Source organism: Thamnophis elegans, chromosome 9 (genome assembly GCF_009769535.1).
Source record: "Thamnophis elegans isolate rThaEle1 chromosome 9, rThaEle1.pri, whole genome shotgun sequence".
In the NCBI taxonomy this organism is placed as follows: Eukaryota; Metazoa; Chordata; class Lepidosauria; order Squamata; family Colubridae; genus Thamnophis; species Thamnophis elegans.
This window is the reverse complement of record NC_045549.1, coordinates 394,204-516,099: the sequence shown is the minus strand read 5'-3', so window position 1 is coordinate 516,099 and position 121,896 is coordinate 394,204. Positions and strand designations below refer to the sequence as shown.

General features: G+C 56.3%; 4 protein-coding genes across 6 annotated transcripts; 2 read left to right on the top strand and 2 right to left on the bottom strand.

The window, feature by feature from the left end:
• The first annotated feature begins 1,058 nt into the window (after positions 1–1,058).
• Positions 1,059–3,632, top strand: SPR (sepiapterin reductase). The gene is made up of 3 exons (XM_032224657.1): positions 1,059–1,432; positions 2,949–3,239; positions 3,320–3,632. The coding sequence occupies exons 1-3, from the start codon at positions 1,123–1,125 to the stop codon at positions 3,508–3,510; spliced, it is 792 nt and encodes a 263-aa protein (XP_032080548.1). The 5' UTR covers positions 1,059–1,122; the 3' UTR covers positions 3,511–3,632.
• Positions 3,633–22,330: 18,698 nt separating this feature from the next.
• Positions 22,331–35,590, top strand: EMX1 (empty spiracles homeobox 1). Its single transcript, XM_032224668.1, has 3 exons — positions 22,331–22,718; positions 26,496–26,680; positions 35,019–35,590. Exons 1-3 carry the CDS (start codon positions 22,331–22,333, stop codon positions 35,184–35,186), a joined length of 741 nt encoding a protein of 246 aa, XP_032080559.1. The 3' UTR covers positions 35,187–35,590.
• A 2,255-nt stretch (positions 35,591–37,845) lies between these two features.
• On the bottom strand, positions 37,846–87,351 carry SFXN5 (sideroflexin 5). Of its 2 annotated transcripts, XM_032223753.1 has the most exons (14): positions 87,234–87,351; positions 82,497–82,565; positions 73,174–73,251; positions 68,049–68,075; positions 67,307–67,361; positions 66,575–66,600; positions 63,936–63,989; positions 63,452–63,508; positions 62,591–62,656; positions 61,294–61,384; positions 60,346–60,461; positions 59,202–59,287; positions 54,811–54,928; positions 37,846–41,119 (listed from the first exon to the last, which is right to left on the bottom strand). In XM_032223753.1, exons 1-14 carry the CDS (start codon positions 87,288–87,290, stop codon positions 41,042–41,044), a joined length of 978 nt encoding a protein of 325 aa, XP_032079644.1. In that variant the 5' UTR covers positions 87,291–87,351; the 3' UTR covers positions 37,846–41,041. The 2 variants fall into 2 exon arrangements, with proteins under 2 accessions (XP_032079644.1, XP_032079645.1); XM_032223754.1 differs by lacking the exons at positions 73,174–73,251; positions 82,497–82,565; positions 87,234–87,351 and adding an exon at positions 73,099–73,172.
• Positions 87,352–89,082: 1,731 nt separating this feature from the next.
• Positions 89,083–114,906, bottom strand: RAB11FIP5 (RAB11 family interacting protein 5). Of its 2 annotated transcripts, XM_032224178.1 has the most exons (6): positions 114,419–114,906; positions 106,534–106,973; positions 105,187–105,850; positions 96,392–98,482; positions 91,693–91,882; positions 89,083–90,860 (listed from the first exon to the last, which is right to left on the bottom strand). In XM_032224178.1, the coding sequence occupies exons 1-6, from the start codon at positions 114,802–114,804 to the stop codon at positions 90,657–90,659; spliced, it is 3,975 nt and encodes a 1,324-aa protein (XP_032080069.1). In that variant the 5' UTR covers positions 114,805–114,906; the 3' UTR covers positions 89,083–90,656. The 2 variants fall into 2 exon arrangements, with proteins under 2 accessions (XP_032080069.1, XP_032080070.1); XM_032224179.1 differs by lacking the exon at positions 96,392–98,482.
• Positions 114,907–121,896: the final 6,990 nt, after the last annotated feature.

Genomic DNA, 121,896 nt, shown 5'->3' with positions numbered 1-121,896 from the left:
AACGGGCAGAGTCAGTAGAAGTGGAGAGCCACTCAGACTGCAGGAAGAACCTCCTGCTGAAAGATCACCAGAAAAAGATCAGGCTCTAAGTCGATCCCAGGATGACCTGCTCCTATGTGAAAGTCACACTGATGCAAAGAGGTGCCAGTTTGCTTGAAACACGCAAGGATCGGGGCCCCGGAGTCAAAAGAGGAAGCGCCCTCAGAACAAAAGCCTCTTTCTTCCATTAGGAAGGACCTGAACTCCAATTCTGGTGGAAATGGCGGAATTTCAGCCCAGCAGTCAATCACTTTTCTGAGCCTCCATAACATACAATACAATAGCAGAGTTGGAAGGGACCTTGGAGGTCTTCTAGTCCAACCCCCTGCCTAGGCAGGAAAACCTTACACCGTTTCAGACAAATGGCTATCCAACCTCTTCTTAAAGACTTCCAGTGTTGGGGCATTCACAACTTCTGGAGGCAAATTCTGTTCCACTGGTTAATTGTTCTCACTGTCAGGAAATTCCTCCTCGGTTCTAAGTTGCTTCTCTCCTTGATTAGTTTCCACCCATTGCTTCTTGTTCTGCCCTCAGGGGCCTTGGAGAATAGCTTGACTCCCTCTTCTTTGGGGCAACCCCTGAGATATTGGAAGGCTGCTATTGGGTCGGTTCATCTGAGTCCAACCCCCCCTTCCCCAATGAATAATCTTGAAGCCCCAAAGAGTTTGGGGGCCTTGACTGGAGGGTCTCCCAGCAGCCTCTCCTGCGGGGACAACCGGGATCCGCTGCCCGGCAGAGCCAGGCAGGTTGGAAGCAGGGGAGCAGCCGGGTGGGCCCCCTCGGGAGCAGCGGCCGGGAGGATGCAGAGCAGCCCGCACAAGTCAAGGGGACGCAGGGCGCCGAGCAGAAGGCGGACGAAGAGCCGGGCGGGGCCTTGGAGGCCATCTAGTCCAGCCCCTGCACGAGCGGGAGACCTCGCGGGTCCCGGCCGGCCTCTCTCCGCCCGCCGGCTTCCACTCCGCCCCGGCAGCTGGAAGCGGGCGGCGCCGAGCGTGGGGGGCGGCGCTGGGAGGGAGGCTGGGCTGGCCGGCGGGAGACAGGCGCCCTTCCGCTCACCCTGCGCAGCTCGGGCCGGCGGCGGGCATGGAGCCGGGGCGCCCCTGGGGCCGGACGGCGTGCATCGTGACGGGGGCTTCGCGGGGGCTCGGCCGGAGCCTGGCCCGCCTGCTGGCCGCCCACCTGCCGCCCGGCTCGGCGCTGCTGCTGGTGGCGCGCTCGGCGGGGCCGCTGGGCCGGCTGGAGGGCGAGCTGCGCGCCGCCTTCCCGGGGCTGCGGGTGCGGGCGCTGCCCGCCGATCTGGGCTGCGATCAGGGGCTGCGGCTGGTGGCCGAGGCCGGGCGGGGGCTGCGCGAGGCCGGGGACCCCCAGCGCCTGCTGCTCATCAACAACGCCGGTGGGAGCGGCGGGGAGATGCGATTGGGGGGGGGGTCGTGGGCGTTTGGGGGCTTCGACTGAGGGGGGGCAGCTAAAGGGGGAGGGGAGATGATGGCGTTCCCAGGCTCCCCTCCCCCGCCAGCCAAGACAGCCCATAATACTCGGCGGAGGAGCCCCTGGGGAAAGGTCGCAGTTCTGGGGGGCCGGAGGGGAGGGGAGCCCCTCTTCTCAGAGGCCCAGGGACCCAGGTAGAGGAGGCTGGGGGAGCCTTTGGCTCACTGGGTCTGCAGGGGGTTGAGGGGGACAGATTTCGGGCTGGAGAGGAAGGGGCTGCCAGGTGAGGCATCAGCCCCAGGAGGGGTGGGAGCCGAGGCAGTGGGGAGGAAGGGGAGCCCCCTCCTCTTCTGGCCCAGAAGCCCAGTGGAGGCTTCTTAAGGCTGGATTCCTACGGATTAGGGGGGTGCTCGGGCGGGGGGGGGGTCAAAATTTTTAGCCCCATTTGTGGCTAGGTGGTGGACATGTGACTGAGTGGGCGTGGCCAAGTTGACATTTGATGTCACGCACCCTCAGTTACATGACCCCCCCCCCCCGCCCACCAAGCCACAGCCACCAAAACAGTGGCGAAAATTCTTGGGACTCCGAGGGAGGGGAGAGGGGGGAGAGAGGGGGAAAACTCCCAACAATAGGATTCAACTTGGCAGCCCCTAAACCTTCGGCCTTTCCACACCTAAATGCTCCAGCAGTCGATGGTTGGGATTTTTTCCCCTCTCTTCCCCCCCTCCTTCCCTCCCTCGGAGTCCCAAAATGTTTGAAACCCACTGCTGGGGAGAGCAGTCGCGAAGGCAGCGACACGTAAGGGCCTGGGCGGGCGGGTGGGGGGCTCTGAGAAGCGGCTGCCCGGGACCCTCCTGGCCCCACATTGACAGCCGAGTTCCACCGTGCCCCTTCCCCAGCAGACAGGACCAGCAGACAGGCCGTGCGAGGCTGCTGAGCTCACTTCGGGCTGGCAGCACCTAGATGGGCGCGCCATGTGAGCGAGTCCTCCCGGGTGACCTGGAGCCGGCTCCAGGGGTCACGGCTGATGAGGGGCCTGGGAGACCCTTCAGTCGGAGGGCTTGGGCTGCAGTTGGGCTGGCCATGAGGGTGAGGGGGCCACTCCTCTCTGGGGGAAGGCGAGATGCCCCCCCCTCCGGCCTCTTATGGGTCTGGCTTGGCTCAGCAAGTATTGGAAGCGTTAATTTTCTGACGGTCAGCAAAATGGCTCCAAAGCTTTCAGCACCACGACGGCCCACAGTCAGGATCGGGCCCTCTGCTGGGGTTGGTCCTGCCACCTTCTGTGGGCAATATTGTCCTTTCCCCCTGATTGGCCAGGAGCTGCCTGGCATCCTCCCAGCCTCAAGTGGCCCTTTTGCTGCAGACAACGGGAGGAAACCTTCGGGGGGGGGGCTCCCTGCTTCTCACCCTCCCCTGTCCTTCTGGGCCTTGGTCTCCCCTGGAGGTGAGCAGGAGGTGAGCAGGGCCCCTTTCCCTTCCAGGATCTCTGGGCAATATCTCCAAGACCTTCTCCGACTTCTCCGAGCCCGACGAGGTCAACAGCTACCTAAACCTCAACGTGACCTCTGCCCTCTGCCTGACCGCCTCTGTCCTGAAGGCCTTTCCCGCCCAGCCTGGCTTCAGCCGCCTGGTGGTCAACATCTCCTCCCTCTGCGCCCTGAAGCCCTTCAAGAGCTGGAGCCTCTACTGCACGGGGAAGGCAGCTCGGGACATGATGTTCCAGGTCTTAGCGGCCGAAGAGCCGGACGTGCGGGTGCTGAACTACGCGCCAGGTGAGTCCCTGACCCTCCAGCTCCCCCGGGGATCCCCTGTGGCTGGTGGCCCTTTTCTGCCCCGCCTTCCTTCTCCGCAGGCCCCCTGGACACCTCCATGCAGGAAGAAGCCCGCTCCCTCTCGGCAGACCCGGAGGTGAGGCAGGCCTTCATCCACCTGAAGGAATCCGGGCAGCTGATCGACTGCGACGTCTCCGCCCGGAAGCTGCTGGACCTGCTGGTGGCAAACGCCTTCGAATCCGGTGCCCACGTGGACTTCTACGACCCCTGAGCCACCCTCCGGGGTCCTGCTTCCCTTGGAGGTCCCTTCGCCATGGCACGGCTTCCTTTCTCAAAAGACCAGGAATTATTCTGTGGCTTTTTTTCATGCAGTAAATAAGGTCTGCCAGGAAGTTTTGCATCTGACGTCCTTGTAGAAGCCTTTGGCAAAGTTCTGCACTGTCCCTGTGCCCAAAAAAAACCCCAGCCAAAAATTACTCTTTACGTGTGGAAACTGTCGCTCTGCACAGGGTGGAAGGTGTGGCTGAACGGGGAGGGATCCATGCAGCAGCCCTGAGTACCCAGCTTGGCATGAAGGTTTGCCAGGGACCAGTCTGAGAGAGTTGGTTCCCTGGTAAGGAAGGGCTGCACAGCCCACAGCTGAGGAGGGCTCCCTGGAGGGAATCGGGAGAGCTTTTGCCCGGCATCTGCCAGCTCTTCCCCCTCAGTGCTGGACGATGGGCTTCTTCTGGGTGGCAGAGAGGGCGCCCTGGCACTGAGCAGAGCCTCTGCCCCGCTTGGGCTGTCTGAGTGGCTGCAATCTTTGGTGCCCTAATACAGTGGTTCCCAAACTTGGCAACTTTAAGACTTGTGGACTTCAACTCCCAGAATTCTCCAGCCAGCTGGCTGGAGAATTCTGGGAGTTGAAGTCCACAAGTCTTAAAGTTGCCAAGTTTGGGAACCACTGCCCTAATAGAAGAACTTTGAGGAACAGGAAAACTGGGGGTCTTCGAGAAGAGAGTGGGCAGCCCTTTGTCTGGAATGGTCCAGGGTTTCCTGCTCAAGCAGGGGGGTGGACTAGAAGACCTCCAAGGTCCCTTCCGACTCTCTTGTTCTATATCGTCCCAAAGGGGCTTTTTCAAGAGGCAACAGGACTTTCTTATTTTTCTGTGGAGACGTTTCGCTTCTCGTCAAAGAAGCTTCTTCAGCTCTGAACTGCAGTTGCCTTTCGGAAAAGCCCCTTTGGGACAAGCACAACTGAGACCCCCCCATAGGTGGCCATTCCATATTCCGCATAGATCCTCCTTTCCCCTTCGTGGCGGCTTTTGCAGCTCCACACGGCTGTGCAGGCCCAAGCAGGAGGGTCTAACCCCCAGGTGGCAGGGGGCACAGAGGGGTTCCAGGGCTGCTCCTTTGGCTGGGCCCTATCAGAGACCTTGGCAGTCCTGCCTGCTGTGAGCCAGGGGAGACCTTGTTGGAGAATGGAGCTGGCTGTGGGCCACTGGGCTTCCTTCAGCCCCCTCCGGCCAGTCCTTTTGGGGCCTCTTTGCAGGTCCTTGGAGGAAGAACGGAGAACGTAGAGTAATAGGGTTGGAAGGGACCTTGGAGGCCCTCTAGTCTAACCCCCTGTATGTCCCAGGATGACGTTGCAGGATCCAGTCTAGGCCGGTCATCAGGACCAGAGATTCGGTTTTCCGAGCTGCTGGACTCATGCGGGAGCCCATCCTCGGGGAGCTTGTCTCTGTTAACAGTGTGGGTCCTTTGGGCCTTTCTATGCGGAGCATTTATGGAGTGGGCGGGGCTTTTTATTGGTTGATTGGGACGTTGATAGACAGTTATGATGTCATTAGCTGGTGCTGTCAAGCCCCGCCTCCTAACTATCTGATACGCTTGTGATAAACCAGCAGTCCTGTTGGCTGAGGAGAGGCTCCTTTCCCAGGCTTCAGTCACTTCCCTGGCTCTTTTTGTACCTGCTCGGCCAACAATCTTAGTAGCTGTGAAATTGAATCCATCTCCTTGTTCATTGCAATGTGAGACTACCTGTGAGTTCGGGTCTCCTCGCCTGACTGCTCGCTTGTGTCCTTGCAATCTGGTAGTTACATTCCAACCCCTCTGTCCTACGTAGCCACAGGACAGGATGAACACATGTTCCAGACATCAAGATAGCAGCAGCCCCACGTCAAGATATAACATTAAGAGTTAACAGTGATTATAACTCACACTGGGAGCTTCCCAATAGCTTCAATTAAAGAAACCATCAGGGACGGGGAGGCAGAGCCTCACCACTGTCATCATGAAAAGAAAAGGAAATGTAAAAGGCTGAGGTAGTTGCTGCCAGAGTCACCGTGGATGACTCTGCTTAGGGCTTAACTGTTTTAAAAAGCCTCTAAAAAAGCGCCCTCTACAGGAGGAGGCGGGAGAACCACGGGCCTCATTTAGTCTATCTTTATGATCACTTGAGCAGAGCTAAGCAAGGGTTAAAAGCCGAAAAATTCCTGACTTAGATGAGGCACATTGTTCTCCTGCAGAGGGCATTTTTAGAGGCTTTTTAAAACAGTTAAGCAGAGTCATCCACTGCTGTGACTCTGGCAGCAACTAGCTCAGCCTGACCTCAGCTCTTGCCTTTTTCCTTTTACATTTTTTGTTCCTTTTCATGATGGCAGGCAAGAGCAGAGTTGAAATCCTCTCTGAAACAGCTGGGAAAGGTACATTTGGGTCGGAGGGAGGGGGAGGAATTCAAACTTCATCCTCCTGGTGCAACTTTGTGTGTGTGTTTGAGAGGGGGGGGAGGGAGCATATTGAGACAGTTCTTTAGTTTATGCAGTATGTAACACTCTAATACTATGCCTTTGGGTCTTCTGAAATTTTAATTATCCAATCATAAGCAAAAACAATGTTTTCAGTAGAATGAATTTCCACTTCTACTTCCACCTGCCAGCCAAAATGCTGCTAGTGGTATTACTAACATGGGCTGGGGAGGAAAACCTAAATTTTCTGAATCCTGGTGCAACTTTGTGTGTGTGTGTTTGAGAGAGGTAGAAAGGAGGGGAAGGGAGAAGAAAAAGAAAGAAGGAAACCTATTTAGTAAATAAGTTTAGAAAAACAAATGCTGTCGCTTTAAATCAGAACTGAGCATGCCTGGCAGTGGAATTCTGGGAGTTGAAGTCCACAAGTCTAAAAAAAATGCTGTCTCACCAGCCATAAACGTCACCGCACGTCACTGGAAACCATCCAGGTAAAGAGTCAGATTCACAAACTCTGCCAGATGTTGCCTGATCCCTAAAGTTAATCATTTATATTGCCTTCCGCTTGATTGCATTGATCACATCATGTAGCCCTGAACTTTAATTGTTGAATTGAAAGCTGGTGTTTCTGTAGGAAAGACCCCTCCTACTCTGAGCATTTCTGAAAACTTTTATTTTTGCTGAACTTTAAAATCACTGAAGGCAAGAAGAAGAAAACACATTTAAAGTCACAACCTGCCCTTTTGTTTTCCTTTTCTGAAGGTTAGATAAATTATTTCTGCAAAGTTTAACTGGAAACACTCAAATACAAACCCCTCTAATCACCAGCAACAATGAAAAGGCTGAAGCCAGCCCCCCCCCCCCCTTCTGAGTCCTTTTTGAGGGAAGGCAAAAGATAAACTGCAGATTGGCTCCTATTTCAAATACCAGAAATGATTCTCCTGTCATTTAAAGCTCAAATTAGCAGCTTAATAATAAAACACCTGCTATGTCAATGTGACACTATACAGGTGATCCCCAACTTAGGACAGTTCATTTAGTGACCGTCCAAAGTTACAACCGCCCTGAAAAAAAGTTTTTCACACTTATGACCTTTGCAGCTCATGGTTATGTGATCGTAATTCAGGCAATTAACTGACAGTTGCAGTGACTGAGAATCTGGTGATCTCCTTTTGCAGGCTTCTGATAAGCAAAGTTAATGGGGAGGCCAGATTCACTTAACAATCATATCACTAATTCAACAACTGCAGTGATCCACTTAACAACCTTGGCAAGAAAAGTTGTAACAAACATACAAACATCTTCAAAAAACTGGGCTTTGTGTCTTTTGGAAGTTGTGCTAACTAGATACAATTGGACAGTGTCACACTTTGTGTCAACCTATTCTCCAAAGTACTTGAACACAGGACAAGAAATGACACACTCTCATTAAGGGGGGGATTTAGCAAAGGGTAGAATGTGTTGTTTTCAAAATAAGAAATTCCTTCCTAGAAGCTCAAGATCACCTTTTGTCTCCCAAACCTTCACACCTGGACGGAAGCAATTGGGCGTAGACGCCAGCGTGGAAGAAGAAGATTGGACCATGGGATGGACTGTGGGTGTGGGGGCAAGATCATGAACTTTTAACTGGGTGGGATTCTGATGTAACTTCCAGAGTCGGAATCCCATAGCACGATGCCAACACGTCTGCTTTATTAAATTGGAACTTTAAGCATAGTTTTGGCTTCGACTGATTTAATTTTACATGGTATTTGGAAAGCTGACACCAGGTTCCTTTCAGCTGGAAGGGATCTCAGAGGTCTTCTAGTCCAACCCCACTTCCCCGCTCAAGGCAGGAAACCAGCCCTTCAGCCCTTTCCTTGGCTTGGAAGCCCCCCATCTCCCCAGGCCAGTCGCTCCCATCCCAGGCTCTCCTCCACGTGGTCTCAGGTGTCCCTTTGCGATGGCTGCCTCCCCTTCCCCATTACGCAGCATTTTCTTTCCTGTTCCCCCTCCCCCCCTTTAAGGCGTCCGATTTGCTAAGCCCAAAGCCCACACTTCTTCCCCCCCCCTTCCAATCAACGGTCAGGTACTTTGGTGGATAAGGTCAGGGCTCCCCCTTCTGGCTGGATGAAGATCGGCAGCCAGTCCCAGCAGGCAAGAGAGGAAGGGTGGGGAAGGAGTGTTGGAGAAATAAGTTGCAAGTCCCCCCCCCCCCTGCAGCTCTGCCCCCCTTCCCCCCGCCACTTGCGTATCCAAAAGCGACCCAAGAGCTGTGATTAAAAGCCCCCAACCCTCCCACGGTGAAACCCACTGAGAGGCTCACCTCTGCCGGTGCAGGTCCAGAGGGCAGCTTCCCCTGGGCTGACCTTTGCCCTTGGCCTAGGACCCCTCCCGATTGTATCGTGGACAGAAGGCCGGTTTCCCGTGGGTGGCCAGCAGGGGGCACTAGAAGACCGCCAAACAGCAACTGGAGGGCTCTGGGAGGGACTGTTGGGGTCTTCATAAAGGCAGCCCTGGGGAGCCTCTGCCTTTTTCTCGGGGCTTGAGAAGGAAAGCGCTGGAATTCACTGGAGCAAAGTCTTCCACGGGTGGAGATCAGATCCTGCTCGTTTTATGATGATGATTATTATTAGATTTCCATCCTACCTTCTGTGTGTGCAAGAGAGAGAGAGAGACAGAGACAGAGACAGAGAGACAGAGACAGAGAGACAGACAGACAGACAGAGACAGACAGACAGACAGAGAGAGAGAGAGAACTCAAAGCAAACAAATCTAATTCTGCCTCCACTTTTCCCCTCAACAACCCTTTAAGGGGGGTTGGGCAGGCTGGCCCAAAGTCACCCCGATATAAAGAAGATCTTGAGATGGGAGCAAGAGAGCAGAGAAGAGCAACAAAGGTGATTAAAGGCCTGGAGACCAAAATATATGAAGAACGGCTGCAGGATTCGGGTTCGGCTGGTCTGGAGAACAGAAGGACTAGACCAGGGGGGGCAGGATAGCAGCCTTCCAGTATTTGAGGGTTGCTCCAAAGAAGACCCTGTTCTCCGAAGGCCCCGAAGGCAGGATAAGAAGCCATGGATGTGTTAGATCCAGGAGTTAGATCTAAAGGAGGCACCAAAGGCTTCAGTAAACAACTGCTCTTTATTGCAAGCCAAGTAAACATCCGGCTGAGGAATGGTCGGGCAGCTTCCCCTTTTAAAGGGATCTGTCAGACCTCTCAGCCAATGAGATTCAACCTCTGTTCCCTCCGGAACAGAGGACCTTGGTGGGAACCTCCTGCAGTCTGTCAGCCGGGGTGGGGGGGGATATCTAACAGGATGGAAACTGATCAAGGAGAGAAGCCATATGTAAATGGAGCCTCCGTCATCCGGGCCAAAAGTATCTAAAAAGGTTAAATGAGGGTCTTGGAGGATTTCTCATCAAGCCCACCCAGGTCAGGAGCTCTGCATCACAGAGGACCATCCGGTCAGCCCCATTCTTGAAGACGGGAAGCCCAACTCAAGCCTGTCCTTGTTTCCCCTTGTCCCACAGCGGCTGTGAGCAGCCCTGCCCCCTCCTCTGCCAGGCCCCCTTCGGACTGTGGGGCAGCTTTCCCCTCCCCCCCTACAGCCTGTCCCCACCGCTCCAGCCCCCCCATCTGGGCTGCTGTCTTGGGCAACGGAGGTCTTCTTGTTCGGCCCTCCCTCCTTCCCCCGTGAATTTAATTCTGGGCCCCACCTAGCCCCTTTTGGTCCTCCCTTGGAAGCAGTCCGAGAAACACAGCAAGGAGGGGGGGTGCTGTGGGAGAGAAGAGGCGATGGGAGGGAACACCGCACACTCTCACGCACCTCTTCCTCTTGGCTCCTGCGTGGGCCGGCCAAGAACAGGGAGAGGTCATTGATTAACCGGCTCCAGCACCAGGGGCCCTGGATGCCTCTGAAGCTGTCTTGCTCCCAGGCGCCTTTTAATGATTGCGGTGCCTCAATTGGGGTTAATAGAGGCTTCCATCAATATATATACACATTCTGTTATTAATTAAGCCGTGGAAAAGCCAGCCAGGCTGCCCGGGTGCTCTCCTTGTGCCCAATCCCCACGGAAGGGCATTCCTTCCCATCCAAGTCTCTCCCTCCCCCTCGGCTCCCCATGGGCAGAGGGGCTCCTGTCGGGTGGGAAAGGGCAGCTAGTTTCTCATTTCTGCAGCTCCTTCAGGGGTCTGGAGGGATGAGGAGAGCAGCCGAAAGCAAGCAGGGCCACCAGCACCCCCTCCCCGCTCTGAAGGCCTTCCTTCTCCTCTCCTGAGCCGCTATCCGGAGGGCCCCCTTCTATCCCCCCCCCCTCAAAGAAGCTGCTCAGCCACAGGATCCACCAGGCTGGGCAGCACCTCCAAAGAGGGAGGGTGGCTGTAGCTCTGCCCCCCTTTGGGTTTCTAGACATGGGGGGGTGGTTTATGTCTGGGTCCCATAAGAAGGACGGCTGTTAAGCGAATCTCGCCTCCCTGCTGTCTTTGCTTGTCAGAAGGTTGCAAAGGGGGATCACGTGACCCTGGGACGCTGCAGCCGTCATAAATACGAGTCAGTTGCCAAGCATCTGAATTGTGATCATGTGACCACGGAGATGCTGCAAGTGTGGAAAACTGTCACAAGTCAACTTTTTCCAGTGTTGCTGTAACTTTAATGGTCACTAAACCAAGTGGAGGCCTGCCTGAATCCCCGGGATGAAAGGGTGGGCCAGCTGCCAAAGGAGTCCAGCGGTGGACCCTCCCTCAGAACGCCCCCCCCCGGGCAGCCCCCCTCCCCCGCCTGCCACCTGCTTGACCCCGGCTCCTCCCTGGGCAGCCAAGCGAAGAGCCAATCAAGGAGGGAGGGAGGGAGGGAGGGAGGGAGGGAGGGAGGAAGGAAGGTGCCAGTCTGGGAGCCTGAGGGGGAGGGTTAGGAGGGAGGGGGAGAAGGGTCAGGGGTTGGGCCAGCCTTGTAAGCAACTCCGCTTGGCCTTTCCCCTCTTCCAGGGGCGGCTGGTGAGAAGCCAGGACAGAGCAGTTGAAGAAGGCAGGGGCCCCTCCCTCTCACCTAGAGAGGGACGGAGGGAGAGAGACGTCAGGGCCCCCTTGTTCCTCCAGAAACGGCTTGTTCTCAAGACTCTGAAAACAAGTATAGCCAGGCTGAGGAAGCACAGGTTTTACCGCTCTCCCCCACTGGGGGGCAGTGTGCTCAGCAACCCTTTGTTGGCCCCGTTTGGAATCCAGAGATGGTTCCCGGAAGTCTCCAGGCAAGATCTGCCAAGGAAGGAGCCCCGGTCAGCTCAAAAGGAGGCTGGCCGGCTCATTTTCTGGGAAAGCAGCAATGATTGGCCTGGCTCAGAACCTGGGTTTTTTCGGGGTGGGGGGTGGGGGGGAGTGTGTCCCTGTCCTTTGCTGCCCCTTCCCTTCATTGGCTCCACTCTCTGCAGAGTAGAATCCTGCTTGTGTCCATAAGCTCCCTTGTCAGGGCTCCTCTCTCAGTTCTCTAGGACAGTGTTTCTCAACCTTGGCGACTTTCAGTCCTTTGGACTTCAACTCCCAGAATCCCCCAGCCAGCATAGCTGGCTGGGGGAATTCTGGGAGTTGAAGTCCACAGGACTGAAAGTCGCCAAGGTTGAGAAACACTGCTCTAGGACTGCAATCGCTGCCCCTCGGGGCCCCTTAAAGTCTCCCCCTTCTCCGCCTGCTGCCCCCTTGGCGGTTCTATTCCTGCCCTCGGGAGCTTTGTCCTTTGGTGAACAGAGTATTTGGTCTCCTCTTCGCCTCCTTTCCCCAGGCTGAACCTACCCAGCAACTCCTCTGCCAACCACTTTTCACGGGTCTCCGCATACAATTCAGGGCCTCCTGTTCCACACAACCCTGGGGCTGGAAGAGACCTTGGAGGTCTTCTAGTCCAACCCTCTGCCCCCCCCCTCCCCAAGGCAAGAGCTATCCCAAGCAGATGGTTGTTCAAGCCCTTCTTGAAAACCTCCAATGATGGAGCACCCACAACTCCAGGAGGGAGGCTGTTCCACTGATTAATTGTTCTCCCTATCAGGAAACTCCTCCTCTAGCACTGACGATGTTCCTTAGTTGGGTAATGAAATGTCTGCAAGGAAACAGCCCAGCTCAGAGAGCCCCCGAAGCCCAATTCCTTCTCTTTCTTAGCGCTACGGCCCAGATCTGGACACGGCACTTCGGGTTCAGTCCGACTGGACACCCCGATTGTTTCTCCAGCAACCGCACTGTGCTACGGGCTCCTAATCAGGTTTCAATGTGCCAAGACTTTGAGATATGTAGGATTATGTATAACCCCAGCAGCCTCTGTGGGGCCTCTGTGCGGCCTCAGCCATTCCTTGCTCAGCGCGGCTGTTTGTCTTGGAGATCGCACATCAGGAGACATTAATTGCAAAATAAAAATAGATCAAAAGTGAGACCTCACTGTGAGAAAAGGCAAATCCAACGTCTGAACCTTCTTTTTTTTCTCCGTTTCTTCATCTTTAGTCTTGCAGCCCCGTCCATTTCCTAAGAAAAGTCCAATATCTCGGTCAGGGATGAAACGGGGCTTCCAATTTCCTTTGGGCCTCCAGCTGCTTCCCCTCCTTCCTGCGGATTTGACCGGTGCAACTACCGGTCTGGCCCCGGCTGCCCTGGCAGCAATCTAGGTCCGTCTGCCCGCTGCACCTGCAACATTGGAAGTCGCTACACCCTCTTGGGAGCGGTGGTTGCAGGAGAACCGGAGAGCCCAGGAACGGGACCCCCCAACCTCCCCCCTTGTCCAGACTCGGCCTCTTATCCGTCGCTCCCCTCGCCTGGTGGCGTCCTCGCCTCCACTCCTACGAAGACTCGCATGGCTGCTCTGGCCACGGCCTCCCCTCCTGGGAAGGGCTGGCTCTCAGCTCCGAGGCTTCTCCGCTGCGCCCCCTCGGACGCCGCTTTCCCGCCGTCGCCCCTCCAGGCCAGGCTCTCACTCCGGTCCCCCCCCCCGTTTCCCTGCGGCCCTTCCGGGGCACCTGGCCGAGCCGCAAAGACCCCGGTGCAGGGGCCCCTCCGCCCGGAAGCTCGTCGGGTGCCGCCGGCGCTCAGCAGAATGGCCTCGGGACCCTGCGCGACGGAGCTCGCCTTGAGCGGCCGGAGAAAGGGGGATACAGATGCCAAGGAGCGGCCGGTTCTCCAGCTCGGCCGGGCTCCGCTTCCCCTTCTCTCCCTTTCCAGACGTCCAGCTTCGGCTCCGGGGATGGGGGGGGCACCTCAGTCCTATTCAGAGGATGAAGGGAAGCCCATGTGCCACCAGTTCCCATGGAAACGCGTCTCCTGGATACCCCACGCCAGGCACAGGCTTCATCAAAGCCGGGCAGGCGCGGGCCTCCGCCGCCCCCCCTGGAACCTCGGCCCCTTGGGGGCTTCTCGGGGACTGGCGGACCGGAGGCTTCCCTCCCTTGGGTGGGGGTGGGGGGCAAGGGAAGGCCAGGACGGGCTCGCAGGAGACACGAAATTACAGGCCAGCCCGATACCCGATAAAGGGAACCCGGAAAACGGGGCAAAACCCGGTTTGAGGAATCCTCGGGGCCTGTTGCCGCCCTGGACGCCCCCCGAGCTCTTTGCAGGAACCCGCGGGTGGGGCGAGCTCTCCTGGCCTCCCCGCCGGGTAAGGCTCCCCCGCGCCTGTGAGGCTCCGAGGTCATCGTTCCGCTTGAGCCCAGCCGCACTCCGGCGGTGGAGGGGTGGGTGGGTGTTAGGGCGGGGAGGGTCCCAGGAGCGGGACTCGTTGAGCAGCCCGGGCAGAAAGTATCGGAGGCAGCGAGAGGCGCGGGGCCGCTGGGAACGGCTTTCACCCCCTGTGCTGTCCTGGGGGGGGGGGGTCAATCCTGCAAGTGGGTCTCAGATCAGCTGGCAGGAGGTCTAATCCTGCAAGACCGGACGCGCATGGTGGGGGGGGGGGAGCTGAGCTTCCGACTTGCGTTAACTGTCCCAGTCCCACAAGGATCCGATTTGCGATTCCGTCCCGGGAATGATTCGGTTGACCAATCATTCCGCATGGGGGGGGGCGAGGGTGACGCCCCTCTGGCTTCCCCCATTATAAAATCCGGAAACCAGCGGGGATCTTTCCGGTCAATTTTAGGAGGAATGGGCTTCACCCGCCTCGGAAAGCGTCCGATGGAAGATGGTTCCGTGGAGTCTCCTGTCTCGCAAATACGACGGGGAGCCTCGTCCGCCTCCGCCGCTCCTGCCGGTTTCCTGTTCTGCGGGGCGGTCGCTCCTTGAGCCTTTTGGTGCACTTACGGCGCCTCTTTCTGGCAGCCACGGCCGTTTGCAAAGGAACGTCGCAGGAGCGAAGACTCAGAAAGGGGGGGGACCCTTTCAAGAACTCCTCCGGGGAGTCTCTGGGCCGCCCCTTCCGAGCCCCACAGCGAAAGGCTGGAGGCGATAGTCGAGACCCGGGGGACCCCCCCCCTTCCGTCCTCCCTACAAAGACCTTCCCTGGGGGCGGGGAGGGGGCAGCCTTCGAACTCCCAGCTGACTTAGAAGTCGAGCATAAGCCGAGCTCGAAGGGGAGAAGCGGCCTAGCAGGGGCCGGGGAGGGGTGAGGGGTGCGGCGGGGGTTCGAGGCTTGTTTGTGGCTTCCCGTCCCAAGGAAGACAGCGGCAAAGCCAGGAGCCAGCCGGATCCCGGCCCGCCATTCCGCCATCCTTTAAGCGGGTTTCTGCGGCCACCTCCCTCCTCGGCTGGGCTCGGCTCCATTCAGCCGCCCGCTCGCAGGACGTTCGAATCCCCAGCATGGTAGATTTTAATTAGCCTTTGTACAGATGGCCAATTAACATTCATTACTTTTGCCTTGAGCGATTAATTACGAGTTTGGGGAGAAAAGAGCCGGAGACCCAGCGGAGGGAGCGGGTGGCGGGGGCTTTCCGTGGGATTGAAGCTGCTCCTCCCACCCAGACCAGGCTCTTCAGGGCAGGCACTGCTTCGCTCCACCAAAGCCGGTCTCCGCCTTCTCGGCCGCCCTGCTCCTTCCCACGTCCTGAGCTGGCAAGGCGCGATGCCCCCGGCGCTTCAACACCCCCCCCCTCTAGCCGGGCCCTACCGACTCAACGTTGGGGCGCTGCGCGGGGAGGGATGTGGCTGCTGCCGACGGAAGAGCTGCCCATCCCGCGTCGCAGCGACGGAGCCCCCGTCCCCATCCCGGTTCCTGCCGTCCCTCTCCCCGGGCCCGGCACAAGCCCTCAGCTGGTCTGGCCACAGTATCCGCGCCACCTGCCGCCCTCGGGACCCTCTCTGACCCCACGGAAGACGAACTCCCCACGCACACGCCACTCGTCCCCTGCTGCCCAGTTCTCCCCCTCCCCCCCCTAGCCAAAGGTAGAGGAATGACTAAATCCCCCAGGTGAAGTGAAGGAGGTCCGCCCATCCTTTCTCCTGCCTCTTCCCTCCCCGGGCTCCCCTCCGCCCCCCCCTCCCAAGCCTCCTGGGAGCCCCTTTTCTACCAGAGGCCGAGGTTTTTCTGCAGGCTCCGTGAATTCCCAGGGGCCCCGCCGGGGAATAAAAGGCGCCGGTGGGCAAAGGAGGCAGCGAGACTGACGGGCCAAAGGCGACCCCGAGGCTCCAGTCGCCTACATCTCCCTCTCACCGACCACACAGTTAGCGGCTGGTCTTTCTGGCCTCGGCGCACCTGTTAGCGCTGGCCCAGCCGCGTTTCGGGCCAGGCGAGGAGCGAGAGAGGGACGGAGGGTTCCCTCTGGGCGGCCCCGGGCAGCCTCGTGGCCAGCTGTTCTTTGGAGGGAGCCCCGAGAGCGGCTGGAGGAGGGGAGGTCGGCGTACTAGCCCAGGGATGGGCAGCGGGGGCGGCCGAGGCCAGTTCGCCTGGAAGCCCACGGAGGAGGCGGGCAAACAGGTCCCTCTCCTGCGGGGAGGCCGGGGGATGCGGAGGCCAGTGGTCCGCGCCCCTTTCCCTCCTACCCGCCGGGCGAGGGTGGAGGTCAGAGCCAGGCTCGCCAGCACCAGAAGCCCCGGTTGCGAGGCCTTTCCGGCGGGGAGCAGGCTGCGTACCTGCGGAGCCTGGTGGCAGGATATGGCCCTCGGGCGTCTCTGCCTTCCAAATGCGCACTTTCCTGGAAGCAATATGGAGAGTCTAAATATAAGGAAGAGAAATCTGTTGAGCCTAATCAGGGCTGGGAGGCTGCCATCTCCGCGACGGCTGCGACGCCGAACGCCGCACAAATTGCGAGAGAGGAAATTGGGCGGCGGCGGCGGCGGCGGCATATGGCCTTGATTGATGGGCCCTTCCTCTCTCAGAAGGTTGGGGAGCTCAGCAGAAATCCACCACCGATCCCATGTTGCACACATAGGAGACTTCTATGCTTGTCTGGGTGTGTGTGTGTGTGCCTGTGTTTCTGTCTTGTCTGTCTGTCTCTGTCACTCACAAACTGACAGGTGCTCGGGCTTTATCATCCTCAGCCCCCCCCCCCCGTCCATTCTCCTTGAGCCCAGCTGACCTCTTGATGACGTCAGCAGCAGAAGCCCTTCTGGTTTTCTTTCCCCTCCTCCAGGGGAGTCTGCAGAGGGTGGGTCAAAAAGTCAAGATGGGGCTGTACGGGTGCAGCCATAGCTCAGTCCCACCCCCTCCAGGCGTAAAATGGGCTTTGATGCCACCTCCGAGGCCATCATTTCGGTTTTTGTGCACTCTACTTCCTGTGGATTTTCTCGTGGTCTCCCATCCATGCCACTGCTTTAGTTCCCCCCTCCTTCATTTGCACTTTGCATCTGCCTAGCTTTGTTTGGGCTTTTCTGCCCCCCCCCCCGTTTTCCCCCAAACCCGGAAGGGCTGTTGGGGGGGCCATCACATCCATGTGTCCCCTCAGAAACGCTCTCCACAGACAGGTGTGTGTGTGTGCTCCGAATGGGAGACTGATTGGCCATTCGGGGCTCCAGTGCATGGACTGGCTGGGATTTCTAACTATTGTTATTATTTATTATTTGTCAGTGCACAACATATGTACAATGAGATCGGTTGAGCTCCCTCAGTGCACCCCCCCTCCCAGCACAATACAAGTCACAGTGAAGACAAAAAGTCCCAATAAATCCTATTAACAAAGACCCAGTCCTACTGCACCAGTGTGAACAGGTTACAGGTTGTGCCAGCCCTGCAGGTCCATCGTACTGTGATAGTTATTATTTCTTTCTACTTCTAAAGATGTTGGGGGCAAGAAAAGCCCCATTTCGGTGGAAGCCATCCTGGGACATTGTGCCAAGAAAATACATGGCCTTTTCTAGCCCCTGAATTGTTCACTCTTTAAACATTCTTCATCTTTAATTACTTTGGGGGGAGGGGTTGTTTTTCATTTCCCTGAGCAGCACTCATCTGATGGAGAATCCCTTGATTCTCTCTGAGCTGCGCCCTCCCTAAGCCAAGGAATGCCTCATTCAGATGGACTCTCGGACCTTTGGGAGCAGCTGAGGACAACACTCCCCCCCCCCTCCCACGCAGTCTGCATGAGGCCAAGATGGGTTCCATGGGCACCTGGGACACCAATGTGGCTTGGAGAAAAAAATCTAGGTTCTGTTTTGTTAATCTGGTTTAGGATTTACCATGTTTTGTGAATCCAGAACATGAATGATACAGTGATAAAATAATGTTTAATGAAGGAAAAAGTCTATAAAAGCAACAAAATTAAGAAGAGAAACTATACAAAGTTTTTTAAAACATACGTTTTACCAGTATACGTGTTTAGTACATTTCAAAACTTACAAGTGAAATCAAGAATTTTAAACATGTACATTAAATTATTTCCATTAAAAATATATGGTTACCAGAAATTACTTCATTGATATTACTAAAAATGGAAGCCAAATATAAATAAAGCAGTTTTAATTAACCCTCTTTGCTGTTATATTATTCATCCAGTGCCGTTACCACACTTTCAAATGCCACCGATTCAAATAAAGACTTTGGACTTTACATTTTTCCAGTGTTTTGGTAGAACAAATCTGTCAACCATCAACAAAAATTAATTGGATTAATAGAAGGCATTTAATAGGCTTGGCATCATCTGTAAATTATATTTATTTACTTTTTTTAATGACTTCTTAGCATGCATTTAAAGGGAATGTTATACCTTCCGGAATTCCAGGCTGATTCCCAGAGTTAAAATCTCCAGCTTTTTTTTTTTAAAGAAGCTTTCAAAAGTGACAGGACACTTTAAGTAATATTGGAAAGGTACCTTGAATTTTAAATCAGGTGGATTCATGTCCCGATCTGCTCATGTTCTCCTTTGGTGCCATCCCCAAAGCAGCCAAGGGAATCCTGGGGAGCCTCCCACAGCTCAGGGCCAGGGAGAGCCTCCTCCTTGCTTCAGCTCCTTGAATGGCTGCCAAATTTCAAAGCTTTTGTTAGTTATCTTCAGGAATTGGCAAGTGGGGCAGAACCTGAACTTGTGGCCCCCCAGGAATCCCCTCTGGTCTAATCAAAGGCGCCATTCTCTCATGGGGTGGGGAGAGGAGGCCTGGTTTACGAATTCTTTACCGTGTTCACCTCGGTGTATATGAGAGGGGGGGAGAGAAAAGGAGAGGGAGGGAGGGGAGGGGAAGAGGAAGAAGAGAGGAAGGGGAGAAAGGGAGGGGAGAGACGAGGCCCCTGTAGTAAGCAAAGGCAGTGTAAACTCCTTCACTTCCTGCGAGAAAGGGAGAAGGAGGGAAGCCCCCAATCCAAAGACATTCCTGGCCCAAATAACCAAAGGAGTCCTTGGATCCTAGGGACGCATTTTCCTTAGGAAAAGTGGGATCTAACCTGCCTATCTACTCTGGGGAAATTCACCTGTTTGTTGTTTTCCCCCCTCAGCTCCTGTAAATTGGACCCCCCTCCAGTTATGCCAGAGGAACGCCAGAGCCTGGGGGGCTTTGAGGCCTCCGGTTGAGGAAGGGGCGAGGCCGATGCTCCAAACTGCCGCCGCCGCTTTCCCTGGTGGGCGCAGCCCTTGGCGAAAGCGCCCACTGGCCTCCACGGCAGAAACCACAGGGGAGGGCCTCCACTTCTGCCTGGTCGAACCAGGGGGGAGGGTCTTAGTGGGGCTCCCGGACCGTTGCCCGCCGCTTCCCTTCTCAGCCAGAAGGGCGTCCTGGGGGCGGAATTGGCTTCACTGGTGAGACTTCAGCCTTCGGCCGACGACCGCAACACGCGCAGACCCGGACGGCGCTTGGCTCCTAAGTCAGGTGGAGTTGGGGGTCTTAAAGGTCCGGGAGATTCCATTGGCTGGGCAGATCCTTCTACCGATCCTGCCTATTCGGGTGAACCAGGGGACGACACACCCTCCGCCCCACCCACCCCCACCGGGGTGGTTCAAGGGCGTGAGGGACGCGGCCTCTTTCTCCCTGAGGGGGTAGTGAGAAGCGGCCGCCCCCTGGCCGACAAGGGTTAGGCCCGTCCCCGCCTTCCCATTCGATTCCCCAACGCTTTGGGGCCCCGGGGACAGGAGCGCCCTGCCTGCTCAGCGCCCTCCACCTTCGCACGGGCGAGGGAGACCAGCGCCGGCCCGGCCACACGAGCCTCGCCGAAGTCTGTGGACGGCAGCGTCTAGCCGCGCCCACGGCACTCTCTTCCTCCGGCCTTGCTTCGGCCCGTCGCCCGGCTGCGCTCGCCTCGACCCGGAGTGGGGGGGGGGGCAGCTGAAGGGCCGGGGGAGCCCGAAGGCGGAGAGCGAAGGGTCCTGAGTGGGGCCGGAGAGCAAAGCCCGCCCCGGACAGCTCCATCTCCCGGCACAGGCCTCTTCCCGGTTGCCGAACGGAGCGGGAAGGTTGCGGGGAAGCCCGCCGCGAGGGGAGCGGCCGCCGAGCCCGCCTGGTTGTTGGTCCGTCACGGCGATCGCGGACCTTAACCTCGCTGGGCCGCTTCACGGTGCCGCTCCGGCTTTCCCTTTGCTCGGAGCGGTGGAAGGAGGAGACCGCTCCCGAGCGCGGAGGCGCCTCCTTCTGCTCCTCTGCCGGCAATGGCGGGAGTCCCCTTGGAGGCCGAAGGGAGCTCAGCGCCCGCCTCGACCGGAGCTCTTCGGAAGATGCTGAGATGGAGCGGCCTCTCGGTGGGCGCCTAAACTGTCGGGGCTTCAGAGCCCGCTCCGGCGCAACGAAGGGCTGGAACCGCGGGATGCAAAGGGAAATGGAGCTGGTTTCGAAAAGAAAGCGGCGCGTCTGCGGCCAGGGGAGCAGCGAGGGGGACGCGGGGCTGGTGACATCGATTCCGGCCTCGGTGCGCGGGAAGAGAGCGCGGAAACGGTTCCTGTGAAAAACATCGACATCCTGAAAAGACCATTTCACGCTGCATCTCCGTTTCTATTACCGAACCTTTGATTCGTTGGATGGGAGGAGAGCTCGGAGCTCTTCTGGTCCAGCCCCCGCCCGCCCACCCAGCTCAGGACCCTCAGACCCTTCCGGTCAAAGGGCAGCCCGGCCACCGCTGAAAACCTCTAGGGTTGGGGCCGCACGGCGTCCCAGGCTGTCTGCGTTACTTTTCTTCCAGGACCTCTCGGGCGGCGGCTCGGCATGAAATCCTCCATTCAGGTCATCCGGTTTCACCGGGACGCCTCGGAGCAGCCGGCAGCCCCTTTCCCGCTAAGTCGGCCACTCCAAACCCGCCGCTCCTCGGTCTCTGAGAAAAGGCAGAGAGGTTGCGACCCGGGAACGCCGGAAGCCGCTTCCGTTCGGACCCCTTTGTCTCCCCAAATCCTTCTGCCCCTTGAGACCCCGGCCTAGTCCCGCCCGAGCGGAAAACCGGAGCCGGCCGCCTCTGCGTCTCTCCCTGGCGCCCTTAGAAGGCAGCCAGGGCGGCCTCCGGCAGAAGAAACGAATTCCGGATCGGACGTTCCGGTTGGTCTCCTCCATTACCCGGGCCGGGGACAAACGCCCGCTGGAGAAGCCGCTGGGAAAGGGCGCTCGCGCTTCGTTGCCCGAGAAAGACCCCCGACCTCGGCGGAGAAAGCGGCCCCTCCGCGATACGGACCATCGGGAAAGGGACGCGAAGGGCTAGCAGAAAAAAATCCCGCCGGCCGTGGCGACTGCGGAGCAAAACGCCCCTTCGGTCCTCCCACGTAACCGGTGCATGCAGAGCGGCCTAGGCGGCCGCAGTGGACCTCAGCCTTAATCCTGGCGGCGGGGACCGCTTGTGGGAACTGGGCTCTCGGCCCACTCGGTGACTCCATGTTTTGCAGAACGGGGGCCTTCGCCGCGGTCCCAACGCGCCGTGTCCTCCCACCACCCTGTGGAGGGAGGGGGGAGCGGTGCACGACCGGGCCTCTGGCAGAGAACGATCGGGGCCCTTCCAGGCTCCACCGGGAGTGGGAAGGAACTGACAAAGGCCACGACGGGAGCCGCCCCGGGAACCATGGCCGGACCGACTTACCAGCCAGCTATCCTGCGCCCCAAACGTCTCCCAGCGCTCCGATCACAGGGACGGTGGCGCCCAGTGGCTCCTCTCCTTCCCTCCGGAACCAGCAAGAGAGCTCCAGCCGTCCTTCTCAGCCTGACCGGCAGCAGCAACAAAAGGGGGCGGGGGAATCCCGGAAGCCGAGCCGGTCCCCAGGCGGCCTGGCCGAGAGGCGCCCTCGACCGTCTCCAGATAGCGTGGCTGTGGCAGCGGACTCGACTAGGGTGGCGCGAACTGGCCTTCGGGTGTGGAAAGAAGCTGGCGGTGGGAGTCCCGCAGCGCCTCTGCTAAACTTGGAGGGCGCCTTCGTTGGCTTCGGCTTTGCTGGTGGCGACCCGCACAGCTGCTCCAAAAGCTCCGTCGGGGCCTAGAGAAGCCGTCCTGGTTGCCTGGTGGCCGCTGGGAGCCGCCCAGGACTTTCCGGCCTCGGGGGCCGCCGTTCCCCTGCCCTCTGCCAGCCTGGGCCCGGGGATGCCGGGCGAAGAGCCCGGGCGGGCAGCCGGTCCCTCTCTCTGGCTGGCGCGCTCGCTCTCTCCGCCTGCCTTCCTTCTGGCAAGCGAGAGGGCGGGGCAGCGGGGGCGGATCCGGAGCTCAGCGCAGCCTCCCGGGCGCTCCAGTCCGCCTTTTGGCGGCGACCCCGCTGCCTCCTCCCCCTCGCCTCCCTCCCTCCGCTTTTCCCACGTGCCCTCCCCAACCCCGGGGCAGGTGAACCTGGCCAATCAGAGGGGCGGGCCGCAGGTACCCGGCTTATCTGGACGACTAGCCAAGGAGCGCGCCCACTGCGCACCGGGTGGATGGGGTGGGAGGCGGGCGCGCGGGTGAACCACGGGTGGGAGTGCGGCTGCCACCTCCCCAGAGCCGCCTGGCGCCGCCGCGCCCTGCCCGGTCCAGCGCGCCCGGATCTGTTGCCGGTTCGGCCCGGTTGCGCGCCGAGCCCGACGTGGCTCCCTGGTGTTCCCGCGCCCGGGTTTGCCTGAGCGCCGCCCTCGGCCGGCCCTGAGCCATGTTCCAGCCCGCGGCGGCGGCCAAGCGCTGCTTCACGATCGAATCCCTGGTGGGCAAGGACAATAGCCACCCTCTGGCAGAGGATTCTCTCCGTCCGGTCGCTGCCGCCGCCGCCGCCCTCGGATACCCGGCCAGTGCCGCCGTCGAGGCCTTCGCCCACGGCTTCCAGGGCTCGGCCGCTGCCGGGCGTTCGCTCTACGGCGGCCCGGAGCTGCTCTTCCCGGAGACCGTGAGCCACCCCCCTGCTCTGGGCGTCCACCCGCCGCAGCTGGGCTCCTCGCACCTGCCGCCCTCGCCGCACCCCTTCTTCGGCCCGCAGCCGCGCGACCCGCTCAACTTCTACCCCTGGGTGCTGCGGAACCGTTTCTTCGGGCACCGCTTCCAAGGTAAGCAACGCGGCTCCTCCTCGGGGAGCAGAGGGCACGCGGTCGGGGCCCATCAGCACCGGGCTTGGCGCTTCGGAGCAGCGCATGACGTGGCCGTAATTGCCCGGCCGGAGCCCGGCCTGGAGTTCGCGGTGGGTCAAAACGGTGCCAGGTGGCAGCCGAGCCCGCCCGTCCTGTAGGGAAAGCGAATCGCGATGGGGGGGACAGGCGGAGGGAGAAGTTCCCGCTGGCCAGGGCGCCGAGCGGGGCTTTCTGATCTCATCAAGGCAGCCGCGGCCTTTGAGATGGCTTGGCGAAGCCACCTCTCTCCCTTACGGGCCTGTGGAGACCGGCGTGGCCCTCGGTGCCCGCGGAGGGGCGTTGCGATCCAGACCCCCGCCACGGAGCCCCTGGCCGGCTGCGATGGCGCCCTTTGAACCCTCTTCCGAAATCCGCCCCACCTCAGGGCTTCTGCAGCAGGAGAGGAGCAGCCGCGGGTTCCGGAAGCAACTGGAGCCAGTCCTGTAGTCTCGCCAACGGCTCGCTTTGCCCGCCTTCGACCCGAGAAGGCCCGCTGTTCAGGCGTCTCTTCCTCTGAGGCCGCATAGGAGGGAGCGGCGCAGAGCGGTGAGGCCGCGGCCGGTAGAGGCGAAGGGGGCGCCCAGCGGCAGGGAAGGCCCTCCACGCCGCCCCCCGCAATTCCTGCTCCGGCGAAGAAGAAGAGCACCGGCTGCTTCGGAGCCCCGCAAGGCAGCGATCGGGACCCGAGTCCATAGAGATCCGTTCAAATTCTCTTCGCGGCAAAGAATGGCCCGGCTCTTCCCGGGCCTCGGCTGGGGGCTGCGCTGCCTGGGCAGGTGATGCGGTAGAGCCAACATTTTAAGTAAAGGCAAGATTAAGATTGCAAATGGGCGCTGAGGAATCACAGCCGATTCTTTCGATCCGCCGGATTCCGACCGCAGCGAGGGCGGGGAAAGGGACCCCCGGCGAGGGTAGACGGGTCCTTGATGCTCGCGGAGAAAGGCCGCTTTCCTTCCAGGAAGGTTTGGGGTTCCAGGAGGCCTTTTCCCCGAAGAGAACCCCGTGTGATTTCCCCAGTGGCTGGAAGGAGAGATCCGGCATCCTAGCGAAGGCCGGCGCCGATCCGTCCGTGTTTCAAAGAACGGCGACCTCAACTCCGCCAGGAAATCTGCCCAACGAATCTCCCCCTTCCTTCCTTCCTTCCTTCCTTCCTTCCTTTCTTCCTTCCTTCCTTCCTTCCTTCCTTCTTTCCCTTCCATTCCATTCCTTCCTTCCTTCCTTCCTTCCTTCCTTCCTTCCTTTCTTCTTTCCCTTCCATTCCTTCCTTTTTCCCTTCCTTCCTTTCCCTTCCCTTTTCTTCCTTCCTGCCTTCCTTTCTTCTTTCCCTTTCCCTTCCCTCCCTCCCTCCCTTCCATCCTTCCTTCCGAGAGGAGACTCTCTTCGTTGCTTGGAAGGCTCCGCAGGCACAACCCAGAAGAAGAGCGGCTCTCCCGGCCCCGCAGAGGAAGGCCGGCCCAGGCACACCAGATTTCCGAAAAGCCTCGTTGGCATCTGCGAACAACAGGCGGTGCGGGGCCTTCATTCTAGCCACAGCTGCGCTGTTTCTGAAGAAGGTAAAATGTTTGCAGGGAAACGCAGCACGGCGACCCCAAAGCCCGCGGGACGCTCCTGTGGGTAAAGGGGGAGGTTGGACACCAGTTCGGGGTTCTCAGAGCCGGGAAGGCTCTCCGGGCGCCTCCGCCTCCCTCTTCGTGGCCTAGCAGGGGAGCCGGCGGCGGCCAGCAGAAGCCTCTCCTGCCGGCAGAGCCCGGCACTGGGCCGCCTTCGGGCCCGACCTCTACTGCACGGTTCGCTTCACTCAAAACACACAGAGAGACACCCGGTGGCTGGAGCCAGGGTCGCCTCGGGTTTTCCCGGGACGCTGCTCGGCCGCGGCCTGGAAGAAGCGCCTCTTCAAGGCCTCTCTTCGTCGGCCAGGAAGGCAGAGCGGGGGAGCTCTCCCCGCCGCCTTCCGGGCAAGGGGCAAAGGTGGCACGAAGGATGCTCCCAAAATGCCCGGAGCCCCAACAGCCAGTCAGAGGAGCGGGGGTCGGGAGTGGACGAAGGGTAGAGCCACGCCTTCCCTTTCCGTTGTCCTGGTGCCCTCCCGGCCCCCTTGCCCGGCGTGCGCGACCCTCCCCAAGTGCCCTCCTGGAGGAAGCGCCTTCACTCGGCTTCCCGGAGACCCTCCTGCGGGTTCGCCTCCCCTCCAGCAAGCCAGGCGCTCGGAACAGACTTGGAGGCAGCCTCCGCCGCGTGCACCGGTTTCGGACCGAAAAAGCGATTCCCGCTTGGCCTGCTTAGCCGGTCCTCGGTGAAGGAGGCGGACCTCGCCCGCCCCGCCGAATCCTCTCCAGCCAGGAGCCTGTCCTGGGGGAGTCCAACTGTCCCGCTGCCAGAAGGGGCCGGAGCCGAGCCTCCTGCAAGCCCCAGGCAGGGCGGGAGGCGTTTTGGCGGAGCGCCGGCCTTTCTCGGCGGAAGGGAGAACGCGGGGCCGCGTTAGACAGGCGGAGAGAGCGGCACTTGCCCAGAATCGCCAGCTCCGCCCGGGCTTTTCTTCCGACGCGTGCTCGGGGGAGGAAGCGCGTTGGGAGCAGGGCCGGAGCCAGCCTTCAAACGGCGCGGAGCTGAGAGCTGGAGATGCTTCTTTCCCAATCGGGCTCTTAAAGCAGGAAAGGGCGCCTGGGCCCGAACCGGCCATTTCCAGGCCTTGCAGGGTCTTTAAGCGGAAGGCGCAAACCCAAAGCGGAGGCCGGGCTTGTGCAACCGGCTCCCCTCCACCCCTTGCGCGGGCACCGCCTGGGGGGAGGCATAAAGTCAGCCACTCCCTTACTTTGGGGGGGGGGTGCTGCCCCACGTAAGACCGAGCCACTTGCCAGGACGGTTCTCGCCCCGTGGCCCCTTGCTTAAAGCCGTCCTTAAAGTGGGCCTGTGCTGGGGCTAAAGTGCTCGGCCACGGAAGAGAGAACCCTTTAAGCGGTAGCCCCTCCATCTGTTTCCCCGGCTCCTTCCGGCCCTCAGGAGAGGAAAGGGCTTGCGCTGCCCGCCAAAGGCAGCCTCAGCTCAGCCTCGTCCAGAACCCCGGAGGGTTGGTATCGGCCCTCCTTTTCACACACACACACACATCCCGCAGAATGTGGGCTCGGCCGTTCCCTTCCCACGGCGCTTTCCTCGTGTAAATGTTGGCTCCTTCCTGACTGCGACTTCCTTCACAACGTCCTGACAAGGTAGACCTCCCAGTCACGCCACACGGTTGTCGAATTGCTTTGGGGAAGAAACGGGGCAGGGTCTGCCGCGCACCTCGCTTTTGTGCCCGCCCGAGGTCGGCAAATGGGGAGGGCGCCTGGTTTCTGATCTAACTTTTGGGCGCCCCAGGATTTCCATCTCCTGCCCCTCCGCCTGCCCCCTTCGCCGAACAGGAAGTAAGGGGCGGAGGGTGAGCTGAAACGCCGAGCCCTCACACCTGGGTGCAGCCTCGCCTTCTGCCCCTCTTTCGGCCCTTTGGAAGGGGGCAGCAACCGCCTAGGTTCAACCGTCCCGCCTGAATCCCGCGTTTTCCTGCCCCAACAAGGGGTGGCGGCTGGAGGGGGATTTGAATGGGGTCTCCGGGGTCCTGAGAGGCGGAGAGGGTACAGAGGCCCGCGGGCACCCTTGTTGCACCTTCGTCCGGGGTCACCGAGGCGTCTGACGGGGTTGATCCTGAGCGGCGGGCGCTGACCGACTGCTTTCCCTCCACAGGCGGCGAAGTGTCCCAGGAGAACCTGCTCTTGCACGGGCCCTTCGCCCGGAAGCCCAAGCGCATCCGCACCGCCTTCTCGCCTTCGCAACTGCTGCGGCTGGAGCGCGCCTTCGAGAAGAACCACTACGTGGTGGGCGCCGAGCGGAAGCAGCTGGCCGGCAGCCTCAGCCTCTCCGAGACCCAGGTGGGCCGTGGCGCGGGGCGGGGGCACGGGGCGGCACCGGCGAGGGCCAAGGAGGGGCGAGAAACAGGGGCCCGGGGAGGTCCGTTTTCTCCAAAGACTGAAGCTGCGAGGGAGACCGCCGCTGGTTGTCCCTTCGTGGAAGTGGCCTCCTCGGTGTCCCCCCCATCCCACGGAGCCCTCTTTCCTTTTCCTGTGGCATTCAGCCTTAACCGCTTGCTTCCTGGATCCTGAAAAAGTTTTCCTCTAAACATTTGGATCCTCGCAACCTCCAGTGAACCAGAATGAATAAACCATTTATCAGTCATTCTACAGCAGTGTTTCTCAACCTTGGTCCACCTGAAGATGCGTGGACTTCAACCCAGCAGAGCTGGCTGGGGATTCTGGGAATTGGTCCACGCATCTTCAGGTGGACCAAGGTTGAGAAACACTGTTCTACAGCCTCGTTTTCCTCCACAGTTTCGAAATAACCCAACTCGTTAAGGTCAATTCCGCTAGTGAATTCATAGGGGAGAGCAGGTGGGGAGCAGGGTGGTTGATTTAGCTGTTCTGGCCTCAGAACGGACCCTGCCTTTTCAAACGGTTTCTGGTTCCTGCCAGACTCACCAGCAATGTGCAAAAACTCTGTAGATCTGAGCACATTTCTCTGAAAACCAGGGTGTGGACTAGAAACTTCCTCTTGGGTATTTTAAGTTGACGCCATCCTTGCAGATGTACCGATCAGCCCCCCCCCCCTCGGGGGCCTTCCCAAGCCCCGTGGTGGAGCCCCGGCAGGAGGAGCGCCCCGTTTGGAGGGAAAAACAGAGGTGGAAAATAGCTGTGGGTCAACGGGTGTGTGTGCGTCCATGTGTGTGCAGATGTAAATATTGGCTTGGGTGAAGAGGCTACGCAGGGAGACTCCAGAAACAAAATGAAGGCTATGAAATGGTTCGGGATGGACCTGAAGCCGGGGAGCGTCGAAAGGAATAACTAGAAACGCGGACTGACTGTTGCTGAGATGCCAGAAAAATGGCAAAAACGGAAAAATCTCCGGTGGGGCTACTGTCCAAGGGGGGGGGACGACCCAGAACAGCAAGATATGAATATGGTGAGAACATTGAAAAATGGTAACGCTGCAGGTTTAGATGGTGTGACTGGGAAATGGGCGGTCTGCAAGCATAGCTGACAATTGGGGGGGAAAGGCTATTATCGGTTCCCTGCGCCCTGGGAAGGGGAGCAGGACGGAAGGCGAAAGCCAAGGAGCGGGTGGGGGTGTTAATGGGTCCCGGAGGGTGTTTAGAAGAATTCTGCCCAAGACGCAGGAGGGAGGAAAGCGGGGGAAACACGCGGCGCAGAGCCGAATTTGCTGTTCAGCGGGTTGCTGGGAAATGCGGGAATGGGAGAAACACAATTTGTGGGCTGAGACAAAACCCCGACGCTGAATGGAACAGGCTTCCGTCGCGAACTCTTTTGCGCCCCTACGGAACTGGGGGTTGCTGCGGAATGAGATACGGTGGGAGGGAAGCGGGCATGTGCGCGGCTAAAGGAGAAGCTGGCGAAGGATTCGCTGCCCAGACGGAGGTGTTCGGTGTCCCCTTCATTGTTTAATGTAATAACAGGTCAATGCAGGCGAGACTCTTGCGGTGGAATTAAGAAGCTCCTGGTTGGAGACACGAAAAACTCGCACACGTAGTTCTGCACGCAGATGAGGCGAACTTGTTGAGGGACTTGCAGTGAGTTCACTCGCTACCTGGAAGCCCAAAGCTGCTGGGGCTTTTGAGCAAGGAAAATGGCGAGCGATGCCGGGTGGCACGGAAACAGCAGCCGGAGGCAGGAGAGGATGGCGGGCGCCTTAAGTTCGCCAAAAGGGGAGAAATAGCCGGAGAACGTTTGGGACGATCTTCCGTGCTGGTGGAACCCACGCGGGTGTTGGCGAGAGGAGGGACAGGATGTGAAAACGGGGGTGGGTCAGAAGGCACCCCAGGCCGCTTTTGTTCAACAAGATAAATAAATAAAACCTGAAGGGAGGGCTGGGCAGAAACAGAATCAATGCTGGAGACTTGGATATGGGAGATAAAAGGGAATTGAATACTATTTGGACTGCAAAGCGAGGGATCTGGGCCAAAGAGATTTCCCGAGGTTCTGGTCACTCGGAGAACGCAGGTAGGAAGACAGAGGCAGGCAAGGGGCGAGGGGAAAGATTGGGAGGGGGCGGCGCTGAGCTGCTCCAGAGAAGACAGGCGAGAGATTTGGGGGAGGCGGGGCGGAGGACCAAACGGAGGATCCAAGCGGGGCATCGGAGCCCTGGAAGGAGGAGGAGGTTTTGCCAGGATAGGAAGCTCCCGAGGGGTATTTGAGGACTTCGCACTAATCTAGATTTAGCTGTATTTGCTTTTCTTGTTTGGCACAACTTTCTGCGTCTCGCTTTTCCCTGCTCGCTTTCTGCACTTAATACTCCATATTGCTTTTCCTGAAATGGAGCAGCACGATGGGTACTTGGGCATCCATGGGGCAGCGTACATGCGTACATGAGAAAAAGGGTTGTAGGATTAGTTTCCTGGATACCCATGTATGTATGTGGCACGAGGGGGGGGGAATGACAACGCTTCTGTGACGGTGCCCTTATGCAAACACTTTTGCAGAGTAAAATTAATGCTGGCACCAGATGCCCAGGTGCCACCATTGGGAGGCCTGCAGGGTTTCTGGGGTGCCATTGCTGTTTCTCAGATCGCCTACAGTGGTTTAGAAAAAGGTGTTTGGGGTGTCTTGTGAGATGTGGAGGCGTAAGGGCTAAAGGAGGAGTGGCCCTTGGGGGCCCTTTGTCGCACAATGGAAGCCGTTGGAGACAAGATAGGCAGCAGATAAACGTCATCATAAACTCTCCGGTGCAGAGGAGCCTAACTGGCCTTTACTGATGTGCCCCCTTCCCCACCTCGCATCCCTGCCCTTCCTGCCCCTTTGTCTTCAGGAGATGGGCAGGGGCTCCCCGCGGCCCCTCCACCCAACTCTCATTTTGCCCAGATTCAGGGAGACCCTCCCTCTCACCCCTGTCAAAGAAAGCGGCCTTGGGTCCTCACAAGACTTCGGGGGGGGGTCAGCAGCCCGTCAGGGGGGTCCAGGTTGAGCGGACATTTGTAGGGTCCCGCTGAGAGGCTTCGCCTGAGGCAGAGTCAGGAGGAAGGGCCTCCTTTGTCCGGAGACGCATCAACTGCCTCGCGGTGTAAAAAGCTGGCCGGAGAGTGGCCGAGAAGAGCCGAAATTCTCCCCAAAGTTGAGAGTCCGGCGGTGCTTCCACCAGTGGGGGTGGGGTGTAAGGCGATCCGCGTCCCCCTGGCGGTAAGCGGGGCTGGAGTAAGCAGGTGTGTTTTTGCAAATGGTGTAAGTAATAAGAGTTGGGTTTCAAAGCAAACGGCGCCCATTGGAAGGTCTTGGAGCTTTTCCTCTGGGGGAAGCGACCCCTTCTGAGGCCGAGGTGGAACACGATCCTCTTGGTCGCGAGGGGGGGGCAACACCGGGGGAAAATCCCCAGGAAATCAAAGGACGCCACACTCTCTGTTCGTTTCCGCATTTCGCGCTGGCTTTAAAAGAAATGCAGGATATTCCTCAGTTATCATCCTGGTTCATAGCTGAGCATTTATTTTCCGGCGAGGCAAAGATTGGCAGATGTTGATGGGGGGGGGGGTTAGACTGCAGCGGGACTTCTCAGGTCCAAGGGATGCAGAGCGTTGCACGTTGCACTGGGGGAACAATCAAGCTTTTACCATTTCCTCCTGCCAGTTTAGTTCCACGAGGCTCGATTTTATTTCTTATCTGCTCCCTCTCAGAATTTGGTTGGAAACTGGATCACAGATTTTCCTTCTCATCTCAGTCATACGGTTGGGGGGGGGGAGCAGCCTTTGGGGTCACCCAAAAGAGGTTTTGGAGGTGGATGCGATCCTCAGCCTCTGGATTGCTTATTTTTTATTTATCTCAAGGCCCCCACCCGTGTCTGTGTGTGTCTGTGTGTCTTCATGTGCAGACAGTCCCAACGCATTCTGGAACGGAACAAAGGCAAACTTTGCTTTTTATAAGAAGAGATTTTTGTCCGACTTCTTGTTTCTTTTATTGCTTTATGCACAGAATTTATATTATTGTTTTAATCAAAGAAAATTGCAAGAAGAATTACGATTATTGCGATAACAATGAATTTGCATGTTGAAGACAAACGGAGCCCAGGAGCGAAGGACCCAATCCAGGAAACCCCACTGTCCGAGAGAGAAAGGGGGGGGAGGGGGGAGGGGGAGGGAGGTGTTGCCTCTATGCAGTTCCTGGGGCAGGGAAGCGTCCTCGGATGGGCCAAGGAATGCGGGGAGGTACAGCAGGGACCTCAGAACCCTTTTTAATTGGGGGTTGAGAGCCGTGTGCTTTCCATTAATCAGAATGGTGGGGGGGGGGGGAGATGATCAGACTGGTTTGGAGACCTTTTGAAAGAAACTTTGCACCAGAAAGTCCTCCTATCTCTCCCCTCCCTGCCTCGTTCCCCGGTTACTGAAGGAAAAGGGAGAGCCGCAGAGTCTTTGACTCGCAGGCAGGCTTCCCTTCGGTCCTCCCTGACGGAGGGAGAGCTGCGCAGCAGCCCGGAACACCCAGCGCCGCTTTGCTGGTGATCGTTAAGGAAAGTAAACTATGAAACAGAAACTGGCAATTCCGCAGGTTTTTTTAAAGGTAATTTAGTGGGTCCTTAAGAACAGAGCATAATAACCATTGAAGAACAGAGGTCATTTATGGTGAAAACCAATAGAAAGCCGCCTTTTGACCAAGGAGAAGAAAATCTCTACAGGAGAATATTTGGAGCTCAGGGTTGGCGCGAGGGGTCCCTGGTGCTCTCGGAGATTGCTGGTTTCCTTGCAGATGTTCCCCAGTGAGGGTCGTGGAACCTCTGCAAGGGAGGGAGGGAGGGAGGGAGAGAGAGAGAGAGAGAGAGAGAGAGAGAGCACCAAGAAGCCCTCAAAAGAAAATCTTCCTTCACTTTCACTTTGCATTAAAAAAAAGTGCATTTCTTTCCAATTTGTCATCTAGCCCATTGTTTCTCACTCAACAGTTTGCAACAGTTCATTCAGGTGGACTGTCCTGACTGACGGTGGCATGGAAAAAAATGACTTATGGCCATTTTCCACACGACTGTTGCTGCATTCAGATGATCCCCTGCTCAAAAATTTGGATGCTTGGCAACTAATTCATCTTTCTGCTGGTGTCCCAGAGTCTCACAGATCCCCTTTGGTGACCTTCTGACAAGCAAAGTCGATGGGGAATCCAGGTTCGCTTAACAACGGTGTTACTAACTTAACATCTGAAGTGATCCACTTTACAACTGTGCAAGAGAGGTCGTAAAATGGGGTAAAGCTCACTGAACAACTATCTTGCTTAGAAATTGTGAGCTCAATTTTGGCCACAAGTCAGAGACTCCCTGTATTATGTGCCACTGTCACAACCGACTCCTAGCACCCACCTCCTCCAGGATGATCTGCCCAGGGCTAACCCCGAGCCTCCCAAGGGTGCCCCCTCCCCGGTCATCACTCGAATGGAGTCCTCCCCCTTTGCTGCCGGTCATCCTCTCCCCCCCCTTTCCTTCCTCCTTCCTTCCCCAGCACCCCAGCCTTCGGCAGAGAGTGCCAGGCCTTGGCCAGCTGTGTCCGAAGGAGGGCCACGGGAGCCGGCCATGTGGGCCTCCAGTGAGAATTCCGAGGTCATTAAATAAAACACCACAGTGCATACTTTTATTGTACCAACATTTAAATTATCTATCAGAACGAAAATAATCAGAGTAGAAATTTTATGGAGAAAGCTTTAATTCAGTTCGGTACGTTCATTACCGTTGATATGGTGTTCCATATTATTTGTGTTGTGTTAGTGTTGCCTGTTATTTGATTTCCAGAATAGGCCCCAGAACTCTGGCAAGAAATGCCCTCGGAGGGGAGACTGATCAGTGGGTCCGGCTTTGATGAGTGATCTGGGCTAGGAGCAAGATCACCCAAGGGAGTGTGTGTCAAAACACCCAGATGTGCTGCAACTGTATGGCTGAAATTCTGCCTCCTTTTCATGTGTGTTGACTGTATGGGCACCACAGCCCCCCCCCAATTACTGGATCCCTCTGAGGGTTTTGAAATTGAATTTGAAGCAGGATTCCTGTCCTGCAAATCCCCCTGTCTCTTCAAAATAGTGAGATGCTCAATAGTGTATATCCATGTTTTCTTGGGCCGCCTCTTGTGGCTGTCTCTGACTGCAGCCCCCCTGAGAAATCATCTCTCCTGAAGCATTTGCAAGGGGCCCTCAGAGTCCCCAACCTTTCAGTTTGACCCTGATGACATTTCACTCAGCCACACCCCCATTCTGGCCTTTTTCTTCCACATCTCCTCTGCATTAAAGGCCTCAGGCGCTTCCATGCCCCTCGCACCTGCCTGCAGGCGAGGGGAGGTCCCGGCCGGCCCTTCTGGCTCTGCCAATGCTGAAACTGAAGCCCGGCATGCAGGCAAGAGGCGCCTCCTGTTCTCTTGGTGGGTTTGGCCACCTGAGGGCACCAAAGACACTTCCACGTGTGACTGGCACAGGCCTGCGAAAAGGATGATGCCTGTGAGAGGCCACGCCAGCAGGGCAAGTTTTTCCACGGGGAGAGAGTCCCCGTGAGAGACTCCTCCCCGCCCTCTGCATGCTTTGGAGCACATCTGTAGGAGGAACCATGCAGCTGGCACAAAATCCAGGTGTGTTCCTGAGCAAGAGCTGAGCTGGCTGTAAGTCCCCCTGCAGCAGCTCTCCTGCCTTTTGGGCAGAAAAGAGAATTTGGTGTGTTTGTGTGTGTGTGTGTGTGTGTGTAGAGCTTTCTAGAACCATTGGCGCCATGACCAACAAATGTGCAAGAACTTCGTAAGTTGGGGAGCAAAATGGCTCTTTGGGGCAGATTCATGCAAGACTCCCCAGAGGGATTTCAGAATGGCAGCCAGGAAACCGCGTGGCTGGAAAGGAGACCTTGAGGGTCTTCGCAGCCATTCCAGGCGGGATGCCTAAGAGAGACCAGCCGAGTGAGAAGAAGAAGAGGGGGATGCAGAATTGCCCCACACAAGTTTCCAGGGTTCCTTTTTGGCTTGATGCCTGTTTCCATTTAGATCCTCACATTTTGTGTCCTTTTGCCGTGTTCTTGAAGAGTCTCCTTGGGGGTCTTCTGATGCAGCTGCTGAGGCCCACCAGTAAAATCAGGAGGGGGGGGTCTGATCTATGCCAGTGGTGTTACCTTTGTCCCAGATCCAAACTTTTTTCAAAACCACCCCTATTCTTATAGGTCACCTAGTTTCTGGGGAATCCTTCGTGCCTTTCCTGGTGGGCAGGTTCTCAAACTGGCCAAAATTGTGCCCAATTCTGGGCAACATTTAGATAAAATTCCCTGGGTCTTCCTACAAGTATGTTTTCCTATTGAAATGTCTCCGTTACTCATGATGCTTTTTCTTTTAATGCCAAGGCAATTTAATTTCCATGCCCAGAGAGTGGGTGCTGTGCTGAGTCTCGTGTTGCTGCTCCAACAGGCATTTCCATCCTCCAGGAATCTATTCTTGGTCTCTGGTGAACTTTGCAGTCTCCACAACTTCCTCTTTGCTACATAAGTGATTGAGGGAAGGTGGGGGGGGGGACACCATGCGCCTTTGTACTTTGATTCACAGCCCATGAAGGTTCTGGTCTTTTTTCTTTCCTTTCCCTGCTGGGTCTCAAACTTGGATGAATCCATCTTGACGTTGGAGGCTATGAAATGAGCAGAGCAACAAAATTTGTTGTGTATGTACGTGTGTGTGTGTGTGTGTGCGCGCACACACACAAACACACATGTACGTATATTCTACACATATAAATGGCAAGAGAAATTCTCTTGATTGAGAGGTGTGACTTTTTGGAGGCTGTGGCTCTCGTCCCTGTGCATTAGGCAGGCAGCCCCTCGTTTAAGGCTTTTCTCCCTCTGGCGGCCCTGAACTGTGCTCCAGCCCTCTTCCCCCAAGAGGACCCTAGTGGCCCTCACGCCCCCAAGAGAGGAAAGGGCTCCCTTATGGTGAAAGCAGAGGGGCTTTTGCTCTGGTCCTTTGGCTGGTTTCGGTGCCTCTTTTCAAGGTAAAACTTTGATCCCCTTGGAGAGGGAGGCGAATATGCTTCTGTCAATGAATAAGTGCCAGATGTGGGCACTTCAGTTCAGAGTCCATGGGCACGCGGGCGTTGGCGTAAATCAGGACATCAGAAAATGCGTCCCCAGGTTTGCAGCCGCTCCATTCTTGTTTCCAAGAGGACCTTAACTTTCTACCTTTCCTTTCCTACTCACTCTCTCCCTCCCCCCCTCTCTCTCGCCCAGGTGAAGGTCTGGTTCCAAAACAGAAGGACCAAATACAAGAGGCAGAAACTGGAAGAAGAAGGTCCCGAATCAGATCAGAAGAAAAAGGGATCCCACCACATCAACCGATGGCGGATCGCCACCAAGCAGTCCCACACGGAGGACATTGATGTCACGTCCAACGACTAGCGAGAGGCGGCAGCGGCCACTGGCAAGCAGGGCCAGAAAGGACCGTGTGGGAAAGCAAGGACCCCGTGGAGATCCAGCTGCTCTCCCCTCCACCAGGGGTGTCCCTCTTCATGGGGAATCTGGGTGATCTAGGAAATCCCTTCTCTCCTGGGATCTGCCTAGCTGCCACGGGGCAGATGGGGGGACGGTGGGACATGCCCAGCCCAGCCAGTGTGGAGGGCAGGGACGGAGGAAAGCCCTTCGCCAGCCACGTGAACAGATCCATCCACCCACCGAGCCCTCCGCCGCACTCCATCCTCTCGTCTTTGTTACACTTGGGTGGGATAATTTTTTAATCAACAAAAAGAATGCATTTTTATTTTTATTTATTATTTTGTGTCTCTGCGTGTGCTGGGCCTGTGTACATACCCCGATGTCATAGATAGCGAGCAGCTGTAGTGTGTGTTGCTGTGCCGTGAATAAAAATAACCTGGGTTGGAAGTGAAAGGCCTGATTGTAGCCACCTGCGGAAGGGCCCCTTGGCCGGACCTGGTCGTCTCCCCAGCAGCACTTGGCTCCGTTCCGGACAGCAGCCCCAACCTTTAGACACGGAGGGCCAGGAAAGCTGCTGGATTCCAATGGGGATGAGGGTCTTCTTCTGGGCCACGCTGGCGCATTCTCTTCCTGATTCAGAGGGATGTGCTCCAGTTGTGGCCAGAAGCCCCCCACCCCCAGGTTCTGCAGGAAGAGGCATGCTGGGGGCCGGGTGGTGGTGGTGGTGGAATGGAGAAGCCAAACCACGGGCAGCTTGTTCTGCAGCTCCTGGCCTGCCCATCAGATCCCAAAGTTTCGGTCAGCAAAAATCCTTTAGGCAAGAGCTTCCGTCCTGCCGGCATCCGTCGTTGGGACTAGCGTAGTGCAATCTCCACCCCCAGCAACTAGGTGACCTCTGTCCCTTCAGGGAAGCCCCCACACCACCTGCTTGAAGGAGGCTGGGGGGAGCAGCACCAGCACCAGGTGAGGCCCCTGAACGCGGCTCGCGTTATTTAACACCTGTAGGAAACCTCTAGGAGGCCTAACTTGACCTTTGAGTTACAATATCATCAAGTAACCTGGCTGTACATCCTGGTCCCTGATTTAACGGAAGCCGTAAGCAGCTAGGTCAGTGTTTCTCAACCTTGGTGACTTGAAGTTCTGTGGACTTCAACTCCCAGAATCCCCCACAGGACTTCAAGTCACCAAGGTTGAGAAACACTGATCTGGGTGGAGAAGACGGAGGAGCTCATATAGAAGGCTGGGAGAGGAGGTTAGCTCTGCTGATTCTGCTCTCCCGGGAGGAGGGGGGTCTGGAGCAGCATCTTCTCCAGAACAAGACCCATGCCCTTGTGCATTGACTAGACTGCTGCAGTTCATTTTGTACCGCACGACCCTTGGAGACCACTGAGAAGCTTCGGCTGGTATAACCAGTAGCTGCCCAGGTGCTTTCCCAGACTGTCATATGACAACAGGCCCAGCTTGCTTCTGGGTGCAATGAAGCTGTGGGTGATGTTCCAGGACAAGACCAGCTTCCCAAGGTGCACAGGAGCCTCTCTGCCTGCCAGGGACCTTAGGAGGGGACTGCAAAGTGGGCCTGAATTCATCCCCGGTGGGAGAGGCTGTCTCTGCAGTGAAGGGGAGCCTACTGAAGGCCTGCACAGATGTGCCTGCATTTGGGGACTGAAGAATTGAAGACATCTCACCCCTGGCGCATTGATTTGCTCTTATTATTGCACTGAAATTACGTGCTGGTGTTTTCCTGCCTTCCTTTCTTGTCTGTGAGCTTGATTGGCATTTCTTGTGAGCTGATTGCTACATTTCCTCGATAGAAGCGGCAGAGAAGCCCTCTGGATCGCTTAATAAATAAATCCCGACATGCCACTTCAGCAAAATTTGCCGGTGTGACCACAGGTTGGCATTTAGGGCACCTCAACCTTTTCACTCAAATGGGCACCAGGTTAGAGAAGGGGGCAAATCAAGCTCCCAGCTGGGTGTTGCTTGCTCCTCCTGTGGGGCAGGAGTGGCCTTGGGGCGCGGCTGGGCCAACACCAGAAGACAGAGCAGTCAGGGGCACTGTTGACTCTGGAGGCCAAGGCAGGGAGAAGGGGAAAGCGGCCCTGAAGGATGTTTCCTTCAGAAGGACCATTTCAAGAGGACTAGCCTCTCTGGCGGACTTTATCACACGTTCTTGGCCAAGTCCCTCTGCCATCGGTCGACCGTCGCAGTCTTCTTCTGCCCTGCTGGTGACCGGAGGGACAGGACTAGATCAGGTGCCCCTTGGGCTGATCCAGGAGAGATGTGAGCTGCCCTCTGAGATTGCTTTCTTGCAGACTTTTCATGAGGCAAACTAGGTAACATCATCAGTGCTAGAAGGGAGGGGGGTTTGTGCAAAGGAAGAGGAGGAGGAGGAGGAGGAGGAGATGATTATGGGGCCCTTGGTGCTCTCGCGGCCTGGCTATTTTTTTGCAGATGTTTAATTATCCAACTTTCAAATATTCTGCAAACCTCCATCACTGGCAAGAGAGATCTTCTGAACGCCACAGACAACTCCCTCTAGACAGCGAGGAGGCCGGCATTTACATTTAATAAACAGATAAAATACAACAAAGGTGTCCTACAAAATACCAAGGCACAAATGCAGATGAGCAGTTTTAGGTGTGCTTTTATTCTAGAGTTTAGAAGAGTTACAGAAAGAGTCATGATCAAGAAATCTACTGAAGAAGTTAAAAAAGGCCCTCTGAGCATTTCCTAGCCGGCTCACCCAGGCAGAGGGACCTTTGCCCAGAGAGGGAGGCCGTTGGAAGACAAACGATGGTGACCCCCCTCCTCGGTTGCCCCTGGATGACCGCTCTGGGGCTCAAGAGAGCCGTAAGGTGCATTGAGATCAGTGCGGGTGCCGAGGGCCGCAGGGTAGACCCCTTGTGTCCCCTGCCAAACAGGACTGAGCCGTTGGCCGTGCCCAGCCAGGACAGAGCCTGCCCGCAGCAGCTCTGCCACCCACCCGGTGGGCTTTCACAAGGCTTGGCAACATCCTCCAGGGGCTGAACTGCTCAGCTGCTCAAAATCGCAGCCCCCCCCCCAGTAGTAAATGCATTTGGGTGACCCCACAGAATTTAGGCTAATGGTTTCACTGGGGTTAGAGTTGCAAGATACGAAAATAAGACTAATTACATTTTAATTCCTGTATTCCGGTTCTTAAACTGCACACGCAGAACCGCCTGCAGCCTCTGTCTAAGGGCTACGTGGCAACGCGGCTTAAGTGAGCTTCGGCACCCACACATGGCTCCCTGGAAATTGAGACCACTCCCCACAAAAGGCAGGAGGGAACAGTGTCCTACCTGTCCAGGCGAGAGGTGAATTGTTCGCATCTGTGGCTGGAGGGATTCTTCCCAGCCAACAGACCGCATGGCGGGGCAATTCTATGGCAAACCAGCCCTTCCTTAGCTGCTGACCCCGCACCTCCCGCAACGGGGCTCCCTGCAGCCGCTCCCTGGGCCCAGCCTCTTTTCCAGGGGATAGTCTGGCTGTGGAACATGGGCCACACAGGTGCCATTAGCCAAGACCAGGTGTTGCAGCTCTGAGGGAGCGGGGCATGTGGAGGACCCCCTCCCTCCCAAGACAGCCAAGAAGGGGCAGGAGGGAGGGCACATCCCCTGGCCTCACGGGGCCCTGCTGCCGCTTAAAGGGCCGCCTCTCCTGGCCCCACTTCTTCTCCCCCCCATGGAGAAGCCGAAAGCCAGATCGCGGAGGCAGGATCCTGGAGGGCCGCGACCCTCGCCGGCTCCACCCTCCTCTGCGGCGGGTGGGGGCAGCCTGGGCTCCCTCTTCCTGCTTCATGGCAGCCCTCATTATTCCTTAATTAACAAATCCAACAAATCAATTAACTACTCAGTTCCTAATTAAAAGCTACAAGAGGCTCCTCTCATGGTGATTAGCTGCGGAGGGGAGCATCAGCCTGCCTGCCTCTCCGCCGCCTCCCAATTACGGGAAGCCAGGAACGCCAAGGACGCCGCGGCCCCTTTTGTAATTTCCGAGCGGCGGCAAAATTAATTAGCCGCCAGGCCGGAGGGCTGCGGGGGCTGAGCGGGCACCGGCGGGGGACAGGAGCCCTTCAGCCGGGGGGAAGGGGGGCGTCAGCAACGCAGAAAGCCCACCAGGCGCCCTCCGTGCCCCTTCCCGGGGAAAGGGGGGGGCGCAGCGGCTTTGGAGCGAGATGCTTCAGTTGGGCTGGGCTGAAAACATCCTTGGAATCCTTGCGGAGGGGGGGGGGGGGCGTTTGTTAAAACCTTCCGCTCGGATCAAGGTGGAGCCCCTCCCGCTGGGGGAGCGGAATCCCCCCCCCCCCGAGGAAAACATGTCCTTGGGCAAGGGGGGAGGCTGCGCCCTCCACCACCCCCGGGCAACGGAGAGGGGCGCTTCCTGCTTCAGCCGCAGCCGAGGTGCAGGGTCTGAGCGCCCTGGTTCCCCTTGGGTGGGGGCTCGGAGGAGCTGCACCTTCCACACCCACACGCTCCCCATAACTCTGAAGCGCCCCACTGCTCCGAATACTTTGGGAAGACAGGAGCCAATTTCACGCCGTGCCAGACTCCGGGGACTAAGCGGGCAGGGGTCCAGGGAGGGCAAAGGGGGGTCCAGGGAGGGCTTGGAGCCTATTGGCCCTGCCCCCTCCACCAGCAAGGTCCGCTCTGGCCAGAGGCCCCATCCCAGCCCCCCCCCCCGTCCCCCAAGGCACAAGGGCTGCGTTCACATGTTCAGGGTTGGTCCAATACTCTGACCTGAAATGTAATCTCGTTCCCTGAGTTTCCACAACACAACACAACACCCACAACAGCAGCAACAACGGGAAGGAGGGAGGGAGGGAGGGAGGGGAAGAGTAATGAATGCTGCAGAGACTCACTCAGCTCCCCTGATTAAGAATGCTGTGTGAGCTGAACTGGCACTTCCCCTCGTGGCACTTGGCTGCGAAAGCTTCCTTTCCCTTCCTTCTCATCAACTGGCTTTGGAGTTGACCTCGGGCACCAAGCGCCACTCCAGCCCACAGCCCAAAACTCCCAGGAAGTGCCGGTCAGTCCTCTGAGAATTAAAGGAGCAGGCAAAGGACAGCCCCCCCCCCAAGGAAGGGGTCAGTCAGAGCAACCCTCTCCTTGAAAGGCTCCCAAGGCTGCAGGAGCCACCATGATACGCAGGGCAGGGCGGGGGGGGGGCTTTCAGGGGAGCCAGGGATTGGGGTGGGGTGGGGTGAGGAGGCCGTGGGTAGAACCAGCCTTTCAGCCCCCCAACCTCTAAGGCTGTGACGGCTGCCTCCCCACCCTCTTGTGTCCCCACCCCAAGACCCTTCCCAAGGGGGGGGGAAACTCTCCCCATGTTCTGGTGCTCCAGCTGATTCCCCCTCCCCAAATTGTCTGAGATTGCAGCTCCCTGCGTGGCCATGGGTGCCTGGGGGACCCCGGAAGCTGCATCCCCACACATCTGGTGGGAGGGGGCTTGCCAGGCTGGCCTGGAGCTGAGCAGAGGAAGCCAGACTTTCCACCAGCCCCCCCCCCCAGTTCCTTCCTCCTTTCTCCCCCCCCCCCGCTTCTCTTTGTGCTGTTACTGTCGCTAATTGAGAATTTTAAATATTAATCTTTTCGACCAACGTGAGATGCCGGGTCTCGGAAAGTGCTAATTTACACGCCGTTCTTGACGGAGGAGGGAAGATGTTACAAGCCGCAGCTTTGTCTGCTCCTTCCTCCTATTGTATTCCGCCCCCTCCCTCCCTCCCTCCCCCCCCTTCACGCCCCTCCGTGTGCTGCTGCTGCTGCGCCGCCGTCTCGGGTGCCCAGGGCTGGGCTGCCTTCCGCTCACAGCCCTTTGTTGTAGGTGACGGTCAGGCTGGCGGTGGCCTGGGCGATCTCCGGCTCCAAGCGGGCAGCCTCGATCTGCCAAGAAGGAGGCAGGAAAACCGGGTCAGAGAAGAGCAAGCAGGCCCTGGCATGGGGCACATGAGAGCAGCTGGAAGGGGGGCGGCTGGCAGGGACAGAGAGGCTCTGCGGACGGCACCAGCCCAGCCCTCTTGAATCTCCTCTGCCCACCCCGCTTGGTTTTGGGAGGCTGCTTGGCGCATCCGAGAGCCCTGAAGGCAACTAGGTGCCTTTGGCGCCTGGCATCCCCACTGCAGGCCAGTAACCTGAGCAGAGGCTTCCTCCTCATTGTGGCCCCAGGCTCCCCTCTTGAGCAGATGCCCCTCCTTCCCAGGACAGGGGGCTTCTCAGGGGAGCCTCTCTGGCCCCTCCTGAAAGCTCACCGTGATTCTCTCCAGGCTCTGGGCGTGGGGGGGGGGTGTTGTTATCTGTGGGGCATTCGCATTATCAGGGGATGCTTTGGGGCCTGGAGGGCTGAAAGGTGTCCAGCAACCAACCCCAGCACATGGGGGGGGGGAGGTGCAGGGGACCTCTTGGCTCTGGAGCCTCCTTGCCCAGGGAGACGGGGGGGGGGCAGTGTGTGTGCCGACACATTACAGGAACAAAGCTACCAATCATCCCCTGCCAGCAGAAGTGGAGGCAGAGCAGCCTCGCATTCATGTCACGGGAGGGAAGCTGCCCCAATTAGCCACAGCAAAAGCACGGAAGACTTAGAAGCCGCTTGGTAGGGCTCGAGAGCTCCATCCGAGCGGTCCGGGTGATGTGCATTTTAAGTCATGACTTCCCCTCCCCACAAGTTACACCAGTGGTACATTCCATTGAGTGGAGTCTGTTAGTAGCCATAGGGAGGGTTCTGCAGGAGCCCCCATGGATTTTCATCGTGGCCCATGCCCCGGACTTTGATGGCCAAAGGCTACCCCATCAGTGGCCTCCTAGGGAGACACACACACACACACACAGAGAGAGTCTTGCCAGGCATCAGGGATCGCAGGTTCAGCACACACACACACACACACCCCAATTTCAGCGGCTGCCTTTGGCTGGCTGTCTCTTGGAGGGACAGGTGGAAGCAGAGAAAGTGGGAAGAATCATCTGGAAGAATCATGACAGCACAGCTGCCGTGCTGAGCCCAGAGGAAAGGCAGGCAGAAGGAGGCATCCGGAGCGGGGAGGCTGGGAGCGAAGGAGGGCGGGGGGGGGGATGGGGAGGATGGACTGTGGGTGGGAGGGGCCCAGGATGCAGAGACCGGCCCCTCCCCTCCTACGAGCCACGATTGGGCCCCAAGGGCTCTGCTACGGCCTCCAGACGGGGCTCCCTCTGGCCGCCTTCCCTTGGGGACCCCAGGAGAGGCAGGGTGCAAGGAGGCCCATCTCTTGTCCTGGAAGGGGGGGCCCATCACCATCATCCCGCTGGGGCCAGCCCTTCCCTAAATAAGGCTGGCCCCTTCACCCTTACGGACCCCATGCCTGGCAGAAGCCTGCCCTTCCTTCTCACACGCATGTACCGGTATGTTCTCAGGGCCACAACCTCCCACCCTGGACGTTCCTTGCAAGCCGCCTCTAAGCGGAGCAAAGGTAGGTGCTGCCCCCTTCCCCCCCCCCGCGTGCCAAGCCCCATGGGGTTTAGCTTCCCTCCACATGTCCTTCCCTGCTTCCAGAGGCCTTGCAGGCACCCCCCAAACGCCCCAGGCCTCCATCAAAGGCAGTAAACTGAACCCCCTTTCAGTCAGCTCCAAGACCCCCAGTGGGTCCAACACGGAGGATTTTTAAAGGACGAAATGCAAGACTTAAGGAAGTGGAATGTCTCTTTTCACACACACCCCTCAGCCCCCCCCCCCCCTGGCTTTTCTAAGCCTCTGAAGACATGGTGCCAGCCCAGGGTTGAGGGAAACCATCTCTGGGAGGGGTCCCAGTGGTGCCTCCCCTGCCAGCCGGTTCTGTTGGCCTTGGATACAGGTTGCTCTTAGGATTCCTGCAAGATGAGCAGCTATTTAAGTTGAAGAAGTAAATAAAACAAATGCTGCCCCCCCCCCAGGACTGAACCCTTGTTCTTGTCCCGCAGGCTCTGGAGCCGCCCAAGGGGGCACAAGGGCCTGAAGCCCTCCCCCTCCGCGCCCTGGGAGGGGGCAGAAGGACTTTCCTTCGGAGGCTCCTCCAAAATCATTATTATTTTATATCTTCCCAATGGTATCTGCGGGTGGCAGTGCCAAGGCTGACACAACAATGCTAGGAACCTACATGGGAAACCTAAAAGCTTCTGAAAATGTTTAACCTAGTTAGACAAATTAGCAAAAAATTGTGCAAAACAATTTAGGTATTTAAAATATTCAATGTTTTTAAAAACTGGAAAAAACTGTTCTTAGCTTTCAGCTGCAGAAACCCAACAAAATATAACATCCAAGAAATCTTAACATGAGGTGCAACATAACCCTTCACCAAAGCTGTTAAACAGTTCCTGGTGCATCCTGGGAAATAGCACTTCATTTATTCAAATGCACATATGCCAGGTTTTTGCACCATATGTCATTCCAAGCTATTTACAGTAATAATTAAATCTTAATCAACGTTTAACCTCTCTAAAATGTTTGAAGGGATCTAATCACCCTTCAGTCTGCACTAATGAAGCAGAAATATATAAACATAAAAAGAAAATGATATACACCAGAAAGAAGAAGTAATTGCAAAATTGTATTTCTTTTAAATATCATCAGCAAGTTATGTAAAGGAAGCCGACGGGTATTTTAAGTGAAGACATCTTGGGTGTCAGAGGTGTGAGTAGCTAATTTTGTACTGCTATCCATAGCAGATGTAGCATATTTTCTCTTAGAGCCATTATTAGCAACTTCACCATTTCTTTTCTTATTTAAACACAAAGCAGAACGAGGAAAGGGGGACGCGGAGCGCTCTCCCTGCGAGGGAAGGGTGGGGCCGGCTGACGTGTGCCAGCCGCTGGAAGAACCCGCTCAGCCCCTTTGTTGCACCCGCCAAGCCCAGCTTCCTCTTGGCAAAGCCTCCAAAGCCACCTGCAGCTCGCCACCACCTTGCCCTGGTCACTTCCCAGGCGAGGCTGTGACCAGGCAGCAGCTGCGCCCGACACCCATGGGCGCTGGCTCATCCCACATGTATGGAGAGAGATGGCTGCCTGGTCTCCGCTTGCAAGGCAGCCCACCACTCTCTGGGCCGCCGATTCCCCCATCGAAGGGGTCTCCGTGTGAGGAAGGCGGGCAGGTCCTGCCCTCCCAAAGTGGGGTTGAAGATACTCTGTCTTCCTTTCATGAGTCCTGTGCCACCCGGTCATTTCCATGGCTGTCTCTTCCCTCTGGGTAGGGATGTTCTCCGGATCTTCCTCCTTGTCCATCTGGGGATCCCTTCCAGTTTCTCTATACCTCCTTCCTAAAAGGGGGTGCTCTTCCATGTTGAACCCCACAACTGTAGAGCAATAGAGGAAACCAATGCAAAATTCCCTTGCCTGTTCGTGCCACCAGACCTCTGACTTACATTCAGTGTCTAATCAGCGCTGAGACATTTTGCACAACTAAATCCTCCGTTCAATACTCGGCGTTTCACTTCTGCTTCGTAAGTGGAAGATCTTTGCACAAAAGGCAGCCGTGAATTTGGAGCCCGATGCTTTGACCTCTTGAGAACATTCTGAATTGGTTTCCCCCCCCCCTCAATCTGAACCAATTCGTCTGAATTGCAGAAGCATGCTTCCCACTCCTCACTGATGTCCTAAGGCAGGGGAGGTCCAAACTTGGGAACTTTAAGACTTTTGGACTTCAACTCCCAGAATTCTGCTGTCTGGGGAATTCTGGGAGTTGAAGTCCACAAGTCTTAAAGTTCCCAAGTTTGGACACCCTTGTCCTAAGAAAAGTAAGAACCGAATCTTTAGCTTTTCCACCCAATTCTCACTCCTACAATAAGGAATGACTGAAAAGCAGGATTTGGGGACAATTTCTGGACCAGCCTTTGAGCCTCTTTTAGCTCATGCCATCCCGCCCCAAATGGACTGGCATTGCCACGAGGGACTGAGGGGACTCCTCTGCTGGAACCAGGCATATTCCTCCCACAGCATTTCCACAATCAGTCAAGAACCCGTTAAATCAATCAAAAAATGAGATAAGGATGTGCTGGCAAGACTGGTTATCCATTCTGGAAAGAAGTACGACATAAACACAATTCCTATTTATTTTTAAAAAACTGAAAAACAGATATCAACTTAAGTGGGCCTCTGTACTGCCTACAAACAATAAACTGAATAATTAATGCAATCTTAATTATGGTGTGTTTGAACCTGAAGATGCAACAGTAAGTCCAGTGCCACTTAAGAATTTGAGCTCTCAATATTTCTGCATAAAACCTGATTTGTTCTCCACACGTCCTCAAATTGGATAGAGAGTGCCTTATTAAAAAAATGATCCATAAAGAAGACTCGGAATATTATGAAATTTGGAACAATTGGTACAAATGGCTACAAAACAATAATAAAATTAATTAAGCCAAAAAACAATATATATAAATATATATAGAACTGTGTATAAAGGTGTGTAAATATAGAAGCGAAATATTATACACATGTACAGGTATGATGACATAACAATGTTGATGTAATGACTGTAAGGTGTTGTAGAAGGGAAAAATAATAAAAAAAATCTGCTAAAGAAAGAAATGATCCACCGTGCGCATTTGCGAAAAAATATTGGAAAAACAATAAAAGATTGGCTGGAGGAGGTTACAAACCAAATGGAACTTAAACCGGAATTATTTCTGTTAGGAATTATAAAAGGAAATTATGAAAAATATATTAGATACTTAATTCTACACATTATCATGGCAGCACAAAACTGGAAAAATAATTACACACCAACAGAAGAAAGCATAATAAAAAAATATATTGGACTGTGCAGAGATTGATAGGCTCACGAAAGAATTAAAAGAGAAAGGAGAATCTGAATATTACTCCGTATGGGATTTATGGTGTAATTGGCTAGAGGAAAGGGGGGGGGGGGAGCAGGAAAGCAAAAAAGAAAGAAAGGAAGAGAGATCAACAAATTAAAAAACAAGTACAAAACCGGAAAATGATTAAAAGATAGAAATACGAAATAGACTCTAGCAAATAAATAATAGGAAATGGATTCAAAGCGACTCAAATGTAATAAAGGTTGTTATACATAGAATATATAGAATGTTATATATAGAACGAAGAAAAAAGATGCATGAAATAATATAAATGCACATATATATATAGTTATAAAAGACTTATATGTGCAGATAAAAGAATCACAAAGGTATGTAAAAGAAGTGTAATGTGTTGCAAAGATGTGAAGTTTGTATAAACAAAATAAAAAGTTTTTAAAAAAAGGAAAAAAAAAAGAAATGATCCAGAAACATGATACTTGTTCACGGATTCCTATTTTTGACTCCCGTGTTTAATGAAGATCTTTTTATCTTGTTTGAGGACTTAGAGTGGAAAACAGATAACATTTTAGCTCATGTTTATGCGGAAATATTGAGAAATACTTAAAAGAGTCACAAATTCTGAATGTCTGTGGAGCTCCCCAGTCATCAAGGCACCGACTCTTAAGTACACCCCAAATATGTTTTTCATGCAAAAAGGGGGGAAAGTGGGGTTCTTGACAAATCTGCACAGATGTCTGGCAAGCATCACATTGGGAGGGCCCAGGCGTACTTCCCATCGGTCTGGGGTTTGAATCCTGCCCTTCTCCCTGCTCTTTGTGGTTGTCTGGTGGAGCAGCTCAGCCTTTCCTCTCATCCCTGGAAGAATTTTTCGGTTCGTATTTCCGAAAGAGACCTTGAAGATCATCTAGACTGTCTCAAGTCCTCTGCTAAAGGAGAGCTCCTCCACCTGCAGCTCGGCGGCTCTTGCCGTTCATTCGTCAATCTCTCAGTGAAATCTTTTCCCTTGTAATGTCAACTGCTTGTTTCTTGTCCAACTTCCTGGAGCAGCTCTGAACCCTCCTGCCCCATCTTCCGTGGGGCAGCCCTGGGGTCTCTGCCCCAGCTGGGGATTCCACAGAACAGGCAGACAGAACATTTCAGGAGCACCAGAGTTGAGGTTGGACCCAAAGCCAGTCGAGTCCAGATTCTGCACTCAGCCCACCAACCCACCCGGGACGGGTCCGCCCTCCAAGCAGGTGGGGGAGGAGCTGCTGGTCCCCTCCAGCCCCCGAGGAGCAGAGGGGGCTTGGTGCTGCCTGAAGGACTCAGCCCACGGAGGAGCTGCCTTCCTCCCTTCAGCCTTGGATGGGCCAAGCTTCCCTTCAGAGGGAGGCCCACACCTGGCCTGCCTTTGTTTCCCGGGTGTGGAGGCCTCCGAGGCTTTGCCTCATTCCACCCCACCCAGCCTGGGGAGACAGAGTCGCCCAGGACCGGGGTGTCTCTCCTGCATTTTCCCCAGGAACCTTTGGCCTCCGAAGGTCTCGGCCTGCTCCTCCTCCCCCACACCTGGCCTTTTAGTCTCCATGGCAAAGGAGGCCCCTGGCAGAGGTGCCCGCTAGGAGAGATCCCAAAAGGGCAATTCCCTGCCCCAGGGCACCCGGCGGGGCCTCGGCTCTTCCGTCCCGGCCTTTGATCACCTCCTCCTGTTTGACATCTTAAAGCAGGGGACGTCCGAGGGATGAGTGATGCTCCTGAGCGGCTCTCAGAGGCTCCACTTTCTCCGTGCAAGAGGAACCTTTGAGTTGGCAGCTGAGCACCCAGCAGCCCGCAGGTGCCAGGTGTGAAAAGGTGCCTTTGAACCTCTTGTCCTGATCCCCCCCCCGTCCCCCATGGGGGGGGGGGAAGAATGCTCTGTTTGCACAACAGAGCGAGAGAATCGGCGGAAGGAGGATTTGCTGGGGAGGGGGGGAATGGCCACATCTGCGGCATCGGGCTCAGCCTTGCTCCCCGGATTGAAGAAAACTGACAATCAAAAGGCTCCCAGGGTCCTAAGCCAAGCCAGGTGGGGCAAAAGCCACTGAAAGGGGTGGAAGCAGAGCGTGGGGGAATTCGGGGAAAGGTCCCTTCAGGCTCACCTGGAGAAGAAGAAGGTGCTTCTTCTGGTTCCATAGAGCAGGACCAAAGCCAGGGGGTGGCCAAAGGGGGAAGGGCATTTCCCAAGAGAAAAGAGGACCGTTTTCCCTGGACCAGGCCAGGCCTTCGGCTTCGGCAGAAGGGGGGCTCAACCCTTCTGAATCCCAAGGGCGACACTTGGGGGGAGAAACCCCTGAAGAAGATTGGGCTCCATATTAATGTTCAACTCCTTGATGGAAGCTTTTCTTTCTTCTCCCTAGAAAGCTGGGCCCTCCCTGGGCTCTTGCAGGGCAGCTTTGGATTCAACCAACCAATCAGAATAGAGCCGGAAGGGACCTCAGAGGTCTTGTAGTCCAGCCCCCTGCTCAAGCAGGAGACCCTTTGCCATGCCGGTCTCTTCTTAAAAACCTCCAGTGACGCAGCATCCACAACTTCTGTTCCACTGGTTAATTTTTACCACTGTCAGGAAATTCCTCCCTGGTTCTAGGCTGCTTGTCTCCTTGATGAGTTTCCATCCATTGTCCCTTGTCCGGCCTTCAGGCGCTTTGGAGAGTAGCTTGACGCCCCTCCTCTCTCCACTGAAACACTGGATTCATTCAGCAGATCCTGAACGTCGTCCAGGTGGTTCTCGGAACCTCAGGGCTGGTCTCAGGTGAGCAGGTGACCCGAGGGAAGGCCAGTCCTTGTGGGCCCAGGTGTGTAGAAGGGAAGCCAGGCTAAGCCAACCAGGCGGAGTCCTTTGTGGAGTTTCTTCTTCTTCCTGGGACACCCATGGGGAGGGACATTTGGGGGAGCTGCAGTCTTGCAAAGCCCCCCAAGGCAGCCCAGAAGGCCAGAACATTCGCTGCTCTCCTTGCAGGGCCCAAGAGAAAAGGGGAGCTGCACGTCTTTCGATCTGGTGAAACGTTTGACTCCTTCGTGGGTTGTTTTTGCAAGAATTCTAGTCTTTCTTTCTCTGTTCTTTTCAGGCATCATCATTTTGGGTAAATCGTGCAAAATTCACCAGATTCTTGCTCACCAGCTGATCCAGAAGTTCCAGATCCTCTAGGGCAGTGGGGGGGGGGGGCGAACCTTTTTGGCACCGAGTGCCTAAAGTGCAACCCAAAACCCCCTTATTTATTGCAAAGTGCCAACATGGCAATTTAACCTGAATAATGAGGTTTCACTACCTAAAATAATGATAAACAAGGCAGAGTTGAGCTAATTGTTCTAAGAAAAACGTGATAAATGCACTTTTATGCCCCTTCATTTTTTCCCTGCTTTTGCAGTATTATGTTTAGTAACAATAAGAAAGAAAAGAATCTTTTAAAATTGAACAAGGGGAAAAAGGAACAAGACGGGGGCCCCCCTATCTCCATTATTGTTTATCTTAACCCTGGAGTTATTGTTGAATAAAATACGTGGGTCAGATGATTTACAGGGAATTAAGATTAGGCATTACGAATACAGAGTACGAGCCATTTGCGGATGACTTGGCTGTAATTTTAACCCAACCGGAGAAATCAGCTATGGGTTTAATGAACATAATTAATCAATATGGTCATGTATCTGGATTTAAAGTAAATTTAGGGAAAACAAAGATGATAGTTAAAAATATGAACACAAATCAAAGAGAAGAACTAGAAAGAATAACAGGATGCGAGATAGTAAAAAAGGTTAAATATTTAGGAGTTTATATCACAACCTCAAATGGGACATTATATAAGTATAATTATGAACCATTATGGCATAGAATACAGATAGAGATGAACAAATGGGAAAAATTACAACTGTCTTTGCTGGGAAGGATAGCAGTAGTAAAAATGAATGTTTTGCCTAAGTTTCTATTTATTTTTCAAATGATACCAACACTCAAAAAAGACGCAAATTTGGAAGAATGGCAGAAGGGTATTAATAAATTTGTTTGGGCAAGGAAGAAACCAAGAATAAAACTTAAAATAATGCAAGATGTACGTGAGAGAGGAGGTTTGAAAATGCCCAACTTAAAATTATATTATGAAGCAGTAGCTTTATCAACAATTAGTGACAACTCAACAGAGTTGTATACTGAATACAGAATACTGAACATTGAAGGGAATGATTTGGTATATGGTTGGCATGCTTATTTAACATACGACAAGAAGGTGGATAAAAATTTTAAAAGTCATATTTTAAGGAATGCTCTATTGCGTATCTGGAAAAAATAGCAATACAAATTAAATGATAAGATACCTATGTGAGCAGTGCCCAGACACGCGATAGAGAATATAAGTATAGAACAAAAACAGGATGCAACCACATACAGAGAGCTTCTTACCATAGACAGAGGTGTATTACAGTTAAAACCTCTGAATGTATTAAAAGAGGAAAGGGTAATTCAAACCTGGTTTCAGTATGGACAGCTACAGGCCAGATGGAAAAAAGACCAGGAAATTGGTATTATACAAAATGAGGATAACTTAGTAAAACAAAGTAGGGACCAGAGTCAAATGCATGTAAAAAGGTTATATAATATATTGATAGAAATAGATTCTGAAACAGAGTTAGTTAAAGACTGTATGATAAAATGGGCACAAAACTCTGAAGAATCAATAATGATGGAAACATGGGAAAAGATATGGGTAAGAAATGTAAAATTTATGCAAGCCCAAAACTTGAGAGAGAATTTTTACAAGATGTTTTATAGATGGCATTTAGATCCTAAAAACTTAGCTTGTATGTATTCAAACTTACAACCTAAATGCTGGAGATGTGATTGTGTTGATGCTACATATTACCATATATGGTGGACTTGTAAAAAGGTTAAAGCATTTTGGACAAAAATATGGTGGATTATTCAAAATATTCTTAAAAAGAGGATAAAGTTTTCTCCTCAGTTATTCTTGCTAGGTATAATTACAGATTGTACAGTTATAGAGACTAATTTGATTTTGAACTTAACAACGGCAGCAAGATTGTTGGTGGCACAGTACTGGAAGAAGGAAGAATTGCCTATCATTCAAGAATGGACGTTAAAAGTAACAAATTTAGCAGAGATGGCTAAAATATCAGCATACCTCAAGGACCATTCAGATGACAAATACAAGCTGGAATGGAGAAGATGGATTGATTACATTCAAAATAAATATGGGACTAAGAAATTTCAGATAGCTTATGAATAAATGAACAAGGAATGTTACAACTTATCTAAACTTAGCTTCACAACAGGGGAGTTAAAGTACAAGCGAGGGACGATGCTAAAGTTAGTTTATTTTAGTGTATGGTTGCTAAATGTTTATACCCTGTTTTTGCTCTGGGAGGTTGGGGGGGGAGGGTGGGAGGGGAGGTGGGATTATGGGGGAGGGAGGCAAGGGAAAGGTATATAATTGTAAAACTCATTAAAACTTTTAATAAAAAAAATAAGAAAGAAAAACTTTTGTAATGTCATCTCTCTCTCTCTTTCTCTCTCTCAAAGCCCAACAAAGCCACAATGGACTCTTCTGAGAAGGATCCACTCAGGCAACTGGAGGACAAACGGAGCTTCTAAGAGCGACTGGAAGCTTAAGGGGAGGGACGTAAGCTGAGAGTTGTCCTCTGTGAAGAGATGGATGTGGCCCAGCAAGGCCAAGAAGGAAGCTGCCAGGGGGGAGAGGGCAGGCTCCCCACCCCTCCCATGAAGCCTCTTCGGCACTTTCCTGACTGGCACCCCTGGACTCAGAAGGGATCCCTCAAGAGAAGCAGCCAAGCATTTCCTTCCTTCTTCCCCGCTTTCTCTTTCCTTCCTTCCTTCCTTCCTTCCATTCATCCATCCATCCTCCCTCCCTCCCTGGCCCACAGTGGCGGAGTGGCTCTGGCAGGGCAGGGGGCACAAGAGCCATCCAGGGTCTCCGGCTTTCCTGCCCAGGATGCAGTCCAGGAGGAGCTCCTGCTGCATCCGTGCCGGTTCCCAGGCGAGGCCTCTGGAGCTGGGATGAAACCCTGAAGGCATCCTGGCCACGAGGACCACCAGCCGGACTAGAGGTTGGGCAACTGGCTTGCTGAGGTGAAGACCCATCCGTTGTTCCTGCCACCCGGAGGGCTGAGACCCTTCCCTGACGCTGCACCGGATCCAGCCTTCGTACTGTCCGGAAAAAGCCCCCCCCCCGCTGCCCCCCAGCAGGACCGTCAGACCCTCCCGCCTGCCCTGAGGCCGGCCCCACCCACCAACGCCTCCCCTCCTCCTCTTCCTCGTTTCCCAGGCAGGAGCCGCCTTTTAACTGTGGACACATTTCAGCCTCACCAGATCTGCTAATTATTGACAGTTGGCGGAGAGGAGATGTCACCCCCCCTCCTGTTAAACTGCATCTAATTAGTAATTGCTGCTCACTGTCATCGTGCGGCTGCTGCCGCAACACCGCGGCTCTCTTGGCTCATTAACCTCTTGCTTCCCTCGTGGCGCTGCCAGCAGAGGGAGGAGGCTCAGACAGATTGGCGAAGGAGGGCCGCTTCCCCCCCCCCCCCCGGTTGCAGAGCCAGGAGGGGGCCCGGGGCGTCAGGCCTTCAGCTGCTCTCCAATCCGTGGAGGGGCGGATTGTGCCGGTCCATCCGGCTGCGGAGGGACAGTTGCCCCCCCCCAACCTGGGCTGGGCAAGGCAGCTGCCTCCCAAGGCCAGGCTGAAATGTTTGGGGGGCTGAGGGGCACCTGTGGATGCCCAGAGGGAGGGGTACCAGGGGGAAGAGGAGGAGTTTCTTCCTTGCTGCAAGCAGCGGCAGGGACAGCCAAGCCCCCTCCCCACTGGCAAGGCTTGGAAACTCGAAACGGGCATCACGCAGGGCACTGCTGCTCGCCTGGGCGTTTCAGGGTCCCACCCCCCCTTCCAGCTCCCTCCGAGACCCTCGTCTGGAGCTCCTGCAAGTCAGGACCCTTTTGGATCAGGGGAGGGGAGCCCAAGGATTTAAACCAATCAGTCAATCGATCGATCAGTCCTCAGAAAGGCTCCCTGGAGGGTCCCAGGAGGCTGAAAGGGGCAATGAGGCAGCCAGGGGGCGAAGGGGGGCTGGCAGGGGGAACCGGGCGGAGGAAAAAGGGGCCTCTTTTGCAAGGCCACCACGAGGGCCCCGTTTTTACGGCTCCAGCATCAGGGGCCCTCCGGGACATTCTGGGAAATCGGAGCCAACCGGGAGTCGGAATGGGAGAAAGCGCCACGGCCAACTCCTCAGAGGCACAACTCAATTATTTAAAGTAGTTAAAAATTATTTTCATTATTTCCATTCACATTCCATTTTGTCCCTCCTGTGGGATCTTTTCTTCAACGATCCTGTTGCTCCATTTCTTCCATATTAGCCCAGCTTTCGTCCCAAGGTGGGCTGGCTAAGGGAAGCTGTTGACCCACCAGGAGCCCCTCCAACCTTTCTGCCTCCTCCCCGCTGGGCACTGGAGGGTCTCAGGGGGCCCCTGCCTTCCCACACAGTCAGGCTCAGCCTCTGCCCCACTGCCCCCCTCCAGCCCTTGTCTCAGGAGCGCCAGGAAAGGGCCTCGGGGGTCCTGCAAGTGGGGCTCCCTGGCAGGCAGCCCAAACGCCTCCTGCCCCTTGGGGTGCCGGGGTCCCAGACCCCTTTGGGGGGTTGGCAAGGGGCCAGGTTTTCACTCCTCTCCCCCAGGCCCACTTCCTGCAGGGAAGAGCAAGCAAAGGTGGACGTGCCTTAGAGCGGCCACTGCCCATCAGGGGGCTCCCCTCAGCTTTTCTGGGTACCCCATTAAAGTGATCGATTAAAGTGGTGCCCTAATTAAAACGGCCAATCCCACCCCCACCCCAGCCTTTCATGAAAGGCCTGCGGAGACTCCAGGTGGCCCATTGCAAAGGCCGCGGGGGGGGGGGGGAGGCATCCTCTGATGCTGCCCTTCCTGATCCCCAGACACGAAAGGAGGAAGAGACGCTTCCTGTCAAACTGGGACCTTCACAGGCAAATCCCCTCCCCTCCATGGATGAAATCGAGGAGTGACTAAAACAGTGTTTCTCAACCTTGGTCACCTGGAGATTCGTGGACTTCAACTCTGCTGGCTCTGCTGGCTGCGGAATTCTGTGAGTTGAAGTCCAAACATCTTCAGGTGACCAAGGTTGAGAAACACTGGACTAAAACCACCATTTACTCATTTCTCAAATCTGCAGGCGGCCCTCTGCCCCCTCCCATTATTTACTCAGTGCTTATATTGGTGAAACTCCAATTCCTGCCGTGGGTCGATGGGAAAGTGCAGCTATTTGCAAAGAAACCCAGCACCCCATAAAGTTAAAGGGATGGCCCCCCCCACACGGAGGGCCCCTTGCAAGGAAGGGCCACACCTGCCACATTGCGACCCACGGCTGCCAAGAGAGCCTGGGACTCTTTGCTTGGCCTTGAAAGGTGGGCTCAAGGGTGGAGGGAGGCAGCAGCCAGAACAACTTTCTGGGGTGCCACGCACTCTCCGTTCCCCCACCCCAAAGGCTGCAAGCGGCACCTCTGCCCCCAGCCAGCAGAAGTCAGACTCTGGGGCTCCTGAAGGGCCCCACCCATTCACGGAAGCAGCCCTTGGTGCCCTCCGGGAGGCAGCGGGAGAGCCCCCTGCCCACGGGAGCTCTGAGCTGGGGCTCAGGACATCCAGGCCCGCCACTTTGTCGACCGAGAGGGCTCAGGGGTGTCCTTGGCCCCTTCCACAAGACCCCCCCTTGCCTCCCCTCCAGGGACCGGAAGGAGCGTGCTACTCACCTGGGACATCTGGGGGAAGAGGCTGATGGCCAAGGGGAGGGCGAGGCCGAAGGCGGCAAGGCACACGAGGCTCTGGACCGGGAGGAGCATCCGAGGTCGGGAGCGCAGAAAAGCCGTCCTGGAAGAGAGACGGGTATCGTCCTCAGACGGAGAACCCCCCAGGGACCCCCTTCTCTGCCCTGCTCACAGCCGCCTTGGGAGAGGAGACCCAGCCATTTAGCCCCCCAGGGGCCTGTGGGGGAGGAGAGCTGGAGGCCATCTGCAGAAGTGAACCTCTTTTGGGTGAGGGTCTGGCCCTCGCCGCCCACCCTGGCCAGGAGGCCCTGATCTCCTGTACTTGCCAGCCTGCCTGTCCCTCCCTCCCTCAAGGAGCCACCAGGGCCAAACTAGAAAGCTGGAGGAGATCCCGGCCGACACAGGAAGCCTCCCTTTGCCCCCAGCAGAGCTGCAGGAGGGGGGTGGAGATGGCTGCCCCTCTGGGCTCCTTTCAGAGAAGATGGACAAGACAGTGAGGGCTCTCGGCGCCCCCTGACCCTGCCCTGGCTCTGAAGGACCCTTTGCACCCAGAGGGTGGGGGCAGCACTGAGGAGGCCAGGCCCTTCTGAGGCACTGCTGCCCCCTCCCTGCCTGGACGACCTCTCTTCCCTCCCTCCTCCGCCATCCTTGAGAGCTCTGGCAAAGGGCTCATCCCCTCCCCAGTCGGGCAACGCACAGACACGCTGGCCTTGCCAAGGGGGGTCCTGAACAAGCCAGAGCCACGGAGGCGGGGCAGGAGGACGCAGGTGGTCACCTCCTCCCCCCACAGGCACCTCTTCCACCGACAACTGGGCCCACCCCCTCTGTCCGTGCACCTGATGGAGGTGACTGGTGTCCCTCTGAAATTCCACCCAGCACCCTCGCAACCAAAGCTGGCAGCCCACTGGAGCCCGAGTGGACCCCGCCCGCCACCTCTGGGCCGCTGCCCCTCTTCCCCAGGCCACCCCGTTTGCAGCCACTTAATTGCAGCCCCCCCTCTCCTCCTACGGGGAGCAGAACCAATTTAGAGCGTTGGCAGGTGAGGCTCCCAGGTGTGACTTCCACCCTGGGTGTTTTAAACCCGGACCGGTTCAAATGACAATGGCTGGGCCTCCTCATTAGGAGGCGTTGTGGCCTGATTTAAAGAAAAAGCCTTAATTATCACATGAAGTGCCATGTCTTAATTGGGGCTCAGATCTCAGCAGTTGCAAAGTTCAGGCTAAATGACTCACAGTGAAGCCAGAGGGAGGTTCAGCCTTCGCGTCTCTGCAAGCCACTCTCATCCCGCACACCAGTCGGGGCCAGCCCTGCCCGCCCCGGCCTCTGCCCCCCCCAACTGCCCCCGTGGTCTCCGCAGGCACAGCCTCAAAAGCCAGTCAGCTTTGGATGGAGGCGGGGAGGACCCCAAGGGGGGATTTCCCTGGCTGGACTCAACTGCCAGAGCAGCCCCGGTTGAGGTGCTCCAGCAAATGATAGCCAGAGCCCTTAGAGAGATATATGGCTTCACAGGGCTTTATACAGGCCCCCTCTGAGCAGTTTACAGAGCCAGCCTCTGCCCCCCAGCCATCTGGGTCCTCCTTTGACCCCCCTTGGAAGGACGGAAGGCTGAGTCAACCTGGAGCCTGGTGGGATTTGAACTGCCAAATTGCAGGTGATCAGCAGAAGGAGCCTGCAGTCCTGCACTCTAACCACTGCACCACCTCAGCTCTATGCAGGAATACAGGGAACCCCTGTACAGAGTGCCCATGGGAACGGCTGCCTTCCCTCCGGAGGGGCCAGGCATCCTTCTCTGCCGGGGCCTGGATGGGAGGAGGGCTTCCAGGATCAAGGCCAGCCCTCTGGATGCTCCGTGGCACATCCTGGCTGGGGGTGGTCCGTGCTAGTCAGCCCACACAACGCAGACCCTGCAACCTGCTTTAGAGCTCCCCACACCTGGAGACTTGTGGACTTCAACTCCCAGAATACCCCAGCCAGACGCAATTCTGGGAGTTGCAACTTCCACAGGTCTTCAAGTGGCCAGGTTTGGGGAGTCTGCTTTGGATGAAGAGGAGAGCAGCTGGCATTGGCCCAAAAGTCCTTGGGGGTCCCGGAAAGCTTTGAAAAGGGGCCCTGGATGCTTGGGAGCCTGGGAAGAAGGGGGCAAGACTGGGATGGGAGGCAGCCCCCCTCTCCCTCCTGCCCAGCAGCGAGCAGGAAGAGACCCAGTGGAAGTGGGGGTCTCCCTGTTGCCACCCGAGTGGCCTCTGCCCCCTTGCCAAGAGAGACAGCGCTCTTCCTCACAGCAAGGGCCTCAGGGGGGGGCTGGTGTCCCCCCCACGGAGACCCCTCCTCTTGTGGACAGGGCCTCAGGGAGGCAGGAAGCCCCTTCCAACAGCCCAAGGGAGGGGGGGGAAAGCCACAGCCTCCCCCCCCGAAGGGCCCCGGAGAGAAGGAGGGTGCAGACGGGGCATCTGTGCTGCAGACACGCTGTGCCACTGAGCTTGAACGCGCACCGTCCTTCCAGTTTCAGCACATGGCTGATTAGCGGTTCACGTCCTGCATAATGTGGCAGCTGTCGCCGGCGTTTTCGGAGGGCCTGCAACGCCTTCCATATGGAAGCTGCTCTCGGGACGCCTGGGGCTTCTCGGGTCGGGTGCTCCGGAGCGGCCTGTGCCTCAGAGGAGACGGAGGCGCTGAGCGGGAGATATGGCAGGGGCTCAGGGCAGCCTCCGGGTGGGGCAGGAAGAGCCGTGTTTATAGTCAACACGGCTGCCCTCCATGTCTCCGGTTAGAGCCACGAAATGGGGAACTGGGGGCTCTCTGAGCTGGGAGGCTTCCTTGCAGCTGTTTCGTGACCCAAACTAGGGAATCTCACCAGTGCTAGAAGGGAGGAGGAGGAGGAGGAGGAGGAGGGGGAGGAGGAGAATGCATTCGCTGGCTGGGGAATTCTGGGAGTTGAAGTCCGGACACCTTCAACTGGCCAAGGTTGAGAAACACTGGTCTAGAATGTATAAAAGCACCTCAAAGTTATGAGAAGCGTCATTTTACCATGCTTGGTAGACGTGTTAAAGAGCTAGAAAATTCCAGATTCAAATATATACAGGGATTAAGAGGATTTTAAAGAATAATATACACCTGAAACTAGAATGTTTCCTTTGGGGACTGTGGTTTTTTTGCAAAAAAGAAAAAAGAAAACCAGGGGAAAAATGGGTGTGGGAGGCCCTGTGGCTTTGATGATTAGATAGGACAGTTTGTAGAAAGTCACAATGTAATTTCAGAGAAAGAAGTGAATCTGCAACTGTACAGAAGTTGTACAGAAGACTGGCTTTTTTATTTTCTATGTTTCTTCTTCTTCATTCTTTTCTTTTTCATTTTTCCCTTTCTTCCTTTTTTTGTTTTCCTTCTTGTTCAGTTTTAATTTTAAAACTTTCAATAAAATTAAATCAAGCTATATAGAGGTTTCATTAACAGGGACCGGGAAAGAACACTGGGGGGTGGGGATGGGGGGAGGACGAAGATCTGTAAGGATGCGGCAGAGTATCTTTTACTCAGTGTGAATGCTGACAACTCTTTAATTGCACAATATATGGCAGACTCCACCACGGTTTCAACTAGGAAACAGTGAGCAAAAATCCAAAAATGCTAAGGAATTCCTCTTGGCATTCAGACAAATCAGCCATCAACAGACACATAGCGATGAACTAAATGTACACACCATTCAAGAGAGACAAAAAGAAAGCTAAGGAAAAAGGAAAGAGCAGGACACGAATCCTCCAGCAGCCAAGACCAAGATAAGCCGGGATCAGCACCAGGCAAACAAAATGGGTGGAAAACAAGACCCAAATCAAAGGAACCACCAAGGAGGAAACCCACCAATGTTGGCAGGGCAAACCTCTATGTACGTATATAAAGAGGGAGGAAACCCCACACTCACGCGCACTGCTGAGGTTACCTAGTAAGGTAATGAAAGGTCTTCAAAACAACCAAACTCCGGGTGCACCAAAGGACCCCCACAGTTCAACCCTGAGCTACCAATGTTCTCTTCCATTGTTTTTGCCACACTGCACATTTCTCAGTCACGCCTGGTTCCTTCATCCCCCCGTTTTACGGTTCTGCTTTAATTATAAGGCAGCTGCCCAGAGTTGAGTAGCCTGCAAATTTAATAAAAAACACACCGAAACGAAGGAGCTTCTCATCGATTGCGCAGACGCCCTGAAAGCGGAAGTTCTGACCGACAACCAGAGTGGCGGGAAGATGCGGTAACAGAACGTCCCTCTGCATTAATATTGGCGAATACGACACCCCAAAACGCCCCTCCCTCCTCCTGGGGGGCCCTCCCTCTCCTACAGCCCTAGAGGGAGCCCCCCCCTCCCCAGTGCCCTCTGCGCCCCACTTACTTCTCCAGGAGAGACATGATGATGGGAGGCAGGACCAGGATGGGCATGGGCAGCACCACGCGGGTGAGCGCCGTCTCCAGCAGGGCCTGAGGAGAGACGGTGGGCGGCTGCTTCAGATGCGCCGCTTGCCAGAAACAGGGGGGGGGCTCTGATTGGGGTGCGGAGACGGCCTCTCTCGCCCGCCACAAGGAGGAGCCCTGCGTGGGGCCGGGCAGGGTCTCTCTCACCCCACGGGGGCAGGAAGCTGCCGGGTCCACGCTCTGAAGGGCCCTGGCAGGTTGCAGCCTGGGTCTCCCACACCTGCCCCCCCCCGCTCTTTGCAAAGTGCCCCCCCTCCACGTCCTGGAGGAGGCAGCAACTCGGGGATGGGGGCAGCCCCCTTGGTGCAAAGTGTGAGTGCAGCAGAGCTCAGATCTTCTGGGCAGGGGGAGGGGCAACGTTTTGACTGAGGGGGCTGCAGGGGCTCTACCTTCCCAAAGGCTGGGGGTCTCCGGCCCAGAGGTCCTCTGCCGGCTGAACAGGTGTTCTCTTGTGGAGGGTGGGAAAGGCAACAGGGACACCATCCGTTGCGTGGGGCCTTGTGTAGGTGGGCTTGGCAAAGAGATACTCAGAGGCAGAAAGGCCTGGGGGGTCTGCAGATGGAAGGGCTGAACCAGGGGCGGGGGGGGTGAAGCAGGCAGGTGGGGGGGAGTCGGGAAACATCTGGAGCATCTTCCCATAGACACAGCTGGCGGTCGCTGATTAATTCCAGCCAGGGAAGCTAGGAACCCCCCTGCCTCCTTTCCTCTTTGCCCCCCTCCCCACAATCGGGCACAGGACCCTTCATCCTGGGGGCTTCCTGCTCTCATGGGCTCCAGAAGTGCCAGGACTCTGCCGCTGGCAGAGCTTAGGGCAGCCCTGCAGCCCCCTTGGTCAGAACATGCAGAGGAATGCCCCCCCCCCCAATGGCGCAGGCCCTCCTTGGCCAGCAGGAGAGGTTCCCAGAGGGGCAAAGGAGGGGGGCTCCTTCTTCACTCCCTGAGCAGCAGAGATCGGGCCAAGAAGCCTCTGCACACCCACCCTGGGCCTGGCCCTGCTGGGACCCTCAACCCCTCACCCAGCCCTGGCAGAAAGAGGCCAGCCGGGAGCCCCAGGAGGCACATACGTGTCTGGCCGCGATCCGGGACGATCCCACCACCTTCCCTTCCTCGTCCAGGACATCGATCCCCTCCTCCAGTTCCGTGTGCCTCATCAGGACCACGTTGCAAATGTTGGCACTCGCTGGGGGGGGGGGAGGAGGAACAGCTGAAAAGCCATGCTGGAAGGAGAGCCCACCCCACACGGGACGGGGGAAAGCCCCCTGCCCCACTGCTCCCAACCCCACACAAGGGAGGAGGTGGTACCAGAATTTGAACTCTCCTCCCCCTGAACCTGCTGAAATTGCATTCACTGGAGGGGGGAATAGTGTCCCAGTTTGGCTGCACCCCCTGCCTGACAGGCCCAAAGTCTCCAATGGAGTCACGGGGGGGGGGGGAAGCATGTCAGCCCCCCCCTTCCCCCAAACCACCGGATGGCCTCAGCTGCTCTGGCAGAGCCCCTCCTCCCAGGCTTGCTGTCTCTGCTCCCCCACCCCCCTTGGTGCCTCCTCTCCCCACACAGCATCTTGGGCATCCCCAGCCCCCATCCTTCTAACACTATCCCCCCCCCGCCAAGCTGAGGCAGGAAAAGCTCTGGGCACAGCCCAGAGTCAGTAGGGGGGGGGTCAGTGGGGGGGGAGCGGGCACTGCCTGGCCCCATCCCTGCCCCTCACACCCCACAGGGTGAGTCTGGGAGGCCCCAGTCTGGAAGCCTTGGGGGTCCGGGCCATAAAATCAGGGGAAGCAGAGGCAGGGCTGCCTGCAGTGATCCTGGCAAAGCCCAGGGCGGGGGTCTCGTGTGTGTGTGTGTGTGTCTGTGTGTGTGCACATCAGCCGTCGGTGGGTCAGGGGAATGCTTGATCCTGCTAGATATCGCCTCCCCCCAAGACCGCGATACCTCCAGCTGGGCTGAGGCCTGGGGGCACCAGGGACCCGAGAGGCACCACCAGCCTGCGGGAGAGGCCAGAGGGTCTCACCTACGGCAGGGAACGGCACGAATCTCTGGATCAGGAGCCGGGTGGCCGGCGTGAACTGGTTGGCTCTCTGGATGAGAACGTTAAGGCCCACCTGCAGGGGAAAGAAGCCAGGGAAGGTCAGGGGCCCGAGACCCTCCCGTGCTGGGCATCCGAGAGAGGGGTCTTCCTGCTTCTGCCTCTCCCCCCCCCCAACCCCCTCTGCTAAATGCCCTTCAGCTGAAGACAAACCCTTCCTGGGCCTCTGAAGGTGGCAGGTAGTGAGAGGAGAAGTGGGGACTCGCTGAAGCCCCCCAAACCCTGAAGAGGCTCCCCCGAGATTCAGCTGGGCATCAGGGCACCACGTTTAACCAGAAGACAACGCTCACAGAAGTGTGGCAAGGGGAACCACAAGACACGTGGCCTCTGCTCTTGGCAAGGAAGCCCCCTTGGCCCGTCAGATTATATGGGCCAGCAGACTAGGAACCTTCCATTCTACCCCTCCCCTTGCAAAGCCCATCATCCACTTCCTTTCCCAAGGAGAAGGGGGATGGACGGCTTCAACCAGAGGACGGCCCAGCCAAGGCCGAAGCTGCGGATCCTCCCTGCCCGGCCGGCCTCGAAACCGAGCACGGGTCCCTCGTGGTGTTAAGTGGTCAGCGGAGCCAGGCCGGTGGGGGTCCCTCTGCTCCACGGCAGATGCTGGTGGGGGATTCGCAGACTATCAACGCATCCGAGCAGCTCCTGGCAGACAATTATCAAGGTGGGCAGGAGGACGGGGGAAAGCCGCAGGGCACTTTCACCAGAGAAATGGTGTTGCTGAGAGGCAGAGCGGGGCAGGTGACCGGCGGGAGGAGGGGAAATGAGAAGCGGGTGGGAGAGCTGGACCAAGGGGCCGGGACCCTGGGATGGAAGAGCGGTCAATCTGGGCAAAGGCTCCTTGGCAGCGTCTCGCTGGTCAGTCTACTGCAAGGGTAGGCAACGATGCCAACTTTACGACCTGTGGACTTCAACTCCCAGAATTCCCGAGCCGGCTTTGCCCCCCCCCCGCTCCATATGTCCAAAACTGAGTCTGCTGATTGGCTGAAACTCTGGAGATGGGAGGGGCCGTCTTGGGGGCCCCTCCACCTCTATGGGGAAGCCCAAGACCAACAAAGCACTTCCTCCCCACAGATCCTGGGTGCCCAAACCCCCTCACGCCCCTCCCATTCCAGCCCTGTGGGGACCCTCACTCCACAGGCTGTGGGCGGGGGGTTCTTGCTGCTTCTCACTCCCCCAACCACCGAAGAGGGGGAAGAAGAAGGCTTAAAGGGCCACTCACTGCGATGGAGACGGCACTGACCACGGCCCCCAGGTAGCCCTGGATGAACTTGGAGGTCGGTGACGGCTGGGGAGGAAGAGGAGGAAGAGGAGAAGAAAGAATGGAGGGAAACGGATCAAACAAGAATCAACCTGGAACTAAGGAGAAACTTCCTAACCGTGAGGACAATTAACCAGTGGAAGAGAAATTGCCTTCAGAAGTTGTGGGAGTTCCGTCACTGGGGGCTTTGAAGAGGAGGCTGGACAGCCCCCTATTTGAAATAATATGACCTCTCCTGCTTGAGCAGGGGGTTGGACTAGAAGACCTCCAAGGTCTCTTTTGGTTGTGATTGATTAAAGGAAGGCAGCACCTGAGATCACAAGCAGGAAACGAAGACCCTCTGTGTGTGTGTGTGTGTGTGTGTGTGTGTTAGGGTTAGGCAAGCCCCTCCCAGCCCTTTGTCTGCAGCCCCTGAGAGCCCCCTGACGAAAGTGAACAGCTCTTCCCAGCCCCACTTGGGAGGCCTGTGGGCAGCAGGGCCCCACTCGAAATCCTCTGGCTATTCAGCTGGGGACTCTGGGGCCGGAGACCCAGCAGGGTGGGAGGGGAGGCCGGCTGGGTGGTGGGCTCTTGGAGGAGGGGCAGAGGGGTCCCTTCAGAGCTGGCAACGTGCCAGGAGGCCCTGACCTCCCCGAGAGACAGGCAGATGCTGTGCCCAGCCCAAAGGTTGGCAGAGGGGTCTCGAGTGCCCTGGCATCTGGACCTCTGGCCAGGGGGTGATGTGCTGACCAGTCCCAGCTGCTGCAGCTCTCCCTGCACCCCGGGAGGGTGATCTGGGCCGGGGGAACCAAGCCGGAGACCCACCCCCACCCCCCACCTCACCTTGGTTGCGTTCCGGTTTGCATAGTTGACGCAGGCGTTGTGGCTCTGGTTCAGCCACTAAGGAGAAAGGGGGGGGAGAGAGGGAGGGAGCCCTGGTTAGAAGGCAGCGGGGGAAGAGGATCAGCACACGCACCAGGCCGACAGTCCCCGGGGGGCAGAACCTCTACGGGGGGGGGGGAATAGGAGGGGGCTGAGCGGCCAAAAGTAGCCCTTCCAGGTGAGCTCAGAAAGAACTCTCTTTCACCACACACACACACACACACACAAACACACGCAGGAGAGGCCCTGCCTCTCTCAGAGAAACCAATCAAGAGACAGGCGCAGAATGGGGGCAACCTTCATGAAGGAGGACAGTTGGCAGAGTGTGAGGGGTGGCACAGGGGACGAATGAATGAATGAAGGGCCTGGGGAGGGGGTGCTTGCTTGAAACCCCACAGCCGGCAGAGGCTCTTTCTCCAGCCGATGGTGGCCGCAGGCTCCTTACCTGCCAGAAGATGGTGGAGGCCAGGGTCTGGTTTGGCAGTAGAAGACCCACCACCTGCGAGAGGAAAGGGGGGAGTTCAAAAACAAGGAAGGTGCAAACGCCAGGCAGGCTGAGCCCCTCCGGGGGGGCCCCCAAGGCTCCCTGGGCATAAAAGGGAGGTGGGCCTGCCACCTGAGAAAAGGGAGGGGCTGTTCCCCAGGCAGAGCCCCTCCCCTGGACCCTGGCTTTGGACTACAGGAAGCAGTCAAACCCTTGCTCCCTGCCCCCCCTCCCGCTGGCTTCCCCCCCCCCCCGAGGCTCGGGGGGGTGGTGCAGAGAGGCTCTGCCCACCTGGGGGATGCTGCCTTTTGGGGGGCCAGCAGGGAGGGGAGAGGTGGCTCCCTCCAGGGTAAGTCGGCAGCCCCCTCAGGCTTCAGCCTTCAAACGTTCATCTATCTGCAAAGTAACCCCCGGCTCATAATGATCCGCTTAGCGACCACTCAAAGCTGCATCTCCTCTTAGAATTATTCACGAGTGGTCCTCGCACTTACAACCAGCACCTATATAGAAAGACTGCAGTGTCCCTGAGTCAGACAACGGCCACTAGGGACTCCATCAGCCACCTTCTGACGGCAGAACCAACGGGGAGAGCCAGGGCCGTGTGATTCGCCTAGAAACTGCAGTGATTCGCTTAACAACCAGGGCAAAAAGGTCATAAAATCAGGCCTGGCTTAACTGCCTTGCTTAACAATGGAAATTCCGGTCCAGACTGCGGTCGTAAGCCGAGGACTGTCTGACCCTAGATCAGGGGTCTCAACCTTGGGCACTTTAAGCCTGGCGGACTCCCAGAATTCCCCAGCCGACAGGTCAGCAAGGAAGTCTTCCGGGCTTAAAGAGGCCAAGTGGGAGACCCCTCCCCTAATTCTTTTCCTTGAGGGGCAGGTGGGTCCTGAGGGGGGGGGAGGCAGGGAGAGAAATGAGTGGGAGAGAGGGGGGGGAGAGACGTGGGCAAGGGGCTGCCTGCAAGAGGCACGCTAAGCGTCATCCCTCCGTCTGGGCCAGGGGCTGCCAAAAACTGCGGCTTCCTGGCTTGTTCCTGGCGGAGAGGAAGACAACAGAAGAGGCAGAAAGGCAGCCATTCCAAGCCCCCCAACCCCTCCCCGCATTCGTGGATCTCCCCGGAGACAAAGGCTTCAGCCCTGCTTGGCTTCAGAGGCCTCCGGCACTATGGGCGAGGCAGGCTGAAATTCAACCGGCGGGGCTTTCTGCCTTGCTGACACCTTGTGTGGGCCATGCATCTGTGGGCCATGCCCCCCGCCCCTCGGCCATGAATGGAGGATCTCCCAGGGCTGCCCTTGGGGGCCACAACACAGGAGGCTTCTGAGGGGGAGGTCAGCTGAGGCCAGGAGCCTGGACGGTCTTAGCTTCACATCTGCTTCAACTGGAGCCCCGAGGAGGAGGGGGGAGGAGGAGGAAAAAGAAAGGAGGAGGAAGAAAGAAGGAAGGAAGGAAGGAAGGAAGGAAGGAAGGAAAAGGAAAAAACAAAAGAAGGAATGAGAAGGAGGGAGGGAGGAAATAAAGGAGAATACAAAAGGAGGAGGAAGGAAGGAAGGAAGGAAGGAAGGGAGTTCCCAGCCTCCATCCATCCTCAAAACACCCCCTTCCTTCCTTCCTTCCTTCCTTCCTTCCTTCCTTCCTTCCCAGTATGCTCAGTTGAAAACTCAGACAGGGATTGAGAAAGCTGCCAATTATGTCACTACATTTCACAGATCAATTGGCATAAATGTTAAAATTAAAATGTAACATTTAAAATCATTTTTTTTTGCTTTATGACAAGGGGTTCCAGTTTATCATTTACAGCTTGCGAAACGGAGCTCCGCTGACAGCTCTCAGTTCCTCTGACAGGCCTGGATTTGGGCCGATTCGGGTGTCAACCTGATCGCTAACTCAAATTTGTGTTTAACTTTTTGCAAAGTTAATTACAGATTACCACCCAAATGTTAAACATAAATAAGGACACCTTTCCCCTCTTTACGCTGGGAACCCTGCCATGCCTTCCTTCAAGAGATCATTACTGCGAGGCCCATATGTCTCCTGCAATGTGGCCAGAACGCTCCCCAAGGAGACGGCAGAGGGAGGGGCGGCCCCCCAGGAGGAGGATGGCGGCAACGGGGGCCAGTGCTTCCCCCGGAAGGAGGCAAGGGCTGCCCAAGCACAGGCCTCCCCACAAAATGGCAGCCAAACGCTGCTCAATGCCGCCTCTCTGGCCGCAGGCTCCTCCTCCTCCTCCTCCGTCCCCGTCCCCGGCGCGGCCTCTGCTCTCTCAGCCAGCCGTTCTGTTCCCTGGTCCTTCGCCCCCCAGTAGCAGCCATGCTGGAGGGAGGCAGAGGGCAGCCTGCCCACTTCAGCTGGGCCCCAAAGAGGGACGGGGTCTTTGATGCGCCCAGCCAGCCCCCAGGGCCATCTGGGGGCCCCTGGCAGCCTAGTAATGCAACGGCAAGCAGACAAGGGCCTCCGGGAACCGGGGGGGGGCCTTCATGGTACGTAAGGAGCCCATGAGTGACGTCCCGACTGAACCAGAGAACTGGAAGACAAAGCTAAGAAAGGCATTTCTTGCTAGGCAGAGGGAAGGAGTGAAGGTGCGAGGCTTTCACACTTACAATAGGCGTGCCAAAAGGAATGTAACCTAAGGAAAAAAGAAAGGCATCTTTTGAGACCCAGGCACTCCCCCACCCCCAAGAAGAGTTGCTGGATGGGGGCTGCAAGAACTCAGGTGAACACTGGGGGGCAGCACAGAGACGTTCCACCTGGGCCATCTAATGGCCGGCCAGAGTTTTGCAGCCAGGATTCCCAAATGGGGGGGAAACCAAAACCTCCAGAACGCCCAACCAGGTGAGGAACCCTGGGAGTTGTAGTCCAGACACCCAGAACCTGTCGGGTGAGGGAAGGCTAGCTCTTATAGCTATCCCTTTAGGGAGCCCACTTTCTCCCACGCGAGAAGCCACAGAGCATTCCCACAAGGGCAGGGTGTGAACGTACAGGCACAGGACCCCCCAGTTGAGGAAGGTCAGGTGGGCTCCTTGACCTCCTTAGCCCATCGAGGCCACCTGAGGGGAATCCTGCGGCCATCAGGGCCCTCTGGGCGGATGGCTCTCCCTGGCTGGCCCTCTCGGATCTGACCCATTCTCTTCCTCCTCGCCTGCTTGCTCATTTATAGTGGGAGGGGGGCGAGGAAGGTGGCGCCCCCCCTCCTGGGACTGGGCTTTCCCCCGAAGAATTCAGCTGGAGGGGGGGGCACGGAGCGGCTGAGCCAGGCACTGACCGCACAGAGAAGCACCCAGGATTGGAGAAGGTGAGCGCCCGAAACCCAGCCAACCTCCCTGGGCCCATACCTGACATTCGGAAAGGCATGAAAATGGTCTCGTTGGTGTCCGGGTGGATGATGGCCTAGAAAAGTAGGAGACGCCGTGAAATTGGAGGCAGCTTCCCCGGAAGCCCCCCCTCTCCCTCCCAGCAGAGCAGGCAGGGAACAGCCCCAGGTGAGCTGATTCTGTTTCATGGTAAGGCTCCAGTCTTGCAAATGTGGGGGTTCAAACCGCCCACTGCCTCTTTTACAGACTGGGAGGCTCAGGCAGCTCAGTTCTAAATTTCTTCCCCCCCCCTTTTTCTCAGCTGTGGCTCCTTCCCTCCCATCTGATCCCTCCTGAGGCAGCCCCTCCCTGCCCTTCCTGAGGCCCATCGCACACCCCATTGCAAAAAATCTGCTTCTTGGCGCATGGGGGGAACAGCAATTCCCCCCCGCAGCCATCCAGGCTGAAGCCGAGCTAATTGGGGTGGAGGAAGGAAAACCTGCCTGATCCTTATGGGCATGCAGAGGAATCTACACTCCGACTCCCATCTCTTCCCCACCCAGGCTCTGGAGTGGCTGGGCCCCTGAAGACCTCGTGCTCTGGAGGAGACGGCAGATGGCAAAGGGAAGACCAAGGCTCCCTGGGAAGAAAGATGCCCAGGGTGGCTACTCGGGGACCGAGGGGCCCTGGCCATCACGAGGGATCCCTGCCTTCCCCATCAGGGCCAAGGGCGGCACAGGAGAAGCCTCCTCCAATCACCCAGGAGGGACTCTGAGCAGGTTACCTGTTTTATTTTCTGTGCTCTCCAAAGCTGGAAGGCAAAAGAGAGGGTTAAGGTTCAAATACGCAGGCCGAAGGCAACGAGAGAGACCCTTACCCAAAAGGCAGCCTTAGGGGAGGAGTGGCAAGGAGGAGAGCAGGAGGTCAAATTCACTGGAGGGAAGGAACACCCACCTTGTCCCAAAACCCGCTGTGGGGGGGCAGGGATTGACTAACCCTGCCCTACAACCTGAACTGGAGAGATGCTTTCAGTGGGGCCATGTGTGCATCAGATGGCAAGATGGGGTGGGGGCAACTCTGCCCCCTCTTGGGGAAAGGAAGGGGCTCTTCCTCTCCTTGGCCAATCAAGGCAGAATCCCAGGCAGGAGAGGCGACCAATGGGCCCTCCTCTCCAGCCCCCTCCTCAAAGGGCCCCTGAATTCAGGGGCTGCTTTTTGACGTCCCTCTGGGGTCTGCCCTGTCAACAGCCAAGGGCCTCCAGACAGTTCATCCAAAAGAAGTTTCCGGACTAAGGATCTGGCATCACGCCGACACGACGTGCGATCTCAGAGCTCCGAGATCGCAGTTGGCACTTTTGCCGCTGGACGGTCAATTTGGACCTAAACTGTCCCGAAGAGATGGTGACAGGGAAGAATATGTCTTGCTGATCTCAGGGACACCGCAAAGTCCCTGATTGATCCAAGAGAATCTCTTCTTGCCGGCGACATAAGCACAGCCCCAAGCTGCTGAAGTCGGGACAGCTCCGCAACGGGAGGAAAGCGGAAAGAGAAAGTGTGTTCATCTAAAAGACTGCCCAAAAAAAGATTGAAGCTAAACTAAACTGGTAAAGAAAAGAAAATAAGCGGCGAAATTAAGCATTATTGGACAGTGTGTTATTTCGCCCCCCCCCCAATGGATGGAAGTTTTGTAAACATTTTCTACTTTTTAAAGTGAAAGTATCGGTTTTTCTTCTATTTTTGTTCACCTATGGATTAAATCTTTTTCTTTATTTCTACAATATTGGTTGAGATGGATTTTTTTCTTTTTATTTTGTTTCATTTAAGAATTTTGTTTCTTCTAAACCTGAAACATAAATAAGATATAAAAGGAATATAAAGAGGGTAGTAACCTCAGAGGGAAAAGAAGTTACACTGCCACTTGGAGGTTGAGTCCTGGAAACATTGCTTTTTCTTTTTTCTCTTTGATCATTTTGACCTTGCACTTCAAAGGCTTCAGCTTGTTTATAGAGAGATAAGGAGAAGAGCATGGGTTGTTTATACAGATGCTCTTTGGATGCTCTTTGGTAGCTGGAAAGAAGTGAAAACAAAACCTTGTTTTTAAACTAGAGTGGCAGTGTTTACTAACTGGAAGGATAGCACGATACCAAAAAGAGACCATAACATTACAACAGATTATGTTTGAAATTCAAAAATTATTAGAAACAACAGAGGGAGTTGAGAAGAGATTGGAAAATATTGAAAATATAAATTGTAATGTGGTAAAACCTGGTGGAAAAATGGAAGATATCCAGCAAATGGGAAAAAAACCCAAGGGAAAAATGAACAAAGAGGCAAGATAATTGTGGATATTGACAGTGAACTGGGTGTGGTTGGAGATGGGAAGAGTGGAACATGGAAAGGGAAGATAGATGGAAAGGCGTTCTACTCCAGATCTCAATGTATAGAAGAAGAAAAAAGAGAAGAATTGATGGAGAGAAACTTTGACAAAAGTACTACTGATAACCAAAAATAAGCTGATTAAAGTCGCTGATGGAGGGTCTTGAGATTTTCCAAGATATGTAACAAGCAACAAGTTGCGAAGAGAAGTTCACACAAATTTGATGAAGGAAATAACCAGAAGACCAATTCCACAAATGACTAAAGAAATAGGACTACACTATTACTGGAAAGACACAGGTTGAGATATGAAAACTAATAACAAAACACAAGTTAAAGTTAGTTAAAATTAGAGCATTATGTTAAAAATGAAGTGATAATGGATAAAGTTAGATAAATAATTGATAATGATAACAATGTATACATATGTTATTGGTTTCATAAGAGGAAATTTGGTATAAATTTTAAATGGTGAAAAAAAGGGGAGAGAGTAAGATAAACTTAGTCAAACTATTGTTAAATAAATGACTGATAATGATAATAATGTAATATTTGTATCGACATGAAAAAGGGGAAATTGGATATAAATTGTAAACAGTGATTAAGAGGTGCAAAAATTTTGTTATCAAACATAATTAATTTTTATTTTGAATGTGTTTTAAACACATGTTGTCGGATGTTATTGAAAATATATAATGGAATGCCATTATGTAGTTTGTTTTAAACTTTAAAGGGATGTTAAAACAGCTATAGTCATATGAAGGAGGAGGTATGATGATAGTAATATATGTGAATATATCTGATGTAAAATATATAACTTGATATGAATCATAGGCAATGACGGTGGAAGGGATGTACGAAAGTTCTTTGTAACCAACTGACACACCTTTTACCATTTGTAATGGAAGATGTTTTTATGGGGTTTGTTGTGTCTTCTTTGTTTGTGTTTATTCAAAAATTAAAAATAAATAAAAAACAAAAAGAAAAGAAGTTTCCAAACCCCGAGGGGTCTCGGGGTCTCTTGCTGGACCTCTGGAGACTTCCGTGGCCGAAGACGGTTTCTCGTCTTAGCTCAGCTCCCTACTTGCCACACAGACGTAAGTTTGGGGTGCCAGGAAAATCGTTGAATAAAAGAAGGGAAACGGTGTCGCAGAGAAGCCAAGCGCAGGCAGGAGTTCTGCATGAGAATCTCGCCAAGGATCCAAGAGGAAGCAGATCTTTGGTGCTCCAGGTAAACGAGGGAAGAGGCTGCCCTGTCAGAGGCCCAGGAAGCTCTTCGGCCAGGGTTTCCACACACAAACCCAGTCTTTAGTATTCTAGGGAATTATTTTGTAGCACATCTACATAATTTCATGGAACTGCCATTCATCTTGCACCATATTCAGCTGCTTGACAAGCTTTCCCCAACCTGGTGCCCTCCTCACGTGCTGGACCAATTCATCGTCCCAGCCAGCGGGGTCCTTGATGTCCTGCACATCCGGGGGGAATCGGGTGGCCCAGGCTGAGAAGCTGCTTGCTCGTCCTTCATCCTTTGGGCAAGAGGTGGCTAGCAGGAGGGACCATCTGGATCACACACACAGACACACAGACGGTCTCCTCTTTCCCATCAGCCTTTTCCTTCCCCCCTCCACCTCCTCTTCAGAGCACCCCCTGCTGGGTTCCGCTCGGTTTGCTTTCGGTGCTTAAATTGGCCTCCAAAACGCTTCTTAGCACCAGGCCGTCCCAGCCGCCCGCAAGATTGGACGTGTGTGGCTGACTGGAGAGACCTCAGGGCTCGAATAGCCGGGGTGGGAAAACTGGCCAGGCGCCTGGCTGTCCTCCAGCTGTGCAAATCAGAGGCTCAATCTTCTCCTGATCGCACCCAGCCGAGCCCCCGAGGAGGAGCCCTGCCAGGGCCAGGGGAGGGACACAGGTGTAAAATAGCAAAAGCCACAGCAGAAGAATTCTGCAAGGGATGGAGCTATTCAAAATTCAGAGCACTTAAATAACATTTTACGACTGTTAATTAATTAGTCCTCACAACATCCTGGAAGGAAGTTCGGAATGATTCAACTGCCGCCTGGTCACTAAATGGAGCCGATCCCAAAGGCTCTCCTGGGGGGGGGAATTCACACAATTGGGTGGACTGCAGGGGGCCTCCTCAGGTGAGAAAAGGCTCTTTTCTACTGCTAATTAAGGCTGGGGAGAAAAGGGACCGTGTGTGTGTGTGTGTGTGTGTGTTTGCTTTCTTATCTTCTTCCCACCTTCGGCCCTTCCAGCTTCTTTTACTTCCTTCCAGGCGTCCTCTGCTGCTTCCGGATGCACAGACTTCCTTGAGGACAGGAGGCCCAAGGGAAGAGCTACAGGAGCTGCCTGGCTGGCCTGGAACTCGCTCCCTCACAGCCTGTGCTCCGTGCTACAGCCGGCCCTGCGGGTGCAGCTCAGACCTTGGGCGAGCTCCATCAGGAGTCGGGGAAGCAGCACCTCTTCCTCGGAGGAGGCTCCATGGAATCTGCTGGCGTGTGGCTGGGCTGCCAGCTGCCTTTCCTCCTGGATTTTGCAGGGCAGAGAAGGGATAAATGCCCGGGGCCGATCAGGGCTCCTGGCCCTGCCACTTCGGGACTGGCCCACAATCTGCCCAAGCCCAGCCTGGAGACCCTGGAGACCCCCGGGCGAAGGGCGGACCCCGAACTGCCCGGCGGCAGCTGAAACCAGAGCTAAGAGCTGGGATGTGGGCCAGGAGAAGCCCCTTTAGTTCAGGATCCAGAACTCAAGTGCTGGAGGGCATCTAGGAAATATAGGTAGTCCTCAACTTAGAAAACACTCAAAGTTGTGTCCTGCCTGGAAAAAAGGGAATTACGGCCCTGCTCTGAAATTGGAATGGTTGCCACCCTCCCTCCCTCCCTCCCCTCCCCAGGCCACATGGCTTCAGGGGCTGGGGTACAGGACTGCACTTATGGGTCACACGATCACGTGGCTGTGTCTTATGATATTTTTGGAAAACCACAACATTCCAAGCCACGGGTTTGCTTAGTGTCCATGGTCTTCATTTTATGGCCACCATGTTCACTTAATGTCCTCCACAAAAAAGGTTGCAATGTTACATGGCCAACTGGGTCGGTGACAAATGGCCTTAAGTTAAGGGCTGCCTGCGTGGGCCCTCACCAGCTGTCCAGCGTGGCCAAAGCCTCAAAGGCCACTGGATGCCAGCTATGAAGTAATGCCAGTGATGGAATCCGAACTATCAAGCACTTGAGCCTGGATCAAGGAGGATGAAAGGGAAATACTTGGAAACCACCATTCCTGCCCCTTTGGGGGACCTTCTGGGATCTGGCAGGAGGGGATTTCTCCCCCCCACACACACACACTGCCGTTCTTGGGAAGAGACGCCCGAGGGCCCCTTGTGCTAACAAGAGACACGGGCAGGAAGGGCACAGCTGGTACACGCCTGGCTTCCGCATCAGCGTCTGACTACCTAACCTCTGGTTGTCCCCACACTGGGCCCGGGTCTCTCTTTCAGGGGACGGTGGGGGCTCCTTCCTTCCCTCCGATCACCTCTTGGTTGGTGGTTCCCAGGGGCAGCGAGCCGTGCTTGTAGTCTTCCAGCAGCTGCATGGCTTCCTTCAGGCGGCTCTGAAAAGACAGCAAGCATCAGCCCCTCCCTGGAGGGCCAGGGAGGAACAAGGGGGGGAGAGCAGGGGCTGCGCTTGGGACCCCCCCCCGAGAAGAGGGGCACCAAGCAACCGCGAGCGAGGCTCGAAGCAGCTGGCAAGGCCTTGCCTGGACTCCCCTTCCAAGCAAGAGGAGGGAGGACACCTCGCCATACAGGCGGCCCCAGAGCGGCTGAGGAGTCCCTGCGGGGCAGCTGACGGGGCCGATGGTGAGGGAGGCAGATGTGGCCACTTGGCTTCTTCCTCGGCAATTGCTCTAAAGCGGGGGGGGGGGGTTTTCAAACTCGCAGCCTGAGGGCCACGCCCACCTCCCGGTTTAGCAAAGGGGGGAAAAGCTGTGATACATCCGTGAGGACGACGTGCCATGGCGAGTTTGACAGCCCTGCTCTCAAGGCTTCCCAAGTGCGCTTGGCCCTGCGAGTCCCTCAGGGGCCTCTGCCAGCCAGCCTCTTCCCAGATTCAGGGAGCCCCTCGGAAGCCCCAAGACCTTCTCTCCCCTCTGAGCTAGGGGTCCACCCCTCCGCCAGCCTCTCCACCAGCCCCACTTTCCTTGTAGGGCCCCGGGTGCTCTCTGAGCTGGGAGGTTTTCTCTCCGACGTTTCATCAGGCAACTAGCTAACATCCTCCGAGTGAACCCTACCCCCTCCTGGCACTGATGGCATTCTCTAGTTGGGCATCAAACGTCTGCAAGGAAACCACCCCGCCCAGAGAGCACCAGGGCCCCCCATTTCAGCCCTGAGCCCCAAAGATTCTCCCTTCTGGGTGCAAAGCCAGTGCGAGGGGAGACGGTGGTGGGGGGAGGAGTGAAGACGTTTGCCAGATCCAGAGAAGGGCAGCACCCAATGGCAGATACTGGACAAATGACCAGGTCCATCTCGTCAGCTGGACTTCCCCCAAAGGGTCAGGGACCCTGATTGCCACCAGGGACCCAGAGGCAGCTCCCAAGGGGGCAGCCCCAGAGGCGGGAGGGAGGGGTCACCCGAGGCCTGGAGGAGGAGAGCCAAGGCTGCCCACCGCCTGCTGGCTTGAGCCTCCAGAGCCAGGCTGGGGAACGGTAACCAAGCAGCCCAGAAACTGACCCATTTTCCTGTGAAAACACAGCCAAGCTCTGCTTAGCATTCCGGGGAGACTCTCCTCCTCCTCATTAGCATGTTTTCAGACACCCAAATGGTCCAGCTCCCGGCCTTCTCTGGGCTTCCCTCCGCTCCTCTGAATGGAGATCCAGAAAATGCATCAATGGGCCTTCTTGTCCTCTCCTGGTTACTATGACAACCTTGGCAGGCCCAGCTGGCCCCCCAGGACCAATGCCCCCCCCCCACCCCGAGCAGCACAAAATGGCCCAGGCTTCCTGAAAGCCTCTGGGCCCTCTTTTGGGGGGGCTGAGAGAGAAGCTTGTCCTGAGGGAAGATGCAGGAGTGCAAAGCTCTGAGCAAGGTGGGCCTGGATGCAGGCGGGGGGCTCCCATGGCCAGGAGGTGAGCCCCCCCCTCAACCTAGGACCAGGCCCAAGCAGAGGCGAAGGGGAATGCCCCCTGCCCTGCCCTAACCCTTCACTCCACTGCCTTCTTCCTTTGCTCCGGCTGCTGGAACCCCAATCCATAAGATTAGATAGATGACCTTTATTGTCCCTTTTTACCCCTGTGGGCACCCTGGCACCCATTAAAAATGAGATTCCGCTGCCTGCTCTCAAAAGTGGACACACGCAGGGCACACGCAACACAACACACACACTGATGTTGCAAGAGACGCCCCCCCCAAAGGTTTGTAGCGCCTGGTTCTGACGGTCTGACTGCTCCCCCCTCCCCCCCATCCTGTGATGGCATTTCAGGATGAGATGGGCAGCTGTCTGCAGCCCCCCCCACCCTCCCCCAAAACGGCATTTGCACCTGGGCCCTGCCAGAACGCCCCACAGCGGACGAGGGTTTGCGACCGCCCCCAAAGGGTCCATCATGGGCTGACCCACTTCACAACGGCCAGGCTCCATTATGGTTGTAAGTGGAGGACGTACCATCTGCAATAACAACCTCCCCAAAACCAAAGCCCGAAGGCCGTCGTAGAGGGAAGCGGCCCTTTCAATCCTCTGCCAGCCACTTGGACCCCTTCTTGGGGGGAGGGTACACCCCCCCCATCCCCACCCCACCCCCTGGCAGCCTGCCAGTTCCCCCGAACTCCCCAATCCCCCTGCTGTGCGTTAGTAGCAAATGTCGCATGGACTAAATTAGCTTCACAGAAAAACCTGCCGAATCCTTCAGATGGTCCCACACAGTTTCATTACAAGCAATTAAGAGCCTAATTTTAAGCACCGAAGTCTCACACCTGCCAGGAAGGAGGAGGAGGAGGAGGAGGAGGAGGCGGCAGATCCTCTCCGCACACACGCAGGGACTCGGCTCCAGAAGGGGGCCTGGAAAGAGGTTGGCATGGAAGAGGGAGCTCTAGCGGCAGCCGATCTGTGGGGAAGAGGTTGAGGCCACCAGCTCATCCGGGACAGGAGTGCGTTGATCCTGTGCCTTTTGTCGCTGTGGCATCAGCTACACGCAATTCTTTTTGCAAGGTTCAGCTCTCATGTCCGCAATGAAAGAAGCCATTAAAATGCCAGAAACCGCAAAAGGTTTAAGGGTCTCCTGTCTGGCTGGCGAGAAAGGCTTTCTCTCCGAGCTTTGGCCAAGAGGAGGAGGAGGAAGCGCCAGCAGTCCGGCTGCGATTCCCTCAAACACCTACCCAGCAGCTTCCCTCCAAGGAGACCCTCCAGGCCCCCAGGACTCTGCAGGGAGAGCCACGGAAGAGCCGGCTTTAGTGGCATTTCCACGCTTCTCTAGTATGGGGAGGTGAGGGGGGGGAACTTGGCATTTTCTCCTTCACAGATTAATCACTCTAGAACAGTGTTTCTCAACCTTGGCGACTTTCAGTCCTTTGGACTTCAACTCCCAGAATTCCCCCAGCCAGCTATGCTGGCTGGGGGATTCTGGGAGTTGAAGTCCACAGGACTGAAAGTCGCCAAGGTTGAGAAACACTGCTCTAGAAGATCCGTCTTTGGGCTTCCTGGATGCTCACCACTTAGTCATCAGTGATGGAAGGGGGGGGGGCACGTGGTGGGGAGGGGGAGCATACCTGGACCGCATCCAGTGTGTAAGTGCAGCTTTGGATTAAGAGATCCATTGCAAAACCCGGTGGCGTCTTCCTATCTGCCCCAGGAAGGTATACTGGGTCTCCTGCCTGAGCAGGGGGTTGGACTAGAAGACCTCCAAGGTCCCTCCCAGCTGGTTGTCTGATTGATGATCGCCCCCCCCCCATCCTTTGCTTGGGAAGAAGGCAGAGGGACAAGCGGTGGGACGGATCTTCCTTTCTTGAAAAAGACTTTTTTATTCTGCCTTCTATTATTTTTATAAATAACTCAGGGCAGCAAACATGTAGTCCTTGATTTATAGCAGTGCATTTAGTGAGTGTTTGAAGTTACAACAGCCCTGAATGATCGTTTTTCACACTTACGACCAAAGCAGCATCTCCAATGGTTACGTGATCAAAATTTGCACAACCGAGTCGTATTTATGAGGGTCACAGTGTCCCAGAGTCATGTGATCCCCTTTTGCGACCTTCCAACAAGCAAAGTCAATGGGGAAGCCAGACTCACTTAACATCCGGGTTACTTAACATCTGCAGCGATTCACTTAACAACCGTGGCAAGAAAGGTCGTAAAATGGGAGAAACTCACAACAATTGTCTCACTTAGCAACTGACATTTGAGACTCAACTGCAATCTTAAGTCGAGGAGCACTTGCATTCACAACTCTTGTGAGGTGGGCCGGGCTGAGAGGCAGGGACTGGACCCTCCATCCCCACTTTGCCGTTGTTAAACAGGACGTCGAACATGGAAACCTTTCAGCTCTGCCTGAGGTTTTCAGCCCAGCCTGCGAACAGCCCACAGGCTCCATCCTGGCTTCTTTGCCCATCTGCCACCCTGGTCCGGCTGCCGGCATGAATCACGCCTGAATCACAGGGGCTTCTTCCCACCAGGGTGCGGGCGGGGATGAAGCGAGCCCTGCGCACAGATGCTCCCGGTCGGCTCTGCCAGCCTGAAGGGCCGCTAGGCTCAGGCTACCTCCAGGAGTCCTCGTCTTACAACCACTAGCTTAGCGGGTGTCCAAAGCGACATTTAGACCGGGATAAACTGATTCAGTCCTCACCTTCACCAACTGTCCCCACCAACTGTCACACGGTCTAATTTTGGGTACCTGGAAACTGGCCTGTATTTGCCACGGTTGCAGCGTCACTGTCTTTCAGACAAGCAAAGTCAGTGGGGGAAGCTGGGCTCACTTAGCAACCGTCTGATTTGCTTAACAACAGTGGCAAAACAATTCTGGGAGTTGAAGTCCAGAGGTCGTAAAGAGGCCACAAAGCAGTTGTAAAAGGAGGAAGGGAGGAGGGAGGGAGGTTGACTTAACCTCCAGGCAGTCAGGATTGAACTCCTGGCTGCGGGCAGAGTTTGCCTGCCATCCCGCACTCTAACCACTGCACCATCACAGCCCTTTTGTGATCTTCTTTTATGGCCTTCTGACAAGCAAAGTCAGTGGAAAAGTCAGATTCATTTAACAACCATGTTACTAAAGGAACAAGTGCAGTAATTCACATAACAACTGCGGCAAGAAAGGTTGTAAAATGAAGCAAAACTCCCATAACAATTGTTTTGTTTAGCAATAAAAATGCTGGGCTCAATTGTGGTCGAAAGATGATGATTACGTGCAGCCCCTCTTTTCCCAACACTCAAAAACAGGGTTTCCCTCTCTTTCTTTCTTTCTTTCTTTCTTTCTTTCTTTCTTTCTTTCTTTCTTTCTTTCTTTCTTTCTTTCTTTCTTTCTTCTTTCTTTCCAGTGGAGGAAGGGATAAAGCCACTCTCTCTCCGGTCACATTTTCTGCCTGGTGTGCAGATAATGGATCTTACCTGCTCCAGGTGTGGACCTGCACACCTGTTAACAGTGCACCCTTTTCCGAACAGTCGCTGCTTTCACCCTCGGAAATTGAAATATTAACAGTTCAATGGAGAAAGAGGAAAGAATAAAACTACAGCTAAAGGTTTACTCTTTCCAGAAATTCCAAGATCAAATCCTGTTCGGTGGGGGCCTCCTTCATTCCCCCTTTTTACTGCTCTAAACAATTATTTCTATCTGCCACAAGGCTTGCGTAATTCTATATTACCTTTCCTCTGTACTGAAAACGATGACAAGTGTGATCCTGACAACTACCTGCCAATTCATCTTTTATCTAAATTTAGTAAACTATATGCTAGATTTCTACTTTATAAATGGATGGATGGAGTGCAACTGGAAGTGGGGCGGGGGGGGGGGGATCTACCTTTTGAACTCTCCAGAACAGCGTTTTTTCAACCTTGGAGATTTTAAGATGTGTGAACTTCAACTCCCAGAATTCCCTACATTTCCATCCATTAATTGTTGTTCTGCCTTCAGGCGCCCTGGAGAATTGGCTGACCCCTTCCTTCCTCAGTTTAAATTTAAATAACAGAGTTGGAAGAGGATCTTGGGGTAATCCAGCCCCCTGCTCAAGCAGGAGACCCTGGATAAATAGCTGCCTGATCCCTTATCGAAAGCTCCAGTGATGGAGCACGGACACCTTCTGGAGCGGAGTCCTTCCCCTGGTTAATAGTTCTCACTGTCAGGAAATTTCCCCTTAGTTTTCTAGGTTGCTCCTCTCCTTGATCAGTTTCCATCCGTTGCCTCTCCTTGTCCTGCCCTCGGGGGGCTTTGCAGAATAGGTCAACCCTTTCTTCAGTTTAAATTTTAAGTCAATTTAAATGTCCCTATTGTAATTGGGTAATGGAATTGTGTGTCATTACATAAGTAAACAAAAGACATTTACACACTTTTGGGTAAGTTATCCAGGTTTAGGAAATGTTGCCCTATACCAGTGGTTCCCAAACTTGGCAACTTTAAGACTTGTGGACTTTAACTCCCAGAATTCTCCAGCCAGCTCTGCTCAAATCAAAAGCTCTGCTGGCTGGAGAATTCTGGGAGTTGAAGTCCACAAATCTTAAAGTTGCCAAGTTTGGGAACCACTGCCCTATAGAGCATCTTGAAGTTAATGGCCCTAAAACTGAGTTTTTAGTATTCTCCAGAAAGCGTTTCAGAGCTCCAGCCAGTTATAAGAACAGTGGGAGACGGACGGATCCAGTCTTCAAGGTACTTAAGGGCCCATTTTCAACTTTCTGCCTGCTGGACAAACGAAGATCGAGGGAGCTTAAGCTGAGAACTCGGAGCATTCCTGGCGATTATGAAATGTGTGAAGCAACATGCGTAACAACCAGGCCCAAGAAGCAATTAAACTATTTAGATTTCTGGTTTAACGCTGCCTGTTGCTCGGTCCTGCTTTCCCACAGGCTTCAAAGCCACCCAATTAAAACCCTCAAAATCCACCAAGTGAATCCCTGAAGCAACTCCGGGGGCTCCCAAAGACCAGGATTCAGCCGGCGTTTCCTCCCAGGGCTCATCAGGGACTTTGGCCTCTGGCCAGAGCGGGTCCCTCGAGGGGCTTCCTTGCTGCCCTGGAGCTTGTTAGACGGGGGGGTGTTTCTCCCCCAGGGAGAAATTAATCTTGGTTTGGCTTTTCTCTTCTGGCAACCTCCACCCGCAGCCTTAATAAGACATGTGCAAATGTCAGCAAAACATGTGGGACATCTAAACGGACGGGGGCAGGATTTCCCATGTCTGCTATACTGCAGGTCCTGCCACAATTATTGGGACCATCCCAGATTACTTTTTGAATGTTTGACCTGTTTGACAAAAGATGGTTTTTGAGTTAAAACGCTTGAGTTAACATGAATTATGTTTGTTGACTGTGGAAGAGATGCACAAAAATCTATTTATAACCAACTGATACACTTTCCATAGCATGTAAAGAAAAATGTTGTATTTGTTTTAAATTAAAAAATTTTAATAAAAAAAAAGATGTTTTTTTTCCCCCGGCCAAAATTATGGGCTCCCATTAGGATACGGAATGACCCCAGACTGCCTGTCCTTGCCCAATTTTAACTTGTGTAGGTTTTGACATGGAGAGAGACTCTGGATCACGTGGGCTGCTAAAGTGCCCAACTGTCAAAACATTAATCTTTTCTTACACTCCGGGTGTCACCGTTCTCTTTTCCAGTGACTAATTTCTAGATGCCTCCAAGCAGATTGCCCAATTCTTATCAGGATTAAGACCTACCCTCATTCCATCCCTTCCTTCCGTTCTTGTCTTTTATCTCTCTGTCCAAGTCAGGGGTGGGGAAACTGGGGCCTTTCGTGGCAATGGCCCAATTGGGATGTGTGGGGCAGCGGGGGGGGGGGGGGGGCTGGAAAGATGAGGGGCACCAGGGCTGTGGGTGGGTATTGCTGGGGCTTAATCCCTAGTGGGTCTGGTTGTCCTCTGTGGTGACAGGATGCCCCCTTCGGCTGGAGCGTTGTGGCTCTCTCCCTCTAACAGCCACACGCACTATAGATAACGACCCTCCCCAGCTACTCACCTGCTCTGCCCTCCCATTCTGTGTCCTTAATTCTCTTTTTCCATCCCTCTTGCACACTTGCACACAAGCACACACGTACACACCCATTGGGGGGGGGATGGGATCTCTGGCTATGTCACACTTTTCATCAGGGACTGTGAGGTGTAAGAAATTAATGGGGATAAATAAGTGCAGAGAAGGAACTGATAATGGAGGACAGGAATTAAGTGTGCTTTGTGGGGGGGGGGGTGTAATTAACTTCTTGCCCTCCTTAAAGTATGATAGTAATCAGGTCCAAATATACTTATGCATATATTAGTAGGTGACCATCATTAGACATCTAATCCTTGCACAAAATGTTGATGTAGCTAATTATTTGGCAGGCATGGCACACACCTAACCAGAGATATTTCACCATTCCCCGTCCCTAATCCATTTCATGCCAAACCAGAGAAAATGCATCAAACTACTTAACAATATGGATACTCCCAAGTGCTAGTGGCCGAGTGAGCAGTGGAATTCCCCATCAGTTCCCCCACCCCTCCCACCAGGGGCCCTGCAGCAGCTCCCTCCAGGGAGACAATGAGGTCTCCCAGGGCACCGGAGGGGATGGGGGACGCAGAGGGCCACTGGCTCTGGCGTGGACAAGGCCACGCGGCCCAACCCAGGTTCCCCCTGAAGGCCTGGGTCAGACATGGAAGCCATCTTTTGGGGGTGTTACTTGGGACCCTGACCCCCTGGTTCCTTCGAGGGGACCCTCAAGTTCCAGAACCCTTTTTGAATGAGCCCCCCCCCAATCAAGAGCCAAGGCCGGCACGAAGCGGCAGGCAGAGAGACCCATCAAGGGGCAGGTCGCTCGGGCGGTGGGGTGACTCCTTCGGCCAGTCCCTTGGGACATGCTTGTCCAGGGGAAACGTGCCACCTTCTCCTGCCCACAGGAGCAGGTAAGACTAAGCTGGGCTTAGCAGGAGTTGGCGATCAGGGCTGCCTTCCAGGGAGAACATCGGCTGCAGCGCCCCCCCCCCCCCCCGGCTGCTGCTTCCTTAGACACAAGGGAGTTAATTCAAAGTGAAAACCAATCTCATTATTATTATTTTTTATTAAATTTATTTGCTCCCAGCGACTCTGGGCAGCCCATGATGGGTTTGAGAAGGGGGCCTGAGGGGGTTGGGGGTGCTGCTGTCCGTGGAGGGTAGGAGGTCTGCCCCACCACCCCTCAGGCAGCAGCAAAGCAGGAAGGAGGGGAGGAGACCCCCAGCCATGGGGTCCCTCAGTCCCCCCCTTAAAAGGGAGCATTCTGGGAGGGAAGGCCCCCCCAAGGAAGAGATGGGAGCCCCCATGCCCAGTCAGAGCAGCTCCACCCATTCCAGGAGGCGGGGAAAGCTCATCTCTCCAGCCCCAGCCCTGGGGGGCTGCGAGGAACAAGGCCGGCCTGAAGCATTGCAAGGGAACCGGATGACGGACGGCTGGGAAGGGAGGAGGGGCGGAGGGGAGCAGTCAGCAAGACCAGGCGGAGAATCCCAGGGCAGAAAAGGCCACTTGCCGTCCTTCAGACTCTGCCAGAATCCGCACGGAGAGCGCTCAGCTGGTCCAGGAAGGCCCCCAGCCCCCAGCTGAAGCATTAAACTGGATCCGTGATGGGAGCGGGACTTTCTGCAAAGGAAACCGCCAAGGAAGCCGGGGGGGGGGGGAGTTTGAGGGGGGGGGCAGAGAACTTACCCTTGTGACGAAGAGTGTGCGGGGGTCAATGATGTCCAGGAAGTGTCTCAACCGGCCATAGAAGGAGCCCTGGGGGGAGGCAGAAGCAGCCGCATCAGGGCCAGAGAACTGCCCATCCACTAGGCCTCCCTCTCCCCTCCCCCCCGGCCAAGCAGCCTCCCTCCCTCTGACCCAGGGGCCCCCGGCAGTCCCCCTGCCTCTTCTCCAAGGCCCCCTGTGGCCCTCATGGAAGAGCCCAGCCCCCCAAAGCCCTCGCGATTCTTCATGCCAAAAGGCTCCCCGGCCCCCTCCTCACTGCTGGGGCCATAAATGCAGGTGCTGTTTGGGGCCAAGCTTCATCCCCCCGGGTGACTGCTGGCCCAGGGCTCCTGGGATGTCTGGGGCAACGCCCCAGGGCCCCCCGGCATGGGGGATGTGGCTCCCTAAGATTCCTTTTTGTTACAGAAGCCGAGTTTGGCTCAGGGGCCACACTGGGGACGCCGCTACCGCTCAAAGCCAGGATATTGGGGGACCGTAAGCCCCCACTTTTGAGTCCGAACCGCCAGACCATTGTAAACAGCCGTGGCCTCAGTCAAGACCCGGGCACTGCCAGGCACAGGACCACAGAGGTTGGCGCTTCAGAAGGGAAGCAGGGATCCTCTCCACCCAGCACAGTGGATCTCCCCCTCCCCTTCAGGGGCAGCCTGAGCAATGGTGGCCCTTCGATGGAGACCTCAAGAATCCCACCCTCCTCCAGCAGTGGCACAGCAGCAGGCGAGGGGCCCCGGGGTTCCTGGCCATGGAGCTACCCCCGCTATGCCTCCTGGAGCAGGATCCGGCCACTCCGAGGGGAGCGTCCGACTGGCCAAGTCTGCTCCACTCGGGGGGGGGACCCTCCCAGACAGGGTTCCCCCCTTTCTATTGGAACCTCTGGCAGCAGAAATGCTCTTCCAGCCATGGAAATCAGCCCTTCTTGTGCTTGGAGGCTGAGGCAGGGGCGCCCCAGGTGGCCCCACCCAACAGGCCCTCGTTAGGGGCTCCTCAGGGGCTCCCTGGTGTGAGAGCTGCTCCGGAGGGGCCATCCTAATTCACACCGGCAGTGCCAACAGACGTTGCACCCCCTGCGCATCACACAACCCTGGCCTTCTGGGAGCCTTGCTGGGGGGGCCCTGTGAGTGGAGCCCTTCCACCAGTCCTCCCTGCAGGGACCTCCGCCCACCCCGAGACCCCCGTCCTGGGAGTGCTCCATGCCCGGCTCTTGCTAGAAGAGCGTCCTCACAAACCCAGGCAGGTGCCCATCCCGGGCACTTCAAAGCAGCCATTCACAGCCGCCCCTAATGAAGTGGGCAGAGAGGAATCCGCCCCTCCCACCCCCATCCCAAAGAGTTTGAAGAAAAACTCTTGTTAATCAGCCCTGGAAAAAAATTTAATTGGTGCAGAACTGCTTCTCCCTCTCACATGGCTTGGCTCACTCACAAAAGAACAAAACTAATTAAGCAAATCTTTTCATAAAATAAATTAGTTCTGGGCAGAGACACAGCGGAAAACAAAGCAGCTGCTCTCCTTAGCTAAGCGAACCAGACAGCTGGCCCGGCCCCCCTCGCCTGGGCCACGCCCGCCACGCCGGCAGAGGGTCTCAGAACCGGCTCCGTGGACCCAGACCGTGGATCCTCGGAGAAGGAACATCACTGCCAGCAAGAGACGGCCACCGTCTTCAGGGCTTCCGACTCCCAGCAGTTGCCAGGGGGCTCAAAGCCTCCCTCAGCTGCCTCTCTGGCCTCCCCCAGGCCTCTTGCTTGCCCACCCTGGCCAAAGCTGTGTCCTGCTTGCTTCTTGCCCAGGATGGCAGCCTCTTTCTCACACACTGGGCTGAGCTGAGGCCCCTGAGGCTTTGACTCCCAACCCAGAGTCTCCAGAGGGGCTTGGAATTGTTCTCCTGGACGGTCATTTGCCTGAACCTGACCGGAAGGAAGGTTGTGGCTGAGGTTAGGTCAGCTCAGTCTGCCCCAGGGGGCTCCTGCGTGGGCCCCTGGAAGGCCACCTTTCCCATGGCATCCTACAAGGACTGGGTGCAGCCTCCTTGGGTCCTTTTAGCAAGGAATCCTCTGTCATCACAATGTGCCTCCAGTCCTTGTGGTCCCCGTGTCTTCTACAATCCCCCACAGCGTGGTCTGCCCTCCGTTCTCTGCCAGAGAGGAAGGGTGGGTGGGATGCTCCTCTTCTCCCTGATCTTCTTTGTCCTCCTAGGACACATCCAGGGCGCCCCCCCCCCCATCTGCCCCAATGCATCCCACAGATTCCCAGGGTGGCTCAAGGTCTTCTAGTCCAACCCCATGACTAGGGCAAGGATCCTCAGATCACTCCGGAAAAGAATCATTTTTTTCTCCCTGGGCCTCTGGCTTTTCCTATTTCTTGCTGCTAAATAGCCCTTTTTAAAAGGGGGGCAATATTCAAGTCTGTCGAGAGTCCTTTGAAGGTTGAGCCATCTTCTGAGATGCTTCCGAATTTCTACCAGCTTGTGGCCATCTGCAAATTTGATGAGCATCTCATTGACAAACCCACCCACCCATTTAAGATCTAAGAAGGCTGAGGAAGAAGAGAGGCAGGACAGAGCTGTAAGATGTCCCATTGAATACCTGCCCCCAGGTGGACACAGGCCCATGAAGGACCAAGTGTTGGGTATGGATGTTCAACCAACGGCAACTCCATCTGGTGGAACAGCCCACTCTCTCCTATTGGAAGAAGGATGGGGCAATAGGCCGTTTTATCAAAGGACCAAAGCTTTGGTGAAGTCTTGCAAACCCAATGCCTTCTGGTAGGATTGGTGTTAAGCCAATTGGTCTACAGTCTCCTGAGCCCCCTTTTCTAAAGCATGAGGTCTTCTCCATTCTTCTGGTGTTTCCTATGGACCCCCAGCATTGTCAAATACTATAGAGAGCACCCTTGCTGCTTCCTTCCACAGCCTAGGACCGTCTGCGTCCTTAATCGCCACATCTGCTTCCTTCTTTGTTGTTCATCACTCATGCTGACCTTTGGCTTCCCTGACTCCATCTGGGCAGATTCGGGTTATTTGCTGATGTTCTGTTTTCTCTATGTGCCCCTTTCCGTTGGTTAAACTTCTGCCTTTCTCCAGTCCACCAGAGAGCTTTTGGTGCAACCACGGTGGCCTCATCGGGAAGGTCTCCCACTGGATTTCTCTTTGGAATTGATTGGGTTTGGGCTCCAGTTATCTCGTTTTTCAGGTTTCCCAACTCTCCCCAACTGTTTTCCCCCTAAGGACCTTCATCCATGGAATTCTTCCTGCTTTGCTCTCCATTAGTTGGGATCCTCTCTCTTGAAATCTAAAGCAGCAATCCGCAGCATGTTCTCTCTGCCTGGGAAGTGGTGGACCCCCCCCCCTCCTCAAGTCCTTCCCTCCCCCCCATAAAGACACAAACTCCACTGCAGCAGGTCACAGGCGGCTGTTCCCTGCTTGGCTGGGGTATCTGGAGCCTTCCCTGCTCCTCTGCTCCCTAAATTTCCATGCACCCTCTAACTCTGTTTGTTCCCTCCGGGGAACTCCCCAAAGCTGCTTCCCTCCTTCAGCAGAGGAGGAAGCAGCACAGGCTCCCCCGGGGGCCCTCCCGAGAGTTCAAGGTCTGGAGGAAACACCCAGGTAAGGCTTTCTTTATCACCTGGGCAGGTTGAGGCAATTCTGCACTGATGAGCAAAGTCCAAGATTTAGTGATATTTATGGAGGCTGAACTTTGAATACAACCGTGGCAAATAAACTGCTGTGGGCCAGAAGACACGGGGCATCCCTTCCAATGAAGAGGAGCTGCGGCCAACCGAGGCCAGGGGCCCAGAGCAGAGGCAGCCAATCCTCCTGCAGAGGCTCAGAAAGGCAGACATTCCCCAGTGCCAGATCAAACTCCGCCCCCCCAAAGCAGCAGGGGATCTTCGCTCCCGAAAGGCTGGCACTGCCAGGCAGGAAGACCCCGGCAGGCCCTTTGTCAGTGGGCAGAGGAGGAGGAGGGCTCCCTTTGGGGGAAATTGCCCCCCTCCTTCCAAAGGACTCGGCTGCCCCCGAAGCAAGCGGGGGGGGGAGTCCTCGGGGGAGGGCGGCTTCCTCCCTGCAAAGGCGGAGAGCGGTTCGGGACCGGGAGGGAAGCCGGCCGCTTTGCCTCCCTCGGGCAACAGCGCTTCCCAGCCCTTCTGTAGCCCGCGGAGGGAGTCCCCTCGAAGGTGCCCAGAGATGCAACCCCCGGCCTGGCTTTGGGCAGCGCGGCTCAGCGCTGGAGCCCCAGAGGTGCCGCTTCCCCAATACCCGGCTGGGGCCGAAGAGCTGCCGCCCCCTCCCCCCTCGGGGCCAGCCTGCGCCCTCCGCCGCCGCCCTGCTGGGGCAGAGGGGGGGCTCCAACGGGAGTCGGGCAGCCCTGAGCCCCCTCCCGCAGGGGACGCTTCCCGCAGCCCTGGCGCAGCTGGCCCAGTTCCGCCGCACCCCTCCCCCGCCTCCTTCCCGCAGCCAGACTCGAACTCGCCACCTGCGGAGAAGCCCCGCCCCTGGAGAAAGCAACTGCCAATCAAAAGTCCTCCTGGCATCCACAAAAGGGCGGGAATTCCAGAAGGCAAAGCGACAGCGGCAGCGCCCAATCAGCGGGCGGCAGGGGGGCGGGAGCCGCTCTTCCCCGGCAGCGGAGCCCCCGGGCGAGGGACGCGAAGAGCCCACCCGCCAGGCGCCCCCTGCCCGATGCCGGCGCGCGCAGCCCCGCAGCCCACCTGCTCGAAGCGGGGCTTCCCCAGCTGGAAGGCCGGGCACCCCGCGCTCTCCGCCATCCCCGCTCGCCGCCACTTTCGCGTGAGAAGTGCTCTTCGCAGCCTGGCTCCGCCCCCGGCCGCGCCGCCCGCCCCCGATTGGCTGAAGCGCACCGCAGCTCCCGCGGAGCCTTCTGGGGCGCGTAGTTCCCTCTGGCGGCGCCGGACGGTCGCGGCCCCGCCCCCTCCGAGACAGGGGAGGCCTGGGAAGCGTAGTCCTCCGCGCCGACCGTCCGCAGCCTTCCCCAAGGAGGAGCCCCGCGGGCTGCCTCAGAGGTGGGAACTCTGGCGCCTTGATAACTTGCGGTCTTTCTGTAAGTCCCAGAACTCCTGAGCCAGCATGTCCCCGAGTCATAAAGGTTCCCCATTTCCCCAGCCCTGCAAAGATCAACCAGCAGGGGATACTGGGAATTGAAGTCGCCCTCTCTTATTTAAAAATTGAAAGAAATTGAAGACTGCTACTAATATAAAGTAAGGAAGAAAAAGCAAAATGTGCATGAAAAGAAAAACACTTTAAAAATAATAATAAAGTGGCTTCTGATATTCTTCATATCACATTTAACCTCTCTAAAGTCCCTTCTGTTAATTCCATGGACTGCAAGGCCATCCAACCGGCCAGTCCTAGAGGAGGTCAACCCTGGCTGCTCTTTAGAAGGTCCTAAATCCTGAAGAGGAAACTCAAAGACTTTGGCCACCTGATGAGAAGGAAGAAGGACTCCCTGGAGAAGAGCCTCATGCTGGGAACGATGGAGGGCAGAAGAAGAAGAAGAAGGGGACGGCAGAGAAGGAGGGGGCTGGATGGAGTCACCGAAGCAGCCGGCATGAGCTTCAATGGACTCCAGAGGATGGGGGAGGACAGGAAGGCCGGGAGGAACCTGGTCCATGGGGTTGTGATGGGTCAGACACAACTTCACTATTCACAACAACAAAGTTGCTTATTGCTCTTGTTCCATAATGTATCCTAAGCCCCTAAACTCTAAATCACAAGTCCTTTTTTTTTTCATTTTTACGCAAAAAGTCCGTAAATAACACTTCTTCTCTAATCAAAGAAGCCAGTTTGGAGGGCAGTGTCAGATCTTCCCATCTATTATCTTCCGTGACTCATTTCTAACCACGTGTCCACCAATCCTAGAATTCCTGGTTTCAATTTAATGTAGACCTTTTGTATCAACATTCTGTATTCCAGGTATGTATCATCCGGTGTTTTCTTAGGTTTTCTACGAAGCCACCAAGCATGATACAATGTTCCTTCAATTTCCTATTTCTAACCTAAACACGCACTGCCCTCATGCGTTCTGTATCATCTCTCTGGCAGACCTTTGAGGAGGGGGCTGGACCCCTGAAGGAAAACCCCACCCCACCTGCAAAGCCTGGCCGGGGGGGGGGGGGGCAGCAGGGGGACCAGGCAGCCAACCAGGGGAGAAGCTCCCCCTACCCTGCCTGGCTCTGCCCTCCAAGCTTGGCCCCACCTGTGTCTTCTGCAGGGGAGGCTAGTCTGCACAAGGAGGGGGGAGAGCAGATCCCTCCCCCCAAGCGCCCGTTAGGGAAAAGATCACCCTGCAGAGCAGAAAGCGGAGAGAGGAACCAGCTTGCTCTGTGCAGCCCCCAAGACTGGGTCTTCGCAATAGGGCAGCGTGCACAGCCAGCCCACAGCCCTCCTGCTGCTGCCTTAAAGGGGCATCTCCCCCGCCCCCACCTCCCCTCAGCTGGGCACCTCCCTATGGCGGAGGAAGATGCACCACTGGTCATCTTGGAATGGTGGGTTGTGAAAAGGGCTGTTGGAAAAGAAGGAGGAGAACTGTCTAGGCAACAATTCAACCATTTTTATTTTGTCTTTAAAGTGCTTAAAACAGAAAAGAGTCAAAACTTTTATGAAACAAACATCATCAACAGCACTTAACACAAGAGCCTCCCCGCCTTCTGTCCTCCCAGAGGCCACGCAGGACAAGGCAGAGCCTGCAATGGAGAAAAAGGTTGGGGGGGGGAGGCGTTGCGTGGCTACTGCCAGATGTGGGGGGGGAACCACACAGAGCTTCTCCAAAGCGAAGACAGACAACCTCCCACCCAGATCTCTAAGACGGGCCAGATGGGGGGGTGGACATTGGGCCACCAAGGGGACAGCAGCCAAAGAGGCCGCTCACTGCAAGCTCAAGGGGAACAGGCACAAATCCCCCCATCGCAGCCAAGGACCACCAGCCCCCCCCTTCCCTGAAAGCTTCTCCTGGAGCCCCCCTCCTTATCATGTGCCCCACCCTCCGTACTTAAGGGGCAAACAGTAAAAACATTTGGCAAAAACAGGATGAACAAAAACCAAGGGTTCCTCCGTGCCCAGCCATTTCCAATGGGGGGGGGGTTTCCTTTCGTTTGATTCCCCTCATGCTGGGGGCATTGGGCTGCCTTGATTCAGGCCTTCAGTTGCACCCCCCACCAGGCCTTTTTTGCCAAGGGAGCCAGGCGGGTGACAGGCGGGTTTTCCAGAAGAGTTAAGCAACCGAAGCTGCCAGGAAGGGCATCCACCCGTGGCCCAGAGCCCTTAGGCTTCGCTGGGGGTCAGCCCCCCAACTGCCTCTCAGGAGCTAAGGCATTCCTCCCAGACTTTGAAGCCTCTGTGCAGCCTCTCCTCTCCTTGCTGTGGGATTCTTGGGGTCAGTAAATAAGGCGATTGAGGGGCCATCCTTACATGCAGGCCAGGTTTTCTCTGGGGGAGGGGAGGTGTCAAAAAGGCACGTCTTGTCTTATTACCGCTTCAGGCAGATGCGCCCCTCCTTTCCTTAGAGAGACCCTCCAGGCCGAGTAGGGGGGGGGGGGGAGGAACAGGGCGGAGGAGGGTTTTTTTGGCATGCACAGCCAACCCTTGGTACTTCTCTGGGGCAGGCAGAGCACCAATCGCCCTGAGATGGCCCGGAAAAGATCAGGCTGGTTCCGAGGTGCTGCGTGCTGGCATCGCCTTGAACACTGAACAAATCAGAGGAAGATACTAGTCCTCATGGAACAAGGCAAAGTATAGTCCCAGGAGCTCTGTCCAGTCAGGCGGATTTTCCTGGGTGGCTTTCCCTTCGACCGCCCCCAGTGTGCAAACCTTCCCTTTCAGCCAGGGGAGAACGGGGGGGGGGGGGGGCATAAGTGGGCAGCGAAGGCTGCCTAACTGCAGTGGGGCCAGGGTGACAAAGTTCCCAAAGGGACAGGCCAGGAAGTCCCTGCAGCCTGGGACACGCTCCGCCGTGCCAAGAAGAGTCCGTAACGTTTGGGGGCCCAGAGATCCCAGGCTGGGGCAGAGGGGGCCGAGGAAGCAGGGTGTCCTGGGGTGCTGTCCGTGCCAAAAGAGGGGAGCATTCGGCAGACCAACCCCAGGCGGGAAGGGAGGGGTGATGGATTCCTGGTGGGGGGCTACTGGGTAGCCTTGACCCCCCCATCCTCGAGAGGGATCTGCAGGAGGGTGGGCGACTGCTCCATGATTCGCACCAGCAGCCGGTCAATGTAGCCCTCCAGCTCCCGCACCTGCTCCTCCTTCTTGCCCAGCTCGGCCTCCCGTCGCAGCAGAAGTTGCAGCAGCTCCTCCCGCGTCAGGTGGTGGTACTTGGTGGAGGGGCTCTGCAGAGACACAAGGGTGGGGGAGACAAATGAGGGGGGGCTGAAGAGCAGGGCCTCTTGGGGACCACAGAGGGTGAGGTTGTTGGGAAACTGCCCGATGGGCTGGGAGGAGGAGTCAAGAGAGGGCCTAGTTTGGAGTCCTAGCGCAGCTGCCAGAGGCAGAAGCTGGACCTCCTCCAACACCAAAGAGCCCCATCTGAACCTTTTCAGGGGAGGGAATCAGCCTGGGGAGAGTCTTGTAACAGGTTCAGAATAGACAATAAAGCTAATGGCTTTGATTATTCAGTTGTAGCTCTGGTTGTCTGCCCCCCCTCATCCCAGAGGGCTCATTTTCCTCCCAGTTTGGTCTTTGCCCCCCAGAAGGCTGCTGGGCAGGGAGAGGGACCCTCCTCCTCCTCCTGGCTGCCACTCAAGGGCGGTCCTCCGTTGACCCTCCTGACTCCGCCCTCTCCCTGCACAGCATTTCCGCCATGTCCGGGGCCCAGAATCTCAGTCCTTGGCCAAAGCCTAGAGACCAGGCAGAGATGCCCCTGGGAAGCTGGCAGGCTTCGTGGCAGGTGCCAAGGGAGCCGAGCCCAGGAGCTCAAAAGATTCTGTGGGCCACTGAAAATCTGCAGCAGGAAACTAGGCCAGGCCTCCTGGCAATGGGGCAGGGAGGGTGGGAATCAGATGCCCAGTGTTTGAACGAAGGAACCCAGGCCGGCTTCAGGATGGGCCACTTCTGGCTTGGGCACAACGGGTAGGAGAAGGGGACAACTCCACCAACTCCAAAGGTTCAGCAAAGACGCTCCTGGTGCTTAGGAAGACCTCTGTGGCCCAGCCACCTCCTCACCTGCTGCTTGGCCTCCATCTTCTCCAACGGCACCACCGAGGCTGCGAAGGTCCCACTGATGGCAGACATGGGGGCGAGCTGCTCCTGGCCTGTGATCTGGCCATGGCTCGGACTGGAAGCAAGGCCGGCCGTCTCCTTGCGTGGGGACTCTGGGGCGGGCGTGCTTCTCATGGGTTTGACTGGGTGCGGGCTGCAAGAAACCAGAGGCACCATTAGGCTCTCCCCCTTTGAAGGGAGGGCTAAGAAAGAAACGCCGTCCCTGCCCAAAGCTGCAGAGAAACCCCCGCAACGACCCAGAAGCTGTGGGACCCTCCAAGTGCCAGGCCCAAGAACGAAAACCCAGCCAGAGGTCATGTTAGATCAGTGTTTCTCAACCTTGGTGACTTTAAGTCCCGTGGACTTCAACTCCCAGAATCCCCCAGCCAGCATAGCTGGCTGGGGGAATTCTGAGAGTTGAAGTCCACGGGACTTAAAGTCACCAAGGTTGAGAAACATTGTGTTAGATATTTAACTACAGTGGTTTCCACCCAGGTCCTCTGTCTCCGGCGGGAACAGAGGTTTAATCCTATTGGTCGAAGGGTCCGACAGCTCCCTATAAAAGGGCCGCTGTCAGATTCAACCTTCGCTGGATTGTTCTCACTTGTTGTACTCAATGAAGAGCTGTTGTTACCGTTAAGTCTGTGTGAGCCTGTCCATTACCCAATCTAACACTGGCGACGAGGGTGGGATCGGAAGGCAACTAGGCGAATCAAAATGAGCGTAGCAATCCAGCCCGGAGCTCAGCGCGGCTTCAAGCAGCCATTTTTGAGCGGCAAACTCAAATCGCCCTCTGTACACAAAATGGCTATGCACGCCCCACCGTAGGACCCAGTCGCCGAGCACTGGGAATCGTACATGGTACGATTTGACTGCTTCCTCGAGGCAAACGACCTCATGGGCCTTCCTGAAGGCCGCAAGAAGAACACGTTCCTCGGATGCTGTGGCTGGGAAGTGTTCGAGACGGCGAAAAACCTTTCTGAGCTGACACCGCTTCAAGCAGTCGCCTGGCCCATGCTGCAGCGGACGCGAAGGGCCCACTATGCGGCCAAGCCGTCCAAGCACGTTCGCCGGCATGAGTTGAACATCAGAAACCAGAAAGGGGGCGAATCGATTAATGAGAACGTTGCGGTGCTTCGCAAGGCTGCAGCCTGCTGCAAGTTCCGAGACCTGGACGAGCTGATTCTGGACCCCATAATTTCCGACGTGCGGAACGTTACCCTGCAGAGGAGATTACTCGCTAAATCTAACCTCACTCTGCAGATCGCCTTGGACGAGGCCAGGGCGTCCGAATCAGCTGCCAATCAGCTACTGAGACTCTGCAGCGCCAAAGCGTACCACAAGGGGCACGAAAGAGGACACGCATACATCGCGAGGCTGCAGAGCCCGAGACTCAGAAGGCGAGGAAGATGATAGCTGCCGCATGCGCAGTAGCCGCGCCCAGCTGGCGCGCAAATTCAAATCGCGTCTCCCGCCTTGCACTAGCTGCAGAGGAGGCCACGCCAGATCAGTTTGTCATTTCCGCGACGCAACCTGCCAGCGCTGCGAGCGAAAGGGGCAGATCGCCAAGGTGTGCCGGAGCGAATTCCCTGCCACCACCTGGCAACCTAGAAGCGCACTGAGCCACCAACAGAGGCCCAACCCAGGGGCCTGGCAGAAGCCACCACGGCACTCAGAGGGCAACAACAGAGTCACCTACCATACATCCATCAGCCAAGTCCGCACCAAAAAAGCTGAAGGTCAGGGTCCTCATCGACGGCTCTCCATGTGAGATGGAGATCGACACTGGGTCATCGCTGACTATCATGACATGGTCTACCCTGAAGCAGGCCATCCCTAGCCTACAGAAGCAGCATCTACGCACCCCTGACACCCACCTACGTGATTACCACGGAAACCGGGTCCCCATCGTGGGCCAAGGGACCTTCCAGGTGAAATTCCCAGTGCCAGTGGTCAGCGGCCACCTGCAGAGCCTCCTAGGGCTAGATTGGCTGTGTGTTTGTTTGAAGTGTGGGCTGAACTCCAAACCCTCTTAGGCTGCAGGCCCTATCAGTCCCGGCCTGACTCCTGGGCACAGGCTGCAGACCCTCCTTTCCTGGGGAACTGGGCCAGACCCCGGAGCAACCTCCCTGGCCCACGTTAGCCCAGTCCCAGCTGGGCTCCGGGAAGTGCCCAAGTGGGCAGCTGCATAGGCACCTGGAAGCCCCCTTTTAAGGCCGAGAGTTCCAGGGCTGCACAATCACCCCTACAATTTCTCTCTTGGCAGCCCACAAGTGAGCCCCCCCCCCCCCAATCCCCACCTACTACAGGCGGGGAGGTTTTTGTGCAGCACCAGCGCCACCTGCTGGCAGCTGCTTCAATGTAATTCTAAACAGAGAAGGGATTTTAGCTCCCTCCAGACAGCTGTGCTAAATTTGTTGCAGCAAATCTCAAAACAATCTCGGGTCATCTTAAAAGATTAACACGTTAATTAAGGCACAAATCCAAGAATGTTTACAAATTATACTTAGAACGAGGGTATAAATTTGAAACATCTTTTGACTTTACAGCTTGGGCTGAAATCAGCATTTGGAATGCTTAAAATATCGATGTTGCTGGAAAACAATTTTGGAGGTTCACAAATCTCCAGTTAATTTGTAAGTAAAACTTAAAAGAGTCTATTCAGCTGTACGTGGCAAGTCTGCAATAACCTGACCCAGAATTGGACTATGCTGTTTGGAAACGGCAGAGATTTTAAAATGTTGAATTAGGATCTGATGGTCTTAAGGTGCAATTAACATCAGCAAATGATTTTATTTCTCACTTGTATGGAACCCTCCAGCCGACATGTAGGAAGGGGAGTGTGAAGTCTTTACACGTTGCAAGTGTAATATTTTAGGAGTGACACTGACTCAAATGAAGAATGAGATTTTGGTTTGATGCTCAAGATTGAAGGTGCAAGGATGGAATGATCTGGAATCTACTAAACATGAAGAACTCGGGGCTTGTAATAGGCTAGGGCTGCAGCTAAAAATAGTTTTATTCTCATGAAAACATTCTACCACACTTGATTTAAAATCCTAGATAGAAAAAATGAGTTCATTTCTTATACATTTCTTAAAACTAGCTTTCTATAAAACTTATTTTACATTTATTTCAACAGGTCGCCTGGACTTTTCAGTGTTTGAATGCCAAGTGATTCACAGGAGCTAAATAAAGAGGGGTTCTCGGGACAAGGAGTCTGTTTCTTGGTTCTGCTAAGGCTGGGTCAGAACAGGAGAGGCCCAGGTGGAGGCCTCTTCCGCCTGCCCAGCTAGCTGCCCACCTCCCCCCTTCACCCGCCGAGCCCCTCCTCCCACCACCCTTCTTCTTTCTCACCTTTGACCTCCACAGCTTTTCTGCTTCCCCACCCTTCAAGAAGAGCCAGGAGGAGGACTTGGTTCTCTTCCTTTCTCCCCTGTGTGGGATGTTTTCAGCCTCCCAGCCGCCCAGCATGGCTGCTCAAGCAATGCAAACGGATTAAGTAAAGCAACACGAGGGACGTCCAGGGTTAGGGAAACCGACTCAGGCGGAGACAGGCAGGAATTAAGGCTAACCACGCCAACCAGGAGGAGGGGGCTGAATTCCTAGCCCCCCCCCCTTTGACATGCCGTGCAGGGCTTTGAACGGCGGCTGCTGGGAGGCAGGAGAGCCCCAGGCCCAGGAGCTCCCAGCCCCACCAGCCCCCCAAGGGAACTGTTGCCCGTCCCTCCAGCCCCAACGAGAGGCTCCCTTGGATCCACAGGCTAATCCAGGAGAGACCCAGGCCAGAACTAAGGAGGAATTTCCTGGCGGTGAGAACAATTAAGCAGTGGAACAGAAGTTGCCACCAGAGGTTGTGGCTGCTCCGTCACTGGAGGCTTTGAAGAAGAGACAGCCGCTTGTCTCAAATGGCATCAGGTGTCCTGCTTGAGTAGGAGGTTGGACTAGAAGACCTCCAAGGTCCCTTCCGACCCCCTTATTCTGTTAAGAGTAGCAGCAGCTGCTCTCACAACGTCCCCCGGGGTGGATGTGAAAACGCCCAGACAGAGACCCCCCCCACAACTCCCCTCCCTTTGCCTGGCTGGGCAATGTTTGTGGCTGCAGCGCCTGTGGCGGGGGCAACACTCGGCACCCACTCAAAAGCCCCCCAGCCACACAGCTGGACTGCGACTACAATTCCCAGCATCCCCAGCCTGCAGAGCAGCTGCCCTTCTGGGCCGAGACTTAGGAGCAGCGCAGGCCTCCTGTAAGGGAAAGGCCCCGTTTGCTGAGGGCTCCGGCCTCAAGGCGAAGGCTACAGGGCCTGCCCCAGCTGGCACTCCAGGCCCACAGCCGTCCTGGCCTCCTCAGGCTCCCTTCCTGCCAAGAATGCTGCTCATTTCACCTCCCCTCTCACCAGCCTTTGGGGAGGCAGGGACCCCAAGACTTTCCACCTCTCCCCTGCCCCTGGTCTCCCAGAAGGAAGTGGTGGCATTTACTATGGGGGTGGGGGGAGAGCTGGCTTTGGCACCTGAGAGTCTCCTCGCCCCCAGGGAGGAAAATGGCTCTGTTCAGCCGGGAGCCAGGAAGCCAGCAGCACACTCTTGCAAAGTGGCACACACAGGCATGGACACTTGGACACACACACACACACACACCTGCACCCCCCCCCCCGGCTGCTCACCTGGGCGTCTGCTGGCGTGGGGTGTCTTGAGCCGGCAGCATCTCCGTGGGCTGGACCGAAGGGGCCGAGGCATCCATGCTGGGAGGAGAGAGCAAGGGGGACAGGGGGGGCACCTCGGTGTGGCCGTCCGCTGCAGCCCCTGCCCTGATGGGCCCCAGGGGAGAAGGGAGGCTGCAGTCAGTGGGGCTTGGGACGGGCTGGAAGGAAGGGGTGGAGAAGGCCAAGGGCCGGGGGGGGCCAGGCCGGCTGGGGCCCCCTGGGAGCTCCACAGAGAAGTTGTGAGAACGGGGCTGCCTGGGAGGGTCGGTGGCTGCAGGAATCTCTCCCAGGCTGTGGGCATCCACGGTGGGCGAGACCGGAAGGATGACAGCCTGGGCCCAGGGCACCTCCGCAGCAGGAGGCCTCTCCACAAAGGGGTTCTTCTGGGGAGACGGGGTGGCCCAGGGGGCAAAAGGGTTGCCTGGGGTCAGCGGGGAATCCTCCTGCTTGCTCTCTGCCTCCCCCCTGCCCTCCTGCCAGAAAGAAGCCTTCCGGAAGTCCCTCGCTTGGTCATTGGGCCCTCCTGAGGGGGCCTCCGGCTCCTGCCCCGGGGGCAAGGGGGGCAGCCCAGTGGCCCCATCGTCCTGTCCCAGGCCGCAGGGGCTTTCCAAGCTGGTGTCCTCTCCAGGCAGCCCCCGGGGCTCTTCCAAGGCAGACCAGAACAGCAGGGAGGGGCTGGGCTCAGGGGGGCCCTGGGAGGCCTCGGGGGGCTGGGGGAATCTCTCTGAGCTCCATAATGAGGCCGAGCCAGGCAGCCCTGTCGGCCAGGCCCCCTCCAGCCCCCAAGGGGCAAATCCGGTCTCCCCATCCTGCCTGGGACTCTCGGGGACCCCCGAGAGGCCTAACCCGCCCAAGGAGAGCTGGGAGGAGCAGGTGGAGAACTGCAGGGCCTCTGCGCTGGGCCCCTCCTCTGCTGCCAAGATGGTCGCCCCTGAAGGCTCCTCCTGGCCCCCCGGCTGGTCATCTAGCAGAGCCTCTGCAGCAGCCAGCGGGAGGCCCTCGGGGGCCCCTGCTCCAATGATCACGGCTGGCACCAGGGAGACAGCAGCTGCTGGAGGGGATCCAGCTACCCCCACAGGAGGGAGGTGCGGAGGAGGCTCTGGGTCTGCCCCCCTCGGCTGAGCGCTCTCCAGCGTGCCCCTCCCAGCCCCACTGGCTTCTTTGGTGAGCTGGAGCGGGAGGACCCTCCTTGATGGCTTTGGAGGAGGGGTCCCTGCCCCCCTCGGCCCCTCAGTCTCTGCTGGCCCCCTTTGCTCCTCCTGGGCAGGGCCTCCGCTGGTCGGGGCAGCCTCCTCGACCCCCACGTCCTCTTCCCTCTGGGGGTCCCACGGAAGCCAAGAAGGCTCGCTGCTCTCAGCTTGGGGGGCCGCCTGGCTTTGGGGCAACGTCTGCTGTTCTCGATCCCAGTCCAGTTGCTCCGAGGAGGGGTCGGCCAAGGAAGGGATGGTCCGGTTACGCGGGCAGCTCTCGGGTGTCCAGCTGAGGGCTTCTGCGGGCACATCTGGGGCAAGAGGTACGGAGGAGCCCAGCCGCCCCATATTCTGGGCAAAGGCGGCTTCCCCCGGGGCCTGCTCCTCTCGGAGGCTGCTTGCATTGGGGGCAGAGTTGGCTCCCTCCCCAAATGTCCCCCTCACTAACAGGAGCCCCCCAGACCCACTCCAGGCCCGGCCTCTCTCCACATAGGCGAGGCTCAGCCAATCCGGACTCCCCTGCGAGGCTCTCTCAGGGATGGGGGGCCCCTCCTCCTGCTGTGGGAGGAGGCCAGCCGCCCCCCCTGGGGGGTCCGTGGCGGGAGGGGGTTCGGGCCCCGGAGCGGCTGGCTGCAGGCGGCTGGCGGCAAAGGCGGCAAAGCCATCGTCCCCTTCCACAGGTGGGCGCGTAGGAGCGGCGGCGGCAGCTGCGGGCGGCGGTGGCTGAAGGCGCCTGGCAGGTGGGGCGAGGGATGAGGGCTGCGCTTCTCCGGCCGGGATGGAGGGAGGGAGGCCCTGATCCTCAGAGACCACCCAGGGGTCCTTGGAGAGCTCTGGAGTGGCAGGCAGGCCAGGCTGGGAACTAGGGAGAAAGCGAGCAGGGAAGCAAGTTTAGTATCTGGTCAACGAGGAGCTAGTCCTCAAGGAAAGGCCTCTCTGGGGCAGGGTTGGGGGGGGCTTGTAGGAGGGGCCCTCCAAGGGGTGGCAGAAAGGAGGGGGCTGCTTGGGGGGGCTGAGCAGAGGCACAATTCAGTGCCACAAATGATTCAGGTCCACCAACAGCCACACACACACACACACACACACACACACACACACACACACACACACACACACTTCACCACTGGTGCCTTCATGGAACCACAGCAAGCAACAATCTTTGCAGAAGCCATAAAAATTGATAACTTAAAAGAAGCACAAAGCAGCAAAGATGCTTCACGGTTGGGGGGGGGGGCAGCCCCACACAACCCCTGGGGTCTGGCCTACGGAGTCCCTCCCAGCCTGCCCCCCAGCAGTCTTTCCATTGGACTGGCCCCCAGCCTCCTTGACCGCGCCCCCTCCCCACAGAAGGAAGAGCCCTGGGACTCCCCCCCCCAGGATGGCTTTGAATTCCCTCCCCCCTCCGCAGAGCCCCTCTTTTCCTGCCTCAAAAGTAATGCTGCATTCTTTATTGGGGGAGGGGGGCTGTGTAGGGATTCAGGGGGGCTACCTCCATTCCCCCTTCAAGCCCCCAAGGCAAGCCCCCCCCCCGTGGCCCCATCCTCCAGTTTTTCATTTTACAGTTTCAAGTTTTTATTCTGTTCCTAACAGAGGTTTGGGGAATTGGGCTCTGCCCCAGTGATTCCCACAAGCTCAGGGAGTCAGAAAGGTCGCCTGGGCAGTGCCAGCCCCTTGCAAAGGCTGCCTGCCCTTCCAGGGGATGAGCCCCTTTGGCAGCAGAGAATCCCCCACCTCCCCATCCCCTGGACAGGCAGAAGGCTGGTGGGGAGAACCTACTGCCAAGGCTCCTGCCAGCTCAGCCGGTCTCTCCCTCCCTGGAGCAGCATCTGGTGCCTGGACCGCCGGCCCTGATTTGCCCTCCGCACAGCTGCCCAGCCACCCAAGAAGGCAGAGGGCTCAGGTCAAAGACCGATCCCCTCTCTCCCCACTCCTGGAGCCAGGGAAGGGCAAGCAGGAGCCCCCCCCTCCTCCTCCTCCTCCTCCTCCTCCTCCACCACCACCACCACCACCAAGACAGCCTGTGATTTGTCTTGGCTTCCGCTTCTCCACAAACTCACTTCTGACTCTGTGGAAGAGCCAAGGGACAGGAAGCTCCAGGAATCGGCCTATCGCGATCCTTGGTCAGGCGCAAGGAACCTGGTCTACACGCGAAGGCCCAACTCAACCGAGTTACGTGCCAAAAGCCACAGGAATCTTCTCCAGCCATGGCCACCAGCAGCCGCTTGGAGTCGGATAAGGGTCAATGTAAGGGAGGCTGGAGTTATTTCATGTGTGGCTACACACCAATTCTAGGCTGCTTCCCCTTTTCACTCCTCCCACGGCTCTGCCAGTCCTTCTCCTACAGCAGTGTTTCTCAACCTTGGCAACTTTTATTAGATTTTTTAGATTTTATTAAGAATTTATATGCCGCCCTTTTCCCTGGAGGGACTCAGGGCGGCTTACAATAGTGAGGGGAAGGGGGTGCAAGACAAGACTTAAAGGAAAAAAAAATCGTGAATAAAAGAAAATTATCCATAAAAACACAACATTCATTCAACATTCGGGCGGGGTGAGAGTAATCCTATCCCCAGGCCTGACGGGATAGCCAGGTCTTCAGGGCTGTGCGGAAGGCCTGGACTGTGGTGAGGGTACGGATCTCCACGGGGAGGGTGTTCCATAATGTCGGAGCTGCAACTGAGAAGGCTCTCCTCCGCATTCGCTGGCTGGGGAATTCTGAGACTTGAAGTCCAGACATCTTCAAGTTGCCAAGGTTGAGAAACACTGTCCTACAGTCTTGGCCTTAATCCTTCCACAATTCCGAGCCGCTTACTTGTGCCGTCTCCCAATCAAATGGCGGCTTTCCTGGCCATTATAAGTGTTCTTCAATGGGCACGCTGGTTGAGCTACCCTCGTGTGCTCCCTTTTTAACAACTACCCCCAAGTTGTGATCTACAGTTAAAAGGCTTTGTGCAATCACATAACCCTGGGCCCCTTTTATTTTTTCTACTATCCCACCCACCCGCCCCAGAGTTAGGTAATCAGTGTGGGGGGGGGGTTGTCTCCTCCGAAGGCACATCTGGAGCAACTGTGAGCATCTTTCTGGGCCATTGCTGTGTTTTGATACCCGACTGCAAATTGCAAGCAGCGTTTCAACTGCGTCATCTTGCAAAGAGAGACTTAAAAGCAGCTCAGCTGCCGTTTCAACAACGGCTGCAGCCGAGTTTTTAGGAAATATTTTCTAAGCCCACTTAACGTCACTTCTGGCTCCAGTTCAGCAGATAAAATCTGTGGCTGAATTAGTGAGACCGGCAACAAAGACATTTAATAGATGAGTAAACCTTCATACACATCTTTCATTTGGGATTTCCCCCCTCCTCAAAATGCTCTTCCTTTGCTGCTCTTTTTGGTCCGTCTTTGCAGAAAAGGCTCTCTCGAGTCCCCGGATCTTCTGGAATGAAAATCCTGTCCTGGAGGTTCGGGTGGAGCTGCCCTTCCAGCCTCCTCCTCCTCCCCGTCTGTGCAGCGCAATTTCTCCTCTCTGGTCTCTTTTGCTTCCTTCTGTTTTTCAACCTGTCAGCCGACCGTCTTCCCACCTTATTTGCTTAGCAGCGTTTTTGGAGTATTTCTGCTCCATGACATCATTCTGGCTACTCACCCATGGCATCTATTTTTAGCCCTACCGCCTGATTCTCATACGGAGTACGGCTGAGGTCAAACCCTCCTGGTCAGCCCGATCCTTTGTCTTGGGCACCGGCTCCCCTGCTTTCTGCTCGCCCGGCCAGAATGTCTGATCTTCCCTGCCCGGCCTCCGGGGGGAGCCAAATCATCCTCTTCCTCTCCTCCTTCCAGATGTTGGTTCGCTTCCAACTGTAGCGCTCCAGTCTCCTAGAACGCCTCTTTTTGATGGAAACTGCTCGGACCCGATTACTCCCTTCCACTCTGGGGGGCTCAATCTAGAGCAGGGGTTCCCAATGTGGGGCCCATGCCCCAGGGGGGGGGAGTTGATTTTTAATGGGGGCAATTTGAATCTTGTTTAAACCTAATAAAAGAGGCCTCTTAGGCTTCCTCCGCGTGAGTAGACTTCACTTTTTGAGTAAAGTAATAGCAATAGCAATAGCAGTAGACTTATATACCGCTTCATAGGGCTTTCAGCCCTCTCTAAGCGGTTTACAGAGTCAGCATGTCACCCCCAACAACAATCCGGGTCCTCATTTTACCCACCTCGGAAGGATGGAAGGCTGAGTCAACCCTGAGCCGGTGAGATTTGAACCGCTGAACTGCTGATCTAGCAGTAGCCTGCAGTGCTGCATTTAACCACTGCGCCACCTTGGTAGGAATTGTACGTCACCGGGGGGGGGGGGGGCATCGGGATTTTAGACATGCTTAGGTGGGGCTTGGCCAAAAAAAAGATGGGGACCCACTGATCTAGCGACTCCGATCTACCCGGGAACCAAGCAACCATTCAAAGTTGGAATAGATCACACTGGGGATGCTTAGCCCCCAGTTCCAAAGATCCAAAGGCCCCGCCCCCACGGTCACATAGCCAAATTTCGGGTGCTCATCAATTGATCCGCATTTACAACCATCTGCACTGCCCCATGGCCACCTGGCTGCATTTTACGACGTTTCTGCCAAAAACCAGCATTGTTTTTCAGCAAAAAACAGATTACGGTGAACAACTGGTTCACTTAATGGCCATGGTGTTTGCTTAATGACCACTGCAAAAAAAATTGTAAAATCAGGTCAGACACGTGAGTGACCTGTTTTATGACCATCACAACTTATGGCCCTAATGGGGAGGCTCCAATACAGTTGTAAGTCACGGACAACCTGTAGGAATAAGGTCGGTGGGCTCTGAATCAAGGTCACTGCTTCATCCCCTTTTGCCAATGACGGCTCCTCCGTTTCTTCTTCTTTTCTTGACCGCAAGAGAGGACCTGTTGCTCTTCAGAGGTAATGTGAAGTCGCCCGTGCCAGATGCCCAGAATATCAGCCTCCGGCCTCCGTCTTCATGGCTGCTCTGAATGCCTTCCGCCTTGGCCCGCCTCCCCCTCCCATCTCGCCCCTGGGGGTCTTTTGCCCTTTTGCCTCTGGGCACCTCAGAGGTACCTGGACTCCTCCCTTCCCACCTCACCCCAGTCCCCCGGAGGCCCCGAAGCTGTTCCTCCCCCACTGGACCTCAGCTTTCCTCCAGGAGCTTCTTGGGGGCCGCCTGACCAGGGCCTGGGGTCACCCCAGTATCACTCTGACGTGAAGGTGTCCTTGCTCAGGGGGATGGTCGTTAGCCTCCACCACCATCTATGCAACTCAGCAAGGAAGATGTTGGAATGAGGGAGCCCTCTGCGTGGGCCCTCTCCCCAAAGCTGTGCCAGGGGCCCCTGGGACACACAGGCCCTTTCACTGCCCCCAGTAACACCCCAAGGCAGCCCCACATCAGACCCTGCAAAGCCCAAAGGGGGGTGGGGGTGGGCAGAGCTGCACAGAGGCTGCTACTAGCCTGAGATGCCAACTCCTCCGTTTTAATCACGTTTTCCCAAAGTGACCTTTGGGAGCAGCTCCAGGGGCTCCTGAGGGCCCCGGAAATTAAAAGTGGTGGTTAAAATCCAAAAAATCGAAGAGGAAAATGAATATAAAGAAATTAAAATTGCTGATTTTTATGGTGATTGGTTTGTTTCTGAAAATGGGAAGAGTGGAATACTGAAAGAGGAATTAAATGGAGGGGAAACCTACCCCAGATGGGAAGATACGGAAGAGGAAAAAATAACAGAATTTATGGACTCAAAGAGAGAAACCTTATTAGCCATAGTTTTGATAACACCACCGACAATCAAAGATAAGCAGATCAAGGAAACAGAAGAAGGGCATCGAAATTACATGAGAGATCTTATAAGCAAAGAGTTGCTAAGAGGAATCCATACAAAGCTGATTAAGGAGATGATCGGAGGACTGAGATGCCACAAATGGCAGAAGACATGAGACTGTTTTGTTACTGGAAAGATACTGGTTGATAGATGGAAGAGTATAATTTAAAACTAGCTAAACTTAGCAAAATTTAGTGATAATAGATATAGTTAAAAATAAATAATTGATAATAATAATAATGTATACAATGTGTAGTAATAACTGGATATGAATATTGAATGGCACCCATGAAAGGAAGATTAGAAACCCTTTTGGATTATATATTAATATCAATATCAATAATAATAATAATAATAATAATAATAATAATAATAATAATAATAATAATAGAATTATGTTAGATTCAGTTAAGTCTTGATTATGAGGGGGGGAAATGATATGATGCAGGATATAGTCAAATAAAGGAGGGATAATGATAATAACATGTATGTATGTATGTATGTATGTATGTATGTAGGTAGGTAGGTAGGTAGGTAGGTAGGTAGGTAGGTAGATAGATAGATAGATAGATAGATAGATAGATAGATAGATAGATATAGATAGATAGATAGATAGATAGATAGATAGATAGATAGATAGATAGATAGATAGATACATATAAGGAAATGAGATGTAAATTATAAACAATGATTTGGAAAGAAGGATAGAAAACCTTGTTATTAAATATTATGGATATTTAGCTAGAACAGGACATAAGGATTCAGTGTTATTGGAGGATTTTAGAAATATTAAATGAAATGCCAGTATGTGGTTATGTATTAAATCTTGGTATATTTTATGATGAAATATAAACAACTATAGTCAAATGAAAATGGAGGTATGATGAGGGTAACATGTATAAATATCTGAGTTAAAGTACTTGAGTTAATATGAATTATGCTTGATGACTGTGGAAGAGATGCACGAAAGCCTTTTGTAACCAACTGATACACTTTCTACAGTATGTAAAGAAGGAAGATTTTATGTGTTGTGTTTGTTTTGAAAATAAATAAAAAAACTTATTAAAAAAATGGACTTCCAGTTCTTTTCATCTGCGTCTCCCCCCCCTACATGTGCTCAGCAAGATGGATCCCAGGACCCCCCCTTCTTCTTCCAGCATTTCCTTTTACTGCCCCCCCCGTTCAAATTCAAAAGAGCCCCCGACTCAAATGTTCCGCAACCCTAATGACAGCGCAGACCCCGTTACAATCACGGTTCCCACAGACGGGGGCAGCTGAGTCTGGGCCGAGGCAACGTCCGCATGGGCCCAGCTCCCCCTCAGGGAGGGCTCTCGGAAACGGCTGCCTTGCTCCAAGTGCCTCCCTGGTTCATCTCCCACCTCCTGGGCCTTCCTTCCCTCCCCGGCAGCTGGAATGCCAACTGGGCACTCCCCAGGCAGCCCTGGCACCAGGAAGGTTGGGAAAAACCCCAAACTCAGGCAGCCACCCCAGGCTCTTCCCCCCCCCCCGAGACAGCTGCCCCTCCAGGCGTGCCAGCCTCTCTCCCAGGTGCACAGGGTCAGCAAGAGGGCTGGCTGGAGCCAATGGCCCAGGAGCAGAGGCTCTGGAGCCCAGAAGCGCCACTTCCAACCCCTGCCCTCCCTGGCACTCTGGCCTTTTCTTGGGCAAACAGTCGGACCCCCTCCCACCCCCATCCCATGGCTCAGCCCCACAGATGCAGGCTCACCTGGGCCTTCGAGCCGGCTCTCTGGGGTCTCTCGGACTGATCCTGCTGCCACTCTGGGGCTCCTCTTTCTCTCCAGACGGGGCCTCCAGATGGGGCTCGGGGCTCTGGCCGTGGCCCCTGAGGCTCCCACGTTGGTCCCTCTCGTCCTGGGGCCTCACCCTCCGGACCTCCGAGGGGAAAGCCAGGGGGGCGGCCATGGGAACGGGCTTGCTCTCGGCCTGCAGCCCCTCCTCCCGCCTGGCTCGCACCCGTTGCTTGTTCAGGGCGATGGTCTTCACCGAGAGCTTGTCTTCTTCCTGCGCCGCCAAAATGGGGGGCGAGGGGATGAAGCGGGGGAGGTCTTTCGGGGGTCCTTTCTGGGAATCGCTGGCAGTCCAGGGCGGGAGTTCCGGTTGGGCAGCAGGCGGTCCGGCCTCCGAGCCCCTCTCCTGCTTGCCAGGCTCACTCTGGCCAGGAGGGAAGGGGGCCAGCGAGAGGAAGGAGGGCTTGGAGGAGGGCTCTTCGCAGTAAATGTGGCTCCCGTTGATGCAGAGCGAGGACCCGGAGGGGGGGTCCTTTGGGGTCTTCAGGCCCTGCAGAGCTTCTGGCAACAGGTTGATCTGGCCCACCTCATCACTGAAGGCCCTCTTGTGGGTCAGCTGGGGGGAGGGCAGAAAGTCTCTCCCTGGGAGGGAGGGAGGGAGGGAGGGAGAGAAAGACAGACGTGGTCAGCCTCCCAGCTGCTCTGCCCCACAGAGGCACAAGAGAGGGGCAGCCCCATGGCTTTAAGCACAGCCTTTTCCAACTCACACGTTTCATTGAAAATCAGGTTTTGTGACCCTGATGCCTTTAATGAAAACTGAAGGTGGAAAAAGTGGTACCAGACTTATTCTGGTTCTTTCCCCCAAAACAGAATAATGGACTCACTTTAGAAGTTGGCTGGGTTGTCAAATGACCATCAGACAATACTAGAAAGGGGGGGGGGGTCTCCCTCCCAATGCCATGCCTCTTTTTTGGGGGGGGGGCTGCTCCAGGGGGTCCATGAACTTCTCTGATGCCCAGGCCTCCCAAAAAGCCCCCAGAGGCAAAGCCCACTCTTCCCCTGAGACCCAGAGGGGGGGCGACCTGACAGATGTTGCTGCAACTGGGCAGCCATTCAATCCTTCCCAGGGGGGGGGGGGGTCCAAGAGCAGGAACTCCGTTCTCTGACTCAGGAGAGCAAAAGAAGGAGCAGCATCTGGGGGGGGGGGAGGGGAGGCCCAGGGGGATATTCCTAGAATCCTAGGGCCGGGGGGAGGGGTCTTTCCTAAGGCCACTTGGCATAGCTCCATCCCTGGCCGTCCTGGTTCCCCCCTCCAGCTTACTTACCGGCAGGGTCGGTGGAGAAGCTGCTGTGCCGGCTGGGTGAGGGCGCCCCCCCCTCGGTGCTACCCAGCGCCCCCAGGCTGCTGGCGGAGGAGAGGGTGCTGGCAGAGCCCAGGGAGGTGCTGGAGCGGGTGAGGGAGGAGCGGCGCAGCTGGCCCTTGAAGAAGAAGCTCCCCCTGGCCTTGTCCTTGGGGGGCCCCGGGCGGAAGTCGTCGTCCAGGGCTCCGGTGCTGCTGGGCACGATGGCGGAGGAGGAGTCCAGGTCGTAGCTGTGCTTTCCCTTCATCTTGTCCCTCAGCCGCCGGAAGGGCGAGCGCGGCTTCTCCTTGACCGACAGATCGAACATGCTGGCCGTCAGGCTGTGGCGCGTGAACTGCAGGCTCAGCTGGATCTCACCCCGATCCTTCTCCTTCTTCCCCGGCTTCGAGTGGAGCTTGTACCACCTGGGGGGGGGGGACAGGAGGGAGGGAATCAACCCAGAGACCCCATGAGGGGCAGGTGATGCCTCCCTCCCAGCTGCCCTTCCCCAAAGCAGCCACCAGGCCCAAATGCTGTCCAGCCTCTTGGCAGGAACCTCTGGAAGCTGCAATTCCAGGGGCACCTGGTTAGGAGTCCCCAGAGATCCCTGCTCTCTGCCACCCTCTCCCAGGCTTTTCTTCTTGGCACTGAGCGAGATTCGCACGGAGGGCCCTTTGCTCTGCTCCGGCACATCCCACCCCCATAAACAGCCCAGCCAATTCCTCCTGGGCTGCCCTGAAAAGCCTTTGCCCCCCGTCAGCAGGGCTCCCCCCAGGGCGGGGGTCTTTCTCCTTTCCACTGAGAAAAGCCAGCAGCTGCCCCCTCCACACACCTGGATGACCGTACCTGCCTGGCTGCAACCTACCACACTCCCCCCAATGAAAATGTGCAAAGGGTCTGCTCCAGCTAAGCTCTGTGCCCCCCACCCCCGCACGTCCCTCTGTGAGACAGCAGAGACCCTGCCTGGTCCCACCTTCGCCCACATGCCAATTTGTCATAAAACGGCCCCTCTATGCCAGTGAAGCAGATGCTGAGGAACTGGATGCAATCCTGCAATGGTCTCCTGGAACGGCCCTTTGGGCAACAGCAGGGATGGGGGCGGGGCCAGAGGCTCAGGAGGGACCCCCCCTGTTTCTTGAGCAGCAAAGAGAACTGGGGAGGGGGAGAGAAGTGGACTTTCAGACTTGCAAGACCCTGTTAATATCATCTTACAATAAAGCAGCTTGTAAGGCTGAAAGTCCATTTCTCCTCCCCTTCAGAGAGCCCCCAAATGAAGGAGGGTCTTTTCAGTGCCTCCGCCCACATTCCTGCTAAGGGCTGTTCCTGGAGGTCTCCCTTCTCCCTCCCCCCCTACGGGTGGGCAATGGCCCCTTCGTGACCTCTGGACTTCAGCTCCCAGAATCCCTCAGCCAGAAAAAGTGCTGAGCAAGCAATTCTTTCCACAAGGTGATAGGAAAACCCCAAGACAAAATGTATCCTGGTCGGTAAATGACCCCCCCCCCCAGCTTAGCAAAGGAAGGGTGGAAGGGGGCAGCCAGGTCCTTCCCTGTTGCTATCCTGGTGAAGGCGGCTTTCAGACGAAGTCGGCCTCCCCCTCGGCTCTTCCCCCTCATGCAAAGCGCCCACCCGGCCTTCGCCAGGCAAGACGGTTGGCAGAGAAGCTCCCAGAACCACCGAAGGCAGAGCTGGAAGGGCCCACCGGCCCACCTGGGAATCTGGGAAGTGAACCGTCTTTAAAATCACACGAGATCAGCAAATGCCGTTACGATCACAGCTACAGGGACCGAAATGCAAAGCAGCAGCCAAGGAAAACGTAGCAGTCTCTACCACAGGCCCCCTCCGCACATGCGGTGCCCCAGGCCCAGAGCCAGGTTTTTGGGGCATCAGGATAAGGCCAGCAGGAGGGTCGGGGCCACCCTCACCACCAGACTCTGCCAGAGGATGGGCACTAGAGCAGGAAAGGCCCATCTCCCAGGCCCAGCAACCAGCAATCTCTGGTGATGGGACCCGAGCAGACCGGGTGGGATGGGCAGAAACGCCTGGGGAGAGACCCCAGCCCCAAATCATGAAGGGCTTCACAGCTGGCAATCAGTGGGAAGCAGACTGGGGGCCAATGCCGCTGGCGCAGTGTCCCACGCCTTGAAGAGACACCATTAAGCCCCACCGCAGCCGGGTTCTGCGCCAGTTGAAGGTCCCGGATGCCCTTCAAAGGCAGCCCCAGGAGGTCGCCCTTGAAAGCTGCTTCCGTAGACTCTCTGTTTGCATAAAGTGTTCCTTGCTCTTCTGCCTCATGTTTTCTGAGGCAGCAGAAACGGGGAAAGTTCTCCAGAAGGCTGAGCTGAGAGACTGCAAGCAGGGAGGGAGGGAGGGAGGCCCCTTCCCTTTTGCAGCCCCAAGGCCAAGGGGTTTTCCTCCCAGGCAGCCTGCAGGCCTCCTATCCGCACTTGGCAATAGAGCCCCGTTTCCCCCATTTCCAGAGAAATGTTTATTTGGAGAAGCTCCGGGGAAGGTGGGGAAGCACTTTGGAGCACATGACTCACTGGAGCCCTGTCAACGCACACTCTTTCCAAAATGCCCGGCCCACAGAGAAGGAGGAAAGCAACCCACAGCAACGGGGCCAGCCTGGGGTTGGTTGCAAACACTCCGGAGGGGCTGTTCTCCAAAGACCAGGCAGAGCCACCCTGGCACGGATTCACTGCTCCTCTGCTTGCTAGAACATCTGGCTGCTGGCTGGCAGCACCAGGACTTCGGCTTCGGGGCTCTGCTCGCCCTGCACAAAAGGGCCCCAGAGAAAGGCTGGGGACAAGTCAAGGGCCCCCACAGGTCTGGGTCTGGAATGGCAAAGGACCTGCCTGCAATCTCCAGCTTCCAGGAATGGGCCTGCTGGCTCAGCCCTTGAAAAGCAACCCCCCCCACTGACAGCCCATAAGGGGCTCAGCTGAAGAGGCTCCGGCCGGGCGGGGCTGCCAAGGGCCCACAGCTTCTCACAGGTCTGCAAATCCCCAATAGGCTACTGTGCAAAGTGGGTGAGTGATGGGCCCTGCTGCAGGGAGGCAGACGAGCAAAGCAGAAGTGGGGGGAGGGGCTGCCCCAGGGTCCGTAGAGACCCCCGTTCCCTCTGGGGGTCCAACCTGAACTCTTCTTCTCCCTGGCATCCAAGGGTGCTGCCTGCCTTGGAGGCTTTGCCCAGAGGTGCCTAGGAGAGCGGGCAGCAGAGGGCTCCCTTCCAGCTCAGGCTTTTCTACTCTTGCCAGTGGGAACCAGCCGGGCACGCAATGGGCGCTGTGGGCATGAAAGCAAGTCCTTCTACTCTCAGAGGGCAGCGGCACTTCTGCATCACCACCTTTGGACAGGAGTCATTCTGGGATTCCCAGACCCCCCTCAGGGGACGCCCCTGCCCCAAGGTTTAGTTTGAGCCAGCCCTCTTCTCTGTTACTCCTCAGCTGCCACAGAGCAAACCCCCACCCACTCCCCATATGCACCAGCCGCCACGCTCCAACGCATCTCCCAGGGACTTGCAATATTGCAAAACCCAAGTCAACAAATGAAGACAAACTTCAGCAAAACAGCAGCAAAAACCCCATCTATAAATGCTTCATTGGAGTCTCAACTCCAGCAACCTCGTGAAAGACTCCACAAAGCCCTTCTGGAAGCTCCGCTTTCTTTCCCGAGGGTCAGGCGAGGAAGCCCCCAAGCGCTTTTCTGGGGAGGGCACCCTGGATGGAAACCCAGACCGGGAGGGGGGGGCTGTACCTGGGAGCGAGTTTCTACTTTTTGGGGCAAAATGAGCAGCTCAGAACCTTTCCAAAAACCCAGTTGGCATCACCTGTGTTACATGGGTGGGGCGGTTCTAACCCCCCCCCCCACCACCACCGGAGAGGCTGCTGAGAGTCTTCAAAGGAAGCCCCATACGAAAGGCACGGCAGTCGTCTGTCCTAATGCTGGCAAAGGTGGGGCTGAAGAGTCCTTGTGCCCTCCGAGTTTGGTTGTTTTCTTGCAGACGTTTAATGACCCAACTAGGCACCATCATCAGTGCTCGTAAGAAGCCGGGGTTGCTCTGAGTTTACATTCCAGTGGCTGCCCTCTGAGTGCCGCTGGGGGTGGCTCGGACGCTCTTCGGTTGGGCCGGTTCGGCAGTCCCTTGGTGGGATGATGACTTACTTGGCTGTAGGTCTGATGTTGATCTTGGAGATAATAATCTCTGCTCATCTGGGCTCCTCCTGGCCAGACCTGCAGGTCGAAATCCGGCTGTTTCTGTTTCCCACCAGCTGCTCCTCGAGGCTTCCCGTGAGTCTGGGTCTCCTGGCCACGATCCCTGCGGCCTCTTCGCCCGAGTCGGCAACAGAGCTCGCACGAGGGCCTGCCAGAGCACCTCCGTTACTTTCTGCAGGAAAGCCCCACGCCAGCTCTTCCACTCGGCCACCGGACTCCTTCAGCCACTTCGGTCATCCCAGAAGACACGGAGGCGGCCAAGACACCAGCAGCTGCTTACCCAGAGCGGAGGCCTGCCACCCGCCTTTGCTGTGCTGCTTGTGGGCCGTTCTGGAGTTAGGCCTCAATCTCTATAACAAGCAGAGGTCCAAAGGGCAACCAGGCTGCCCCCTCACCCCCACCCCAAAGGCCCTTCCAGGCTCTGACCACAACACCCGGCGATTTGTGACTGATGGTTCCAAAGTCTCCAGCCACAAGATATAAAATCTCCCCCCACTCAGTACAGAGCTTTTCTGAAGGAAGGATGGCTGGAAAAGCCGGGGGGGGGGGGCAGTCCTGCGTCTCTTCTCCTTCTCTGCCTGCCACCCGCCAGAGATGCCCCTTTCAGGGAAGGGGGGGGGAGAGACAAGCCAAGGAATAAGATTATGAGCATCCCTCCACCTATTGCTGTAACCCTGTATTGGTTCTGGGAAGCCGGGGGGGGGGGGAGGTTGGGGGGGGGGGCTGGGGTTTGGGTGGGGAGGGGGAGGGAGGTAAATATTTGTGAAAGTTTTTTCCCCAAAATTTTCAATAAAAAGAAAAAAGAAGAGACTTCCCCTTCTCTGGTTTTAGGTGAATTCCTGGCATTCCCAGGCAGGATGGCAGCCATACAGGAATTCTGGCTTAGGCCAGCCAGCCAACCTTACTTTTATTCCCCCCCCCCCCCCCGGCTTCTCCAGAAAAGGTGGCCTGGGATTTTCAACCCTCCCAACTAACGGAAGGGAAGCCTGGTGTCCGCTGATGGCAGAGGCTCTCCCGCGTTGTGGACAGTGGCCGTCCCCAATCCTGCACTGGCCAAAGAGCCGTAATTAGGGCTAGATTTCAACACAGCCAGGAAACTTTCCACCCGCAGCTCCTGCAGCCTTGCAGCACCCGAAGCCCTCTGCACCGGGTTCAGCTCGCAGCTGTGCATGCTGGGCAACAGCTGGCGAGGGAAGGGGAAATTGCACCATCTCGCCCGGAAGCCACGCAGGCCCTGAAACCGACCGGCTGCCAGGCGGCCTCCTTCCACACCCCGAAAGGAGCAGGTGGCTTCTCTTGAGTTGGGAGGACACATTCTGCTTGAACGACAGGCCAAAAGCTCCGAGGTTTGGGAGGGTCCTGGAGGCTGAGCGTGGTCGACCCCTCCCTTCCAGCTCTGAGCTGCAAATGCCCTTCTTGATCGGCAGGCTGAAGCTTCTTCCCAGCAGCCTCTTCAGGCCCCGAAATACGAGGAAGGTCCACCCTCAAGAGCCACGTTGGCTCTTCCCACCGGGACCACGTCCTCTCTGCCCCCGTTCTGTGGCTCCACGGCCGAAGCCCCCACTTTCTGCAGGAGGAGCCTTTCCTTGCCCAGGCCCAGCGGTTGCCGTCCTTCCTCTTGGGGCCCAGCACCCCCCCTCGCAGCTCCCTTTCATTTCAGTCTTGACACCCGTGAATTGCGATGCCCAGAAGTCCATCGGGTGAGATCCACCAACTGGCAACAAGGAGCAGCCAGTTTTCTTCTGATCTGCCCAACTTTCTTTGGGGGCTCCGTCCCCCCCCAGCGCTCCTCTTGGGAAGTCAGGCCTAGTGCTCAGCTACATTTACCTCCCTGTCTTTCCAACGCAGCTTTGGCTGCTTCTTAATTCCTGATAGATTCATCCCACAATGCCTGAAAATGGGGGGCCAGGGGGGGGGGAGACGCCCTCAGGCCCATCCACAGACAGCAGGAGGTGCTGCACCCTGAGGCTCCCGCAGGCCCAGACGGGCTCTGGTCATGGCCGCAGGCGGATTGTGCCAGGGAGGCCCAGCTGGGCCCAGAGGTGGCTGGAGAACAAACGGGCAGCCTTATCTCAAGCGAACAGCCCCGAGTTCACACAATTGTGTGACATTTGGAACAATGGCCTGTGATGAAACTGGCCTGCACTGAAGCAGGGGGCAGGGGGAGATTCTGGGCCAGGGGGCATCCAAGGGGACGAAGGGGAGGGGGGCCAGGGAGACAAGGCAGGGTGTCACCCCAATTGATGTTCTGCACCCCGGGCAGGAAGGAAGCCCTGGCAGTGCCAGCAGCAGCCCAGCCACCCGCTCAGCCTTCCCTGCAACGTTCCCTTCTGGGCAATATTGCCCTTCCTTTCCACTCAATGCGAAACGTTCAAGGCAACAAGTGGCCCAACAATCTAGCTGTTCAAAAACACAGAACAAAAACACAACCTGGGCCAAAGTCAGCATCCGACACACCCCGGGGGCAGCTGGTGGGCTCCCTGGTGGTAACAACAGAGGCCTCCAGCAAGGCCAGGTCAACAGTGCTGCTGGGCGTGGACAGAAAGGCAGGTCCTCCCAGCCCACCGTCCTCCAGCAGGGCCTGGTCAACCCCCCAACCCTCCCCTGGACTCCGGACGGGAAGAGGCACCCCACAAGATGGGTCTCCCACACTGGCATCCCAAGGGGCACGGCCCCCTCCCAAGAGGCCCCAACTGGACACCTGCAGAGTGTAACGGAAACCAGACTTATGTGGCAGAACCAACCAGCTGGTTTTAGTACCGTCTTCCCACAACCGGCCTTTGCTTCCAACTTGACCAATGCTGCCTGGGGACTCTAAGTCTGGGGGTCACCAGGAAGGGGGAATTGAGGAGCCATCTGTGCGTCACCAAATGGACCAGATGGGAAGGAATCCACTCACCACCATCTCCACCGGGGGTGGGTGGGGGTTGCAGGAGCACCTGTCTTTCTGTGAGACCTGGGCACGGCTCCTGCAATGGCCACCCCAGAGGCTGCCGGAGTGGGGAGACCAGGAAGGATGCAGCAGCCCTGGTCCCTCACAGCCACGTCAGTTTCTAAGCCTCCCCTGCCTGGACCAGCCAGGAATCAGGGTTAAGGGGAAGGCCAACCCAGCCAGCCAGCAGAGGCCCCACAGAGAGGGGTCTCCTTTGCAAACCAGCTGCTTCTGGGCCTCTTGTGGCACCAGTATGGCTGCCCCATGGGGTATCAGCGGCCATGGGACAGGCCAGAGTGGGCAGCCTTCCAGATGGGACAAAACAATCAGCGTTGCCCCAGGTGTGCCCAACATCTGGGGAAATGGACTTGTGGTGGGGGGCCTGGCCAGCCTTCTTCCAGCCCAACTGCACTTTCAACCCCCTCAAAGGTCCAGACTAGAAATCCAGCAGCCCCAGCACTTGCCCCCCCCCCCAGGGGTCGAGAGAGGCCTTCTCTGCCCCCCCCCCCGCACAGGATGGACAAAGTGCCTCCAGTGGGCTGGAGAAGAGGAAGACGAGGGGCGCCCCCGCCCGATGCTTCTCCCCACCACCGCCACCGCCCTGCGGCGCCCGCACCCCTCCCCCGGCCGCCTCCCGGGAGTGACTCGGCGTTTCGGGAGCTCAGCGGCGGACCGGGAGGGGGAGCCGCGCTCTGCACGCGCCCCGGCGCCCCGCGCGCCACTCACCGGTCGGGGTGGTTGCGGCCGTCCTGCAGCAGCGCGGCCAGCGGGACGGCGGCGCGGCCCAGGAAGCGGTCGGGGCCCACCAGCGCCCGTTGCCAGACCACCAGCTGCAGCAGCTGCGGGTCGGGCTCGGGCGGCGGGGCCGGGCGCGGGCCGGGCGGCGGCGGCGGCAGCTCCAAGGAGCACTGCTCGGCCCAGCGCGGACAGCCGCCCTTCTGCGCGGCCACGGCGGTGCGGTGCTTCTGCCGGCCCAGCTGCAGCGCCACGAAGGCGGCGTCGCCCGGGCCCCCCTTGGCCCGAAGCCCCCGCGCCTGCAACACCCACACCTGCACGTGGCTCGGCAACCAGGCCGGCGGCGGAGACTCCTCGCCCGCCCGCGGCAGGCTCATCCCGGCGGGGCGGCGGGGACGCTCCTGCGGCAAACTTTCTCCGGCTCCCGCGGGCGAAGCGGGCGGCGGGCGCGGCGGTGCTGCAGCTGCAGTTGCAGTCGGTAGCCCCGCCCCCCGCGCCAGCAGGGCCCCGCCCTCGCGCCCTGGCTCCGCCCCGCGGCCGGCCGGCCGGAGAGGAGGGGGCGTCCCGCGCGGAGCTTCCCGAGCGGCCGAGGCTTCCGCGCCGCTTTGCGTCTCCCAACTTCGGGGGAGGCTGGGCCGGACGGCTGCCGGGGGGGGGGACTAGGCAGAGCCGCGCCCGGCCCCCGGGGTGCTCAGCTGGAGTGCGGAGGGAGCTGGTCGCGCCCGAGACTATTCGGCGCCCCGGAGCCGCCCTCCTCCTCGCCAGAGACGCCGCTCCCAGCGCCCCAGCCGGCTCCTGTCCAAACGGAGCAGCCCTCGGACAGCTGCCCCCCACCGAGGGGAGGGGGGCAAGGGCAGGCTCGCCAGTCCAGAACAAGGGGGGGGGGCTGGAGCGCGAACATGCGCAGAGCAGAGCACGTGCAGAGCAGGGGAGGGGGCCTCTGCATTGAAGGGTCAGCTCCAGGTGGGCCCCGGGGTGGCGGACCCTGGGAGGATCGAGCATTTTTCCAAGCGGGAACGCTTGTATTACCAGCGGACTCCCCCGAGGCTCAGCTTAGTTTACAACTGAATCCCGTCTTACTAAAAGAAAAATGCAAGAGACCAGCAAAGGGCCAAAGCCACTGACCCTCCCCCAAGGCCCGGGAGGACAATCCAAGGGAAAATGTCCCCTTAAATACGCCACCTTGTCCTTGACAGCAAGACTGGAATTAGCCGATCTGTTGGGAATGGGGTGTGGGGATGATGGTCCCATTGTGGTGGGAAGCAGGAGGAAGAGCCACAGACTGGGGGGGGGGGGTGAGGGAGCTGAGCCCGCAGGAGGACTGGCAAATGTCTCAGAAGGGATCCTCCGTCGGGTCTTGGAACGTAAAGGGGGGGGCGGCAGGGGGAGCGGTGTACCTTCAGATTTGCAAGAAATCCATCCACACATCCTTGCAGTAAGTATAGGGCTAAATCTTTTGAATGTGCTTTGTAGTTGGACTACCCTGCAAGGCTGGCAGATTCCCCACCACCCCCCTTTCCTTTGCTCTTTGCTGCCATCTAAGGGTCATCTAGATTATTGCAAGCGCAGCAGAGGCTGCAACCAGAGGGAAGCGCTTGGGGTCCCCCTTTCTTTCAGGTAGCAATTTAGCCAAGGAAGCCCTCGTGACAGGAACGGTGGGCCTCCAATACGATTCTGCTATTCCGTGCCTAGCCAGGCGTTCACTATCCTGGGTTTCGGCCTGGGTCAAAGCAATGACATTGACCGAGTGAAGGGGGGAGGGGGAGTTGTATCCTCTGAGTTGCCCTGGTGGCAGCAGGCCGGAGCTGCAGGTCGGGAGGTGATACGGCCACAGTCTGGAGGAGCTGCCTCTCATGAACCAGAAGCTCCGGCAATCCCTCCTTATTTACTGCTCTAAGAAGCCAATATTTCTCAACCTTGGCAACTTAACATTGACGTGTGGACTTCCTTGGCCAACATGCAGTCTGGGAATTCTGGAAGTTGAAGTCCACTCAAGGTTGAACAACATTGATCTGGACTGATCACCAGCTGAACAATCGTCTTCCTCCCTGAGCTAGACAGATCAGTCAGTGGTGTGACCACTTCTTCATCCTAAGCTTCTTCTCGAGTGGCTAAAAATGTCAGGTGGGCCACTCTGGCCGTTGCCCTGTCCCTCCCCATCTCTGGCCCAGGCAAGCAGCTGGGGATAAAGCCAGGGATCCGGAAGAGGAGGGCTTTCCTGGAGAGCTTTGGGGGCATCGTGGTCAGTCGGAGATGGCTCAACTGGGGGAAATGGTCCCCAGATGTCCTTTGGGAACCCTCTGGTCATCTATCCGCTGCTGTAGCAGGGGCCAATTTCTGAACATGGAGAAGTGGCTATCAGTGGAACAAGAGATGGAGGAGCCCTGGTGGCACAGTGGCTAAAGGGCTGGATTGCGGGCAGTTCAATCCTGAAGGGGCTCGAGGTGGACATTGAATTAGTTAGGCCCAAAGAATTATTAATAATTTTCTCCACCACCACAATTGAAAGGTTTTCAGAGCACAGGAGAACACAGACCAATTTGCAGCTGACGGGGGACGAGTGTGGGCCCGAAAGGTCAGAGATTGGGGTGTGAGCTGTCAGCTTTTGAAAAGGGGGAGCTGATTGAGCTGTTGCCCCAGAGGTGCTTTTCAAAAGGAAACATGACTTTCTTGGGCTTTTTCCCCTTGAAAATGTTTCACTTCTCATCTAAGAAGCTTCTTCAGTTCTCCAAAAGCCAAGAAAGTCCACCTGCCTTGTAAAACCCACCTCCGGGACAGCCGTGGCCTGGCGGATGGAGAATGTCCGCAGGCCATGGGGCTGGTGGCTCCTCTGAGGCAGCCCACATCTATCTCCTTGGGAGCAGCTGGGCAAGCTGGCCAGGGAATTCTGGGAGTTGAAGTCCACCCATCTTCCAGTGGCCATGGTCAAGAAACCCTGTTCCAGAATGTTCTCTCTGCAGCAGAATAGCAAGAATGTTCAAGAATAAATTGGAAAAGTGTTGGAAATGTCATCAGATACTGGGTTCATATTACCATATGTGGTGGACTTGCATAAAAGATATTGGACTGAAGTCCACGCCTGGTTGGAAAAAATGATACAAAAACATATAGACTAAACCAGAAATCTTTTTATTGGGAATTTTACTGGAAACATACAACAGAGAATTGAAATATTTGATTGTAAATGTGTTAATGGCAGCTAGAATTGTATTTGCAAAAAATTGGAAAAATGAGAAAATACCAACGCAGGCGGAAGTTATTTACAAAATAATGGAATGTGCAGAAATGAATAAATTGACATTTGAAATTAGAGAACAAGAAGATAATTTTTTTTATAAGACATGGGATTTATTTTATCAATGGTTAGATAAAAAAACATGGAAATGAAAGATACTAGAGAATGCTATCAATACAAGAATAATAGAATGATATTGAATATAACATAAAGATATATTATTATTGGATAGAAGATGATGTGATGAATTGTTATAATATAAATGATCCCAATATTTAGTATAGCTTGTTGAAAATGAAGGAATAGTGATAGTCAAACAAATAAGGTACAGTTATAATGTATATAAACATTTGATTTGATAATGCGTGATTTCATATAAATTGCAAGTGGTGACTATGGAAAGGATGCACAAAAACCTTGTAACCAATCGACACATTGTGTGTAATGAAAGATGGTTTTATGTTTTATGTCTTGTCTGTCTAAAAATAAAAATACAAATTACAAAAAAATAAAGGTTGTAGGATGCTTTTGCAGCCGTTTCTTTCCTCCTGACTCCTCCCTCTTGGCCCAGGGGCAGGACTAGGAGGGGCCCTGCCAGAAGGAGGCCTTGCCCCTCCCTGGTGCCAGGGCAGCTTCTCAGGCCAGCCTGCCAAGGGCCTCCTGAAGTGCCCGGGGTCCTCGGGGGCAGCAGAGCCTTTGCCTGGGAAAGAGCCAGACCGCTTCCATTCGCACTGCCAGTTCATAGGGAAATACACCCACCCCTCTTGCAGGCCTGCTGGCTGGTTGGGGGCTGCCCTGGAAGCCAGCACAGGGGATCCAGTGCATGAAGTGGGCCAGGCGGCTCCCAGGGCAGCCAGTGGTGGGGGGTGATGGGCAGCAGGGAGTAGGGAGCCCCTGATTTCTCTCCAAAGGGCAATGGGGTGGGGGGGCCCACATTAAGGGACTTCTACCCCTCTCAGGGAATGTGCTGACCTGACCCCCCCCATGAGGAGGTGGAGCGAGGGCTTCCTTCGGCCTCTGCTCACCCAATTGCTGGTGCTCTGCCTGTAGCTCAAACGGGCAGCTTCACTCCAGCCTGGGCAATTCATGGCACAAACCCCAGCTGGGAGGGGGAGGGGGCCTCTGTCCGGGGAAGGACTTCCAAGGGCCCACTCAAATGCCCACCTACCACCCCAGGCCAATTGGCATTTAAAGGCCCAGGGGCAACCGAGGGCTCAGGCGGCTGCCCGCTCACCCTGGACTTGGTGCCCACTACTGCAGTCTGCAGAAGGGCGGAAGGGCTGCCGAGGTCGTGCCACAAGGGCGCTCAGCCATTAGGCTGCCCTTGGGGTGGGAGGACTCCGCACTCCTTGGGCCTCCGCACAACATCAGGGGAGACGCCTAGAATTGAGGGTAACGCCATGATTTTGCCCTCTGAGGTTTCACATGGGGGGGGGGCGCTTGAGGGACAACGGGGGGGGGGGGTTCAGAGACAGGCCCAGTCCAGTTTTAGCCAACCGTGGCTTGCTGGAGACGTCTGTCTTTTGCCTGATCCTAAATCAGCTCCCTTCCGGGTCCTGCTCTGAGCCTGAACTGGGCCGAATGAGCCCTTGTCCTCTTCCAACCCCAAGAGCCCAGTTTGAGGGGGAGGGGCCCGGGGCCGCCTGCGAGAGCCACAGGAGAGCCAAGCGTCGGAAGGGGCCACTGCCTGCCCCCTCCGGACACTCCGAGATGCTGATTCTCTGCCTGGTGGATAGCTGCCTGTTTCCCCAGCCAGGCTCCGGCTCCTCCAAGCAAGGAGCGCCGAAGCCCCCTAGTGGTGGATGATGGGAAGGGAGAGACCTCCCACTGCCAGCTGAAGCTGCGGGGGGGGGGGGGGGGGCACATCCCCAGAGGAGGAGAAAGCTCTCAGGGAAGAGGGAAGGACTGGGGGGGAGCAGAGGCCCCTCCTCCCACCCCTTTATTAACCTTAATAAGCCCCCTGTCCCTCCCCCAGCCTCTCCAGGGCTGCCAAATGCAGAGGCTCCTCCGCCCCAGTCAAGAGCCACTCAATTAAATCTCCTGGTAATTGCAGCCACTGAGCAGCCATTAATCTGCATTCTTCTTTCCGGGTGTTTTTATTCAGGAATGGTTCTATTTTTAAGTTCCTTTTGGTTCCTGGTCTCAGGGCCAGCCTCAGCCTCCACTCGGCCACTATCCCCCCCTTTCCAGGGTCTTTTCTCATAACAAGAGGAAGCTGCTAAAGCCACCTGGGCCTTCCTCAGGCCTCAAGGGCTGCTCCAAACCCTCCTTGCCCTCCACACAGGGGACTCCATGGGAAGGGACAACGGGGGGGGGGGGGGTGATTACAACAGCACCGGTTCAGCTCCCCCCACCCAGAAGCTGCAGGGGTCAGTCCGGAGTTACTGCTGCTTGTGTGAAACCTCACAAGCTCCCCCCGCCCCCCGGAGAATCCCTCTTCCTTGGCATCCCTGTAGGAGCCTTTCCAGAGCCCCCAGGGGTTTCCCTCCCCTGCCAAACCCCAGAGAGGGGCCAGAAGTGCTTGGCTCTGGCCACAAACCGTCCGAAAGGAAGGAAGGGAAGGTCCAGGAGCGGAAGGTAGAAAGGAGACCTGTGTCCCTCTGGGCTGGAGGAGCCGGGATGGGCCATTCCTTCAGCCCCCTGGCTCTGCCTGGCCTGCCCCTCCCCTTCTTTGCGGGCATGCCAGGGGCTGTAGTGGGGCAGGATGAAGCCCCTGAAAGGAGCCTCTCCCCCTCCCCAAGAGAGGGCAGAGGCCCAGGATTGCCCTCCGTGGTCCCTCCTGGTGGGCTTGGCCCAGAGACCCTGCCTGCCACCCGCTCCTTTCCCAGGTAGGTGTCCTATGGGGGGAGGAGTATTCCTGGCACAGCTTCCAGGGGTCTCCAAACTTTCTGAGCCCCCTCCCTGGATACATCCAAGTGAGGAGGGGCCGCCCATTGATGGCGTCTGAGAAAGAGGACTGTGAACAGCCTCCCCCCCCCCCAGAGCTCCATGGAGAATCCTTCAAGGGGGCTCGGGGTCCTGGGGGGCAGCCCAGGTGACAAGGTCACTGAGAAGCCAGCCTTAGCCATCCCGGCATCTCCCCCCCCCCCGGCTCAGCTGACGGACCCTCTGTGGCCAGGGGCTTTCTCCCCCCCCCCCTCTTATCTGAGGATCTCAGCTCCATGGAAAATGGTGCCGGGCTCTGATGGGAGCCAGATAAGGCAGGCAGGGCTCATTCCCTTGGCTCGGCCCCAGGAACCTGCCCTATCTGCCCCATCTCTGCCACGCAGACGGGGGGCCGTTTTGGCCTAATGTTCCCTGCTGCCTTTTCCTGCGCCCGCCAGGCCCAGGGCAGCAGCCGTTCCACTCGGGAAGCCACGATTAGCTAGAAGGGAGGGGGAGGGGGAGGGGCTCCTTGCTGGGCCAGGTCCCCACCCCCACCCCCACCCCCATTCCCTGCCCAGCCACCCACAAGGCAGAGTCCTCCAAGCTGCCCCTCCCACCAGGCAGAACCAGCTCTGGGACTGCAAGGGTCTCTCTCCCACCCCCAGTAAGGCCAGCAAGCCCCCACCCCAGAGGCTGCTTCTGCCCCCTCCTGGCCCAACATCTGCAGAAGGCCTTCCCTGCCTGTTGCCAGACTGGGGAGGGGGCTTCCAGGAGCCCCTGCAGCCCCCCAGGACAAACCCACCGCCCAGCACAAGCCCCAGAGAGGTCCCTGAGGACCCTGCTCAGGCCGTGGGCAGAGCTTCCCCTGAGGCTGCGTCTTCCCAGAAGGGCCGCTGGATTCCAAGCAGCAACTTGGCAGTGCCAGTCCTGGGCAGAAATGGGACTTTGCCAAGGCCACCCATGGCTGTCCTGCTAAGCAACCTTGGCTGCCCATTCATCATCCTTCCGCTGCTCCCTGGCACTTTGGAAAGGAATTTGGGCGGCAGGGTGTGTGTGTGTGTGTATGCGCAGGAGAGAGAGGGAGAGAGAGGGAGAATCTTCCGGGAGCCACTCATGTCCTGGGGGGGGGGGACAGGGGGAGCAAGCATAATTTGAGAAGCTGAAAGTCACTGCAGACGCTGTCCGGAAGGGCTGGGGGTCAGCAGGCTCTGCAGAGGCCACCAGGGGATTTCAGCTCCTCAAGGTCAAAAGGGACCAGCCTTGGTGGGGGCTCCCATGGGGCGAGGGAGGCAGGGAAGAAGGAGCAAGTCTCCTTCCTTCCCACTATCACCCTGTCTGGTTTGTAAGTTGGGAGCAAAGCTCCTGGCGC

Excerpts from the sequence above, each read along its gene's own strand:
- SPR (XM_032224657.1), top strand. The coding sequence starts at position 1,123 with ATGGAGCCGGGGCGCCCCTGGGGCCGGACGGCGTGCATCGTGACGGGG. Across the intron at positions 1,433-2,948 it reads GCTGCTCATCAACAACGCCG|GATCTCTGGGCAATATCTCC; the intron begins GTGGGAGCGGCG and ends TTTCCCTTCCAG. Across the intron at positions 3,240-3,319 it reads GGTGCTGAACTACGCGCCAG|GCCCCCTGGACACCTCCATG; the intron begins GTGAGTCCCTGA and ends CCTTCTCCGCAG.
- EMX1 (XM_032224668.1), top strand. The coding sequence starts at position 22,331 with ATGTTCCAGCCCGCGGCGGCGGCCAAGCGCTGCTTCACGATCGAATCC. Across the intron at positions 22,719-26,495 it reads CTTCGGGCACCGCTTCCAAG|GCGGCGAAGTGTCCCAGGAG; the intron begins GTAAGCAACGCG and ends TTCCCTCCACAG. Across the intron at positions 26,681-35,018 it reads TCAGCCTCTCCGAGACCCAG|GTGAAGGTCTGGTTCCAAAA; the intron begins GTGGGCCGTGGC and ends TCTCTCGCCCAG.
- RAB11FIP5 (XM_032224178.1), bottom strand. The coding sequence starts at position 114,804 with ATGAGCCTGCCGCGGGCGGGCGAGGAGTCTCCGCCGCCGGCCTGGTTG. Across the intron at positions 106,974-114,418 it reads GGCCGCAACCACCCCGACCG|GTGGTACAAGCTCCACTCGA; the intron begins GTGAGTGGCGCG and ends CCCCCCCCCCAG. Across the intron at positions 91,883-96,391 it reads CCACGCCAGCAGACGCCCAG|CCCGCACCCAGTCAAACCCA; the intron begins GTGAGCAGCCGG and ends GGTTTCTTGCAG.
- SFXN5 (XM_032223753.1), bottom strand. The coding sequence starts at position 87,290 with ATGGCGGAGAGCGCGGGGTGCCCGGCCTTCCAGCTGGGGAAGCCCCGC. Across the intron at positions 82,566-87,233 it reads GGAAGCCCCGCTTCGAGCAG|GGCTCCTTCTATGGCCGGTT; the intron begins GTGGGCTGCGGG and ends GCCTCCCCCCAG. Across the intron at positions 59,288-60,345 it reads CCCGGATCGCGGCCAGACAC|GCCCTGCTGGAGACGGCGCT; the intron begins GTATGTGCCTCC and ends GTCTCTCCTCAG.